Below are 144179 nucleotides of genomic sequence, written 5' to 3' on the forward strand. Positions count from 1 at the left end.
TTCAACTTCCGTAATTGACTTTTGTCTCTCTGGAGAGGGAGGGGGGGTTGGAGAGACGGAGAGGAACGGAGAAGAGGGTGAGATGAAAAATGTAAGTAGAGAAAAGGAAGGAATCCCTGTGCTGCAACCTGCCGTTGACTTCACATCCTGTTCAAAGAGTACTTACTTACTGTTGACTTTTTGTTACCCTTTTGTGCGAGAAAAAAAAAGCTTGTGAGATCATGGATGTTTTTTATGTGTATGTGTGCGTGCATGGCTGTGTGTGTTGTATAATATTCATTTGTTATTTTCCTGCCATTCTGTGTGGAAAATCACTCTGGTTTCGATGTTCCATTTATGTAACCAACTAAATGGATAGGATTAGGAATAGGCTGGGTGTGCGTGGATGATGACCACTCATTTGGCTGTCGTGTACACGAACGCTGAGAGATGGAGATAGGCGGAAGACCTTGGCATCACACCGCCCCTGCCTCCTTCGTGTCTGCATGTGGCTGATGTCACAGGCATCCATCCTCAGGCAACGATATGACACATCCAGTGCTTAATTTGAGCTGTATCCTGCCGGAACAGGATCTGCCACCTCTCCGTTTTGGACTGTTTCGTTCCGGAACCTATTTGGCTGGATCCGGTACCTCTCCTGGCATGAAAATAATTGTCACTTTTTGCAATGTCAAAAATATAATAAACACAATCAAAGTTCATTCGAGTTGCCTCTTAGTTAATTCTCCTGCCACAGAGGATAAATAGCTTATTTTAAAAGTAGCCTAGCGGTGGAGCGTAGCCCAATAACAAGGCACAGACTAGAGTCGGGAACGCGCAGAAAATCTGTCAGTCAACAAACAGCATGCAGATATAACTGGCCGTGTTTAAAATAATATTTAAAATAGCCTTCCTTGCTGGAAGACACAGTTCGGAAAGCAGATGGCTTCTGCTGAAAAGAGAAGACTATAATCTGTCAGCTGTAGGCTACCAAAATGTTAGATCAACTTCCAAATATTGTTTTACAAAGTAAAAAAAAAACAAGAGTGAGAGAGGCTTTTGGCATGAGCACATAGGCCATCACCAGCGAGCTGCGCATCATTGGGTGAGTCGGTGAAACTGGAAAGCATTTTAAGGACTATAATTTCCTCCTCATATTGTAGCATACAATATGTCTCTCCACACGCCTAGGCCTAGGCTATTGATGGATTCAAGACAAGGTCTTTTTCATTGATCTCAGATTCTCTGTTCGTCAGTGTCAAAGTAGCCTGTCATTTCAATCATTTGTGCGGTATTATGGTGTTTTCAACACAACTGGGAACTCTGAAATAAACGAGGTCGAGTCATGTCGTCGGATATCTTCAGGTCTGAAAGTCGACACTTTAGAAAGAGGCCAGAGTTCCCCACTTGGGAATAGCCATGTTGTCATCCAGGACCAGGAAGATATTATTTTTATGAGCTGCTAGACCTACGCTGTTTGTTTACAGACCATTATATAATAGAAGTTATGTAACATGAATAGAAATTCCTTTTTTTAGGATCATTGCATTACATTAATTTAGTTTCCTTGTGCCAGCCGTGAATCCCAATTCAGATGTCCTGACCCCTTTCCTTGTGAACATACATTTCTTAGATAGAAGAGGAAATGGTATGGCTTTATCCCATTAAATTGCAAGTGAAAGCGATCATGCGGATAAATAACGAATGTTCACAGTAATTGGGGCACTTTGGATACTGTGTAAAACTGCCAAATAGTACCATTTCCTTTTTTAATGAGGCTATTAGACCAACGCTGAACATGTTAGAGTGGTGTGAATGTTAAAGCCTTGAATACTGCATTGGGTTTGTATGTGAGTGACCAATGCCTTAAACCTGAGGGTTGTCCCACCCTCAGGGCGATACAGCCGTAGAATTAGGAATTCGAATTCTAGTAATAATAGTCATTTAATAGGATCTCTTTGGATATATCTGACTCAGCTGGTGGGCAGTCAGCATTGGAAACGGTCCTTGGCCCAGAGCATTTGTCCAGCCTGGATCTTTAGCATGGCGGACACGTCTGGTGTGCGTGGCCAAAGAGCTCTATTTTTATGTCACTTGACCAAAGCACAGGTTCCAATCCAAGTGCCAATGCCTTTTCGCAAGCTCCAGGCGTTTACATTTGTTGGATGACAACAAATCAAATCATATCCAGCTTTATTTACATAGCACATTTCAGACATGGAACGCAACATAATGTGCTTCACAGGAAAAAAAAAATCAATAAAAACAATGAAAATATAAACAGAAATATTTACTACTTAACAAACATAAGAGGATGAGAAAACTAAAGAATAACAAAAACTGAACGACTAAAAAAAGCTAAGCTAAAAATGTATGTTTTAAGATCTATTTTAAATATATCTACAGTTTCGGCCACCCTCAGGTTGTCTGGCATGCTGTTTCAGAGGCTGGGGGCATAGTAACTAAAGGCTGCCCCTCCATGCCTCTTGGTCCTAGGCTTTGGGATACTTAAAAGGCCAGTGCCAGAGGACCCCAGGCATGGGACTTATTGGGTACATAACTCAAAAGGAAGTCTGACATGATTGAGGTTCAAAAATTGTGGATTGATTTAAAAACCAATAGAATAATCTTTAAAAGTATTCTTAAACTCACAGGCAGCCAGTGCAGCGACTTTAAAACTGATGTAATGTGTGCTCTCCGTCTGGTCTTGGTCAGTACCCGTGCTGCAGCATTCAGTATGTTTTGCAGTTGACCAATGGCTTTCCTGGGTAGAACAGACAGGAGAGCATTACAGTAGTCGAGCCTACTTGTAATAAAAGCATGGATGAGTCTCTCTGCATCAGACTCAGAGAGAAACGGCCGCAGCTTGGCAGTGTTACTCAGGTGGTAAAAAGCTATTTTGGTCACGTTCCTAATGTGTGAGTTCAGAATCTAAAATTACACACTATGTTTTTTACCTGGTGTGGACAGATTATCTCAACAATAAGTACCTCGGCCTTGTCTTGCTTTAGCTGGAGGAAGTTGTGAGCCATCCAAGTATTTAAATCACTAACACAGTCTAATAATTTATCCGTGGAGCAAAATTCCTCTGGTGACACAGAAATGTAAAGTTCTGTATCATGAAAATCAATAATGTGCTTTCTGATAACACTGCCGAGGGGTAACATACTATATAAACTGAACAGTATCAGACCCAAAATAAAACCTTGTGGAACGCAACGTGTGATATGTATTTTATCTGAGTTATGTTCACCAAGGGTGACAAAAAACGCTCAATTAAATAGGTCCTAAACCAATTTAGAACTGGACCGGAGAGGCCAACCCACCGCTCCAGTCTGGGCAGAAAGACATCATTGTCGCTTAGTGTTGAATGCAGCACTTAAATCCAAGAACAGAGAGCTGTTTGGCATCTGTGTTGGCTCTAAGAACATGTATCACTTTAACTAAGGTTGTCTGTGTGCTGGGCCCGAAAACCAGATTGGAATTTTTGAAAAATACAATTGGCACTTAAAAAAATAATTTAGCTGTTTGAAAACCAATTTCTCCAGACTTTTGCTTAAGAATGGAAGGTTGGAGATAGGCGAAAATTGCTAAAAGGTGAATAATCTAAATTACTTTTCTTCAGAAGTGGTTTCACGATAGCAGTTTTCAGTGCAGTGGGGAAAGTGCCAGCGAGCAGGTAGTGATTAACAACAGCTTGCACTTCTTTAGATGTGCAATTAAAAACGGGTTTGAAGAAGGTGGTGGGGATAGGATCGGGAAGGTAGGTAGAAGATTTAAGTTGTAATATCACTTTCCTCAGCATGTCTGTGTGTCAACCAGGGAAAATAAATCCATAGTGCCTTTGCTTGATAGGCTGGGCACATGTCATCAAACTTCTCGTCAGGTCTTGCTCAACTGATACCCTAATGTTTGTATCTTATCTCTCAAATATGCATCTAGATGTGGAAGAAAGTTCACATAGGTTTGCGGGGGTAGGATTTATCAGGCCATCAATGGTCGAGAAGAACATTCAAATTATTCTGATTATTAGTTATCAAGAAAAATGAGCCCGTCTGACATTTCTATTTACCTTGTTATATAATTATGCCAAGTTGCTCTCTCAGTATATCATAATGGACCTGCAATTTTGACTTTCTTCACCTCCTCTCTGCCGTTCTGCAATGTCTCTGTAATTGATTTGTTTCCTCACTCATCCAAGGGACTCTCCATTTGGATGTGGCCTTTCTCAACTTTACTGGAGCTATGGCATCAAGGGTTGCCCTTCATTTGCTATAAAAAATGATCAACTAAATCCTCACAAGAGGATGGCAGAATAGGTGATGGAGTATTGTTCATACACTAAATAAAATCTGTAGCAACTTCAGAGGTAAGATAGCATTTCTTAATAATGCGTTCCGTATTACCCTGTGATATGGGCAACGAGGTAGTAGAACATATACAGTGGTGATCAGATAAAACAACATCAACAATATAGGTAGGTCAATAGAAAGCCCCTTGGTAATAACCAGGTCCAGAGTATGGCCGTGTGCAACGTGTACGTTGGGAGTCATGACGCAAGTATAGGGAGTGCAAATGTAATAATAAATAGAACATAGTACAAACAAGAAATACGAAACGCGTACATACATGAAACAAACAGAGTCAATAATGTCTGAGGAAAGAACCAAGGGGAGTGACAGATATAGGGGAGGCTATCGGGAAGGTGATGGAGTCCAGGTGAGTGTCATGAGGCGCAGGTGCGCGAAACGATGGTGGCAGGTGTGTGTAATGATGATTCAACTGGCGACATCGAGCGCCGGAGAGGGGGAGCGGGAGTAAACGTGACCCCGCGGTTATGGGTGGGCCCAGTATGGATGGATAAAGTCCATAGAGCTCAAAAGACGAATAACTTCAATTGTCTTGGAGTCAGTCGCTTTGCCAACATGAATATTAAAATTGCCCAACACAATGATTTCATCATAGTTCTCAAAGAGTTTAGAGGAATCAGTAAAGAAAGTGGGGATGTGCTTAGGTGGCCTATACAGGGTTATGGCCAGCACTGGTGGCTGATAATTAAACAGTATAGCATGATGCTCAGAAGACAGAAAGCCGCCAAATTAAATATCCTTACAGCTGAGAGCAATAGTAGAAATAGAGGCTGCCCCCACCACTCTTTTTCCCTTTATTGATAGAGTATGAAAAGCTGTAGTCCAGGGGGAGGCTTCAATAAGAGCGGCACTACAGTCTGGAGACAGCCATGTTTCAGTGAGAAACATGCAATCAACTTTCTGCATGCAATCAAGACATGCAATCAAGGTCATTCATGAGAAAGGTTTTACCAGAGATCGCTCTAACATTTAAAAGTGCGACGTTCAACGAGTGTGGGCCACTCTGCCCCTGGTGGATCTGCCTAGAGGTAACCAACGGGATAACAACCACATTATGAATGTTGCAACCACGTTTCAGGAAGTGATAGGAGATAACAGTTTGTATAAACTCCCTAGAAGGCGGAGTTAAGTAGGAAGTTCGGGTTGGGGGCAGGAGGGGGAAAAGGGGAGCAGGTAGCTGACTAGTGGCGGATATTCAGCAGCCTGATGGTCTAGGCGTAGAAGCTATTGGCCAGTCTTACAGTTTTTGCCATGATGCTCCTATACTGCCCGCATCTGAGTGATAGAAATGGGGAGAACAGGCCATGGCTCGGGTGGCTGGGGTACCTGATTTTCTTCTTGGCTTTCCTGTGACATCTGATATTGTAGGTGTCTTCGAGGGCAGACAGTGTGCACCCAATAGTGCGTTCGACTGAGCGTATCACCCTCTGTAGCACCCTGCGGTCCATGGCGGTGGAGTTGCCGTTCCAGGCTGCGAGGTAGCCCAACAGTTTGCTCTTGATGGTGCTCCTGTAGAACCCTGTGAGGGTCCCTCACAGAATTTCTTCAGCATCTTGAGGTTGAAGAGTCGCTGTCGTTACATCTTCACCACGGTGTCCGTGTGGTTTGACCATTTCAGCTCCTCAGAGGTGTGTACGCCGAGGAACTTTACGTTTTTAACTGTCTCCACAGCGGTCCTGTTGATGAGGATGGGGGCATGCCCAGACTTGTTCCTCCGGAAGTCTACAATTAGATCCTGTGTTTTTCTGACATCGAGGGACAGGTTGAATACCTGGCACCACACCGTCAGAGGGCCAACTCCTCCCTGTAGGCTGGCTCGTCATCAGTTGGTTATCATGCCTACTATTGTCATTATGTCAGCAAACTTGATGATGGAGTTGGAACTGTGTGAGGCCATGCAGTCGTGGGTATACAGGGAGTACAGGATTGGACTGAGGACACACCCTTGTGGGGCCCCGTGTTGAGAATCAGTGTCAAGCAGGTGATGTTGCCTATCTTCACCACCTGGGGGCGGCCCTTCAGGAAGTCCAGGACCCAGTGGCATAGGGAGGAGTTCAGTCCCAGGGCAGTGCACTTTGTGGTGAGCTTAGAGTGCACTTTGATATTGAAGGCCGAACTGTAGTCGATGAAAAGCATCCCCACATATGCATTATATTTGTCCAGGTGGATGAGGGCTATGTGCAATGGCGATTGTCATCTCCCTGTGTTTCTGACATTTTCACCTGCTTCAAGATGTCCACTATCACCCCCTGCCCAAGAAAGGGAAAGTAACTGAACCTTGCTCCACTGATCCCTCATCTACTGGGTGTGCAGATTTATATTCCAGCCGAGAAATCACAAACTTGATTATCAACTCATTAGTGTTGAAAAAGGTGTGTTAATGCTGAGCTGATATGGAACCCTGCACAACCAGCAGACATCCAGCAGGGTTGGCCTGATCCAAATATAATAGGTTCATATACTGAACAAAAATATAAACGCAACATGTAAAGTGTTGTTCCCATGTTTCATGATCTGAAATAAAAGATCCCAGAAATGTCGCAAAATGTGTGCACAAATCACTGTTAGTGAGCATTTCTCATTTGCAAAAATAATCCTTCCCCCTGACTGATGTGGCATATCAAGAAGATTATTAAACAGCATGATCATTACACAAGTGCACCTTATGCTGAGGACAATAAAAGGCCACTCTAAAATGTGCAGTTTTGTCACAACACAATTCCACAAATATCTCAAGTTTTGAGGGAGCAAGTAATTGCAAGATGACTGCAAGAATGTCCACCAGAGCTGTTGCCAGAGAATTTATTGTTCATTTCTCTACCATAAGCCACCTCCAATTTGGCAGTATGTCCAACCGGTCTCACAACCGCAGACCACATGTAACCACGCCAGCCCAGGACCTCCACATCCCGGCTTCTTCACCTGCGGCATCGTCTGAGACAAGCCTCCCAGACAGCTGATGAAATTGTGGGTTTGCACAACCAAATAATTTCTGCACAAACAACCAGAAACCATCTCAGGAAAGCTCATCTACGTGCTCATTGTCCTCAACTGTGTCTTGACCTCACAGTTCGGCATCGTAACAGCCTTCAGTGGGCAATTGTTCACCTTCGATAGCCACTAGCTCACTGGAGAAGTGTGCTCTTCAAGGATTAATCCCGGTTTAAACTGTACCGGGCAGATGGCAGACGTAGGGGCGAGCGGTTTGCAATGTCAGCGTTGTGAACAGAGAGCCACATGGTGACGGTTAGGTTAGGGTATGGGTAAGCATAAGCTATGGACAACGAACAGCTGCATTTTATTGATGGCAATTTTAATGCACAGAAATACCGCCGCCATCCGTCGCCATCACCTCATGTTTCCGCATGATATTGCACGGCCACATGTCGCAGGGATCTGTACACAATTCCTGGAAGCTGAAAATGTCCCAGTTCTTCCATGGCCTGAATATTCACCAGTATACGGTATATGGATCGACGTGTACAGCAGTGTGTTCCAGTTCCCGGCCAATATCCAGCAACTTCGCACAGCAATTGAAGAGGAGTGGGACAACATTCTACAGGTCACAACAGCCTGATCAACTGTATGCGAAGGTAATGTGTCGCGCTGCATGAGGCGCATGATGGTCACACCAGATACTAACTGGTTTTCTAATCCACGCCCCTACTTTTTTTAAAGGAACTGTATCTGTGACCAACAGATGGATATCTGTATTCTCAGTCATGTGAAATACATAGATTAGGGCCTAAAGAATGTATTTAAACTGACTGATTTCCTTATATGAACTGTAACTCAGTAAAATCTTAGAAATTATTACATGTTGTGTTTATATTTTTGTTCAGTGTACGTTGTGTGTGATGCTTAACTATATTTTGTATACAACATTTGCTAGGCCTACACATACAGTGACTTCATGTAACGGTCGTCTTTCGTTGAGAGAGTGGACCAAGACGCAGCGGATGCTGAATACATAATGATTTATTTAAAGACGAAGACGAACACGAACACGAAGAACACTTGAAATGATTACAAAACAACAAAACGACGTAGACAGACCTGAACATGTGAACTTACATAAAACACGAAGAACACACGAACAGGAACAGACTACATACACGAACGACAATGAAACAGTCCCGTGTGGTGCGACATACACAGACACGGAAGACAATCACCCACAAACAAACAGTGAGAACAGCCTACCTTAATATGGTTCTCAATCAGAGGAAACGTCAAACACCTGCCTCTAATTGAGAACCATATCAGGCAACACATTAAACCCAACATAGAAACACAATACATAGAATGCCCACCCCAACTCACGCCCTGACCAACTAAACACATACAAAAACAGTCAGGAACGTGACTCTTCAGAAAGTATCCACACCTCTTAAGTTGAACCACATTTTATTGTGTTACCGTCTGAATTTAAAAATGATTCAATTGATTTTTTTAGTCTCTTTCCTACACACTATACCCCCACTATACCCCAAGTGGAATTATGTTATTTTTTTATATATTTACAAATTAATAAAAAATGATAAGATGAAATGTCTTAAGTCAATAAGTATACAACCCCTTTGTTATGGAAAGCCTAAGCAAGTTCAGGAGTAAAAAATGTCCTTAACAAGTCTCATAGTATGTTGCATGAACTCACTTTCTGTGCAACAATAATGTTTAACATGAGTTTTTGAATGACTACCTCATCTCTGTACCCCACACACAATTATCTGTAGGGTTGCTTAGTCGAGCAGTGAATTTCAAACACAGGTTCAACCACAAAGACCAGGAGGTTTTCCAATGCCTCGCACAGAAGTAGTTGCCGGAGAGGAAGGAAACTGCTCAGGGATTTCACCATGAGGCCAATGGTAACATTAATACATTTACAGAGTTTAATGGCTGTGATAGGAGAAAGCTGAGGATGGATCAACAACATACTAGTTAGTCCACAATACTAACCTAATTGACAGTGAAAAGAAGGAAGCCTCTCCAGAATAAAAAATATTCCAAAACGTGCACCCTGTTTACAACAAGGCACTAAAGTAATACTGCAAAAAATGTGGCAAATCAATTACCTTTTGTCCTGAATACAAAGTGTTATGTTCGGGGCAAATCCAATAAACAAATTACTGAGTACCACTCTCCATATTTTCAAGCATAGTGGTGGCTGCATTATGTTATGGGTATGCATGTAATCGTTAAGGACTGTGGAGTTTTTCAGGATGAAAAAAATAAATGGAATGGCTCTAAGTAGAGACAAAATCCTAGAAGAAAACCTTGTTCAGTCTGCTTTGTACCAGATACTGGGAAATGAATTCACCTTTCAGCAAGATAACCTAAAACACAATGCCAAATTGACACTGGAATTGCTAACCAAGAAGACAGTGAATGTCCCTGAGTGGCCGAGTTACAGTTGACTCATCAATTTGCAAACATTTCTAAAAAAAAAAACATTTTCATTTTGTCATTATGGGGTGTTGTGTGCAGATGGGTGAAATCTATTTAATCCATTTTGAATTCAAGCTGTACCACAGCAAAATGTGGAAAGAATCAAGAGGTGTGAATATTTTCTGAAGACACTGTATAACGCATGTCATATAGGATATACCCTTAGTCTCTTTGGACATTCATTGGGACCTCTCTCTTCATCTGCAAGCAGGCTTTCACAGCTTTCCATATCCGAGGACAGAAAACATTACAAAGAAACAGGCTTCATTATAATCAAATTAGACAGCACTGAATAGTAATGTATGCTGCTATTATCTCTCTGTCCTCAAAGTTTAACCCTCTAGAGACTTGAACTGGAGAATCTTTTCATAATGTCCTCCCACAAAAGTACCTTCCCTGTGCAGTAGCCTACACTTTCCCTTTACTGACAGCTGGAGCTGCAATGTCACCCTCTTCCATGGCTGATATCTCAAAAATGCGTTTGGAGACCATTTGTAATTTACAATGAATACATTAAGAAAGCTAGCTAATACAACATTAGCTAGCTGATTACATTTACTTCACTTAGCTAAACAGTGTGAAAAGCTAGCTAGCTAACTAGCAGCTTAGTTGAGTTAGCCTACAAAGTGTCCTACATAATGTTTTTACATTTAAAAATGCATTTACTTACTTGAATAGGCACTCCCACTGCCTCCATTTTTCCATTGTGTCCCTTCAAAAACTAAATAATGAGCAATCTTCACAATGTTTTTGTGCTAAAAATGTTAAACCTGCAGCCATGCAGACAAATGGAGACAAGGGAAAAAACTTTACTAGCGTAACCAGTTTGACTTTACCAGCGTAATCCACTTTCAATTTCAATAAATATAAATCGCAGACTGTCGGCCACACTTGATAACTTGAAAACTAGCATTTGAAACTAGCATAGGCAACAACTACCCGGACGGAAAACAGTGACTCACATAACACTCGGAACCCCTTCTACGGTCATGTGGGGGAGGGTTCTTGAAATGTAACAACCAATCAACATCTTTCCGCGGACCATTCAAACTGACGTGATTTTGGAGGTGTGGCAATACGAGACTATCTCAATATGACATTCTGTGTGAGGACTCAGGGCATGAAAGCCTTGCTTATTTTTTTTGAAGCACTTAAGCTCCAGTTGATTCAGAACACACCTTTTTCCATCTTCTTTTGAAGATGCAGGAACTTGGCTGGGGTTTAGAAATGAGATGGAAATGAAATGTCCTCAGTCACATGTCATTGACCTGTGTGCTCTGCTGCACGCAGACCTTTACACACTGCCTGTTTATGTTGATGTTATTGTTTTTTTCCCCCACGGACCTTTTTTCGTCTGTTTATTTACATTGTTTGAGCTGGCTCACAGCTCGCGCACCCGTGGCGTGACGACAGCCACTGAAAGAGTCAGACTTGGAATCTTTACGTCTTTATCGTGAAGCAAAAATCACATTTAGTTTGGTTGTACTCTGACTTTGTGCAGGCACTGTTAGAATACTGATGGCTGACTTTGAGAAAGACGCCAGTCCATATTGATTCATACCATTGCAGTTGGGTGACATCAACTCTCATAAATATTCAAATTTCAGCCATCTGACCAAACCGTTCCAACACTATTTGAGAAATGAACATTGACAAATACTGTCGCTGAGTATTACTCAGAATGCATGGCAACCATTACCCATCTCTTCCACAGTTTATTACCTTCAGTGAAGGCTGTGCTTTACACTGCCAAATACAAGAAACGTTGTAAGAGTGAAGTAACAAATAAAGAGGGGGAAAAAAGGCCAGTTGATGGAACAAAATGAATAGAGAGAGGGAGAAATAGAAATAGTAACAAAGGAGGGCAGAAAAAGAGACAGAATGCAAGAGAGAGTTTAAAACAGTGTGAGTGCGAGAGAAGGAGAAAAGGAGACGAAAGCGAAAGAGGGAGCGGGAGAGAGCGAGAGAGAGGGAGCGTGGAAGAAAGAGTGGAAGAGAGAGAGAAAGAGAGGAGGAGAGAATCTCAGCAAACGCTCCATAATTCATCAGCTCATCTCACTGCAGTAAAGCCAGCAGGGGGAGATGTTGTAATATTTGGTGGTGTGTGAAGCAATGCGTCAGGCAGGCAGACACGTACAGGCAGAGACAGCCTAGCTCTATCAATCCAGTCAATATTACCAAGTGCAGCAAGGGACTGTCAACTCAGAGGAGTTCTGTGACAGTAAATTAACCAGGCCGTAGCTCACTGTAGGTGTGCAGCCCATCTTGTCCACAGCTCCATGAAATGTTTCCTGCACTTGGAAGGACACTGACATTTTGCCTGCTATAGTTCTCTGGTCTCACAGGTGAGACTAGCTGAGAGTCTGAGCTGAGGTGTCTTTTATGCAGAGCTGTGGTGAAGGATAGCTTGGCAGTATGGAAATCTGTTTGTTTGAGTTGCAGGACCGAGTTTGCGTCTGAGCTCATAGGATGTGTAATGTCTTCTGTGTACTTCTGTAACTGAGTTCGGAGAAAAAGGAACTCACTCATGGTTTAGAGGAAATAGATGACATATTAATACTGCATGCTGTGATGAATAACATACGTTTGTGTTGTCGTTTCTTTCGGAATCATAAACAAAGCTTTTTCCCCGGGGTGGTTATTGTGAGGTGATATGAAGTCTTATTTTCTATTACATTAATAACACATGCCCAGTCTCAATGCACTCAGGGACTCTGCTGCTATTGCTCACTGAGACTGCAGCGGGAGAAGTTGATTTTTCAGCACTGAATAATGTCCCACTGCCATGTCCCAAAGGCATAATGACCACTGACATTGCTGCTTTCAACTCGATTCCAACTAAAATTCAGGTCATGGGGTTTACATTGGTAAAATGTTAGCTCTAAATATTTCATTATCGCTATGAAACCTGTGAGGAGGAGACACAAATAGCCGAGTGGTGTGACGGGGAGATAACGATCTGTAAAACGCAAGTGTCAAAGCTGAAATGGAGCACAAGGGTTCCTCTTTAAGCCTTCCCAGCACAGGCTAGGCAGCAGAGTGTGTACTCAGGCTGTGGGTCCGCTGGGTCCAGACTATGGTGGGTTAGCTGCTGATTGACAGGGGATCAGATACGCCGCTGACAGGGGAGGCGAGGGCAGCGCTATCTCATGGCCCCCTCTGTTGACACGCCGCCTGTTCCCATCCAGCCCACGGAGCCGGAGATGCTAAATGCTGCACTCAACGCAGGAGTATGAGTAGTGGAGGCAGAGGCAGGAGGTGCAAATATTCTAATCCAGGTTTGAACGCTCTCCAGAAAAGTTCTTACCTAAATCTATTATGCTCAAGTGTGAGGGTTTCCTTTCCACTACATTTAATCACATGGCTGAGTAATTGTTTTTACGTTGGAAAAAAGGGCCCCCTGCCCGAGACAGTAGACAGCTGAGCGTTAGGCTAAGGTGTGGACCAATTAAAATAAGTGCATCTAATGCGGGAGAGAAACGCTGCATATCTTAGCCAGAGCACTTTTCAACCAGACAGAGATATTGTAAATTAGGCTTAATGCATATTTGATTAACTCATAAATAACCCAATACAGCACAAATCAGAAGTTAATACACATTGCTGCCAGGGTGCAGTATTTGTCATTCGTTCTGGCCAAGTACAAAAAATGACTGTGTAGCTCCAGATGTATTACTCAAACCTTCACAGTGTGAAGCTAAAATTGACCTTTACATGTGGGCATAAAAGGGGTGGTGCATAATTGAAAATCTTTCAAATCAAAATGTTGGTCTTCTCAGAATTTCATCTGTAAGCATTGTGCAAATGATCAGTTCTGACTTTAACAAATGGAGTCTTCCATTTATTTATTTACTGTATCAGTACATGAATTGAAGATGAATAGAACACACTCCTAGAAAAAAAGGTTCTGGATAGAACCAAAAAGGGTTTATTGCTTGCTTCATATATGGCACCCCTAATGATTCTATATACAGTGGGACAAAAAAGTATTTAGTCAGCCACCAATTGTGCAAGTTCTCCCACTTAAAAAGATGAGAGAGGCCTGTAATTTTCATCATAGGTACACTTCAACTATGACAGACAAAATGAGAAAAAAAAATCCAGAAAATCACATTGTGTAGGTACACATTGTAGGATTTTTAATGAATTTATTTGCAAATTATGGTGGAAAATAAGTATTTGGTCAATAACAAAAGTTTATCTCAATACTTTGTTATATACCCTTTGTTGGCAATGACAGAGCTCAAACGTTTTCTGTAAGTCTTCACAAGGTTTTCACACACTGTTGCTGGTATTTTGGCCCATTCCTCCATGCAGATCTCCTCGTGATGTTTTGGGGCTGTTGCTGGGCAACACGGACTTTCAACTCCCTCCAAAGATTTTCTATGGGGTTGAGATCTGGAGACTGGCTAGGCCACTCCAGGACCTTGAAATGCTTCTTACGAAGCCACTCCTTTGTTGCCCGGGCGGTGTGTTTGGGATCATTGTCATGCTGAAAGACCCAGCCACGTTTCATCTTCAATGCCCTTGCTGATGGAAGGAGTTTTTCACTCAAAATCTCACGATACATGGCCCCATTCATTCTTTCCTTTACACGGATCAGTCGTACTGGTCCCTTTGCAAAAAAACAGCCCCAAAGCATGATGTTTCCACCCCCATGCTTCACAGTAGGTATGGTGTTATTTGGATGCAACTCAGCATTCTTTGTCCTCCAAACACGACGAGTTGAGTTTTTACCAAAAAGTTATATTTTGGTTTCATCTGACCATATGATATTCTCCCAATCTTCTTCTGGATCATCCAAATGCTCTCTAGCAAACTTCAGACGGGCCTGGACATGTACTGGCTTAAGCAGAGGGACACGTCTGGCACTGCAGGATTTGAGTCCCTTGCGGCGTAGTGTGTTACTGATGGTAGGCTTTGTTACTTTGGTCCCAGCTCTCTGCAGGTCATTCATTAGGTCCCCCCGTGTGGTTCTGGGATTTTTGCTCACCGTTCTTGTGATCATTTTGACCCCACGGGGTGAGATCTTGCGTGGAGCCCCAGATCGAGGGAGATTATCAGTGGTCTTGTATGTCTTCCATTTCCTAATAATTGCTCCCACAGTTGATTTCTTCAAACCAAGCTGCTTACCTATTGCAGATTCAGTCTTCCCAGCCTGGTACAGGTCTACAATTTTTTTTTCTGGTGTCCTTTGACAGCTCTTTGGTCTTGGCCATAGTGGAGTTTGGAGTGTGACTGTTTGAGGTTGTGGACAGGTGTCTTTAATACTGATAACAAGTTCAAACAGGTGCCATTAATACAGGTAACGAGTGGAGGACAAAGGAGCCTCTTAAAGAAGAAGTTACAGGTCTGTGAGAGCCAGAAATCTTGCTTGTTTGTAGGTGACCAAATACTTATTTTCCACCATAATTTGCAAATAAATTCAGTAAAAATCCTACAATGTGATTTTCTGGATTTTTTTTTCTCATTTTGTCTGTCATAGTTGAAGTGTACCTATGATGAAAATTACAGGCCTCTCTCATCTTTTTAAGTGGGAGAACTTGCCCAATTGGTGGCTGACTAAATACTTTTTTGCCCCACTGTAGAACCCTTTTTAAAGTTCTATGATCAGAACCCCAGGTGTTCTTCTTCAATTAACCATATAGAACACTTGGGTTCCATATAGGGTTCTATATGAAACCAATGTTAGTTCTATATAGAAAACTTAAGGACGCCATAACATATATGAAATAAGCATAGAACACGTTTTGGCTCTATCCAAAACCTTTTTTCTACGAGTGCAGTGTTCACTCACATTGTAAAACAGTAAACACACATGTAACATCAATGCTCTGTGCCTCAGAAGCCTTGACATGGGCTATGCAGTTACTCAGGCACACTCCGTTAGGTGGACAGAGTCTAAATCTGAACACATGCATCACATGCCGCCTAAGGCACTTCTCCCAAATTAGACCCAACATTGTCTCGGCTTGCCAGGTGATACATGGTGGCCTGGGGTAAGGCGGCAGGCAAAAAGACACTCATAGTGACATATCTTCAACAAAGTCAAGTGCATATCTTCTCCAAAGTCAAGTTTGAGATGTGTCAAAGAATTATTAAAGGACAAACCAGTTTGTGACGCCTGGCCTTCTCAAGAGCATAAAATCTGTCAACCTCTGTCGTCTAGACTGTTCATTCTCTACTGGGCCAACTAGTGTATTCAGGAGCCAGGAGGTGTATCTAAGGTCATGTCAGAGCCAGTCCTTACGTGTTCCACTTCTTTGCACTGGCACTGTAGCCAGTGATGCAGTGTTGACAGTTGGCAGGTGAAGCGAAGCCCAGGGGTTGGGCCTCAACAAGCCAGCTTTAGCTGTACTTCTCACAGGGGTCTTTGAAGGCCGCTGAGCACGAGGCCTAACCTTTCCCCACCTCCTGTTGCTACACCCCCAGGGATAAAGAGCCCTTGTTACACACAGCCTAGCACATGCAGCAGCAGAGACAGAGAGAGACATATACTGCATATTTACCTGAGATGGCACAGGGCCATACTTAACATTCTGGATTTAGCACTAACCCATTCCATTTAACTCTCTGTTTTGTAAAACAATAATATATTTGCGATATTCTTAATTAAGTGTTCTGTGTCATGGTGATGAGTAAGTCAAATAGTTGGCTTGGCAGGTAAGACATTAAGTCATTTTGTCTGCCACCACAAAAAGAACACAACAGCTGATTATTACCTCAGCTCAAAACCCAAATCATTCCAATATGTTGTGAAACGTACAAATATACATCCAACCTTGCAATACATGAATTGAGTCCTCAAGGCGGTCTAAATTGTACTGATTAAAAATTCACATGAAAGATTATTAGAAATGCAATTTGATATTCAATATTCAGAAATATTAAATTGTGCAGTCTCTAACAATCAGGTGCTAATCCATGAATTGCAATACATCTCTCCATCTTTCCGAATTCACAAATGTATGTGGTACAACCTCCAGACATATGAGGGTGATTTTGCAATTAAGATCAAGATTAGATTTTTAAGATAAAATGTTTATTTAGATTTTTTTTCTTCACATCCATTTTTTTTTATCACATCCATTAAGTGGAGACTAATATAACCTTAAACTTATATTTAATGCACCTGTTTTTAAAAAAAAGTCAAATAAATGGAAATGATATACATATTAGATGTGCATAAGCCATTTGTTACTATTTTTACTCAAAATACAGTGGTCTCTAAGTATTGTGCCATTACCACCACGACAAGTAAATTACATAATAATAACCTTTTATCAAAAGTTTGTGTACTTGGTTACCATTGATATGAATAGTGACAGTGGAGCACATGGATGTCATGAAGGGAAATAAAACAATTTGCTGCCGGGATATTATAGAAAAATAAAGGTAAATAAGACCATTGTACATCTTTAACAAAGAGGCTATAATTTCATCAAATTATGTTCGATTTTTAAAATGATGTTTTAATTCTGTGTATTTAGGATACATTGTATGGTAGCTGTTCAACTAGAGTTGGCATGATAGAATCCCTACTATTTATTACCAAATGCAGTAAAAATGTAATTCCCACCACATAATAAACTGTGATGTTAAGGACAGAATGTAATGGTAATGGAAAAATGTATTATTTCATACATTTTTACTTAGCTTAAGGCCTGAAAAGACACACAAATGACATATACTATCATGGTTATGTTGAAATTGAACACTTATTTGCTAAATAAGACATCACATTTTGTAATATGTTAGGATGATTGAGTGATTTTAATGTCTATTTATGTGACTTACTGCATACACTATATATATATATATATATACACACTACCATTTAAAAGTTTGGGGTCACTTAGAAATCTTGTTTTTGAAATAAAAACACATTATTTTGTCCATTAAAATAACATCAAATTGATCAGAAATACATTGTAGACATTGTTAATGTTGTAAATGACTATTGTAGCTGGAAACGGCATATTTTTTTATGGAAAAATGGTCTTTCAAAAAGAAGGACATTTCTAAGTGACACCAAACTTTTGAACTGTAGTGTGTATACAAAAGTTTGTGGACACCCCTTCAAATTTGTGTATTTGGCAATTTCAGCCACACCCGCTGCTGAAAGTTGTATAAAATTGAGCACACAGGGATGCAATCTCCATAAACAAACACTGGCAGTAGAATAGCAATAATGAAGAGCTCAGTGACTTTCAACATGGCACCGCCATGGGATGCTACCTTTCCAGCAAGTCAGTTTGTCAAATTTCTACCCTTGTAGAGCTGCCCTGGTCAACTGTAAGTGCTGTTATTGTGAAGTGGAAATGTCTTGGAGCAACATCGGCTTAGCCACAAAGTGTTAGGCCACACAATCTCACAGAACGAGACCTCCGAGTGCTTAAGCGTATATCACATAAAAATTGTCTGTACTCAGTTGCAACACTCACTACCAAGTTCCAAACTGCCTCTGGAAGCAATGTCAGCAAAATCCCTGTTCGTTGGGAGCTTCATGAAATGGGTTTCCATGGCCAAGCAGCTGCACACAAGCATAAGATCCCCATGTGCAATGCCAAGCGTCAGTTGGAGTGGTGTAAAGCTAGCCGCCATTGGACTCTGGAGCAGTGGAAATGTGTTCACTGGAGTGATGAATCACGCTTCACCATCTGGCAGTCCGATGGACAAATCTCGGTTTGGCGGATGCCAGGAGAAATCTACCTACTACATTATAGAGTGCCAACTGTAAAGTTTGGTGAAGGGGGAATAATGCTCTGGGGCTGTTTTTCATGGTTCGGGCCCGTTAGTTCCAGTGAAGGGAAATCAAAACACTACAGCATACAATGACATTCTAGACGATTCTGTGCTTCCAACTTTGTGGTAATAGTTTTGGGGAAGGCCCTTTCCTTTTTCAGCATGACAATGCCCCCATGCACAAAGCGAGGTCCTTACATAAATGGTTTGTTGAGATTGGTGTGGAAGAACTTGACTGGTCTCCACAGAGCCCTGACCTCAACCCCATCGAACACCTTTGTGATGAATCGGAACGAATGGTCTGGTCTAAATCTTCAATAAAATTAAACATGTACAGCTGTGACATTGAAATGTTTAATGGTATTTTTCATTGGTTGTTTTACATCAAATGTCATTTCTACCACACTCTGTCATTACCACAATATAAAGTCATTACCAACACAGTACATATTATTGAGGCAAAGCTGTATTAAATTACAATTGACAGTGATGATTTTTACCATGTGTGAACATGATAATATAAGGTTCACTTCTTCAAGATAATTCCTAAAAGAACGTAAAATATTACGATTTTGATGTGATAAATACATGTTTCTCAGGATCCTCAAGGCATTTATGGACATTTATGGACATTACAACATTGAATACATGTAATTTAGAAAACTTCCGAAATTGTAAAAAGAATAAAGATGTCAAAGAAAATCTGGTGAAATGTTATATAAAATACCTTGGGCACAAGTTATGTAATTTCCTTTTCAACTAAAATAGCTAATTTTAGGATGTGGTGTTAATGACATTTCCCCTCAAGATATTTGGGGAAACTGATAATCATCTTTATATTATTAATAAGCATGGTTTCAGCCACTATTAAATCTTGCTTCCAGACAGTGGAGAAAACAGTTTGATAGATAAAAAGCAGTTTCAAGAGGTTTCATTTTCAAAAACATTTCACTTCTAATTGTGCCGTATTTGCAAAATCAACCATAAATACATATACAGTGCCTTCAGAAAGGACACATGGTACGTATTCCACACTTTGTTGCTTTGGAAAACCTCCCTGGTCTTTGTGGTTGAAGCTGTGTTTTAAATTCACTGCTCGACTGAGGGTGGGGTGAGGTAGTCATTCAAAAATGTATGTTAACACTATTATTGCACACAGAGTGAGTCCATGCAATTTATTATGTGACATGTTAGGGACATTTTTACTCCTGAACTTAGTTAGTCTTGTCTTAACAAAGGGGTTGAATACTTATTGACTCAAGACATTTCAGCTTTTCATTTAAATACATTTCTTAAAATTTAGAAAAAGATATTTCCACCTTGACAGTCACAGCATTGTGTGTATGCCAGTGACACACAATCTCAATTGAATCTATTTTAAATGCAGGCTGTAGCACAGCAAAATATGGAAAAAGTCAAGGGCTTTAAATACTTTCTTTATTTCATCATTTGAGTTGACACGCTTTTCATTAAATGGCTTTCTTTAAGTATTATTTTGACATAGCAGCTAAACTTAAGGTTAGATCTCTATATTCAGCAGTAGAAACAGTCGTAAAGGTTATTTATCACCTTTTTCCACTGGTGACGACAAGTGCACTCGTCTTTATCCCCTTAGTCAGGGAGAAAATGTTGGACACAAAAAAGCTGGATAAATGAACAATTGTTGGCTGAGTAACTATCGCTGTCTGTATTCACAGCGAGAGAAATCTATGGGTTTGGGTTAAACAAGAGTTATATAACTTCCTGATGAGAATGCAGAAAAGGCTGGGATCTACCAAACATCTCTTGGGCAATAAATTCGATTTTCATCACAATTCTGCAGCGTTGAGAAATACTGAACACAGAGATATGTGTCAATCTGTTATTTCAGGGGCTGGTTGCCACACAGGTTGGTTGTTACAATGGTCAAAACTCAACATTTGGAGGGTGCTGTGAATTGTGTGTGCCCACAGATCAGCCATGTTGGTCATGCATGTCAATTTTGATCAATATTGCCGCAGAATTTTTTTCCTGTTGAGAGCCATGCCGTGTTTTTCGAAGATACTGTATTGTATTAGCTCAACCCAGGGACAGCAGTGATCTGTTGACCGTTCTGTAGTGTTCTGACTTCTATGAAGGACGCATTTTATTGTTATTAAATGAGACACAAACAATTGCAGGCTCTACAAATTGAATTCCCCACTGTTATCTCAATGGCTTTGATGGCACATTCTGTCTTTGTACTGATTGTGGTAACATTTCAGGGCTAAATGACTTTATGATTGTCCCGCATGCATGCATTTCCAGGCATTGGGCTCCATTTGTCATTCAAATCCAAAGCAGATGATAGTGTATGTGGCTAACTGTTCCCTGGCTATAAAACCCCAGTTACTGGCATGGGTAAAATTCATCCTCACCATTCCATAAACATTAGGAAAGATCAGGGACTCATTATTTCATTTTTGGCGTTATCCTACAGAATGGTCCGAAGGGTTGGAGGTCATGGATTCACAAACCAGGAGAAATCTAACTTTTCAATGATTTTTGATGGCAGGATGCGATGTGTGAACAAGAAAAACTGTTATAGTTTCTAGAATAAATAATAGTCATTTCTGAGAGCCTTCGATATCATCCTATCCCACTGTCAGAGGGGGTCAAGAGGTTAGTGGAGGCATGGGAGAAGAGTGGGAAAAACTAAATAATTCACCCTAACTTGGCAGAGCAATACCATCTCAGAGATTGCTGCTCCAAGAAACCTGAAATGAGTCACGCTGCTCTCGAGAACTACTCTGCTGTTTGTCGTGAATAACAACTAAGCCATTCATACATGGGCACCTCATGAAACAGAAACATAATTATTTAATTTAGTTAGTTGATTAGAGACATTGACAGGGAAATGACCCTTAACACCACTGGAACATGGCTAATTTTCTTCCATAGTAAACAGAAGTTGAAGTTATATGAATTATTTTGAGCTCTAAAATCTGAGAGCAGAAATTGCATTGTAGTGCTAATCTAAAAAGTCACTGTTTTGTGTTGGTCTTGGGTAGAGTCTCGATTTAAATCTGTTTGTTTTTTCTATTAGGTCTAATTGGCCCGGTCTCAGTACTTGAATGAGGCAAATACTGTACATGGATATGAAGTTATACCTCGCATTTGCTCACTTGGTAAAGGAGTGTTGATCTTTGCAATAATCACTTATTCTTGGCAGGGGAAGTCATTTTTTTCCAAATATCAACAGACTCTTATTTTTTACCATTTGATTAGTAACTCTTCTCATTTACATATTTATCCACATCAAACATATCTTGTTGCATGTGATGAAAGTTCAATTTAGTCCAAAGGATTATTTAGGATTATTTATGGAGGCGTAAATACTTTTGGATGACAATTCAAATGAAAAATTCATGCTGGCATCCTTATTAGAGAATTAGATTGGCGTTTCATCAAGCAAACAGTTTAGTTTATGTTTCGCCATTCAGGAGAGAGTGTGGATAAAAACAAGAACGCGAGGAGTTGAAGATTGAAACTCGTAATCAGAGAAATCCATAGGGAGTCGAGGAGGTTGCAATCTGCCTGAAGATATCCTAATCTTGATTATACAGGCCATGGATGATCGGGAGGCAAAGAGCGCCTTGACAACATCCCAAAGCAGCTGAATCTTTTGACAACAGAACGACATACTGTACGTGTGTGTTGACATTACTTATACTGTATATCAGATTCCCATCTTTGATTCATTAAGGGTTTTGTGTAAGACTGAAAAGGCAGGCTATAGACACAGTTCTTTTTTTGGTTTATAATACTCTAGTCTACGAGACTATACCATGTCAACGTGTCTAATCACCTGTTCCCCATCTGTACTTTCCTTTTGGGTATAGCTAAAAAAGCCTCACATACAAGGCAATAGTTATGATGTCTATTTGAATTACTACCTCCCTACAGAGAGGCCCCGCAAATAATATCGAAGCCGGAAGGAGAAACTCAACATGATCTACCTTAGGGAGGGGAGATTATACCTGCTTACTTTAAGCAGCACAAATAGTGTATCAGAGCAGCAATTAAATCATCCTGCTGACGTCTCCCATAATCACAGCAAAGAAAGAGAGAGAGAGAGAGAGGTTAGAAATAGCCACGCAGGCGCCCCCACTTCTCACAGTCCAAAAGGAAGAGATGCCAGCCTTGCAGAAAGAGACATGAAGTAGCTTCAGTGTGCTTACAAAATGGAGGAGTGCAATTTTTCATTCGACTCCAGTTTAGGAACTGTTTTGGTCATCAACCTCTCATGGCATGATTGTGTTCTTATGGCTACAGTACTATCCTTGTTGTGATAGGCTACGTGGCACTTTCCAGCAGTCAAATGACCTAGTGGCCTCAATGGTATTAATGAACAGTAAAAAAAAAATACGTTGAAAATTCAGTGTTTATGTCAAACGGCTTTGTTTTATTTCAGTCTATAAAATGTAATATTAGGATGCAAACTCAAAGTGGAATATATTTCACCTCTGAAATGTATATCTGACATGATACAGGTGTCTTCTTTTTTTAAGCCCATAACCATGTTTGTGAGGTGTGTACTTTTGTTTCAAAGTAGATCTGTTCAAGACTATCAAGAGACACGTTGTGTGACCCTGATTCAGCCCACTGCAGTAAAAGGTTAAGTGTTAAATGTATCTGCATCACTAACCTACAGATGTGTGTGATATCAGCACACTCGGGTGGAGGAGATGCAGTGAATTTATTTAGTTTGGATAGGTTTGGACCAGAGCAATACATCAGCCCTCGATATAGGGTGGTGTAAATAGACTTACTGGGTATCATGATATAGGTTAACGGTCTTGGGAGCAGGTTTGTTTGTGTGGTCACTGCCAAACGTTTAATGAAAGTCATCGACTACCGTAGGTGCAGAGACTTAAAACTGTGAGCCAGAAAATCAAATGGAATATGTGCTTTTTACCTGATGGTTAGGAAACAAGTACGTATTCCTCTTGATTTTATCTCAAATTTTAGGGCCTCCATTGGTGAGTACATAAATAGTTTTTGAAAACCAACATAAAAATTTGGACATGGCGTGATCTGCAATTTTAAAGGCGGTTGATATGTTCAGAGATGAGTTTTCATAACCCGAACTGCTCAAAGATTTTGAGGTAAACTCTGTCTGACAGACAATGCATGGTCTAGTATCTCTAATGGCCCCATAAGTCCATGTACATAAGAAAGCACTCACTGGAGACAAATACGTCTGCTCCTCTCTTACCAATGGTCATTCTGGCGTTACCCTACTTTTTAAAACTATGCTCTGACTTGAACAAACTTAGTTGTGTATACAGTGCATTTGGAAAGAATTCAGACCCCTTTATTTTTCCCACGTTTTGTTATTACAGCCTTATTCTAAAATGGTTTGAATTAATTTTTTCCCTCACCAATCTACACACAATACCCCATAATGACAAAGCGAAAACTGTTTTTTAGACATTTATGTAAAATTACCTTATTTACATAAATATTCAGACCCTTTCCAATGAGACTCGAAATTGAGCTCAGGTGCATCCTGTTTCCATTGATCATCCTTGAGATGTTTCTATAACTTAGTTGGAGTCCATCTGTGGTAAATTCAATAGATAGGACATAATTTGGAAAGGCAAACACCTGTCTATATAAGGTCCCACAGTTGACAGTGCATGTTGGAGCAAAAGCCAGGCCATGAGGTCGAAGGAATTGTAGAGCTCCGAGACAGGATTTTGTCGAGACAGATCTGGGGAATGTTTTTTTTATTTTTTTATTTAACCTTTATTTAACCAGGTAGGCAAATTGAGAACACGTTCTCATTTACAATTGCGACCTGGCCAAGATAAAGCAAAGCAGTTCGACACATACAACAACATATAGTTACACATGGAGTAAAACAAACATACAGTCAATAATACAGTGAAAAATAAGTCTATATACAATATGAGCAAGTGAGGTGAGATAAGGGAGGTGAAGGCAAACAAAATATATAAATAAATAAAAATATAAAAAGGCCATGGTGGCGAAGTAAATACAATATAGCAAGTAAAAAAAACACTGGAATGGTTGGTTTGCAGTGGAAGAAGGTGCAAAGTAGAGATAGAAATAATGGGGTACAAAGGAGCAAAATAAATAAATACAGTAGGTAAAGAGGTAGTTGTTTGGGCTAAATTATAGATGGGCTATGTACAGGTGCAGTAATCTATGAGCTGCTGGTGACAGCTGGTGCTTAAAGCTAGTGAGGGAGATAAGTGTTTCCAGTTTCAGAGATTTTTGTAGTTCGTTCCAGTCATTGGCAGCAGAGAACTGGAAGGAGAGGCGGCCAAAGGAAGAATTGGTTTTGGGGGTGACCAGAGAGATATACCTGCTGGAGCGCGTGCTACGGGTGGGCGTTGCTATGGTGACCAGCGAGCTGAGATAAGGGGGGACTTTACCTAGCAGGGTCTTGTAGATGACCTGGAGCCAGTGGGTTTGGCGACGAGTGTGAAGCGAAGGCCAGCCAACGAGAGCGTACAGGTCGCAGTGGTGGGTAGTATATGGGGCTTTGGTGACAAAACAGATGGCACTGTGATAGACTGCATCCAATTTATTGAGTAGGGTTTTGGAGGCTATTTTGTAAATGACATCACCGAAGTCGAGGATTGGTAGGATGGTCAGTTTTACAAGGGTATGTTTGGCAGCATGAGTGAAGGATGCTTTGTTGCGGAATAGGAAGCCGATTCTAGATTTAACTTTGGATTGGAGATGCTTGATGTGAGTCTGGAAGGAGAGTTTACAGTCTAACCAGACACCTAGGTATTTGTAGTTGTTCACATATTCTATAATACATATAATACATACATATAATACATGTTACCTAAAATGTCTGCAGTATTGAAGGTCCCCAAGAACACAGTGGCCTCCATCGTTCTTAAATGGAAGAAGTTTGGAACCACCAAACTACAGAGTAAATGATTCAGAACCGATTACCCTCATTACAATGTTCTAAGTATATCCGCCTGAAAAGCTAGTGGTGTAACCTAAGTGTGGCATCTTCGCCATGTATTCAAACTGCACGGTCTCCAAAATGGCAGCCTATCAAAGATTCATAAGAATCCCTTTTTATTAAAGAATGCCCTTAAAAAATACATGATACAAGAAAGTTAAAAAAAACATTTGAAATATTGGTGATGCACTTAACGCTATGATTGGTGTTCAAAGGTGCACATTGAACAGGAACAACAACCTAACACAACAATTGACCAATTCCTTCAGTTAATCTAGTCAATAGAGTGTGAAGGGATGGTGTAGCTAAGAGGAGGCTGACATGTAAAGTGGTTGTTGCTGAGGTGCATATCCAGGTGAGTATTAGGGAGAGAGTACAGGGAGGCAGTACAGCACAGGTGTATGCGTGACAGGACAGATGAATGCGTGTGGAGGGAGCATTTCCTGAATCACTCTCCTTCTGTGACCGTTGAACCAACTCTTTCACCATGCAACCTGCCTCTCTTAAAATCCAAAATAACCTGTGCTTGACTTGACTGAGTGCCCAGACAGTGTTATGAGGAAAATCCTATCTTGGTCCATCTCAAATGGTTATTGTGTACTGTGCAACTGCAGTTGGCCTGTTTAAACTACTGTAACTACAATCACTCGTGTTCATTGAGAGGACACAGTTACAGTTTTATGCATTGATTTTCATACACATATACACACACGTGCAGTGCTATATAAAAGGTAGCTGTAGAAGTGCATAAGAGGTTACTTTACCCCAAATATTGAATGAATTCAAATGAGCAGCAATTACCGCTGGAAAATAAGCATCTAATCAACATCCAACCAAATCAATATCTCTGTACCATCTTTGGGGATTAGCAGTGACCTGAGCAGTGTCCATGACAGTACCAATGACATGGTGGCCTGCCTGGGAGTGTAATGCTGATGCATCAGTCCCTGGGGTATGTGTTATTATGGATCTTTTCAGAGGAACAACAGACTTTAGAGTCTAGGTCCATGTGAGCAGTCAGCCAGACTCAAATTAGCATACTGGTGCCTTATTATCTTGCGTTTAATGATGACAAATAGAGAGGGCTCTGACGACCTCAGAACATGGAGGCTGGGTATGGGAAGGAGTGGTTGAGACTGTACTAATACTTTGTAGACAAAGACTACAGTGGAAGTGAGTTATGCTGTGGCTGATTCTACTGAAGCTGATAAAGAATTAAGTCTATCAGTGATCTGTACAAAGGATGTTTCCCCCCACTATGCAAATTAAACAAATGTTCCTATTTATACATTCATGTTTGTTGACTTCATATCAGCATGAAGGGCCCATGTAGATAATTCATTAATCCCTCTGATATATGAAAATGCAAACATTGTATGTGACCAACTATTGGAATTCGTGCTCCACCAGTATGGTACACAGATTAGTTGACAGAAAATTGACAGAAAACCCTAGAATCTGTATGTAAACCCAGCAATAATAATCTGCAGACAACTGATTGATAAAGCCCTCAACCTGGGCTGTGTACTCAGGCTGTGTAATCTGCCTCCCCTCAAGAAATAACATCAAAAATACACAGGCTCATACCTGTATTATGTGGTTTGTGCTGTTGTTCCAGGTGACATTAAATTCTTATGGACTTTACACCCACTAGTTGTAAATGTATTATAATTAGCCTCCAACAGAAGTTTAATTCTACACAGGTTCAAAGCTAAGTATAGACTTCTTCGCTATCCATTGAATGTCAATGTACCATGTGTTGGCTAAGGGTTAAAGGGGTCATTGCGAGAATATAAAGTAACAACGACAGTAGGAGATGAATAATAATGCTGTCCTGTCTTCTTTGCCCTTGTAGATCAAACCAAGACCTCCCCTCTGCACATCGCAGAGCTCTTTCACTGTACCACATATAATCTACAAAGACCTCTTTTTCAGATGTAACGATGTATTTGTCCAAAAACAATGTGAACAATGAAGAATTATTTTACACTGGTACCATTCAATTGTATTTATTTGGGGTTATGATATGTAAAGAATTCAGAATCCCTTTTTTAAAAGTCATCGAATAGAAACACAATGGGATGTTTAGGAGCAAAACAGATCCAGTAGCGTTATATAGCCGGCGTTGCTGGAGAACATGAGGCTTGCCTGAGAATAGATTCTGTAATTAATTAAATCCCAATTATTTTCCAGGTCAGTGCAAAAAGCACACGTTTGCTGGGTTATATAAACATGGGCATGTGAGGTTTTGTTATCATCACTCTAAATGTAGTTCCTCGTCAGTGTAGATATGTGGGTGGCGAGGAGACTGAAACCTCTAGCATTTCCACATGTCGCATACAGTACATTGCTTGTTTAATCTGATAACTTAAGCATCAGGCGCAGCCGAGAAATGAGGTTCGAAACCATTCATGTGGCGATAAAATATATGACAACATACTCTCTTTTCTTTTCATTAAAGGTATTATTGATGAAGATATTATTGTAGACCTGCTGAACCAGCATTCAAATTTCACACAGATAATTATATCACTCCAAGGTTCAATTTTTACAAACGAGTGCATGGTTTTGTTTATTAAACCAAGGCACCTTACTATCTATGCATGACACAGGCAGCTGGTAAGGCTAGCCATTCAATGGGATGAATTTGAACCAGATAGTGAAACTAAACTGATTTATCATTGCTAATATGCATAGGGGTTGATGCAAGGACCCTGGATCCTGATGTGTATCTGAATGAAACAGTATTTACTATGCAACGTGGAATTGACACATGCAAACAGTTCATCACCGCTATCCTCATAGGACCCTCAGCGATGCGTGTCTGTTGTCGTGTATGCGTGTGGGCTAAGTTTTCAGAGGGATTTTGGCAAGCATCCCATTAAAAAATGTAGACTACTGGATACATCTGTTCCTGTTGAATTCAGATGAGAAAGATGATCTTTTTTGTGACAAAGATTTTCTGACAGTTTGTTTGTTTTCAATTCAGCATGTTTTCTTCTTTGGAAACACTGAGCATGTTAGTTCTGGGCAAAAATATTTGATTTGTGAATGGAAAACACAAGACACACCCTAGGACAGACAGCACATGAAATCAGGGTCAAATGTCATGTGTTGTCTCATGGTGTAGGCAATGCATTTGGTTGATTTAAATACACACCTTGTACTTTAATTGAAGCAATTTCCCATGGAATACATTCTAGAAATATATGCTACTGTACCATAGGATATGCTGCTTAGATGTGCCAATGTTCCACAAATTATTGTATGCATATAGTGTACTGTACATATTCTTCCAAGGAGCACAATGCTGCTTTAGATCAGAGCCAAAGTGGCAAACCTCAAAGGACTGCTAAGCACATGTGATGCATTTGATGACATCACAAACACTTCTCAAACACATTTCTATTTTTTGGGGGGTGGGGTGGTCTTCCCCCAGGTGAAAGTAAATGGGGACTGACCATTTAGGTATAACTGTCTCCCATCAGATAATTTGTCAGACAAATGATATTGTCTGATTTTATGTTATAGTAAATTACCCAAGGTGACCTCAGAATGAATTACAGCAAATAAGAACATTAATAAGAACATTAATCCCCGTGTTAAACACATTTGGAGACTCTAAAAGAGACCAGTAAACACCACAGTGTTCATACATTACAGCTAACAAGACAGTTGTTAAAACAGCCCTGAACTACAAACCTCCAAGACCAAATACACTATTAGAAAAAAGGGTTCCAAAAAGGTTATTCAGCTGTTCCCATAGGAAAATCCTTTTTGGTTCCAGGTAAAACCCTTTCTGGTTCCAAAAAGAAAAATGTTGGGTTCTATGTAGAACATGGAATCCAAAAGGGTTCTACTTGGAACCAAATGTGTTCTACTAGGAACCAACAAGGGACAGCCGAAGAACACTTTTAGGTTCTACATAGCCCCTTTTTTTCTAAGAGTGTAACCTGTATCGAGCACCTTAACAACTAAAATGTGTCATACATTTTCTTACCTATGGAAATCTACCCATTTGCAAAAAAAAATTGTCATAGTCTAGCTTCCATTTTGAAGATTAATTTAAAAAAAAATCTTCATATCACAACCATCGTAACGTAATTCTTGATAATAGGTTTGCAATCGCAGGCGGAAACCTGCGGGGGAGCTGTCCGGGGTGCTGAAAGCAAAACCGTAAGGGATCTGTACATGGTGGCAACTAGTCGCGTAGGCTATAGGCTAGATTACTTTTTCAGCTCAGTGAAATACATATTGTTTCCGATGTGAAAGATTTAGCTACAGCATACTTCTTACCGCCATACCAGCTGTTTGCTGGATCTATTTAGTAGCACCCAAACGTCTGTCGCACGCCCAAACCTGCCAAACCAACTCTCTCTCAACATTTTATGCGGCATTTCTAGTCTAGCAAAACAACAACCAAAACGATTTAGGGTGCATTTTTTAAGGATAGTAGCAAGCTAAGGTTTATGTTCATCTCTCCACATATCTGCTTCCGCGCGATGAAACCACGCATGTGTTGATCTGTGCTGCAGCAACGTGCATCCGTTCCTCTTTGACCCCAGAGTTAATCTGCATTCAGACTGACGATCCAATATATTTCTAAGATTTGGGATATTAGGCTATTCCGGAACCGTTGTATTTATGTAGTTTTTACTATTATTTCGTATGATCGGTCAAGCTTGCTTCGATTCAATCAGTTTTGTGACCGTTTTCCTCAACACTGCAGCAGGTCTACATTTTCCCGAACCGAATGCTAACGCGAGCCGCGTATGCTATTTGCGTAATGTATCACAGTGAGGATAGACAGTAAATAAGGGGACCCGTCCATCTGCAATAAAGAGGAAAAGAAGATGGTGATAATGGCTCCTACAAATTTAGCATCTAAATGCTCGACAGCGATGGCGAATGCTTCCTTCCCCGTGAAGCTATTTCTCTGGGTGTTTTTATTCGTTAATCTTCCTACAAGGTAAGACTTTTATTAAAATGCAGACACCAGATACATGTATGGCCGGGCGAATATGTTTTTTTTTGCTAACTAGAATGAAAGCCCAGCCCAGTTATTTCAATATCGTATGTTTTCTCGAATCTTCGTCTTATGCTTTCTCTCAGACACGATCAAACAATGTCGCTTATTATAGGGGCTTGTTACAGAACCAGAACTCGTTTAGTTAGGCTACATGTCAACCATTGTTTTCACACATTGTAATGACATGTTAACAGGTTGGTTAGGTAGTGTTGGCCCCGCCATGTCATTCACTGTAATGTTTAACGTGATTCCAATAGAGCCGTTTTTGGGGAGGATCTGCAGGATGTCCATTATTTCCACGGGTGTATTCGCTGTAGAAGGAATATAATCACGGTTCTGTAGGCTACTGGGCAATGCGATTCAGATCTGAATGATATTTACAGCCATTGCCATTAACAAATATGTATAAAATAGCATACCATATCTATATATTGAACCATTGCAAATGTAAGCTACTTTTTGCATGTACTGTATGCATACCCTAATTGCATATGTGAATAGCTGGTGAAGGCATAATCTATTGATGTATGTTCCTTAAGTTCCAAGATCCAAAGCATCAACATTCCCAGAATGTTTTTAAGGTGACGGACTGTGACTACAACCATCCTGATGTCTTAACGTTTGAGAATATTATACTGATTCACTGCTAACTCCCGAATCTGTGGAAAGAAAATGCTCAGTTGACTTGTCACGAAAAGGCAGCCATTGCACCAAGAAAACGTGAACACTTGAGAAGGAAGCAGATGGTTTAAGGGCTCACATCGCTTCTGTCTTGTGTGCTCCTTGAGGGTGAGAAATGGAGGGTGATAGATCAGTGTTCATTCAATCACCATCGTGGAAAATGTGACCACGGAGCTCTCTGGCCTAGATTAAAATGTCTGCACTGTGTGCGCAATTGTATTCACACACAGTGCAGCCTTTAACGTGATTCAACCCTAATTGAATAGGATTCTGTGGTTAAGAGTTCAGAAATGTACAGTAGGATTTGTATATGCATCTGGGACCTGTGGTTATATCATATCACAGATCACATGAGCATGTTAACTAGATGTATGACATGTTTATCAAAGAAAGACACCTTAAAGTTGCATTCTAGTTAGTAAATTCTAGGAGGAATACTTACATGATACATACATAGGCACCTGTGAAAGAGCAACACTGTATAGGCTGTCAAGGCTAGGTACAACATAAGGTTTGGCCTGTCCCTACAAAAGGCATAGGGATTTTATTTTGACACATTTATTTGAAGGGTATAGTTCTTACTACAATTTCCTTACCAGCTATTTGAATTTCAATACTATTCAATTCAATACAATACGAGTATGAGAATGACCTATGAAACCACTGTTAGTAACAATAAGATATTCATAACAATAAGATACTCATAACAATAAGATACTCATACAATAAGATACTCATAACAATAACAAACTTCCACTCCAACTATTTGGTTTACAGTGTACTGGGCCATGCTCCACGACCACCCATAGTTCACTGTTGGTAGCATCGGCACCCAGGGGAAACACGATGTAATCGCCAGGAAGTATCTGTAAACCCAGGAAGTGCCAAGGCCCTGCCAGCACGAAGTAGTGTCACAATGAGAGACTACCTGTAGCCTAGTGGCCCTCCCTTGGACCCCACCCCACCCAGGCATTTTGTGTTGTGATGTCTCTGATTTCAAAAGGTCAATAGATCATCACAGGTCAGGTAATCTGTGTTGAGTGGATTATCACAATATGATTATTAAGCCATGCCCTGACAGTGCTGGATTAAGGTGGGCCCTAGGCCAGAGGCATAGAAAACAATAGGTGTATTAAGCTGTATCACATTGGTGTGCCTTATCAACTAAATGTGTCGTGTTTGATACATTATGCAACCATTTCAGGCAATCACACTGTGCCCACACCATGTACTAACTAGATGGTCAAGTCAGAGCTCCAGTATAGCAAAACTCAGCATGGCGCTACTGTCAAAATATCTGTTGTTCATTTGCTCCTCTCAATGTGTCCTCTCGCTGTATACTCTCTTCCATCTCACTTGACATAATCAACCATGTTGGATGTATGTTGGACAGGTTGAATAGCCTTTTGTCTAAGATGACAACAATACACAACTACAGTATGGCATATGGAGGACATTTGTCAACGGCTTATAGGAACCAAGGGCTTATATCAAGTAAGTCACTGTATTGCATGCCAGAAGCAATGCCCTGGGTTGGAGCCCATGTTGCCCATTGGGTTAAACTGGCCCTGATCACAGCATCTGTTGCTATTACACACCTTATATGTCAGACAAACTGCATCTATAGTGTGATCCCTCAGAATGTCTATGTTACAATGACCTACAGGTGTCTCATGTCTCTACTGGACAAAACTTCAATGAATGAAGTGGCTGGCTCTTCCTGTTTTCTTTGAAGGAAGGAATTGGAGATAGAAAGGCCTGTGGGTTTGGCCACGCACATCTATTTATGTGCTTTGGGTATGTCTACATTATTTTGAAAACACATTTTTACAATTGTTCACCAAATATGAAGAGATAAAGCTTCTCTCTCCCTGGTTGAAAGCACGTCTATGTAACGAATGTAATGTCATGTAATATATAAGTAATGTAATGTGAAGTAATGTAATGTAATGTATAGGTAAAACCTGAGGGGACTTTACTTCTACGCCATGACTCAGAGTTTGTCGTCTCCGATACCCATGGGGGAAATGTGAGGACAATTTTAGATTCTGGGATACGACTGTGATTTGGGTCTCAGTGTTGAACTGATAACACATGTAGGCAGGACCTTCCAGTCAGTATTACAATAATCCTGATGTAGGACCACTGGGATTTATATATACTTTTACATTAGACACTTCATTTTCCTGGTGCATAAGATACCTCTGACTGTGAGGTATCTCAGGATGGTCACTGCTGTGTTAGCCTGCGGTTAGAGTTTTACAATTATCCTAAAAGACACTCTGAATATGGGCCGCTGGGCCTATTCTTAATCCTAAAAAGTAAGTTTATTTTCAAAGGGCACAGGGCATAAGCCTACTGTAGTGGGTAAACTGAGGATGATACTGTGAACAAGTATTTATATAACCTACTTTCTTAAATTCCCACCTGCATGACACTTAATGTGTAGAGAATTAAAGTAGGCCTACGTAGTCCCCATCTCTCAATTGAACTGTTCTGTTTTAACTAATCAGCTTTCAGGCCTTCTAGGATTCTGCGATCACTTTTTTGTTTGTTGCAAAATTCCCTGCATATTATGGGAGGGCTTGCAAATTTTACCCGTCACCGCACTATTTCCGCATTAAAAAATCAATCTGTTAGTCACAATAATATTGCATAAAACTGACCCATCACCGCAGTACAAAAATAAGGCTTGCAATTTCAACCAATCGCCGCACATTTACCGCATAACATGGTTCAATCAAGCGACAAACGTGTTCCTTCATCAGTGCATTTTCGTGACAAATATCAGCAGAAAATCCCAGAGAAATCCTGGAGGGACTGAGCCTCAGTGTGTTATTGGATTTTGACTTGGATTTGCCATCTTCTGCTAGCTAGTTCCCTCACAAACCTGTGTGTAAGGCCTACTGGTCCTTTTGTCTTGTCTGAACTGTTGATACAAATTAAACCACGAGTCTCGTGCCTCTCAAATTGGCCTAATCTGCCTTAGGTTTTATTTCATCATTGTTTATTTATTTATTTAACCTTTATTTGTCCAGGTTAGTCTCATTGAGAACATCTCTTTTTCATTTTTCTTTTTTTGTTGAAAAAAAAAAAATCCTCATGTTTCTAATCTGTCTGATTCCATTTAGTTAGGTTCATCTGAGTCCACGAATATCGCTGCTGCAAGAGGTGAGCTAATCAGGGCAGGCCACCACAGGTCAGTTGATCTGTCACTAATAGCTCTGTGTCCTCAGGACAGGGCACCGGGAGGGAAGCCATTTTACAAAATGTCAGCTAAACTGCAATCTCACTCTCCATGAAATGAACAAACATAGGCATTTTCATCTTTTTCCACCAGCATATATAGATATCCTAGTACCTTCCCTATAGCAATAACACGCAAAGTGGTGTGAGGACCTCCATTAAGGCAGTTTGTGTTTTTGTATTTCATTAAGATTGTGCTAGCTAGCATAATGAGTCTTCATTAGGTGTAATGATAGTAAGAATGGTGACTAGTGATTGCCTAGTGTCTCGTGTGTGGTTGGCTGCATGGGAAGAGAGTTCGGAGGGCCGTGCTAGCATTAGCCACAATCACAAACACAGGGAAATGAAAGCTTACGGAAACGTGACATGCTATCAACAGGGAAGCAGGGATTATTCCACATGATAATATAATGCTCAAGAGACATTTTAAGTATACATCAAAATTATCACCGATTTTTTTGCAACATTTGAAATTATGGTTTAGTCACTGATTTGGGTGTCTTAAATGTATATTGGTATTTGATTAATTATTGGTTTTGATAAACATTTCATCAGAAAGCATATTTAACAGTACTCATGTAACCTGCATTTTCAAATGCATCCTAAATTGTTTCGTGAAGACCGTGTTTCACATGCTGACATTTGAGTTCTCTTTTCATCTGATAACAGTTTTCACACGATGCAACCACAGTAAAGGACAATTTAAACATTTGAGTATACAGTAGGAAACAGTCCTCTTGTGGTTAGCTAGGCCCTTCTCAATAGAGGTAGCTACAATAACATTAGTGCACTCCAGTGCACTCCAGCATCACACTCTAGCTTGGACATATTTATGGGCCTCCCTTTACCAAATGAACCAGTGATACTTCAAATCTGTCTGAGGTACATGCACAGATTTCTCTTTCATCCAGCCACTTCTGGAGGATTTCCATTGACAGTACAGAGTTCTGTTAAAACCTAGTAACAGCACCTGAACGCCATTGGCTCAACTCTGTAGTGGATTAAAACCACAGATCTAAAATGTTCAGTCTATTTCAATGTACATTCTAGTTCTATGATTCGAATCAGATCCATTTACAGTGTCCAAGATAGCCCAAAAAGATCCAAGCTGTCCTGAATCCGTCTATGAAGTTTTAATGTGAGGGTGGTGCCGCCATATAGGAATATTGAGCACTTAATGCTGCCTGAGGAAGACTGGTAGTCAAAACACGATATCCTGCACCATACCTAAGTGCATGAAAAAGCCATTAGAGAGACATGTGATGTGTGTCTTTTGTTTTTGCACCATGGAAAAAAAACATCCAAGCTCAAAAGCCTCTCGCTGCTCAAAGGGCTTCCGGTGGCTGGCTGTTCTCAAGGTTGTTTTATTATATATCCCTCAGATTCCATGGTTACTGAGTTGGGGTGAGCTCTGGAGCTGTGAGTTCTGATACAATCGAAATCCTTCATATTCCATCGTATTGTGCCATTGCCAGTAACAACCTCCCAGAACCCACAATCTGTGTTTGTTAGGCTGATCACACACTTCATGGCAGTTTGTTGCCGTTAGCACTTCTAGATCAAGCTCATCTGTGGTGTACTCCAATGCACCATTATCAGCCTATGCATGTCTCCGGCCTCAGTTTCCCAGACCCATTGCAAAACACATTTTATTCAGCATGCAATTCAGTTAGCTGACTCTTGGGTGAGTGAAGCAAACATTTACGAGGATTGTTGAGACATCTTAATGCATTGAGACGTTTTACAGATGTGAGCCACGTCACAAGACTGACCCTTCTGCTTGAGCACTGAAAAGAGTGCAGAAAACCAAAGAATCCTTTTACAAAATCTCACAAATGGAACACTGTCTGTACCTTGCATTTCTTCAGGGTTGTGGAAGGGTTCTGGAAGTATCTCTCCCCGTGTTTCTCCCCTCACTGCGTTTTTGGGGACTATGGCACTATTCATTGCCGTCATCCTCAGTTCCAGCTGCGCTATGGGACTGGTGTCAGTTTGTGAGGACTTTCATGTAGGGCAATACATAGAGATCAGTGGCAATCAGCTGGAGTTCTGCCCTTTTATCCCATTTCTGGCTTGTCCTTTAATTTCAACCAGAGGGAAGTGTACACTTGTAAGAACGGAGCCTAAACACATAGCAAGCTTAGCCTAGCGTGATGTAGTGGTCTTTGCTGTGCTGATGTTAAGGGAAGTTGCTCATGTTCTCTCTTTTCATTTGACCTCACTGCTTATAGTGCTGGTGGAAAAATCATTTATTCATATTTCCTCTGTTCCCTTTTTCCTCTCCTCAGCTCCATGCAGACTGAAAACGACGATGATGAAGTGACTAACAAAACTTGGGTGTTGACTCCCAAAGTGTACGAGAGCGATGTCACCAACATCCTAAACAGCCTACTAGATGGCTACGATAACAAACTGCGACCAGATATAGGAGGTAGGTGTCATAGCAACGCACATTGATTGGCTGCTGCTGCTGCTATGGCCGCCCTCCCCGTTACCAATCTCCATTCCCATCAGCATCGTCAACACAAGCCACGAGGGATGAACAGACACCATCATCACTGATAGCATCGTCAACGACAGTCCTCTCATTTCAATGAGCCCATTCAGACTACAGGACCATGGGCCCACCACAGTATGACTCATGTAGCATTGTTATGCAGAGGCGGCGTCAGCTGTGAAAGCTGGACGGGCTGGTAATGCATCGTGGGCCTTTTAGCATTGTCCGTCACTGCACTGCTGTGGGCCAAGTATAGAGTCAGTGAAGTAGCTTTCGCTCCCTTCACTTTGACTGGCAGCTGGGCTCAGCTCCCATGTTCAGACAGAGAATGCATACACGGGTGTAAGATCTTAATCTGACCCGTATCGTCGCAGGAAAATGATTCTGCAGCAACAGGATTTGAATGTTCAGTCCATAATGTTGCATGATCAGTGGTCAGGCTACTAGCTGACCAGAATTAGGCTACGAGAAAAGTGCAATAATGTTACCGTGCGTTAGTGCAGGTGTTCAGTGAATTTGTGTAGATCATTAAGCTCATCTGCATGTCCTGCGGCACAGGAAAAGTCTCAGCGACAACAGAGTGATCAAATGAAGATCCTACAGCTGTAGCTGCAGTATATCAGAGAGAGAGAGAGATTTTCAGCACCATGGACAGCTAACACCATACCATAATTTCACACTCATACACACTAACTGCTACAGCATCACAAGCTATATAGCCTTGACATAAGATAGACATCAACAACACATAATACCCCATCGTTCATCGAATGTGCATCATTACACTTGTTTTTTCTTCTTTCAGTCAAACCAACCGTGATCCACACGGACATGTTTGTCAACAGTATCGGCCCAGTAAATGCTATCAATATGGTGAGTATACTAGTCCCCTCTCTCAAATTACACGGTAATATTTTATCTCGGTAGCCAGTGAATTGTTTTTGTTTATCGTCTCATCATTACACTTTTCCCCATACATTTGGCGTCATAGATACATTGGAAGTTGTAATGTTGATGAATTGCGTTATGTAATGAATGACATAATTGTGTTGTGCTTGTGTTGCTTTCATGTCACGCCACGGATTGTTGCATACATCAAACTTGAGATAATATGGCCTGATTCCTGCTCACGGTAATATCATGGCTTTTGTTGCGTTTCCTTGACTATGGTTGTCGGATAAACATATAGAATTAAATGGAGTAGGCCCATACTAACTTGATGGCATAAGCTATTTGTAGACGGAGTACAGGCGTTAAGCTGGGCTGTAAAAACAGGGCAGGATGGCTATGGCTTGAAGAGCCTGTACTCTAACCGAAATCCCTGCTGAGGATCATATTTCATTGCAATTCAGCACAACAATCTCTCATCTCCATCATCGGCGAGCACCAAGCCACAGAAAGTCTTAACACAAGTGTGGCTCTTTTAACCGTCATCACAGGGTTAAGAGACAGTCACGGTTTTGCTCTCCTGTTAATCACCTTGAGGCTGTGTATGTGTGCGTTGTGTGTTTGTCTGCATGCGAGCGTGCCCATGTGTGTGCATGCACGTGCATGTGTGAAGACCACATTGATTTCTGTCCATTTAGATGTAATCAGTGCTGTAGGTACGTTCACGTTAAATCGCATGGCTGTTGTTGAGGAAATTGTGGTGAGGATGCTAGCTTTTCTAAAGAGAAGAGGATTATGGGGCGACGATGATGATGCAGGGGTGTCTCAAAGCATGGACATAATGGTGAACAGTATGGTATAAACTAGGACTACTCACTCTGCCAGAGCTCTTAGGATCGTCCGTTTGGAGCAAGGCCTGCTTGGGTGGGTCGTCGGTTGAAATGTCCTGTACAAAGTTAGTTTCAATTTTTTTGTTGTCATATGAATGCTTTCTTCCAGGTTCCTTCTCGACAATGCAACAACAATAATAAATAATAAAATAAGAATATCAACATAAAGTAAATGGCCCAGTAGAATAGAATAGACATTTTAGCATAAGTATAATACAGGAAGACACCATTTATAGTCCAATATTTACACATGTGTCAGGGAAGGGGGGATTGGGTGAAAAAGGTTTAAATTGTACAGTATTAGTAATAGTAAATAAGAGTTTGGTGGCAGCAGTTGTGATGTGTGTGTGTAACATGCATGTATATATTAGAGGTCGACCGATTATGATTTTTCAACACCGATACCAATTATTGGAGGACCAAAAAAAGGCGATACCGATTAATCGGACAATTTTTATTTTATTTATTTGTAATAATGACAATTACAACAATACTGAATGAACACTTATTTTAACTTAATATAATACATCAATAAAATCAATTTAGCCTCAAATAAATAGTGAAACATGTTCAATTTGGTTTAAATAATGCAAAAACAAAGTGTGCCATGTAAGAAAGCTAACGTTTAAGTTCCTTGCTCAGAACATGAGAACATATGAAAGCTGGTGGTTCCTTTTAACATCCTTTTAACATGAGTCTTCAATATTCCCAGGTAAGAAGTTTTAGGTTGTAGTTATTATCGGAATTATAGGACTATATCTCTCTATACGATTTGTATTTCATATACCTTTGACTATTGGATGTTCTTATAGGCACTTTAGTATTGCCAGTGTAACAGTATAGCTTCCATCCCTCTCCTCGCCGCTACCTGGGCTCGAACCAGGAACACATCGACAACAGCCACCCTCGAAGCAGCATTACCCATGCAGAGCAAGGGGAACAACTATTCCAAGTCTCAGAGCGAGTGACATTTGAAACGCTATTAGCGCGCATCCCACCCCGCTAACTAGCTAGCCATTTCACATCAGTTACACCAGCCTAATCTCGGGAGTTGATAGGCTTGAAGTCATAAACAGCGCAATGCTTGAAGCATTGCGAAGAGCTGCTGGCAAAACACACGAAATTGCGGTTTGAATGAATGCTTACGAGCCTGCTGGTGCCTACCATCACTCAGTCAGACTGCTGTATCAAATCATAGACTTAATTATAACATAATAATTTTGCGTGCCAGCGAGTCATCAGGGTTCGTTCTGCTGACATTGAATGCTGCAGTACGGGCTCTCAGCATGGTACGGATTTCTCTGTTCATCCAGGGTTTTTGGTTGGGGTATGTCCGGGTTATTGCGAGTACAACGTCATCAACACATTCCCTAATGAAGCCTGTGACTGATTATGTACTGTATATTCCTCAATGTCAATAGATGAGTCCTGGATGGATGAATCTTCCAATTAGCATTCTCAAAACAGTCCTGCAGCATTGCGTCTGCCTTCTCCGTCCAGCGTCTCACTATTCTTCGTGTTGGTGACTAATTCTTGAGTTGCTGCTTGTAGGCGGGGAATAGGAACAGAGAGACGTGACCTGATTGGCCAAAGTGGGGGCGGGGGGGTGGCTTTGCACACATCACGCATGTTTGCATACGCATGGTCCTGCACATTGCTTCCTGTCAAGGGGCAGGATACATGTTGTTGATACTTTTGTTTTAAATTTGCTTGGTTAAAATCTCCCGTGACAAAGACTGCTTCCAGGTTATACCTCTAGTTTTGGGTTTAATGTGTCAATGTATAGTTCATGTACATGAATAATCAATTCATTTAATTACTGCTTTACCTTAGCCACGGGATCCCTTGTTTGATATGAGACAGACATATTTTTTTAAGCTGGAGGCAGCCGTTTTTCCAACCTAAGTGTCATACGGAATCTGGGCAACTCCCTTGCCATTTGATTGAGAGCCAGCAAGCAGCACCAGAAGCGGTGTGTTTTCCCTTTACGAGACAGACAGCCTACAGTAGTCGACCTAATCACTATCAGTAGTTAAAACAAATATTTTCAAGAAAGAAACATGTCAGCCAAACAGGTAACATATAGGTTATGCATAATACACCACATGACCAAAAGTATGTGGACACCTGTTTGTCAAACATCTCATTCCAAAATCATGGGCATTAATACGGTTTTGGTCCCCCATTTGCTGCTATAACAGCCTCTACTCTTCTGGGCAGGCTTTCCAATAGATGTTGGCACATTGCTGCAGGGACTTGCTTCCATTCAGCCACAACAGCATTAGTGAAGTCGGGCACTGATGTTGGGTGATTAGGCCTGGCTCGCAGTCGGCGTTTCAATTCATCCCAAAGGTGTTCGATGGGTTTGAGGTCAAGGCTCTTTGCAGGCCAGTCAAGTTCTTCCACACCAATCTCGACAAACCCTTTCTCTATGAACCTTCCTTTGTTCACGGGGGAATTGTCATGCTGAGACAGGAAAGGGCCTTCCCCAAACGGTTGCCACAAATTTGGAAGCACAGAATCGTCTACTGCCAACGTTTGTCGATGGAGATTGCATTGCTGTCTGCACGGTTGTATACACCTGTCAGCAATGGGTGTGGATGAAATATCTGAATTTGAAAAGTCCACTTACTTTTGTATATATAGTCTATGTTTTTATTCCAAATGTAGAGTATTATTTACGAGCACGTATTTATGTATTGACGTATATTTTCCAACACCAATTGTCGTGTATAGAATGCTGCTTTGCTAAAGTAGCTTATTCTTAAAACCAAAAAAATGCTACAAAGTATGTGACGTAAATGTTCTACTGATGTACAGGATCAGCAATGCAGAATGGACTGAATTGGTTTCTGAAGCTTCGTGTACAGTAGGCCTCGATATCCTGACTGTTTGATTATGCCTGTTTTTTTTAGACTGTGAAAGCCCATTGGCTCTGAGACATAGATCAGGCTGGGTTGGAATGGGATGGACCCCCCTACTGTGTTGAGAGACAGAGGTGGGATAGGGAGCAAATTTGAGCTCCCTCTTGGCAAGGCCCAAATGAAAAGGCATGAGAGCCATGTCATTGGCTTTGGGCTGTCTGTTTATTTATATATCTTTTTTTATATAGCCTATTGAATTGGCATAGGTGTGTTCTGGGTAACAGAGTTGCTTTTTTATCTCGTTTATGACTCTGGTGTGGATTTGGGCTTTATTGTTGGGCTAAGCTTTGAAAATGTAATGCCTCTATGCCTTCTCACACACACACACACAACTCCCCAGATTTTTCTCTACCCGCACATCACTTTTGAACCTCAGGGCTCTACCGTTCCATAAAGCATAATGAAAAAAATAAAACTGTCAAATAGTAATCAAATAATATACCCCCTATCTGCCCATCTCTATTTTCTCTCTTTCGCTTTCCCGCTTTTTCTTCGTTTCTCTTTCGCTTTCCCTCTTTTTCTTCCTTTCTCTTTCCCTCTTTTTCTTCCTTTCTCTTTCCCTCTTTTTCTTCCTCTCTCTCTCTCTCTCTCTTTCACCCTTTTTCTTCCTCTCTCTCTCTCTCTCTCTCTCTCACTCAAACACACACACACACGACTACACACACACTGGTCTCCCCTTTCTTCAGTGCTCTATTGAATACCCTTCATATACAGTACCTTCAGAAAGTGTTCACACCCCTTAACTTTATCCACATTTTGCTGTGTTACAGCCTGAATTTGAAATGGATAGAATTTAGATTTGTCGTCACAGGCCTACACACAATATATTCCATAAAGTCATGGTGGAATTGTGATTTTAGAGTTTTTTTTTTACAAATTAACTATAAATGAAAAGCTGACATGTCTTGAGTCAATAACTATTCAGGGGTAGAAATTTGCTTAACAAGTCACATAATATGTTGCATGGACTCTGTGTGCAATAATAGTGTTCAACATGATTTTTTGAATGACTACCTTATCTCTGTACACCACACATACAATTATCTGTTAGGTACCTCAGTCGAGCAGTGAATTTCAAACACAGATTCAACCACAAAGACCAGGGAGGTTTTCCAATGCCTCTCAAAGAAGGGCTCCTGTTGGTAGATGGGTAAAAAAAGCAGACATTGAATATCCCTTTGAGCAGGGTGAAGTTATAAATTACACTTTGGATTGTGTATCAGTACACCCAGTCACTAAAAAGATAGTCATCCTTCCTAACCCAGTTGCCAGAGAGGAAGGAAACCTCTGAGGGACTTGACCATGAGGCCAAAGGTGACTTTAAAACAGTTAAAGTTTAATGGCTGTGATAGGAGAAAATTGAGGATGGATCAACAACATTGTAGTAACTGCACAATACTAACCTAAATTACAGAGTGAAAATAAGGAAGTCTGTACAGAATAAAAATGTTCAAAAACATGCATCCTGTTTACAACAAGGCACTAAAAAATGTGGCAAAGCAATTAACTTTTAGTCCTGAATAAAACGCGTTATGTTTGGGGCACATCCAATACAATACATTACTGAGTACCACTCCATATTTTCAAGCATAGTGGTGGCTTCATCATGTTATTGTCACGCCCTGACCATAGAGAGCTGTTTATTCTCTATGTTGGTTAGGTTGGGGTGTGATTAAGGGTGGGTTATCTAGGGGAATTATATATCTATGTTGGCCTGGTATGGTTCCCAATCAGAGGCAGCTGTTTATCGTTGTCTCTGATTGGGGATCATATTTAGGTAGCCATTTCCCCATTGTGCTTTGTGGGATCTTGTCTAGGTATAGTTGCCAGTGAGCATTATATCAGCTTCACGTTGCATTTGTGCGCTTTATTGTTTTTGTTCTTTGAGTTTTTCTCTTCCTAATAAAAGGGATGGAAACATACCACGCTGCATCTTGGTCCAATCATTATGACGAGCGTGACAGTTATGGGTATGCTTATAATTGTTAAGGACTGTGTGGTGTACTCCAGGGTAAAAAATAATCGTAATGGACTTAAGCACAGGCAAAAAAAATCCTAGAGGAAAACCTGGTACAGTCTACTTTCCACCAGACACTGGGAGATGAATTCAGCTTTCAGCTTCTCAATAATCTAAAACACGAGGCCAAATCAACACTGGAGTTTCTTACTCAGAAGACAGTGAATGTTCCTGAGTGGCTGAGTTACAGTTTTGACTTAAATCTGCCTGAAAATGGTTGTCTAGCAATGATCAATAACCAAAATGACATTGCTTGAAGAAATTTGAAAAGAATAACGGGCAAATGTTGCACAATCCAGGTGTGGAAAGCTCGTAGAGACTTACCCAGAAAGAAACACAGCTGTAATTAGTGCCAAAGGTGCTTCTAAAAAGTATTGACTCAGGGGTGTGAATACTTATGGTACCTGTCACACCCTGGCCTTAGTTATCTTTGTTTTCTTTATTATTTTAGTTAGGCCAGGGTGTGACATAGGGGATGTATGTGTTTTGTGTTGTCTAGGGTTTTTTGTATGTTTATGGGGCTAGGTGTTTGTATGTCTATCATTGTCTCTGATTGGGAGCCATATTTAGGCAGCCATAATCATTAGGTAGTTTGTGGGTGATTGTCTATGTCTATGTTGCATGTTAGCACTTAGTTTGTATAGCTTCACGTTTGTCGGTTTATTGTTTTGATTTTGTTTGTATAGTGTTTTTCGTTTTCGTCTTTATTAAAAGTAAAGATGTATTGCTATCCCGCTGCGCCTTGGTCCTCCTCTCTTTCCCGTAACGACGATTGTGACAGTACCAGTCAAAAGTTTGGACACACCTACTCAGTACAGGGTTTTCTTTATTTTTACTATGTTCTACATTGTAGAATAATAGTGAAGACATCAAAACTACGAAATAACACATATGGAATCGTGCAGTTACCAAAAAAGGGTTAAACAAATCCAAATATATTTTATATTTGAGATTCTTAAAAGAAGCCACCCTCTGCCTTGATGACAGCTTTGTACACTCTTGGCATTCTCTCAACCAGCTTCATGATGTAGTCACCTGGAAAGCATTTCAATTAACATGCGTGCCTTGTCAAAAGTTAATTTGTGGACTTTCTTTCCTTCTTAATGCGTTTGAGCCAATCAGTAGTGTTGTGACAAGGTAGGAGTGGTATACAGAAGATAGCCTTATTTGATAAAAGACCAAGTCCATATTATGGCAAGAACAGCTCAAATAAGCAAAGAGAAATGACAGTCCATCTTTACTTTAAGACATGAAGGTCAGTCAATACAGAACATTTCAAGAACTTTTAAATTTTCTTCAAGTGCACTCGCAAAAACCATCAAGTGCTATGATGTAGCTGGCTCTCATGAGGACCACCACAGGAAAGGAATACCCAGACCCTGCTGCAGAGGATAAGTTCATTGGAGTTAACTGCACCTCAGTTTGCAGCTCAAATAAATGCTTCACAGAGTTCAAGTAACAGACACATCTCAATATCAACTGTTCAGACGAGACTGGGTGAATCAGGCCTTAATGGTAGAACTGCTGCTAAGAAACCCCTACTAAAGGACACCAATAAGAAGAAGAGACTTGCTTAGGCCAAGAAACACAAGCAATAGACATTCGGCCGGTGAAAATCTGTCCTTTTGTCTGATGAGTCCAAATTTGAGATTTTTGGTTCTAGCTACCGTGTCTTTGTGAGATGCAGAGTAGGTGAACAGATGATCTCCGCATGTGTGATTCCCACCGTGAAGCATGGTGATGGTGTGGGGGTGCTTTGCTGGTGACACTCTCTGTGATTTATTTAGAATTCGAGGCACACTTAACCAGAATGGCTACCACAGCATTCTGCTGCGATACGCCATCATATCTGGTTTGCGCTTAGTGGGACTATCATTTATTTTTCAACAGGACAATGACAAAAAACACACCTCCAGGCTGTGTAATGGCTATTTGACAAAGAAGGAGAGTGATGGAGTGCTGCATCAGATGACCTGGCCTCCACTATCACCCGACCTCAATCCAATTGAGATGGTTTGGGATGAGTTGGATCGCAGAGTGAAGGAAAATTAGCCAACAGGTGCACAGCATATGTGGGAACTTCTTCAAGACTGTTGGTAAAGCATTCCTCATGAAGCTGCTTGAGAGAATGCCAAGTGTGTGCAAACCTGTCATCAAGACAAAGGGTGGCTACTTTGAAGAATCTCAATTATAAAATAGATTTTGATTTGTTTAACACTTTTGCTTACTACATGATTCCGTATGTGTTATTTCATAGTTTTGATGTCTTCACTATTTGTCTACAATGTAAAAATAAAGAAAAACCCTTGAATGAGTAGGTGTGTCCAAACTTTTAACTGTTACTGTATGCACATGATATATTTCTATAGATATATTACATTTGCAAAATGTATGGGAAATAATGGGATTTTGTGTGTAGATGGGTGATAACAGAAATTATGTTTAATCCATTTTGAATTCAGGCTGTAACAAAACAAAGTGTTGAGTCAAGGGGTATGATTACTTTCTGAAGGCACTGCATGGAGGTAACTGCCAGAATAAAGGAAACACTTGTGTAAATGAGGGATTCAATGTATATTGAAAGCAGGTGCTTCCACAAAGGTATGGTTCCTGAGTTAATTAGGCAATTAACATCCCATCATGCTTAGGATCATGTATAAAACTGCCCAGTTGCCCATTATTTTGGCTACCATAGAATAAGAGTTCTCAGTGACTTTGAAAGAGGGGTCTCAAAGGAGCATAGGGGTTTTCAAGGGTGTGTGTGTGTGTGTGTGTGTGTGCGTGTGTGTGTGTGTCTCGGTCACCAGATCTCAACCCAATTGAGATTCCAGAGTGGCATCTGAGACAGCATTTTCCACAACCATCAACAAAACATCAAATTATGGAATTTCGCATTGAAGAATGGTGTCGCATACCAACAATAGATTTACAGACACTTGTAGAATCTATGCCAAAGCGCATTGAAACTGTCCTGGCAGCTTGTGGTGGCCCAAGCCAGGAGGACGAGCATGAGGGGAGGAGGAGAGAGGAGTTGTGAGAAGCAGAGGAAGTTACCTGTATATCCCAGCCCTGTTGAATGGGAGACAGTGAACACTGCAGAAAACACTTTTCAGGGAGGTTATGAGGTTAGATAATACTACTGCTTTACAATGTAAAGTTAAGATCACTTTATTTTTCAGTTGCACACAAGATCCAACCGAAATGTGACTTTCACTTTTAACCCAACTCCTCCGAAAGACACACACACACACACAGGTTTTTGGAGAGGTCCGGTGGGCTGCCACACTGGGCACCCAGGGAGCTGTTATTGTGGGGGGTTAAGTGCCTTACTCAAGGGCACAACAGCAGGCAATGACTTCTAGGATTTGATACCCTTTCGGTTGCCAGCTCACTTCCCAACAGATTGTTTTTCCTGTCAGACCCAGAATTCGAACTGGCCCAGTTGCTGGATCGCTAAGCTACCTGCCGCCCCGGGGAAGCCATTCTTTGCCCTGTTAAACATTTCATTTCCAGGTTGAGATGGTCCAGTTCAGCACCACTATTTCATCAGGACAAAGGATTCATGGCCTGAAAGGAAGCCATTTTTATTAGACAAAGTGCTCTTCCAACATATGGCTGGCAGCATTACACTTCCATGTAGTTGTAAAACTGCCCTCAGAATAAACGGTTTTGGTGGAACCTGGAGAGTGATTTGTATTAACAGTTCTGGATGTCTCTCGTTCCTGTTAAGGGTCTCAGGGCACTCGGATCTAGTTAATGATCCCAGGGTGCTCAATGGTAATGTTTTTATTCGTTGTTAAATTTCAGCACAGACTTTAACATGTATATAAAGGATGACTGTGGATGGAATTCACTCAAAACTGCCATAGTGATGGGCTTTGTGTCTTTTGACACAAAGCCCAATAGTTTATGAGCTACTGCCTGTGCACATAGCTCTTATTCTGAAATGGGATACATCTACCTGTGAGGGTTGTCTACCTTGTAGTAGTAGCAGGTTGTTACAGTAGCAAAAAACATTCTCTAATCTCATTTGGCCTTAGAAGAAATAGCTACTGCGTAATACCACAATACCGGTTTGATTGAATCGAGCATGTGTGTGTTTTTTTTTTTTCTCTGCAGGAGTACACCATCGACATCTTTTTTGCCCAGACGTGGTATGACCGGAGATTGAAGTTCAACAGTACCATGAAGGTCCTGCGTCTCAACAGCAACATGGTGGGCAAGATCTGGATCCCCGACACCTTCTTTCGCAACTCCAAGAAGGCCGATGCCCACTGGATCACCACGCCCAATCGCATGCTTCGGATCTGGAACGATGGACGGATACTCTACACACTGCGGTGAGATGTCCAATGAAGAAGCACCGATGGATGAACCCGACACGAATGAGGGAACAGAGACTGTTTCCAGTTGACTGTATCTGACAGGCGGTAGTTCTCTATCGGCACTGATTGAGCTTTGGACCGCGTTAATTATCCTAATTTGGTGCCCCCAGTTAAGAAAAGAGAGTAGCTTCAGCCTGGCAGTACTGATGTAGTCTAGTCTAGAGAACGCAGTGGTCTAGGATGAACGGTATCTACTATCTAGCTAGATAACTCTCTCTCTCGCATACTGTCTAATTAGAGGAGGAACTATGCTAGACTGGACTCCTCAACCCAGCTGTGATTGATGTTCTCCCAGAATGCAACCACAGTTCATTAATTTGTTAGGGAACTCCAACCTCACCAACGGCTAATTGTATCGTCCTAATGCTGAATAGAATGATACATGACAAAAGTGGATGGATGAGTAATGTCATTATTGCCCATTTTGTCATTTAGAAGGTTTAATGAGTCTGACTTTCAAGTCCACTGAATGGTAGAAATCAGACAGGATTGTTACCAAACAGAAGTATGTTAGACGCTTTGTTGACAACCTCAACCAGCACAGTAAACGGTGTGTTTTTCTGTTTGCAGGTTGACTATTGATGCCGAGTGCCAGCTTAAACTGAACAACTTTCCAATGGATGAGCACTCCTGTCCCCTGGAGTTTTCAAGCTGTAAGTCTGGCCATATGCTCTCTACTACCCCACCGTCTCGCTCACTCTCTCTCTCTTGCTCACATACACTCTATATATCTCTCTGCATGGCGTCCACATGCCCGCTTCCAACTGCAATAGCAGTGGCAGCCAAGAACAAGCACCATGCCATGCTGATGAAGACATCAGCACAGTGGACAAAATGCTCCCATGTTTTTTCCCCCCATTTTTACTATTGTGAGTTAGAGGAAAAGGAAAGAGACAGCAGTACATTTTGAGAAGGGAGAAGCAATACGTTTTTACATTGACCTCCAAACCGTAGAAGTTTAGATCCAGTACAGTAGCAGTGGTGGAAAAATTATTCAATTGTCGTACTTGAGTAAAAGTAAAGATACCTTAATAGAAAATGACTCAAGTAACAGTGAAAGTCACCCAGTAAAATACTGCTTGAGTAAAAGTGAACAAGTATTTGGTTTTAAATATACTTAAGTATCAAAAGTAAAAGTATAAATAATTTCTTATTCCTCATATCAAGTCAACCAGACAACACATTTTGTTTTTTACATTTATGTATAGCCAAGGGCACACTCCAACACTCGGACATCATTTACAAATGAAGCATTTGTCTTTAGTGAGTCCGCCAGATCAGAGGCAGTGGGGATGACATGGGATGTTCTCTTGATAAGTCTGTGAATTTGACCATTTCCCTGTGCTGCTAAGCATTCAAAATGTAACGAGTACTTTTGGGTGTCAGGGAAAATGTATGGAGTAAAAAGTACATAATTGTCTTTATGAATGTAGTGAAGTAAAAGTAAAATATGACAAAAATATGAATAGTAAAGTACAGATACTCAAAAAAAACAGCTTAAGCAGTACTTTAAAGTATTTTTATTTCAGTACTTTACACCGCTATACAGTAGCTAGACAGGCAGGGTTGGTGAGAGAGACCACAGCCAGAGAAATCAGTGTTCCTCATAAGGAGCTGATGGGGATGGGGTTCGTGGTAATGAGCCTGTATGTGAGCTACAGATGCACCATGGGACTGTCTTGGGAGAGAGCGAGAGAGAGAGGTTCCTAAATAGCTCCAGGGCAACAAGAAAGAGAAATGAGAGTTGAAGCCCTAAAAACATAAGAGAAAAACACATTTAAAATTGATGAAAGCCACGGATGATTCCAGTGGCTGAAATCAGTTTGAAGTGCATTAGCTTCCCTCAGTTGCAGCACACAATGCAGGATATTCTTTTTTTCAGCACACACTGAGAAAGAGTGCCACATTCACTGCAACCATTTTGTAATGTATCCTGAAAGCATAGCCATCTTTGGAAGAATAGAATGGCCTTAATGTGGACAGCAGATAAAGACTACAACCTTCAATCCTATGTGTTTAAAAATGTAAAAACCCACCACAGCTTACACTTGGGAAAGTTGAGGTGCATTAAATCACCCCATTTAGCATGATGTAGGCCTATGGATTGTTGTTTTCTTCTCTGGACAGAAATCAACAAAGACTTGACTCAAGGTCAGTTGTATATAGTGTCCAGTCACTATTTAGGATTGCACCGTACGATGTTACTGAATGTTCATTGTCCACTTTACATTACAGTGGCCTTAAACCTGATAACCATTGGAGTGCTACAGAAGTACATAGTGTAACACATCACCTGTGCAACACATTTTAATATGGGATGAATTCAGTCATAGACCACCAGGTAGTAATGTCCAGAGCTAACGGTCAACCCCCACCCCTGTTCAGATGGCTACCCCAGAGAGGAGATAGTGTACAAGTGGAAGAGGAGCTCCGTGGAGGTGGGAGACATCCGCTCCTGGAGGCTCTACCAGTTCTCCTTTGTTGGCCTGAGGAACACCTCCGAGATCGTCAGGACCGTGTCAGGTAATGGTCTCATTCTTTTTCTCTCTCTCTCTCTCTCTCTGAGCTTCCCTGTTCTGCATGTGCTGTGGTTTACTCAAGGAGCCCCCCTTTTCTGGCGCATGCAGCGTGCATGATATGTGCACCCTGGTGAATTAAAACGCTCTGTGCCTAGTAACAGAGGAAAATGTACGCATTATTTTAGGAGATGATCTTATCCAGAGGCATACATTTTCGTGTTCTGTTTGTATTGGTCCCCCATGGGAATCAAACCCACAGCGTTGGCTTTACAAGTGCCACGCTCTACCTACTGAGCCACACAGGACATGTTGCATGCACACATTATCTGTTGGCGCATTCCACTAGAAACAAAAGCAGGAAATGAATGTACCTGAGGAAAATGGCTCCTCGGCAGCTAAAGTTGATCAGAGGCTGTTTTTAGTTGTTGAATGCTTATTATATGTGGTGGTGTGTTAAGAGGCTTGTATAGAAATGTGTGGATTGGTTGGGTAGTCACCGTGATATTCTTTGGTGTACAGCCTGACAGGGAGCTTTACCTTTGGCCCAAACAAAATGGCTGACAAGTTTCCTCTAAAAGGCCAAACCAAAATAGTGACAGTCATGAAGATATAATGCCATTTTAGCAGTTATTTCCCCTAAATGGCAGCTACAGAAGAAGAAGTGATAACCAGAGGAAACACAATCTGTTAAAATGATCATGAAACGTGGCAAGAGTCTTTTTGGCTTCTGGAGGGAGTGCAAATGAAGAAAGATCTTAAAAAGATGCTCCATTTATTTAGATGTTTCGCTTACCGGTAAATGGATATTGATCACGCAGAATGGATCTATATTTCATCTGTTTAGGACTATGTCCCTGGCCTAAAGAAACAGACGCGATTGTATCAGACATGCTTTAGTAGAGCAATTAGGTCTTACATTTTCTTCAGATTACATCTCTGTATATTTAGAAGGCAATTGTTGTTGTACCGAAAGGTGCACATTTTGCTATGTTCTAAGACACGTCCGGTTAGTTTTCCATTTACTGCGAAGGGGACATAATGTACGATGCATTTTTTATATTGACTCTTTTGGTCATCGATTGTAATACTGGTGTCATTACACATATGATTGTTAGGCTACACTCTTAGAAACCTAAAAGGGTTCTTCTGCTGTCCCCATAGGATAACCTTTTGAATAACCCTTTTTGGCTCAAAAAGGGTTCTCCTATGGGGACAGCCGAAGAAAGAGGGTACAGATGTCAGATAGCCTATTAGTTTTTCAAAAACTCCATGTCGTGGTCCTAACTAGTATTGTGAAAGATGAACAGAATGTCTTTGATGACAACAGATCCAACTCCTTTCGGGCATATAGCCGTTATCAGGAAGTTGTGTTTGAGGTACTCTTTTAAGTAGCCTGTATATCATGTGAACTATTGCATGTGTAGAGAGTGAAATGTCACCTGACCTGTTTGAAAGTGTAAAGCTGTGTATGGAGAAGATAAACTGAATGGGCAGCCACAGTCATTTAGACCTGTCAGTGTATGCATGCAGTGTGGCGAAACCTGGCACACCTCATTTTGGTAGATTTAAAAACAAATAATAAATGACAAAGCAGCGCTCTCTATCTACCATGCACAGCTGCACTGACAGCTGTTGCCTTTTATATTCACATGCTAGCCTCAGATCCCTGGGATAATACTTTCTCTGAAGTCAGTGAACAAAACAGAGGTACGATACAGTGTCTTGGAAAGTCACTCACTGTCTATACAACTGAGAGGGAATTACATTGATTGGAAATAGTATACTATAATCAGACTGATTTTACTTTCAAGCAATAGATGCTGTGTGGGGGAGGACTAAGTGGAAAGTATCTTTCTATTCTTTTGACATAATGGTTAGATAAACAAAATACGTGTTCTGTTATATAACAAGGGAAAGTGAATGCCCCTGTTGTAATGGTGCAGTCCATTGTGGAGTTTGCCTCTGTTTAAGATTCTGGAACCCACCATCTGGTGAAAATGTATTCAGAGGTAGCAGAGGGATCATGCCCTTGCACTCTGTATTTTAGCTACTGTTCCATTTGTGCTGATATGGGAAATGTTGACAACTGGTAGGACATTAGGTATATTGTACATTCAGAGCACATAGCAGGAGTTTTATTTCAAGTTTGGCCATAAGCACATAAAGGCATTAGTCACTTGATTAGCGTGATTTATTGAGTTCTGTACCGGTTGTAAAGCAAACCTTGGTAAGAAACAAACATCTTGATAACACGATGTTTGTTTCTTACTAAGGTTTGCTTTATAAGGACGCTGTGTCTGCTTTGATTTGGTGTTCATCCTCTGGCAATGTCAACAAACTTAGACCTTCACTATGTCACATCACATCAAGGCCCCTCGAGGGCCACCAGTCTACCTGCGGATCCCTACGTCCTCCTCAGACAGTGTCCTGATCTAGCCCCCTGCCGTTGCCCATTGGCTGCTGACAACTAAGGAACTAGCTTTACACGGGCAAGCATTCCGAGAGTGAGAAACAGACAACACACTAGAGGATTTGTCTGTAAGTCATTGCAGTGTCTGCCTCCATACTAGGGTGACCTTAATGCAAACTCAACCCTTTAGTCACCGGGTTAAGCCGGGGGTCCGGATCTGCTACACACCCGTCTGGCAGGCTGTTTCAGAGATCAGGGCAGATCATTGACAGGGAGGTGTGTGTGTGTGGGGGGGGGGGGGGGGGGGGGGGGGCAGGAAGAGAAAGTTGTTTGAGAGGAAGTTGTGTCAGACGTTGTTGTTTTCTTCCATTTGATTTGTCCCGAGCCAAACACAAACGTTCATTTCTGAGCATTTGCGTTGACCCATTTAGTCCCATTGGTCACAATAGTGCGGGAAAATGTTTTGTTGTGCTTTACAGGCTCTAGAGAAGTTAAAGTTGTACTTATCAACAAATAAGTCCTATACTATGCATTATTAAGGTTGCCACAATCAAAAAGCTGCACTTTTACAGACTAATTTGGCAGCACAAGTCACTGTTCAACAGCTAAAAAAACCAAATACATATTTGACATTTAAAAATATTTGCTTTGTAAATGTAATGTTTAAAGGGTCTAGTTTACATGCGGGCCTTCATGTTCAATACATTGAATCCATGATGCTTGTGGGATATGAAAATATAATTGTTACCAATGGAAAAATACACTGGCTCTAACTTATTATATACAGTATATTTAATCATAGCAGATTATTTATTTTTTTGAAGTTGGGTTATGGATATACAGTATATTTAATCATAGCAGATACATTTATTTTTTTATATAGGCTTACGGATATACTTGATCAAGATGATGTTACAGATGATTTTACAATTATCCATTAGCCTTTACATTTGTTTAAATCAGTGGTTTTGACTGTAAAATGCCATATTTTGTTATTTGAGGGGGAATTGGCCATATATAGACCCATAAACTGAACTTGGGTAATAGCTAAACACATATTTAATGTCAATAGGTTTGTTTAGTGTCTTTTGCACAATGTTAAATCTTGCTGAATAGCCACAGGTGTAAACCTGGTTCGTATGGGTTTTTTGGGCTGAGATATGCAGATTTAGACCTGGTTTGTAGGAGTACTGGAGCTGAGGTGTAGGGATAGACCTGGTATACAGTTTATGAGTATTCAGGCTTCTGCACATTAAGGCCTGGCTAAGTTGACCAATTGAGTTCAAGCACAGGTGCAGACTTTGTAGGTAAGTGACTTGGAGCTGAAATACAGGAGTACTCCTAATTTTATGACAATTGAGGCTGACATGTCGCAGTTGACATGTTTTTTTTGTATATTTTTTTTAATCAATATTGGGTTGGACATGCAAGTGTACACCTGGTCTGTAAGAATACTAGGGTAAACCTCTTCTATATGAGTGTGCCCATGGATTTACCTGGTTTATATGAGTAATGGGGTTTAGGGATACACAAGGCTCATACAGGTAAAGGGTCTGGATGGATGTCTATTGTCCATTTAAATGTCCATTCAAGTTTGCGGTAGGAAAAAAAGTGAATGGAGTTGGGACATGTGTTATACCACTGTGCTATGAGTTTTCTATAAAACGATTAGCGTATACAGGTCGGAGGTCACAGGACTAAGATATGCAAATAACAGGATTAGGATGTGCAGCAAATAGCTGAATATAGGTTACTGTTGGTGATTTGGGGAACACAGGCCTAAGGAAAGTGGGTAACAAGGCTGAGACAGGCAAGTAACAGGGATGAGGTGTATTGGCAAAGGAACTGGGGTCTATGAGTAACAAATAGGACATTCAGGGCTAGTATATGGGTGTATCACATTCATTAGTCTCCTTCTTAGCACATTAACAGAAGAAATGAATTGGAGAACCGTTGTTTAAACAGAGCCCGGGTTAGAGCTATACTCTCAACCGTAAAAAGAATCAATCGCATTCGCCGATTGTTTCAATTTCCATATTCCTTCATTTCCCCCTCTATCTCTCTAAGATGAATCATAGTATGGTTTTAAACAGAGTAGCTGATGGCTAATTTGTTATGTATTTGTGTGTGTGTGTGTTTTTTTTGAGGCGAGTGCTATTCTTAGAGTGACCTTTTAGATGCTGTGGCGTGCAGCTCTGTTGTCTGTGTGCGTCAGTCTGTGTGATTTAGCTGGAGTCGAAAAAGCCTCGGGACACATCATCATCCTCCTCCGATTATGGAGCCCCACAGTTTGCAGATGAAAATCTGGAGGCATTGTGGATGAAAGGAAGTGGCCGGGTCGAGGGGTGAGGGACGAGGGACAAGCACAGCACACAGGGCATAACGCCGCCCGCCCGCCTGGTTAATGCGTCATTGTTCTCTCCCCTCTTTAGCCCTTCAGTCCTGCAATGGGGGTCAGCAAAGAAACAAACAAAACCCAAATACCAACACGGGATATTTTCTGAGGCAATCCCCTCTTAGGGTGAAGAGACAAACCTCGTGGAAATAAAGTGACTGTGGTAGGGAGAGGTTTGGGAATCATCCCAGGGGCACCGTGGTAATGGGCTTGCATCAGGTTCGATAGAAGTAATCAAAGGCAGATTAAGGAGAGAAGGTGTCAGACTGTTAAAGAAGATGACCAAGAAGAAGTGAAAGCTCAACGTTGCCCTTTCACAGGGCAGTGGAATGAATGAAGTAGAAAAAATTCCCGCCAAACAGATATTTCCACGTGAAACACAAGTGCATAAACCATACTTACAGTACAGCTACACTATTTCAGGTTCTCCTTTCCAGATATAAACAGTTACTCAGCGATGGCAGTAATGTGCTTAGCACATTTATCAAGTGCCTGGTCAAAAATCACATCAAATCAAATCAAATGTTATTGGTCACATGGTTAGCAGAAGTTAATGCGAGTGTAGAGAAATGCTTGTGCTTTTATTTCCGACAGTGCAGTAATATCTAACAAGTAATCTAAAAATTCCCCAACAACTACCTAGTACACACAAATCTAAAGGGGTGAATGAGAATATGTACATATAAGTATATGGATGAGCGATGGCCGAGCGGCATAGGCAAGGTGCAGTAGATGTGATATGAGTAATGTAAGATATGTAAACATTATTAAAGTGGCATTATTTAAAGTGGCATTGTTTATAGTAACTAGTGATCGATGTATTAAATTGTCCAGTGATTGGGTCTCAATATAGTCAGTTAGTGATTGCTGTTTTAGCAGTCTGATGGCCTTGAGATAGAAGCTGTTTTTCAATCTCTCGGTCCCAGCTTTGATGCACCTGCACTGACCTCGCCTTCTGGATGATAGTGGTGGTTATTGTCCTTGATTATCTTTTTGGACTTCCTGTGACATCGGGTGGTGTAGGTGTCCTGGAGGGCAGGTAGTTTGCCCCCAGTGATGCGTTGTGCAGACCGCACCACCCTCTGGAGAGCCTTGCTTGCTGAGGGTGGTGCAGTTGTCGTACCAGAATGTGATACAGCCCGACAGGATGCTCTCGATTGTGTATCTGTAAAGGTTTGTCAGGGTTTTGGGTGACAAGCCAAATTTCTTCAGCATCCTGTTGCGCCTTCTTCACCACACTGTCTATGTAGGTGGACCATTTCAGTTTGTCTGTGATGTGTACGCCCAGGAACTTTCCACCTTCTCCACTGCTGTCCCTTCGATATGGATAGGGGGGTGCTCCCTCTGCTGTTTCCTGAAGTCCATGATCATCTCCTTTGTTTTATTGACGTTGAGTGAGAGGTTGTTTTCCTGACACCACACTCTAAGTGCCCTCACCTCCTCCCTATAGGCTGTCTCGTTGTTGGTGATCAGGCCCACTATTGTTGTGTCGTCTGCATACTTAATGATTGAGTTGGAGGCGGGCATGGCCACACAGTCATGGGTGAACAGGGAGTACAGGAGAGGCTGAGCACACACCCTTGTGGGGCCCCAGTGTTAAGGGTCAGTGAAGTGGAGATGTTGTTTCCTACCTTCACCACCTGGGGGGTGGCCCGTCAGAAAGTCCAGGACCCACGTACCTTTGTGTTAAAAGGGTTAGGAAGGATACACACTGTATACAGTGCATCGGAAAGTATTCAGACCCCTTCCCTTTTTCCAAATTTTGTTACGTTACAGCCTTATTCAAAAATTGATTAAATCGTTTTTTTCCCATCATCAATCTACACACAATACCCGATAAAGACAAAGCAAAAACATTTTTTAAAAAATGTTTGCAAAAAACAGAAATATTAAATTTTCATAAGTATTCAGACCCTTTACTCATTACTTTGTTGAAGCACCTTTAGCAGTGATTACAGCATCGAGTCTTCTTGGGTATAACGCAACAAGCTTGGCACACCTGTGTTTGGGGAGTTTTTAACATTCTTCTCTGCAGATCTTCTCAACGACTGTCAGGTTGGATGGGGAGCATCGCTGCACAGCTATTTTCAGGTCTCTCCAGAGATTTTTGATCCGGTTCACGCAAGGACATTCAGAAACTTGTCCCAAAGCCAGTCATGCATTGTCTTGTCTGTGTGCAGTGCAGGTCGTTGTCCTGTTGGAAGGTGAACCTTCGCCCCAGTCTGAGGTCCTGAGCGCTTTGGAGCAGATTTTCATCAAGGATCTCTCTCTGTACTTAGCTCTGTTGTTCTTTCCCTCGATCCTGACTAGTCTCCCAGTCGGTGCCGCTGAAAAACATCACCACACCATCACCATGCTGCAACCACCATGCTTCACCTTAGGGGTGGTGCCAGGTTTCCTCTAGATGTGATACAAACTCCAAGCGGGCTGCCGTGCCATTTACTGCGGACTGGCTTCCGTCAGGCCACTCTACCATAAAGGCCTGATTGGTGGAATGCTGCAGACATTGTTCTCCTTCTGGAAGATTCTCCCATCTCCACAGAGGAATTCTAGCAGCTACTCTTCCTGGGGTCCAAATATGTCCAATCACCTCCCTGACCAAGGCCCTTCTCCCCTGATTGCTCAGTTTGGCCGTGCGGCCAGCTCTAGGAAGAGTCTTGGTGGTTCCAAACGTCTTCCATTTAAGAATGATGGAGGCCACTGTGTTCTTGGGGACCTTCAATGCTGCAGAAATGTTTTGGTACCTATCCCCAGGTTTGTTCCTCAACACAATCCTGTCTCAGAGCTCTACCGACAATTCCTTCGACCTCATGGCTTGGTTTTTGCTCTGACATGCACTGTCAACTGTGGGACCTTATATAGACAGGTGTGTGCCTTTCCAAATCATGTCCAATCAATTGAATTTACCACAGGTGGACTCCAATCAAGTTGTAGAATCTCTAGGATGATCAATGGAAACAGGATGCACCTGAGCTCAATTTTGAGTCTCATAGCAAAAGGTCTGAATACTTATGTAAATAAGATATTTATTTTTTAAATTTGTAATAAATTTGCTAAAAATTCTAAATGCCTTTTTTCACTTCGTCATCATGGTGTATGGTGTGTAGATTGCTGAATAAATGTTTTAGAATAAGGCTGTAACATATCAAAATGTAGAAAAAGTCAAAGGGTCTGAATACTTTCCGAAGGCACTGTATGTATTTTTTTAAATTGATGTAGTTCTGTCCTTGAGCTGTTCTTGTCTATTAATGTTCTGTATTTGGTCATGTTTCATGTTTTATGTGGACCCCAGGAAGAGTAGCTGCTGCTTTTGCAACAGCTAATGGGGATCCTACTAAAATACCAACACCAAACTCATATTCATTATATAAATGAGCATGTTTTATTTTGTCTGGCTTGCCATTCCAAATAAAGTGAAAAAGGGAAGAGTTCTGAATACTTTTCGAATGTACTGCATAATCAATTTACCAAGGCAGAACAGCTGTGCTCCTTTAGGAGCAAGTCTCTGAATCTCTGTCTTCCTCCTGGGTGATGCCAGTGATGAGAAGAGTAGATGAGTGAAGCCTTAGGCTGTGATTCAGACACAATCCTCTCTGCTGAGTAAAATACCTCCCTCCACGTCTAGCCTGTGACAGTCTAATAAGCCTATAATTGACACCTGGACATTGATGCTCCTGATAAGCCAAAGAAGAGTTTGCATATAATAATATCATAATATAATAATAATAAATAACCGCTTGTTTTTTCTCACTATTGACTAACACCTGTATATTAGGCGCTTCTGTAGCGCCAGAGAGGGGGATATCGCGAAACAGAGAGTAAAGGGAATAGTGAAATAGAGAGAGAGTGAAACAGGGAGCAGGGGGCTGGAGAGAAACAGACAAATTGAAATTTGAAATTCCAAACAGTTTTGACTTTCCACTGATTCTTTCCCTCATTTTCTGAAGTGTAACCGCAGCATGCTGCCTCGGATCGAGTCAGAGAAATAAACTAGGACACAGGAATACATTGAGCAGAAATGAAATCATTTGTGAGTGTGGGACATTTTGAGGCTGCGTGACACTTGTTTGTTGCTGGCGCGAGATGGAGGCTGCGAGGCGAGAGGGGTATAGTGTATAAACAGGCCAGGCTGTTAGGGAGCTGCTGGTTGGCCCGCTCCCCAGTGTCTTCTGGTGCAGTCGGCAAGGCAAGGCTGCTATGCTGCCACATCCTGACATATCATTATCTTAGCTGGGAGTGCTGGGAGAGCTGCACTGGTGACCATCAGGGGGCTAGACTAGCCCAGCCAGCACACACTTTAATATCACTTCATGTAGCAAGGCTCATGCCATACAAACCTGAGAATTCACCTCTCTAAGCCATAATTTGGCTGATTCAGAAGTGAATAATGGAAAAAATATAAAACGGAACATGCAACAATTTCAACGATTTTACTGAAATAAATTCATTAGGCCATAATGACTGGTGAGGGGAGCAGCCATGGGGAGCCAGGCCCAGCCAATCAGAATGAGTCTTTCCCTACAAAAGGACAGAAATGCGCCTCAGTTTCATAAGCTGTTCAGGTGGCTGGTCTCAGACGATTCCGCAGGTGAAGAAGCCAGATGTGGAGGTCTTGGGCTGGCGTGGTTACACGTGGTCTGCGGTTGTGAGGCCGGTTGGACGTACTGACAAATTCTCTGAAACAACGTTGGAAGCGGCTTATGGAAGAGAAATTAACATTAAATTCTCTGGCAACAGCTCTGATGGACATTCCTGCAGTCAGCATGCCATTTGCACGCTCCCTCAAAACTTGAGACATCTGTGGCATTGTGTTGTGTGACAAAACGGCACATTTTAGAGTGTCCTTTTATTGTCCCCAGCACAAGGTGTACCTGTGTAATGATCATGCTGTTTAATCAGCTTCTTGATATGCCACACTTATCAGGTGGATGGATTATCTTGGCAATGAAAAATGCTCACTAACAGGCACAAAATATGAGAAAAATTGAATATTTCTGGAATATTTTGTTTCAGCTCATGAAACATGGGACCAACACTTTACATGTTGCGTTATTATTTTTCTTCAGCTTATTTGTCAACTAATTGTCACTTCACAGTTGCGTTCAAAATATTCACACTATTACCTGTGCAAATCACCTTTTCTCCTGGACTTTACTATTGGGAAAAGTGTGAAACAATGTCACAAAAGAATGGGGGCTGTCATCAGAAATCGTAGATATAAAAGTTTGATAACACTATATTTGAAGAATCATGACATGTTATAACAGTCTAAAACCATGTCATAATAAATCACAACAGCTGACAACTTGTCATAATCACTCCTAATATTGTCATAACACTGTCATGACAAATACATTTAGACCTATTGTGGCAAATATTGTGTTATTTTTTTGGGCTACCCCACAAGGCAAGTCATTCCATTACACCATAGCCTACATGTAAACAGTATGTTTGTTATATAACATTTCCTGAATTGGCAATATTTTTCTTGACAGTGTCATAACGTGTATTTACTTAGTCCAAGTAAAGTGACACAGGGTGGTCATAATGCTTCATGACAGTGTCATAAAGTGTATTTACTTAGTTCAAGTGGGAGAAATATCTACTTAAATATGATCCCCAATTAGAGACAACGATTACCAGTTGCCTCTAATTGGGAATCATACAAAACACCAAACATAGAAAATATAAACTAGAACACAACATAGAAATGTTATACTAGAATACCCCCTAGTGACGCCCTGACCTACTACACCATAGAGAAACAAGGGCTCTCTATGGTCAGGGCGTGACATGCACAGTATGGTTATGATCATAACACTGTCATGCCTTTCTATACCACAGCCCTGAATCTACACTAACATAAATTGACATAATGTTAACAGCATGACTATTAAACAGGTGTTAAAGTTACAGCATAAAAATAAAATATGTAATGAGTTCAGTTAAATAACATAATGTTTACAAATGGCTGTTGTTTCCCTGTGTAAACTTTGTTCAAAACTAAAATCTATGTTTTAAGTAAGAATAGGCATTGGTCTGAAGTGGAAAAAGAAAGGAAATTCACATGAGCACCACAATGCCTATTCCACCCATGCTCTACCAAGGTTTTCCGGCACACAGCTTTGACCTACTACAGTAGCTAGTTGCAAAGTAGCTAAAAAGTAGTAAGTAGTTGCAAATGTGGTAATTAGCTAAAATAATAAAGTGTTCTATAATGAGATTGGGAAAGTCAACCTTTGGGTTACTAGACATTTGTGTTATATGCCCATCCTTCCTCCCAACCAACCACTCTTGTTTTTGCCTTAAGTAGCCTTCTGTCTTAAGTAACAATACCAAAGCTAATATAAGTACTAATTTCAGTGTCCCAGATTTACGTTTACTATGTTACATCTAGTCTATGGAATCAGGCTGCAACACAGCATGTTGCGCATGCGGTGACTTTGATGCTGTTGTTTTACACTGGTGCACTGTCTGGAGGCCCCTGGCTACTTTTTACTTGTGCATGGTGACTTCAGATTTTCGGTGAACACAGTGAACAGTAACTTGACACTGTGTTGACCAGTCAGCACACATTTGTATTATAAGAATGACAAGACAGCAGGAGAAAGAGCTTATGTCGGAGCTGCAATCTATTCTACACATGTTTGAAATAGTGATGCTGTCAGTCAAGTCTGCACACCTGAGGTCCTGTTTACGTGTGCATTTGGGGTTAAGCCTTTTACTATGCGGTTCATAACTAGCTTACTGTTTCTTAACAAAACAATTGACTTTCTCGACTATGGTTTGAGTGGTCTTGGTTGTTCTTCGAGGAAATGCAGTGTAGCTAACTGCAGTGTTTTACCTGTCTGAAATCTGGCTACCTCATCTTACCGTGCTTAGCTTGGTCTGTGCATTGCAAATGAACGTGAGTAGCATGGCAGCTGCCCAAAGTCTGGTGGTTTTAAACGTAATGCTTTGTGTAAGAAAGTTTAATCTATTGTGGTGCATACACTGGCCAGACACATTAGCTAACGCTCTCCAGCGGGTAAATCTCTCTGATCACCCCCAAAACCAATTCCTCCTTTGGCCGCCTCTCCTTCCAGTTCTCTGCTGCCAATGACTGGAACGAACTACAAAAATCTCTGAAACTGGAAACACTTATCTCCCTCACTAGCTTCAAGCACCAGCTGTCAGAGCAGCTCACAGATTACTGCACCTGTAGATAGCCCACCTATAATTTAGCCCAAACAACTACCTCTTCCCCTACTGTATTTCTTTCTTTCTTTCTTTATTTTGCTCCTTTGCACCCCATTATTTCTATTTCTACGTTGCACATTCTTCCACTGCAAATCTACCATTCCAGTGTTTTACTTGCTGTATTGTATTTACTTATTTACTGTATTATTGACTGTATGTTTGTTTTACTCCATGTGTAACTCTGTGTTGTTGTATGTGTCGAACTGCTTTGCTTTATCTTGGCCAGGTCGCAATTGTAAATGAGAACTTGTTCTCAACTTGCCTACCTGGTTAAATATAGGTGAAATAAAATTTAAAATATATATTTTTTTCCAATCCTATATTGGCTAAGTTTACTTAACTAGCTAAAGTTAATTGGCTATCATAGCAGCCAATGACGTTCACGAGTTTATTTGTACATATTTGTTTGTGCTCCGATTACACACAAGTGTCTAGATCAGCAGTTTACACAACTTCAGCCTTATGTGAAAAACCTTACTTTGAAAATTATAGCTAGATAGCTTTCCTCACTTGTTGGTTAGCTACCTAGCCAACGTTAGCTCTCATCTGACTGGTATAACGTTCCATTAGCTAGCTAGCTAACTAATCAAAACAAAAACACATTCATTGGCTGTGTGTTAGCTAGCATGCTTTCAACTGACTACTGTTAGCTAGGTACATAAGCTAGCTGCTAGGCTTTGTACAATCAAGTTAAGGTTAGCTACGTAAAATTAGCTACCTAGTTAATCAAAATATCTGTTTGCCTTTATTGATTAACCTAAGCTTTAATACCACCATATACGTAGCTAGCTATAAACAGTAGCCTAGGTTTGTTCGCATACACTTCTTATGACTGGCAGTGGCAGCATTGTGCAAGCATCTGTGTCGTTGCCGAGCAACCAACCCTGTGTTAGAGTTTCGGCTAAAAGAGATGTTAGCATTTTCAGAAATGCTGTGAAAAGGTAGCACATAGTTGGTTCTTAACGGACCGAAATGAGCATGTGAGAGCAATAATTTATACATTTAATAAAAATGTTGCACCTACAAACTTAGTAAATCTGCAATTTCTTTTGTCCAATGGTCACTTTATGGGTGCTATAGTCTCGTTTTAATCTGATGTCTCGAATTTGAGCTAGGTAAGCGCAATAAATATTCAGAAAAATCAATTGCTAATGACCCTGTTAACAAATACGGTATGTGGTTCTTGGTAACGGCTGAGCGGCTCATGGCGAGTGTGTTGTGTACCTCCAATCAAGTTGATTAGGATTTTTCATCGAGATTGGTGTCATATGGGCTTAAAAATGGTGAAAGGAAGATTTTGATTTAACACCGAGCTTCATCCAATCCCTATTATTGACTATCGTCTCATCTTAAATTTTTCCATGTGGCTTGTTTAAAAGAGAACAGAATATCAAAAAATGAAACGATGTTGAATGAATGAAAGCATCAAACCCAGTTTCAAAATAACTATACTGCCTCAGAAAGACTGTTCAAGACCTTGGCTCCTTGTATGCAGATCTCCAAATGCTCTGGATTATGGTCCCTCGTCCATTTGTTGACCACAAAGACCTTCAGCGCATATTGATAAAGGTATTGATAAAGGTCCTCTATAGTCTTCAGCATCCTGATTAGTTATAAGACGAAGTTAATGCACATAGGAAAAGCTACTAGAGCCATGATATCTCAGATGAAGACAACAAAGAATAATGATCAATCATTACATTGATTATTGAACTATTGTAATTTAACTGTAATTCTATGTGAGTGGGCTGGAACAGGCCTTCTGTCGTTGAGGTCCCTCACAGGAGGTTAGATTCAAAGTTTGTTTCTAGCATTCTCCCTCAAGGTCTTCACCTCCACTCCTGGATGCAGACGCAACTAGCTACATTCTCAAAGAAATAGCTAGCTAAGTAAAGAACATAAATTAGAATGATGCAGTGTTCCCGCTAAAAAAATATACACTGAAAGCTAAGACTAGATACCAATAGCAAACACATGCACACATTTTCAAATACAAAAAAATGTTTTTTTTTCTGAATGTCTTCATGACATATAGCTACTTTAGCTCTCAACTAATAATTTAGCTAGCTAGCTTATTCACTAAAAATGGTGGTGTGCAATACCACCTGCTAGCTAAATAAACACCCATGCATTGTGTAGGCAACAACAGAACATCTAATTAACTTTATTTATACAGTGCTAATTGTACAAACAAATTGTAAAAGACACCTATGTATTAAATGTATCAAAAACCCATGGACAGTGTCATGTCTTTGCTGTCATTAAATTGAAGACTTATAGTTTATATCAAAGATTCCTGTAATTAGGGATTACGCGATCAACTGATTAATAACGTAACTAATTAACTATGAATTTTGGGGGCACCAGGGAAAGTAGTCAGATTACAAAGTTATAATTTCCCAATATAACCTTTCAGATATTTTCATATCTGATCAATAGTCTTCTGATTAATGATTTATTTATTTTACCTCACGTTGGTCTCATTCCAAACGTCGTAAATTGTTGGTTATCTGCACGAACCCAGTCTTCACTATGAGTCATCCATACATCAATTGTCTTAAATAATTTATTTATTACTAACTAAGTAATTCACAGAAATGCATAAACAAACAAACAAACTTAAAATGGTTACATGAAATGATGGGAGAAATATGCCCTAGTGGGCTGAACCGGCATGGCGGCTTGTTAGACAAAGGGAAAATTGGGGGTCGACTAGTTCATAACTATAACAATTGACATGCTAATCCTTTACACATGAACGCTCACTCATTCGGGAACAATTGCAATCAATATATATATATTTACGCTCAGTCTGTCGTCTTGATCGCTGGAGAAAAGTTAGTTTCTGTTGGAGTTTCTTCTGTCTGTGTCTTGCTTATTGTGGATAGTTCAGAGTGACATTCGTTATAGGATGGATGTTTCGGCGGTTGTTGTTCTTCGAGTTCAATGATACTGAATTCCTAGCTGCAGACTAGTAGTCAATATCTAAGACTTGTTCTTATTCGTCTAAGAGTTTATCAACAATCAGGTGTATCAACAATCATGCAAATGTTTTATCTTCCCCCTATTGTCAAATAAATGTGCATTGGTTTATTCTAGATAATTCAATTATTTCCATATGTTTATGAAAATAGTTGGTATTTTAAAACATTATTATTCTATCAGTATATTAACAAAACATATAAAAGCGCCATATATATATATTCATAGAATATTTTTTAAATATTTGACATTGAATTGAATACATGAAGTCCCACCAAAATGTCTGGATTCCATACATTTTCTGTCTCTCATTATCCAATTGTTCACGTACTATAATACTGTCAATATTTCAGGGATTTTTTAAATAAAAAAATTGTTGAGTATCTTACTCCATTAGGCAGCTGTTACATTTATCAGAGCTGTATTTATGACCATTTATACATTTTTATTATCTTAGCTACTTAAATGTCCTCTCTCCACTCCTAACCCTACACTGTTGAGACAGCACAGCAGCCAGCCCGGTACCAGTATCATCAGTACATTGAGTTTTAAGCTGTAAGAAGCAGTGCAGTCAAGGTAGGAGGAGAGGAGAGTCGTAGAGATCATAATCAATTTATCCAGGCAAACAAAGTCTATGAGAGCTCAGTAAATTTCTTGCAATCTAGAACCATAATCATTATGCCCTTTTCCATGTAAAAAAATATGTCCCTTTTTCCTCAAAGCATATCTCTTTACCTTTTTAATTGTAATTTTTATTAATGTTGCACGTTGATTCTTTAAGAACTTTTAATCATTAGACGTTTAGTAGAATTACCACACTGGTATATAGTATCATAACCGAATAATTACAGTAATGTTAGTCAATAATTATGTATATATTTATTGTAATTTCAGTTTTGAAAAGAACAATCTAAATGTCTTTCAATCTCTGTCTATGAATTTCCATAAAATAAAATTGCTAGGTGGCTAGTATTACAGAGAAAGAACAAAACATGATGTTTTACATGTTGTAAAACAAACATTATGTTGTACAGAAAATGAAAGATAAACATCTTGTGAATCCAGCCAATATTTCCGATTTTTTAAAGTGTTACAGCGAAAACACAACATATATTTATGTTAGCTCACCACAATAGCCCAAAACACAACACCATTTTTTCACCGTAAAGATAGCTTTCACAAAACCCACAAATAGAGAAAAAATGAATCACTAACCTTTGAACAACTTCATCAGATGACAGTCTTATGACATCATGTTATACAATACATTTATGTTTTGTTCGGAAATGTGCATATTTATAGCTACAAATCTGGGTTTTACAACGCAGCCATCATCACAAATACCACCAAAACTTCCAGAGAAATTTTGGAGAGTCACGTAATCTAACAGAAAAACTCATCATAAACTTTGCTGAAAAATACATGTTGGACAAATAATTAAAGATACACTGGTTCTTAATGCAACCGCTGTGTTAGATTTAAAAAAAAAATACTTTAGTAAAAAGCACAGCATACAATAATCTGATACAGCGCTCAGCCATTCTCCTCCATGTTGGAGTCCACATATTCAACAAAAATACGAAATAACATCATAAATATTCTCTTACCTTTGATGAACTTTCATCAGAATGCAGTGCCAGGAGTCCTAGTTCCACAATAAATCGTTGTTTTGTTTTAGAATGTCCATTTCTTCTGTCGATTTAGCAACTTTGGCTAGCATAGTGTGAGCGCACATGTCCATGAACGTTTGGCGCATGGAACGAAAAATTCCAAAAGTCATAATAAAAGGCGAATAAACTGGTCAAACTCATTTGAAAATCCATCTTTATGATGTTTTTCTCATATGTATCCAATAACGTCCCAGACGGAGCATTTCTTCGTGTCTACCTAACGCATTGCAGAAAATGATATGGTGCTCCCAGGTGCGCAGCAAAATACTGCCAATATGGCTGACCTGTCACTCCAAAAGCTCTCATTCGGTCCCACATCAGGCCAGACACCTCATTCAACATTCTACTGCCTGTTGACATCTAGTGGAAGGCGTATGAAGTGCATATATATCCATAAATACAAGGCAATTGAATAGGCAGGGCCTGTCACAGAGACCCATTTCAGAATTTTCACTTCCTGTTTGGAACTTTGCCTGCCAAATGAGTTCTGTTTTACTCACAGATATAATTCAATCAGTTTTAGAAACTTCAGAGTGTTTTCTATCCAATAGTAATAATAATATGCATATCATATGATCTAGAACAGAGTACGAGGCCGTTTAATTTGGGCACTATTTTTTCCCAAAGTGGAAATGGCGCCCCTATTAAGAAGAAGTTAAGAACACATTCTTATTTTCAATGACGGCCTAGGCAGAACGACAGATTTTTTACCTTGTCAGCTCGAGGGATCCAATCTTGCAACCTTACAGTTAACTTGTCCAATGCTCTAACACCTGATTACATTGCACTCCACGAGGAGCCTTCCTTTTTACGTGAATGGCGTAAGCTAAGCTAAATTGCTAGCTAGCATTAAACTAATGACTGTCATTGCTCCAATGTGTACTTAACCATAAACATCAATGCCTTTCTTAAACTCAATTCACAAGTATATATTTTTAAACCTGCATATTTAGCTAAAAGAAATTCAGGTTAGCAGGCAATATTAACCAGGTGAAATTCTGTCATTTCTCTTGCGTTCATTGCACGCAGAGTCAGGGTATATGCAACAGTTTGGGCCGCCTGGCTCTTTGCGAACTAATTTGCCAGAATTTTACGTAACTATGACTTAATGACATAACATTGAAGGTTGTGCAATGTAACAGGAATATTTAGACTCATGGATGCCACCCATTAGATAAAATACGTAATGGAATAAACATTTTGTTTTCGAGGTGATAGTTTCCGGATTAGTCAAAGGTATATGGTTTAGAGAGAAATAGTCGACGCGTTATAATTCCTGTAATAACTTGCGGCTGAACTTGAAAGGGGTTCCTTCGTTATTTTACCGTTCATGTCTTCCATAGAGAATGTCTTGATCTACTTCAAATAAGGTCTGTATTTTGCGGAGGAGCAGACTCACAGGGGACCATGCAGACAAGCTCTGCTTTCTGCACTACAACCTAAAACTTCTTAACTGGGAATATTGAAGACCCATGAAAGCTGGTGGTTCATTTTAACATATGTTCTCATGTTATTTGAGACTACATTGATTTTATTTATGCATTATATTAAGTTAAAATAAAAGTGTTCATTATTCATTCAGTATTGTTGCAATTGTCATTATAAAAAAAATGTGTGTGTGTGTATGATATATATATACAGTATATATATAAATACATCTTTTTTTTATTTATTTTTAATCGACCGATTAATCGGTATCGGCTTTTTTTGTCCCCCAATAATCGGTATCGGTATCGGCATTGAAAAATCATAATCGGTCGACCTCTACTCCATAGTACTGTAATATAGTATGTAATCTCTTCATCACATTTCTGAGACTACACATTAGATGTCAGATCACTTAGACTGCAGGCAATGAGAGGATTACCTTTCCCTAAGATAGTGGTACCTGGTACATTCAACATGAATCTCTGCGGTATAACTCCACTACTACAGCTGAGCTGTCGCGTAAGCTATTTTGCACCTTTCCCATGGCCAAATGAAATGTGAAATATTCTCAGCTTGTAGGAGCTCCCTCCTCGAAAAACCCCTCTAAACGTATTACTTTGCGAGGATGGATCCGTGCGTAGAGAAAACATTGCTATGACAACTAGAAAATGACAGCATGAGTATGATTGAACAGACCCCATGCCTTCTGTTTGGGTCTGGAAAGCCTGCCCTAATTGCACTGTGTGCTGCATACCTCTAAGCTATAAGGGTGCATCTCCTTACTGCCGAAGCTGCAGGTCTACCGACAACCACCGCATTGGCTTGCCTTCACTAATTAGATCTTGTCTTTTTGAATTGCAGATGATCTTATTTTTTCCTAGCACACCCGGGATTAGAGTTTGCTCATCAGCGCTCTGATTGTTCTGTGAAGGGGATAAGTCTTCCCCCTTAACCAGTTCAAATGGGTAGCAAGCGGAGGAAGATAAGGAAATAAATGTATTAGATGTGGGGACTGACTGGAGTGGGAGTTAAAATTCAGATCTGGGTGGTTACGTAAACCCCAGATGTGGTAGTCCGATCCTGGACCTGAGACCATGGTGGTAATCTCTTTGAACAGCGGGCACACTATTCCCTGACTAAGACATGCTGTATAATCCTCCGCACATAGGCATTAATAAAGACCCGAGACAGACACTGTAACTGCTGTGTCCCCACTCCCCAGTGTATTGTGCTGCTCAACATCCCCTCTTATACTGTAGCTGAGCCCACAGTCATGCTTACCATCCTTTCTCATAGACTGTGCTCTGTGGTTATGCATACCGTCTCCTCTCATAGCCAACCCTTGACAGTGAGGCTGAGGCCCTAGCAAGACCTCATGCCATCCTGTCACCAGATGCCTCTGACCGTGGGACGGCCAACATGTGCCGCAGGTCCAAGCCTGCCTGTCTCCATCATGCCAATTTATCCGGGGTGAGAGATATTCTCCTGTGGCAGCAGATTTTCTACTAGTCAGCAACCCAACCTGGGATTACCATATCCCATCTCCTGAAAGCAGTCGCCCCGGCAATATGCAGCCAGCAACATTCCTGGGACTGATGTTTCAGCATTTCCTCCGCCCATCCAAAGACAATATTTCTTTCCATCTACAATAGGAAATTGAACTGCTTTTTTACCACAGTAATCTTGTTGCGGTGGGATCTGGGATGGTAGGAGTATGAGCAGAGCGAGGCCCGTGTTGTGTGTTTAATTCTATCTAGCAGTCCCAGAGGTTTTAACAGTGTGCTCTGAATGATCTTCCTTGCCAAGTTATTATTGCATTCCATAAATCTTTACAGGAGGAGACGATTACATCTGTGAGGTTTCTTACTAAATTGCCTGCATCAGGAAAATGTGCAGCTATACTAATACAAATACAGAAAGCAATATCTCAATATAAACAATGAGTTCGATTTTGAGTCTTTGTTTAGGCTATATGGTGGATTTTTCACAGCATTATCAATTTTTCAAAAATGTTGTTTTATAGTAGAGCAAGAGGTCTATTTGAATAGAACAAAACAGAACATTTCCAACCAATAGCCCACCGGTTAGGCTAACCACTAGACGAGGGAGAAATATTTTAACCCACATAGGCTAAATTAATCCAAGATCTACAGTATCTCAACCTGAATATTGAAGAGGCTTCATCTTCATTGGGCACGACCCAACCAAAGCCATTGAGCCGATTTCCAAAAATGTTCCTGGATAAGGGCCGTGCATTTTCTCACGTCAAAGAGAAGTAAAAGAAATATGATAAATATATTAGGTATAGTCCCACCAGAAGAGTTGCCTGCCTGTGAGAAGGCAACGTTGCTTCATGCATTCCCACGGTGTGAAGATTAAAGGAGGACAGGCATTTCTACACCTACGCCATTTGTTCCATTATCTTGTGGGCTGACAGATCAGATCTTCTGACAGAAAGAGAGGAGCTTTGAGGTGTGTGTGTGTGTGTGTGTGTGTGTGTGTGCGTGCGTGCAGACATTTGTGTGCACACGCTAGGCTGTCATTAGGGAGAAGCAGACAGGGCCCTTTGATGTCCTGGAGTGCACTGAGAAATGCATTGGGATGAGCCGGCTACTTCCCTCACGGAAGCTTTGTAGATTCGGTGGAGGGAGAGATAGAGGGAGACCTATGCAGCACATGCCAAGGACCCAATATTACATTTCACTAAATAATTTGGGAGGGCTATTTTTAGGGCTTTTACTGAAACACAGAAAAAGGAAAAGAGGAGAGCCAGGAATGGTGAGCCGTGGGCCATGATAATGTGTGATGTGTCACTGCTGCCGTGCCGTGCGTAGCCCCATCGAAACATGATTGGGTTGTGTTGATCAGTGGTGTGTGTATCAAAGCTACACCCTATGCACTTTGTTCATCACACTGTCTACTGCACTCATGTAATGCGTAAATGGGATTAACCAGATACAGTTGAAGTCAGATGTTTACAATTACCCAAATACATTTAAACTCAGTTTTTCAAAATTCCTGACATTTAATCCTAGTAAAAAATCCCTGTCTTAGGTCAGTTAGGATCACCACTTTATTTTAAGAATGTGAAATTTCAGAATAACAGTAGAGAGAATTATTTATTTCAGCTTTAATTTCTTTCATCACATTCCCAGTGGGTCAGATTAATATTTAGTAGCATTGCCTTTAAATTTTCTAACTTGGGTCAAACGTTTTGGGTAGCCTTCCACAAGCTTCCGACAATAAGTTGGGTGAATTTTGTCCCATTCCTCCTGACAGAGCTGGTGTAACTGAGTCAGGCTTGTAGGCCTACTTGCTTGCACATGCTTTTTCAGTTCTGCCCACAAATTTTCTATAGGATTGAGGTCAGGGCTTTGTGACAGCCACTCTATTTTCTTGACTTTGTTGTCCTTAAGCCATTTTGCCACAACTTTGGAAGTTTTCTTGGGGTTAATGTCCATTTGGAAGAGCGATTTGCAACCAAGCTTTAACTTCCTGACTGATGTCTTGAGATGTTGCTTCAATATATCCACATAATTTTCTTTCCTCATGATGCCATCTATTTTATGCACTAGTCCCTGCTGCAGCAAAGCACCCCCACAACATGATGCTGCCACCCCAGTGCTTCACGGTTGGGATGGTGTTCTTCGGCTTGCAAGCTTCGCCATTTCCTCCAAACATAACGATGGTCATTATGGCCAAACAGTTATATTTTTGTTTCACCAGACCAGAGGACATTTCTCCAAAATGTACAATCTTTGTCCCCATGTGCAGTTGCAAACCATAGTCTGGCTTTTTTTATGGCGGTTTTGGTGCAGTGGCTTTTTCCTTGCTGAGCGGCCTTTCAGGTTATGTCGAAATAGGACTCGTTTTACTGTGGATATAGATACTTTTGTACCTGTTTCCTCCAGCATCTCCACATGGTCCTTTGCTGTTGTTCTGGAATTGATTTGCACTTTCGCACCAAAATACCTTCATCTCTAGGAGACAGAACGCGTCTCCTCCCTGAGCGGTATGACGGCTGCGTGGTCCCATGGTGTTTATACTTTCGTACTATTGTTTATACAGATGAACGTGGTACCTTCAGGCGTTTGGAAATTGTTCCCAAGGATGAAACAGACTTGTGAAGGTCTACATTTTTTCTTCTTCTGATGTCTTGGCTAATTTCTTTTGATTTTCCCATGATGTCAAGCAAAGAGGCACTGAGTTTGAAGGTAGGCCTTGATATACATCCACAGGTACTCCTCCAATTGACTCAGAAGCGTCTAATGCCATGACATACTTTTCTGGAATTTTCCAAGCTGTTTAAAGGCACAGTCAACTTAGTGTATGTACACTTCTGACCCACTGGAATTGTGATACAGTGAATTAGAAGTGAAATATCCTGTCCATAAACAATCGTTGGATAAATGACTTGTGTCATGCACAAAGTAGATGTCCTAACCGACTTGCCGAAACGACAGTTTGTTAACAAGATATTTGTGGAGTGTTTGAAAAACAGGTTTTAATGACTCCAACCTAAGTGTATGTCAACTTCCGACTTCAACTGTATACCTAGCTATCGTATCTCCATTTTACCTCTCATTCGTTTGCTAGCTCCAACTCTTGTGCCTGTCCATTGAAGGAATAATAATGTTTGCCGTGGTGAGAGATAATGGGGTTCTGAGCTAAACAAATGAACAAGGTGATTAACAAGAATGCTGAGTGGTTCAGGACAACAGGAAGGCATTATCGAATTGATACTGATACATTAGCCTTGATCCCTAATTGAGGAGGTGGTCGATATCCTCACCTCAAGTCTCTATCAGGAGAGCACTGTTCTCTGTAATGACTGTAGGAAACACTGCCAGAGATGCTCTGTACTGTTGTGCAGCGGGGGGGTGTCTTACACTAAGGTAGTATTTGAGTCCGTCGGCGAAGCCCATCATTATAAATAGTGGAGGGTAATGGAATGTGGCGAGGCCACTGCTGACCAAGCTCAATAAATGTATTAACTGGCAATTTCTCAGCTGCCAGGGGCTCTCTGTGCAACTTCCAGGCCTTAACTTATGTAATGTTAATAAAAACAAATAGTGGACCACAGACCCCTCAGATCATCCTTCATGTCTCTCTCTCCTCCTACCAACGGCCTCATCAGCAGAAAATAACATGGCGATATGAGCGGTAATGGTGCTCTTTCTCCCTCTCTGCCGCAGTGCTCGGCTATCTAATGATGCCATCAGGGTGGAGGTGAGGAAAGGTGTAACCTGGGATTGATCACAAAGTCCTGCTGTGTGCACACACAGATGTTGGTGTTTTGCAGAAATGGCAGACAACGTGTGTTTCTTTTTTCTTTTTTTACTCGTGAGATAAATTACCAGGTTGCCAAATTGCTTGGTGCTTTATTAATAAAGCCAGCTGTTCTCATTCCATCTGAGAAGCAGCGCTGCCCCACTCGCCGAGCAGAAAAGGGTCTCGGAGAGTATGCTCGATGCCTCACAGGCTTACAAGCACAAAACTATAGTAGGGGACAGGAGTGTTTCTGACACGGCTTACATCGTGGTGTTAATCAATTAGTGTACAACATACGGTGAGCTCTCTGTAAACCTACACATGCAGGGCGAGCTGCTGGCACTCTTACGAACTCTGTAACTCCATATAGCAGACAGAATAGAGCAGATCCCGGAAGGTGTAGGAGGCAGGGATACCCTGTGATAAGGGGGGGTGTAGTCTTCAGGATGGATGTTTTGTGCAAATCGGATTTCCAGTATACACAATGCTAAAATCCTACATATTTACCTACTCCTGTCTACTGTTTATGTGTTGACTGTATGGCATTTATGTATTTCTCTATGGCGATTCAAGTTGTATTGACTGCATTGCATTCCTGCATATTATGTATACTGACCAAAATAATAAATGCAAATGGAACAATTTCAAAGATTTCACTGAGCTACAGTTCATATAGGGAAATCAGTCAATTGAAATGAATTCATTAGGCCCTAATCTATGAATTTCACATGACTGGGTAGAGGTGCAGCCATGGATGGGCCTGGGAAGGCAACCACTTGGCAGCCAGGCCCACCCAATGGGGAGCCAGGTTTTATTACAGACATAAATACTCCTCAGCAGCACATACACCCCCCATACACATTGGCAAAGGACAAATGCTCACCAATAGGGATGGAAACACATTTGTCCATACCATTTGAGAGGAATACGCTTTTTGTCTCTATGGAAAATGTCTGGGACGTTTTATTTCAGTTCTTGAAACATGGGACCAACACTTTACTTGCTGCGTTTATATTTTAGTTCAGTGTAATTTCCATATGGCGATTCAATGTTCTGCTTTCTCTCTTGTCTCTCGTCTTTAGGAGACTACGTTGTTCTGACAGTCTTCTTTGACCTGAGCAGGAGGATGGGTTACTTCACCATTCAGACCTACATCCCCTGCACCCTCATCGTTGTCCTCTCCTGGGTCTCCTTTTGGATCAACAAGGATGCTGTACCTGCTAGAACATCCTTAGGTAACAGCAGAGCAATACAAATCTCATCCATAATTCATTGATTTCAATCGAATTCCAAGAAAAATAAACAGAGAATAAAAGAGAGTGATAATTCTGCCTCTGCCCTGTATTTAATCTCATCAGATTCACGCCAAACATTCATTTTCATAATCAGCCAACCTAGCCCCAACACAAACATACGTTTTTGCAGCTTTATCAGTGGAGTTCATTAGCAGTGTGGTCCCTGATTAATCTCTGTCTCTCATAAAATAGGACTTGTTGTGGTCCAGACCGACCTTTAGCGCCCAGAGAGGGCAGCTGCTTCAGTAACTAGTCCATCTTGATTCTATGAGCCCAGCCTGACGCATATGTTTCATGCAAAGCTCAGGGGAGATGCAGCCTCTGCGTAAAAATGCAGGGGCCGAACTTTGCTTGAAGCAAAAGGGGGGATGTTTGAGGAGAATGTGTGAGCTGTTGATCGTGCCCTTGCCTCCGAAAGGGTGGACATCTTCAGAGAACGTCGTCTTTTACTTACATATTCCTTAGTCAGTGTCTTATGCACCTCCAAGCCTCTCGACCCTGACCGGCAAGCACTCACACCAGGATCTTTGGAAGTATTGCTGAATGTAAATCAATCCAGGTCACAGACATCCATTTCTTATCAAAGAGCTTTTTGACTTTTAGAAACAATGTTATACCCTATTACTGTGAGAGGCTAATTTATTATTAAATATACTGCCAGTGTATATATCTTATATATGTATATTCTTTTTTTATATAATCTTCATAACATTTGACTAATATCATGACAAATTGAGTTGCCTGCCAAAATGTAAATGGAGTCAAATAGCTTAATTTCCTTCCCAAAGATAACAGGGAGGTACATGTTGGTTAGCTAGCTGGAAGGATTAATGGCTGTGACATAATTCTTAATCCTTCAGTGCCATCCAACCAAATATCACCATCACTCCAGGCACCCCTCTGGATATTACAACATTAATCTTGAGGCATGATGATGTCTCTCGTTTTGAATAAAAAATAGATAAATAACAACCAGATTAGCCTAAAGCCCTCATGATATATTAGAGTGACTTGTTGGAGAGCAGGAGTGTGTGTTTGAGGCAGGGATATTGGAACATGTACACGATCAACACATATCTGTACTATCTGTGTGCTTCGTTAAAGGGTTTCCCCTGATGAAGTATCTCCCTCAACATCATCATGTCTCTTACATGCACCAGATGGCTGGTGGTAAGGCATGGTATGAACATATTGGCAGAATTCGAAAGCATGGTTATGTTGTGGATCAAGCGAACCAAAACAGCTAATCGCTATGCCATCCCTTATGGGAGACTATACGTCATACTGTGTCAATTGGTTGCAATTAAACAGACACTGCATTTCATAATCCTTTAGTTTTGCGTAATCCAGTACTCTAACACGTTCCGGAATATTTATTTCTGATCACTATACTGAATTTTATTGTTTCATTGGGTTCCTTTTATTTGGGGTATAAGTATTATATGGATTATATGTTATATGTCCAGATAAAGCACTTTGGTATAACCTGCTGGAATAAAGTATGTAATGCATTTAAAACCCATAAGGATAAAACAGCAAGCTCTATTCATTTGCAGCATGCTAAAATTGTTCAACCATCCCCACTGTATATCATACATATTTTATTGTGTTCAACCAGTCTGAGATTCCTCCATTCTAATAATCTCCTGTGAGAATACATTTTTGTACAGAAAGTTTATTTAGAGTTTAGAGTTTTTGTATCTTTTTTTCTCACATCTCTGAGACCGTTGAATAGTAGATAAATCAGCAATAAATAAAGACATACTCTCTCACAACTTTTCATGTTAGTCTTCTACATCTCCTACATTTTTTAATGCCTCCACTGCACAATATCCCCAAATCCTAGAATGCAACATCCCTAAAAATGTCGGCATGTCAAGCCCCCCATTATCTCAGCCAATAATGGCTAGCGGGAAGGTTCCTAACTTTTTCCGTGGCTAAACCAACTAGGCTTGTAATTTAACAATTGTATTTGTATTTACAGATGGCAAACACGTTATTAAGTAGTTGTAGTGGAATTGTTAGATTACATGTTAGATATTGCTACACTGTCGGAACTAGAAGCACAAGCATTTCGCTACACTCGCAATAACATCTGCTAAACATGTGTATGTGACCAAAACAATTTTGATTTCTGCCAAAAAACGCATACTTAAAAATATATATATAATATATATTTTTAAATTGATTCTCCTGTGAAATTGTGACGTGTGACATATAGTTGAAGTCGGAAGTTTACATACACCTTAGCCAAATACATTTAAACTCAGTTTTTCACAATTCCTGACGTTTAATCCTCGTAAAAAGTCCCTGTCTTCGGTCAGTTAGGATCACCACTTTATTTTAAGAATGTAAAATGTCAGAATAATAGTAGAGAGAATTATTTATTTCAGCTTTAATTACTTTCATCACATTCCCAGTGGGTCAGAAGGTTACATACACTCAATTAATATTTGGTAGCATTGCCTTTAAATTGTTTAATTTGGGTCAAACGTTTTGGGTAGCCTTCCACAAGCTTGCCACAATAAGTTAGGTGAATTTTGGACCATTCCTCCTGACAGAGCTGGTGTAACTGAGTCAGGTTTGTAGGCCTCCTTGCTCGCACACACTTTTTCAGTTCTGCCCACACATTTTCTATAGGATTGAGGTCAGGGCTTTGTGATGGCCACTCCATTACCTTGACTTTGTTGTCCTTAAGCCATTTTGCCACAACTTTGGTAGTTTGCTTGGAATACCCATTTGCGACCAAGCTTTAACTTCCTGACTGATGTCTTGAGATATTACTTCAATATATCCACATAATTTTCCGCCCTCATGATGCCATCTATTTTGTGAAGTGCACCAGTCCCTCCTGCAGCAAAGCACCCCCACAACATGATGCTGCCACCACGTGTTTTCACAGTTGGGATGGTGTTCTTCGGCTTGCAATCCTCACCCTTTTTCCTCCAAGCATAACGATGGTCATTATGGCCAAACAGCTCTATTTTTGTTTCATCAGACCAGAGGACATTTCTCCAAAAAGTATGATCTTCGTCCCCATGTGCAGTTGCAAATCGTAGTCTGGCTTTTTTATGGCGTTTTTTGTGCAGTGGCGTCTTCCTTGCTGTGCAGCCTTTCAGGTTATGTCGATATAGGACTTGTTTTACTGTGGATATAGATACTTTTGTACCCATTTCCTCCAGCATCTTCACAAGGTCCTTTGCTGTTGTTCTGGGATTGATTTGCACTTTCGCACCAAAGTATGTTCATCTCTAGGAGACAGAATGCGTCTCCTTCCTGAGTGGTATGACAGCTGCGTGGTCCCATGGTGTTTACACTTGCGTACTATTGTTTGTACAGATGAACGTGGTACCTTCAGGCATTTGGAAATTGCTCCCAAGGATGAACCAGACTTGTTGGAGGTCTAAAATTCTTTTTCTGAATTCTCGGCTGATTTTCTTTTGATTTTCCCATGATGTCAAGCAAAGAGGCACTGAGTTTGAAGGTAGGCCTTGAAATACATCCACAGGTACACCTCCAATTGACTGAAATGATGTCAATTAGCCTATCAGAAGCTTCTAAATTCATGATATCATTTTCTGGAATTTTCCAAGCTGTTTAAAGGCACAGTCAACTTAGTGTAAGTAAACACTAATTCCCACTGGAATTGTGATACATTGAATTATAAGTGAAATAATCAGTCCGTAAACAATTGTTGAAAAAATGTATTGTGTCATGCACAAAGTAGATATCCTAACCGACTTGCCAAAACTATAGTTTGTTAACAAGAAATTTGTGGATGGTTGAAAAACGAGTTTTAATGACTCCAACCTAAATGTATGTGAACTTCCAACTTCAACTGTACGCCTAGCTTCTTAAAATAGGTCACAAATGGTATATATATTACCCTCATCTTGACCCTCTTGTCCATTGACAGGCATTACCACTGTGCTGACCATGACTACGCTGAGTACCATAGCCAGGAAGTCGCTGCCTAAGGTATCCTACGTGACGGCCATGGACCTCTTTGTGTCCGTGTGCTTCATCTTTGTTTTCGCCGCTCTGATAGAGTATGGAACACTGCACTACTTTGTGAGCAACAGGAAGCCAAGCACAAAAAAGGACAAGAAAAATAAAAACCCGGTGAGTGTTGTATATCCAAAACAAAGTAGGCACACAAGTAGTGAATACAAAATTGCCAGATTTTCTGTCAGGGAACTTATAGTATATGTGTACATTTCTCCTCAAAGAATTTAGCATTTGAGCTTAGTGTGTTTTCACAGAGTTCTAACCTTATTTCCAGCCTCTGAAAGCTTTACCAATCACTCTCACTGTATTACTGTGTTACTGTAATGTAGCCTACTACTACTAGGTTCCCTTAAGGGAAAAGTCATTGTGAGTGCCATGCAGTCTGCGTGAGAGGCACGGGAGAGATTGAACATGTCCTTAATCCACACCACAGCTGTGCAGTTGTAATTTAGACCTTTGTCACATGACCAGACGTTTTCTTAGGGGCTTCAAATCCCCACAGCATCATGGTAGCTAAAGTGAAAGCACCAGAGTTAGCTAGCAAGGTACTTAACAGGCTGTGTGATGCTGCAGTTTCAGCTTCTCTGTAACTAAGATTTGCTTCTGGACATAAATGTGTGCAGGATGAATGAGTAATGATCTGGATGTTCTCACCGAGGTTGTTCTCACTGAGGTTCTTCACATGGTCTGCCAAGATATGATGCAGAAGCCTTTGACTGAGCTCCTTTTGATCTTCATGAATAGTTAAGAATAAAACAGAAAATCGAGGAAATAACATCCTTTAATTTCTCATAGGCTTTGGGTGTAAGGGTCTAGCCATTTTATGAAAAATAAAACATAATAATGTCCTATTTCATGTTATGATGGTATTTGTTCAGATATTTGCATTATGCATGAGGGCAACAACAGGTTATTTATAATCGATCTACTAGATGTATGCGTACTGGAACTGATTAGGTAATCTAAGGTATTTTAAGTTAGATGGTGAAAGAGAGTATAAAGCACTGCAAATCCATATTCAATGTGTTTTTTGGATACAAATGCCATTAACTGTGCAAAAAAATGACATTGTCTTGTTTTGGTGTGACGGGTCAGCGTTGAGCCTTACTAGGATCAATATCATCCCTAAACCATTGATGTCAAGTTTGTTTTTATCATGGATATAGCACATCTCTAAAGGTAGATTTGGCTGGGGATCAACCTGGTCTCCAGTGCAATGTATCCTGTCATGCAACTTCCTCCTACTGTATGTGTGTGTCTCTACAGTATACTGTTCTCTTTCTACTTTTATGTTCTTTTGATGTTTTTGTTTATTACATGTGTTCTTTTCTGTGTTGTTCTCTTTTAATTCCACATATTCTTTGTTTCCTGTTGGGACAATAGCTCCTCCGGCTCTTTTCCTCAAAGGTACACTGCCTTTAGCTTCAACTATTGACTGCATGTGTCTGCTGCATTTTGCCTCTTTCTGGCCCCAGCTAGCGCATCGCACTGCTACCTGTCTGTTTTAGATACCCTTTCTTTACCTTCACCTCAGAATCTCTTCCGCAATACCAACAAACAAAGTGCTCACAGGAAAGTGCGGAGGCAGCCAGACGTCCTTGTGTAGTGACAACATTCCGCTATTTCAACCAGCCCACACACGCCGCTAGTAAAAAGATGGCATGCAATGGTTTCATTCTGGCTTTTCCCCCCCATTTCTTTCTGCCTCACACTGTGCAATTTTGACTGTAAACCGGTGGCATATTTTTTCTCCGCTATCAGTTAACCTACCCGTGTGTTTGTGGGGCTTTTAACCTGACGCTTCCTATAGAGTCAGCAGAGCCTTAACAGACTGAAGTAGACAACCCCTACACTGTGCTAGGCCTCATTAGTAGTGGTCATCTTAACGGCTACACACGCAGCAGAGTGGATTCAGCCCCAGTCATCTTCATACACTCACAGTGCACAGGGTGCTACTGAAGAGCTATATTTAACACTCGAGTAAAGAAGACGGTGGGCTTTCAAAACCCGAATCACCCTTAATCTATGGTGTGAAAGAACATTTCTTAATGGGGGTCATTTGACTGAATTTAAATACCATTAGTCAGAGAATACTGTAAGTAAACATTTGAACCAGCCATTTATAGGAAGAGCATTTTCTATAGCTATTTTAAATTGACAAATAATCAACAACAAAAAATGTACTACAGCTGACACTAAGCTTAGATTAAAGTGGTACGGATGCAGAGCAGAAGCCTGTGTTTCCGTCAGTCATTCCTCCCTAGAGGTTGTCTACTTTCATCCGGTTAAAGCTGCAATGCCACTATTTTGTTTTGCAAACCCCGGCCACGCTGCAGTATCTGTGTTTGTTACACTGCTTGAGCTAGCTCCTACCACACTCTTCCTTCTCCCGCGCAACCCCCCTTTGAGAACCGAGTCACATGACCTGATGCTGCTCCCTGCTGCAAATCCCCTGGCGGCTGTCAATCAATCAGGCAATATTGTGGAACCAGCCATTCATGCTTTACACAATGGTTATGTGGCGTTTTCAAAGGGACGACAATAACCCTTGTGTTCTAGTGCTGGGCAAATTTGAGCTGCAGGGAGCGAGTTAAAGTCAAATCAGTGTTTTGAGCTTTTATGATGACACATGCCTTAAACAATTTACCCCAATGCTTATGGCATTTGAGAAGTGGTACTTGACACACATATGATTCATTTTATGAAGACCAAACATTCGGAAAGCAGTATGATTACCTCAACATAGTCCTGGCACGGCATCACATTGTAAATATAGCTACAGTGAAGACTCATGAAGAGCATAACGGCTTTTGAAAGAGGCTAGGGGCTTTGGTCTCTGTTCAGTTAGTAGCGATTCCATTCAGTTTATTTTAAGCGGGACAATACAATATGTAACTACGTCATTATATTTCTAAGTGACTCATACAGAAAATATTACGCTGGCGTCAGAGAAAACTCATTCTTAAAGTTGAGTTTTTTTTTTTTAAAGGTGGCGTGTTGTTTTGCGATAAAAGCCCATGAAAATGCCCTGCTTGAATGCTAATTGTGCCTCTTTTGACTGATGGAGCAAAGGACTCGCTGATGTCACTGACCTATTTTAGGAATCATCAGAAATAAAACGCTGTGCCCTGAAGTGGTGAGCAGGCTTAAATGGAAGTTGATTTAACCCATTTAGGGACAGGAAATGGAGGAATAGTGAGTTCCTGTTCAGGAGTCTTTCTTATCATACAGCTTACATCATAAGCGATTTACAATAAATTCCAATTTCCTCCCTCTGAAATCCATACAAGGGAATCCACGTACAGAACAAGAATTGGTCCCGCTTTATTTGAAGTGCATCCCATGAAGTCGTCATAAAGCCGTCATATAGACTTCATAAGCACTACATAGATGCTTCACATATAATCCTTTAACAAATATCATGCTTTATAAAGATTCATAATGTGGCATAAGTGTGTGACGTAAGCGTACAGTTATTTGTTCGCATTTGCATGAAATATGGTTCGAGATGATTTGTGACCCATTTATGTAGTGCTTATGAAGCCTATTTGATTGATTTATGAAGCCTTTATAATATTCACTTCAAATAATGCAGGACTGATGTAATTTGAGTGAATCATAATGCGTAAGGGGACTATGGTTTAGCTTTGGGACTAATGATACCCACGAAACGCCTCGTGTTCCCCCACGATGTGCAACAGCAGAGCTTAAAATGGGTTGCCCAGCACTAGCATCATCTTTCTGCTAAATAAAGCAAAACTACACAATGTTTCTGACAGAAGCTAAACTTTGTACTCACAGGCTTTACCCTAAGGTGTAATTTGCATTGTGTGTTCCAAAGGGAATAGTCCATTGTCATCTTTAAGCCACTCTAATTAAATGCAGGTGCCACTGATATGTAAACATGTATTTGCTGACATGCTTAAAAATATCCCATTGGCAAGTGAAGGTGCAAATTACATTTTGTATACTAACATAAAGAGAGACTAAATTAGGTCCCATGTGCTGCCTCTTAGACTCTAGTCGCTAACTGTGCTCTCTCTGTTAAAAGCAGACACCTACGGTGGACATTCGCCCTCGCTCAGCCACCGCCATCCAGATGAACAACGCCACCCACATGCAGGAGCGGGATGAGGAGTATGGCTACGAGTGCCTAGACGGCAAGGACTGCACCAGCTTCTTCTGCTGTTTCGAGGACTGCCGCTCCGGGGCCTGGCGGCATGGGCGGTTGCATATCCGTGTCGCCAAGATAGACTCGTACGCTCGCATCGGTTTCCCCACCGCTTTCGGTCTCTTTAACCTGGTTTACTGGATCTCCTATCTCTATCTCTAGATCCAGCGTGTAGCCAGACTTAGAATATACGTTCTGCTCCAACTAGACCATTTTTTCAGAAGGGGACCCACTGAAATGTTTTCCTTTTGTTTCTGTTTGATTTGATATGTTTGTTCATTCATATTTCTCATCATTTATTTATATGGTTGAAGCAAAAGTTGTAGCAAAACCATTAGGCATGCAGGGATCTGGAGTCCGATAGTGGAACTACGACTGCGCTTTGGGAAAGGCAAGAACCTAAGTTCACCGTAGTGATTCTGCATGACTAGATTTTCCAGATTCCCCTTGATCAGATAATTGGTTTATGTAGAAGGTAATCACAATCAGGGCCGCTTCAATGTTTTTTTTGTGTCTGCCCTTAGTCAGTATATTAGATCACAGTAAACATTTTCACAGTAAACAAACGTCATTCAAACTGAAAAAGTATTAAGGCATGTTCCCGTTTTCTTGCATTAACAAGTCACGCATGCGCCGTAGAAGACAAACGGAAGATTTGACATCAGCTTACTTTCCCATCTTTTAAAATATGTATTCATTTATTGCTGTATTCCATCCATCCAAAATACAAAATAAGCTAAATCTAAAGCACTTTAATAGATATATAGGTTGAACAGTAAGTATGATTTTCAATGATAATTTGATAGCTAGGTTTCTTTTCATCTAACTGTAAAACATTACTTTTACACAGTTAAACATACATTTTTTTTATGTGCGGTCAGAGCGCTAGAAAATACTGTTTATGGTCAATGGTCAACTGTACAGACACTGTATATATTTTATTATTAGGTAGTGGTTTACATTTATTGCATGCACCTTTCAGGCTCAAAATCCACACATGTTTTAAAGGGGCAATCCGCAGTTGCTACATCCATTTTCTGACATATAAATGAATGATATTCTCATTGATAATTGAAGAATAGAACTTATAAAGGCCTCATGAGCTTACTTCAACTGTCCTACCCCATCACAACCCAGCACATAAGCTTGTTTTACTCCAATGTTTGTAAACATTGTAAATGTAAACAAACACTGTATAGCCTCCATGATTTAGAGTTCATGGATGGTCAGTCTTTGCGTCAATAACTCTGTCTATACATTTTTTACCAAGACAGAGGTGGGGTATCCGTTTGTTATCGTTTAAACTGTGGATTGCCCCTTTAAGGTCGTCTATTGTTGGCTATGGATACAAAAAAAAGAACAACGGCTGATTATCCATCTGGATTTCGTCTTACTTTTTAGGAAAAGTAGAAAATGAGACAATAAAGTCCGATTTTGTCTTATAAATGAACGTTCATCTCTACCACTATGTATTACAAGAGGATCAATCCAGACCTTACAGGAAAAACGTTGTTATATCAACTTTTATTTACTTGTAGACTGCTCTGAGAAACTCTTCCCTTTCAAACACTTTGCTATTGGTGGCTATCTTCAATTGACACACAAGTATGGCTGTGCTGGCTCCTTTGGGAAGTGTGTCGATAAGAAATAGGCATCAAAAACAAATGTAGGGTTTTCTTACATCAAAACATAATTTGTTACATCAAAACATATTCTGCTCCCTTTCTCTCCCACAACCACTTGGTGGAAGTGAATATCATGCAAACACAGCAAGCAGTGTTTTACTTCATTCAGCTGGCACATGGAGTGTCTAGAAGCGGCTGTAGTTCTGAACGCATACACCCATCAACATGCCAAAACTCTCAGTGACAGAAAACACACTCCCATTTGTCATAAGACTGAACTGCATTACTTAGTCACTGCATTAAAACAGGATCCATTCCATCTGTCTCAATGGGTGGTTTAGAAGGGACTTGAGGCAAAAACAAACCATTTAACTTGAGGAATATCGATGAACATGACAGCTCCATGGAGAAGAAAGCATCTGCTTGTGACCAGACCAGATGCATAAGCCTTACTCTCTTTGAAGAGAAACACTGTGGAAATTACAATGATCTGACGCTGAAAATGTATTGAAAGATCTGGGAGAAGTTCAGGAATTTATTTTTGGGTTGTTTTTGTTTATTCTGTGTTTACAATGGATCATTACATCATTAACGTGTCAATACAGCATTACTCATTGATAGTGTAGCACAATGTGAATGTCAACATAAGTACTCAAACTATTTGTGCTTCACATCATATGCTAATGGCACGCTTACAATGCAACTTATGGGGTATTTGTATACCCAAATCATGGCCAACCTGTTCCAAAAGAGTACCTTAGCTAAAGGCAGCCAGAGGATGTTAAAGCAGTGCTTTAATCTAAATCAGGGCTTCCCAAACACAGTCCTGGGGCCTCCCATGGGGGCACGTTTTGTTTTCTGCCCTAGCACTACACAGCTGATTTGAAATAACTCATCATCAAGCTTTGGTTATATGAATCGGCTGTGTAGTGCTAGGGCAAACACCAAAACGCGCACCCCTGGGAGGACCCAGGGCCAAGTTTGGGAAACCCTGATCTAAATGAAATAGTCATTTTACTGTACATATTGTAAATCACATGATATTATGTACATAGTAGATCACAAAAGGAAACAAACACATATCAAACCCTTCAAGTTTTGAAAGGGGCAATGATATGTTTTATTTTCTTCTTTTATCCCCTTTCATTGATATCATTATTATCATTGTATTATGCTGGACTGTGTGGGATATTGTAGGGCAGGTGTATTCAACGAGGTCCGGAGCCTGCTGGTTTTCTGTTCTACCTGATAATTAAGAGCACCCACTTGGTGTCCCAGGTCTAAATAAGTCCATGATTAGAGGGGAACAATTTTTTAAAAAGGAGTGGAACTGGCTTTGAGGTCCAGAGTAGAGTTTGAGTGTTGTAGGGTATTTTTCAAGGAAATTGTTGTGTTTCCCTATTTAGAAAGCCCTCAACGAAACAGAGATGGAGAATGTCCTTTGTAAGCAATATCAAAGAGACACAATTTCGTTCTATAATGAATTTATCTTGTTGTTGTATGTTCTATGTTGTGGTCTACATAGGCTCTAAAAACCAGTTGTAGTCAGTTCACTGAATGGTATGACTAAAAAGGTAGGTGGCGAAGTTACTTATTAACCAGCCTCAATTGACAATATCTTTTCAGACATTCAACTGTGATGTTAGCTACTCCCTGAGGTACTGAACAGATGTGCTACTTTAGTCTAAAGTGACCGTCAGAGTTTCTGCATTCAATTGTAAAGTTTCTTAGCAACAACTGTACTACCCATTGTCATGAACTGTACTACCCAGTTGAATGAAGTGGAACGTGAGTGGAATTTGAAGCTCTTCCCCTTGTGCATTCACTAGTGGTCCTCTATTTTGTACCTGTTGCGAAGCTATCACTCAGTACAAGGTTTTGTCTTAAGGCTGTGTGTTTTTTCTCTCACTTGAACAGAAAGGAATGGATTTTTGTTGGCCACTTGATAGTTTACTTCAGTTGAAATGTAGAGGAATGTACGGGTGTGGAAGAACAACTTTAAGTGCCAAACTTTGACACAAATGTGATACATCCATTCAGAAACCCATGGTATTCAATGATCTCTTAATCAAAACGAACTGTTTTGCACTGGATTTTTGAGAAATATGTGTGAATGGGAGAAACGCGTTTTGTGTTCTTAGAGAAATAATATTTAACCGATATAATTTACTATTAACACATACAGCATGAGACATTATTTGTATACCTTCATTTGTCATTGTTACATTTCACAGACACTGTTATCCAGATCAACTTGCAGTAGTGAGTGCGTACACTTTCTGTACTGGTCCCCTGTGGGAATTGAACCCTGGTGTTGCAAGTGCAATGCTCTACTAACTGAGCCATACGGAACATTATCTCATAACATTATCTCATGGTCTATGGCTTATGAACAAATATCAAAGCACAAGGACCAAACCGTGCATTAGCTTTATCTTAATGCCTCTGTCTCAGAGACACACTTTAATTAATTCAAGTATAACCTTTGAAAACGAGAATGAGTTAGCATATTTTTTTGTTTGTTTGTAAGAAAGGCTGAACGAGCACATTCAGAAAGTAAAGATGTTTTTAACTGTGAGAAAGTAGTTACTGAGGTATCAAGTGTATGTATGTGGTTTATGAATACCCAATGACCAACCAGTCATATTGAACGGTGCTGGCATACAAAATTTGATTATTTATATCAACTATTTAAATGTTGCTTTACTATACACAAAAAAACATTATATTGTATTTTTGTGATTTCTTTATTTTCTTATGTTAGTTTACACACATACGGTATGGTACATACAGTATTACACATAGTTAAAGGTTTTGGCAATTCTCCTGGTACTTGGAAGGAGATCATCATAAAAGATAGTGTGCACACGATATATAGGTCAATCACAAATATGAATATATTTAACATTTTAGGTAATCTGGTATTACTCAGCTTATTTTAATTTGGCATCCATCTATTCGACCATCTCATTACCTAATTTAGGTTAGAGGAAGACAGAGCATTCAAAGATAAAAGAAGACAGCGATATTTTATTTTGGGGAAACTACAAACATGACCTATGTGAAGAGCACATGTAAATAATTTCTATAGTTATATACTTTGTCAGACTGGAGAAAAAAAAAATATACCAGTCAAATTTTGGACACAGCTACTCATTCCATTTTTGTTTTTGTTTTTTTGTACTATTTTCTACATTGTAGAATAATAGTGAAGACATCAAAACTATGAAATAACACATATTGAATCATGTATCAACCAAAAAAGTGTTAAAGAAATCAAAATATATTTTATATTTGAGAATCTTCAAGGTAGCCACCCTCTGCCTTGATGACAGCTTTGCACACTCTTGGCATTCTCTCAACCCGCTTCATGAGGTAACCTGGAATGCATTTCAATTAACAGGTGTACCTTGTTAAAAGTTCATTTGTGGAATTTCTTTCCTTCTTAATTTGTTTGAGCCATTCAGTTGTATTGTGACTCGGTAGGGGTGATATACAGAAGATAGCCCTATTTGGTAAAATACCAAGTCCATATTATAGCAAGAACAATTCAAATGAGCAAAGAAAAATTATAGTCCATCATTACTTTAAAACATGAAGGTCAGTCATTCCGGAACATTTCATGAACTTTGAATGTTTCTTCAAGAGCAGTCACAAAAAACATTAAGCACTATGATGAATCTGGCTCTCATGTGGACCGCCACAGGAAAAGAAGACCCAGAGTTACCTCTGCTGCAGAGGATTTCATTAGAGTTACCAGCCTCAGAAATTGCAGCCCAAATAAATGCTTCACAGAGTTCAAGTAAAAGAGACATCTCAACTGTTCAGAGGAGACAGCGTGAATCAGGCCTTCATGGTCGAATTGCTGCAAAGAAACCACTACTTAAAGGACACCAATAATAAGAAGAGACTTGCTTAGGCCAAGAAACACGAGCAATGGACATTAGACTGGTAGAAATCTGTCCTTTGGTCTAATGAGTCCAAAGTTTAGATTTTTGATTTCAACCACCATGTCTCTGTGAGATGCAGAGAAGGTGAACAGATGATCTCTGCATGTGTGGTTCCCAACATGAAGCATGGAGGAGGAGATTTGATGGTGTGGGGGTGCTTTGCTGGTGACAATGTCAGTGATTTATTTAGAATTCAAGGCACACTTAACCAGCATGGCTACCACAGCATTCTGCAGAGATACGCCATCCCATCTGGTTTGCGCTTAGTGGGACTATCATTTGTTTTTTAACAGGACTATGACCCAAAACACACCTCCAGGCTGCTTAAGGGCTATTTGACAAAGAAGGAGAGTGATGGAGTGCTGCATCAGATGACCTGGCCTCCACAATCACCTGACCTTAACTCAATTGAGATGGTTTGGGATGAGACAGACCACGGAGTGAAGGAAAAGCAGCCAACAAGTGCTCAGCATATGTGGGAACTCCTTCAAGACTGTTGGAAAAGCATTCCAGGTGAAGCTGGTTGATAGAATGCCAAGAGTGTGCAAAGCTGTCATCAAGGCAAAGAGTGGCTACTTTGAAAAATCTAAAATAAAAATAGTTTAACACTTATTTTGTTACTACATGATTCCATATGTGTTATTTCATAATTGTGATGTCTTCACTATTATTCTACAATGTAGAAAATAGTAAAGATTTTTTTTTAAACTGGAATGATACGTGTGTCCAAACTTTCAACTGTTACTGTATACAGTATACCACACCATAATTGCAGTACTGGGTACCTGGGTTCCAAAAACAAAATACATCTATTATGAATTCCATTGATATCTTAGTTGTTTGCCATCTCTGTATATTTATTGAGTATTGTACAAAAGGGACACTGATTAATTATTGTTAGGGTCTGCATAATATACTAAATGTACTGAAAAAATCCTTTTCATAAGGGAATTGCACACAGTTGTGGAATTTTACAATAAAATGATTGCATTATCAATGTGTCTTGTTTGTCACATTAATGCCTTGTGTTATTCTATGGAATGGCATGCTATAACAAAACAAATGTGACCATACATCAAACATGACAAACTAACATTTGCTGCTGATTTCTCACGCTGTATAGACCATAGAATACTTGTGAGAACAGGTTCAAATCCTTATTGAACTACGATAAAGTGGTCGGTGCTGTTCCTGAACAAAACAAGATGCATATTTGGAGGCATGTGAATCATTTTTTGGTTTGCGACTTGAGGTGTGGTTGACTGTTCAGTGATGTGATGGGGGCATTAGCAGGAGCCCAGTGTTTGATGTGTTTCAGGGCAGCAGCGTGCTAGGCTGGCTGGCGCTGTGAGACCTCTGCTTTGGCACCTCATCCCCTGGGTTGAGTCACAGCTGCTGGGCCAGAGATGGCAGCGAATCCCCCTGGTTATTACACAACGCACTATCAAAGGTAGCCTTTCATCTGCAGAGGTACAAGCTCTTGTGAAGAAAAACTGGAACTACAAGGGTCCACCATTAATAATGCAGCACAGACACTCATTTTTTAATTAACGTTATCATCATCTTGGTGCCAAACGTTCATCTGGTCCATGGCGAGGTGAGGCAATATCCAGGATGTATTATGCTGCTGGAGTTACATTTCACTCCTACAGTACATTGATTTGAGGTATGTCGTTGATTGAGGTGTGCATATCCCTGGAATGTTGTTCTCAACTCAATTCTATAGGACTCGCTTTTCACCGGGATTGTAGCTTTCCATGAGCGTGGCAAGCCAAGATAGAGGTTAACTAACCTACGTAGGCTAGGTGGTTGGAGAGCAAAATAATTCCAGGGACATAGCAAAAGAGGGATTCTAGTCATGCGGAATATAAGACATGCTGAACTTTAAAGAAGTTTGTCCAGAAAATAAATGGCTCTGATCCTACAGGCAACCTATAAAATACTATATGGACCTGGAGAGTCACTGCATTTAGATGTATAGATTAATTCAACATGGTTGATAGCTCCATTGAGCATGTTTTAGTCAAAGATGTTGCTTAATCTATGTCCAGGAAAAAGCCTCCTAGACATAAATTGTTTTGAGTAGAAATCACCCTTTCCCACTAGCACTGACTTAGCTGATAAAAACGTTGTTTGAAGGAAAATGTACATGAACCTATTCAGAAGTGTTGTTGTCTCATCTAGCAATCGTAAGATGAATGCACTAACTGTAAGATGCTTTGGATAAGAGCGTCTACTAAATGACTCAAATAAAATAAAAAGTCAATAATAAAGCATTGCATGCATCTATGCAGACTAACAATAAAATACAATTCCTGAAGTGATGAGCAGCCTAAGCATAGGACCAGATTTGGTAAAATATATTTTTAAAGCCTGCTGTGAACAGCACACACATTTCATAATTATTACAATGGGTGTGTGTGTGTGTGCGAGAGAGAGAGAGAGAGAGAGAGAGAGAGAGAGAGAGAGAGAGAAAGAAAGAGAGAGAGAGAGAGAGAGAGAGAGAGAAAGAGAGAGAGAGAGAGAGAGAGAGAGAGAGAGAGAGAGAGAGAGAGAGAGAGAGAGAGAGAGAGAGAGAGAAACATGATAGTGGTGTGTAAATTAGTAAACACAAGATTGTGCCTAATAAAACTGAGCACAAAAACAAATCGTTTCAGGACCATTGACAGCTATACGAGCCATCGAGGAGAAAAGCGCTCACCTTGATCCAGCACCGGTGGGGCCACGCCCGTTGTTGTTTGCTAGTGCAACAAGCCTACGTGTTTGATTTGACTTCATTTTAGTCCTCATTTGGACTAATCTTCCAAGAGTCCTCAAGCAATTAAATACAATTTATAATACGATCACATTTTCACATATTGACCAGAGAAATACTCTTAACAGTTTGAAAAGATAGATTGATTCCTTAATCTACCATTGTCCTGGTTCGAAAGTACTGTTTGAATGTATATATTGAAAGGTTTCTGGTTCACTCAGATAAATTATTCAATTTCTTTATTTATGTGACTCAAAATGTGATGTAGCCTATTTCTCTTGTCTGTTTGAATAATAGATGGTGGACCATCTATTCCTAGTATTTACTGAATGTCTTCTTTAAATGTTGTACATTGTGAAATAAAATCAATGTGTTTTTTTTTCAATTATCTTGTTGATTGATGACCAACCAAGAGCATTGTGCATGACATCTCCACCTGAAAACAATCCTTGCTGCTTTGTTCTGTGCAATCTGCAGCCTCCTAATTTCACTTGCGGATGCATTTACCCAGACCACAGAACAGTAGTTCACCTGACTCCCAATCAATGCTTGGGCTGTTTGCTTAAGACTCTTTCCTGGTAAATATTTAGCTATTCTTCTGGTCATGCATGCATTTAAAAAAAGTATTGTTCATAGATGAGGATTTGTCTAGCTGCAACCCTAGTAGTTTAATTTCTGCCACTTCCTCAATTTGTCCTCCCCCATACTTAATAATTGTATCCCATGTTGTGTTGGCCTTTTCCTGTTGGAACAGACCAACATAACCTTGGTTGTCTTTGTGTTCAAAACAAGTTTGTTCTGGCAATCCCACTCCCTGATATTTCCCAGATCTACTTGTAGAGCAGGTGCCCTGCGGTACTCCACAGTTTCTAGCACGAGGGAAAGAAAACGACCCATTGATATAGGTGGATGTTTCCTGTCAGTTAGATATGACTGTACCCAATTCAATGCTGCTTTCTAAACCCACATTTCAATACTTTTGTCAAAATGATTTCATGATCCACTAAATCGAATGCTTCACAAAAATCAAAAACAATAGTAGACCCATGAACCTGTCATTATCGATAGCATCGAGCCACTGGTCAGTCATGTCAACCAATGCAGTGTGGTGGAATGGTTTTTGTGATAAGTATGCTGTGATCAGATCATTCTTTTCCATGTACACACATATTCGTTAATAACTCACAATACCCTCCAATATCTTGCTGAGTGAAGGGAGTAGACTAATTGGTCAACTATTGGCAGGAATAATGGGTTCTTTGCTGTCTTTCGGGATTGGACACGGTTTAGCAGGCTTCCATACATTTGGAAATGTCCCCTTTTCCAGTGACCAATTAAATATGTATTTCAGTGGAGCTGCAATCTTGGGAGCATCATAGCGGAGTAGAAAATTGTCCATAAAATCATACATCTGTAGATTTACAGTGGCATTGGTTAAGGAATTCAATAGGTTTGACACCATTTGTAGACTAAAAGAGCATATTTTTTTGCTCATTTATTTTTATTTTACCAGGTAAGTTGACTGAGAACACGTTCTCATTTGCAGCAACGACCTGGGGAATAGTTACAGGGGAGAGGAGGGGGATGAATGAGCCAATTGTGAACTGGGGATTATTAGGTGACCATGATGGTTTGAGGTCCAGATTGGGAATTTAGCCAGGACACCGGGGTTAACACCCCTACTCTTACGATAAGTGCCATGGGATCTTCAATGACCTCAGAGAGTCAGGACACCCGTTTAACGTTCCATCCAAAAGACGGCACCCTACACAGGGCAGTGTCCCCAATCACTGCCCTGGGGTATTGGGATATTTTTTAGACCAGAGGAAAGAGTGCCTCCCACTGGCCCTCCAACACCACTTCCAGCAGCATCTGGTCTCCCATCCAGGGACTGACCAGGACCAACCCTGCTTAGCTTCAGAAGCAAGCCAGTAGTGGTATGCAGGGTGGTATGCTGCTCATGATATGATCATCAATCCATTGGACAGTAGCTTGTTTGGAAGATTGGGTGTTTACATTATCGCTCAGTAAATACATTTTCTTTGTAAGAAAAATCAGCAAAATTATTGCCAATATCAGCTGGTTTTGTTATTTTTCTCCTGTCAACCTCCACACTAGATGGGCATGGTGAGATATATGTACCAAGTAAGCCCTTAACTGTATTCCATATCTTTTTAGAATAATTTTTACAATCAATTAAAGCATTTTTATAAAATAATGTTGTTTTTTTACGATTTATTTGAACTGCATAATTACGTAGTGTTCTATTTTTCTGTTCATCAATCTCTAGTATAGATTTGGCTGCTAAGACTTTTGCCAAATTTCTTTGAGAAAATGCCTTACCCAGTAGATCATCAATCCATGGAGATGGACGACCACCAACTGTACTCTTTCTTGCTGGGGCATGATGGTCCATTACCTCGGTGAGCAAATCAATAAAACATTCGGTAGCATGATTTAAATCATTCTCTAGATAAATCAGCTCCCAGGGTACAGCAGCCAAATAATTTTGAAATAGCTCATGATTAAATGTTTTAAAATGTCTCTTGACCACAATCCTTGGTTTTTTCTTTGGAACCTTGGTGTTCATGGTTATGGTCACAATATTAACATGGTCCAGGCACACCAAGACAGTCGTGAAGAGGGCATGACACACCTATTCCTCCTCAGGAGACTGAAAAAATTTGGCAATGGTCTTCAGATCCTCAAAAGTTTTTACAGATGCATCATCGAGAGCATCGTGACTGGTTGCATCACTGCCTGGTATGGCAACTGCTCGGCCTCCGACCCCAAGGCACTACAGAGGGTAGTGCGTACGACCCAGTACATCCCCGGGGCCAAGCTTCCTGCCATCCAGGACCTCTATACCAGGCGGTGTCAGAGGAAGGCCCCAAAAATTGTCAAAGACACTCCAGCCACCCTAGTCATGGACTGTTCTCTCTGCTACCGCGGTACCGGAGCACCAAGTCTAGGTCCAAGAGGCTTCTAAACAGCTTCTACCCCCAAGTCATACAACTCCTCAACAACTAATCAAATGGCTACCCAGACTATTTGCATTTCCCCCCTTCTACACTGCTGCTACCCTCTGTTATTATCTAAGCACAGTCACTTTAATAACTCTAGCTACACGTACATATTACCTCAATTACCTCGACACCGGTGCCCCCGCACATTGACTCTGTACCAACCCCCTGTATATAGCCCGCTATTGTTATTATTTGTTATTCTTATCTCTTACTTTTTTTGTATTTTCTCAAAACTGCATTGTGGGTTAAGGGCTTGTAATTAAGCATTTCACTCTAATGTGTACACCTGTAGTATTTGGCGCATGTGACAAATAACATTTGATTTGATTTGAATATGATGTCTCTGTCCAGCCTACTGGCATTGATCTGGCTTTTAAGCATAGCAATGGTATATTACAGATCAATGCACATGAACGGTGACCTAACTTAGTTGATGATCTAGTAGCATCATTAACCATGTGTTTCAAACCACAGCTCTCGTCATCTCTCATTAAAGTAGTTCTATTTTAGTTATTAGGATCCTTCCAATTTATATAAAAATCACCCTCAATAAATATATCTCTGTTACTATCTGTGGCCTGGTCAAATCCAGTGCATAAGTCATCCAGATAGGACATCTTAGACTAGAGCTAGGAGGTCTATACACACATCCTACCAATATGGGTGCCTGGTGAGTTAGATGTACTTGAGCCCATAGTGCATCTATTTGACATACATTAAGGTCATCCCTCCTCTTTAAAGGTATATGATTGCGAATGAACGGTGCTACACCCCCACCATTCCTATTCCCATCTCTTCTCAGTAGACTATATCAATGAATGTTAATTTGCCCATCATTTACAGATGCATCCAAATGCGTTCCGGTTAAAGCTAAAATATGAATATGATTTATTTTGACCAAGTTAAAAACCTCATGTATTTTTTTTAGGAAGGCTACATACATTAACCTGAGCTATATGCAGCCCTTTTCTTGTCAAGTGAAGATAAATAGATGATGTATTCATTATAGTTGAAGTTGTCATGATACACTGCAACAAACAAACTCAGATTTGAACATTGGATTAAAATAGCCAGGGTGTTACTCTAGAGTCCCGATACAGTTGGATTAAAATAGCCAGGGAGTTACTCTAGAGTCCCGATACAGTTGGATTAAAATAGCCAGGGAGTTACTCTAGAGTCCCGATACAGTTGGATTAAAATAGCCAGGGTGTTACTCTAGAGTCCCGATACAGTTGGATTAAAATAGCCAGGGAGTTACTCTAGAGTCCCGATACAGTTGGATTAAAATGGCCAGGGTGTTACTCTAGAGTCCCGATACAGTTGGATTAAAAGAGCCAGGGAGTTACTCTAGAGTCCCGATACAGTTGGATCAAAATAGCCAGGGAGAGACTCTAGAGTCCCGATACAGTTGGATTAAAATAGCCAGGGAGTTGCCCTAGAGTCCCGATACAGTTGCCCGTTGGTGTACATTTTATCCATCACCAAGGAGACTCGTTGGTTCAGGGCAATGCTTTTCTTTCATGATGGGATACAGTTTTTTTCTCCTTTCATTGATCTCCGTGGGGAAGTGATCATTCGTTCAAAGAATTCACTACTTCCTATTGCTTAAAATGTTCAAAACATGCAATAATAGCCCAAATAATTACCCATTCTATGGACTCTGGAGAAAGTGACATTACGCATGACATCTGTGAGCAGTTTCAGTTGAGTTGACATAAAATCTTGAACCGTGTTAGATATCAAGTTTGTGTCATGTTTTGTCTTTGATCTTCATGTCTTGTCCCTGTGCTTCCCTCTGCTGGTCTTATTAGGTTCTTTCCCTCTTTCTATTCCTCTCTCTCCTCCTCCCTTTTTCCCTCTCCCGCTCTCTCTCTCTATCGTTCCGTTCTTGCTCCCAGCTGGTTCTCATTCTCCTAACGACCTTATTTACTCTTTCACACCTGTCCCCTATTTCTCCCTCTGTTTTCTGCTTCTGTCTTTGTCGGATTCTTGTTTGAGGTTAGCTGCTCTGTGTCCTTGTTCCGCCCTGTTGTGTTTTTGCATTTGTCAGAAGTTGCGTGTGAGCAGGTGTCTATTTCAGCTACGGTCTGTGCCTTCCTGAAGCGACCTGCAGTCGGTGGTCGCGTCTCCAGTCGTTCCTCTCTACTGACAAGAGGTTTTCAGTTTCCTGTTTTGGATTACCTTTGGATAATATCCAGGAACATCATTGTTTGTTTAAGACTGGAATAAAGACTCTGTTTCTATTACGTCGCTTTTGGGTCCTCCTTCATCAGCATAACAGTTTGGCAAGTTTTTTCATTGATGGATTTCAACAAGTCAACATCCATATCCGTAAACCTCTCCCCACGTGCCCTCGTGCTTGGGGATGGTTTGATGCCATCATTGACACCGCTTGGCCAACTTGGCTTTGGTTTGTTTTGTTGATTGGATTTGTTGTCTTTAACGGTGCTTGAATTCTCCGAAACCGGCGACATGTTTCTTTGAGCTCGTAAGTATCTCTCGTCGATGAATTGTTCAAGCTCTTCAATGGATTCTGAATCATCAAATCAAATTGTATTGGTCACATACACATGGCTAGCAGATGTTATTGTGAGTGTAGCGAAATGCTTATAGGCTAACACTGTAAGAAATAATACATAAAAAAACAAAATACTGCACATTATCATCCAGCGTGTTTGCAGGCAGAGTAAAACAAAAATAACCAAACAACGGATCATTCCGGATTTATACAGGCCGTTGGTAGATACACCCAATACAACAACACAATCAAACGATTGTGTACTCACTCCTGCCTGCTAAATTGAAATATTTGCCATAAAACAATTAACCAAGTCTGAAAGACGTGTTTGACATGGGCCGGAGCAGGCATGCAAGCCGAGGGTGAGAGAATGCCATGCTCCTTATTTAATATTGTTCCCATTCCCTTTTTGCAAAGTTATTAGAAAACGGAAGTAATAGAAGAGAGAGTGAGGGGGACAGACTCAACTCAAACTAAACTGTCTATTGTACAGCAGAGCATGTGTCTGACTCCAAACCCCCACAACTGAATAGATAAGAGCATAAATCGTGACCACCACGCTTAAAAAAAACAGAGCTGTGAGCTCTCCATGCAGAATAGGGCTGGTGCCACCCAACTAAATCAAGCAAAGTGGACTCACTTATCACCTGAAACTCCCACCAAAGCACACAATCATTAGAAATAATTGCTAAACAAATCATAACACAACAGCGTCCAAGAAGAGAAAATGCACTCATTTCAATAGCCAACACCATACTATCAACAAGCTATTGTGCATGGTGCACAAGAGTAGCCAACACATTAACATTGCAATAATATGACAGTTTGTAACACAGCAAGAACATTTTTTTATTCATCCTCAAAGAATATTAACTGCAAGGCGCAGATTAATATACTATTGTAATTATCATGCACGCCGGCAGTCATAAAACATCTAAGTCAGTTAAGAACACATTCTTATTCACAATGACAGCCTACCCTAGGACAATTGTGCGCCACACTATGGCACTCCCAATCACAGCTGAATGTGATTCAGCCTGGAATCGAACCAGAGACTGTAGTGACGCCTCTTGCACTGAGCTTCATCAAATAGCACCCGCAAAACACCAGTCTCAACGTCAAAATTGAAGAGGCGACTCCGGGATGCTGGCCTAGACAGAATTGCAAAGAAAAAGACATATCTCAGATTGGATGGCCAAAATAACACAGACACTGGACAGAGGAACTCTGCCTAGAAGGCCAGCATCTGGAGTTGCCTCTTCACTGTTGACATTGAGACTGGTGTTTTGCGGGTACTATTTCATGAAGCTGCCAGTTGAAGACTTGCGAGGCGTCTGTTTCTCAAACTACACACTCTAATGTATTTGTTCCTCTTGCTCAGTTGTGCCCCGGGGCCTCCCACTCATCTTTCTATTCTGGTTAGGGCCAGTTTGCGCTTTTCTGTGAAGGGAGTAGTACACAGCCTTGTACGAGATCTTTAGTTTCTTGGCAATTTCTCGCATGGAATAGCCTTCATTTCTCAGAACAAGAATATTCTGACAAGTTTCAGAAGAGCCTGTAATCGAACCCACAAATGTTGATGCTGCAGATACTCAACTAGGTTAAAGAAGGACAGATTTATTTCTTCTTTAATCAGAACAACAGTTTTCAGCTGTGCTAATATAATTGCAAAAGGGTTTTCTAATGATCAATTATCCTTTTAAAATTATAAACTTGTATTAGCTAACAAAACGTGCCATTGGAACACTGATGATGGGCCTCTGTACTCCTATGGATATATTCCATGAAAAAAATCTACCGTTTCCTGCTACAATAGTAATTTACCAAAATTAAGAATGTCTACACTGTATTTCTGATCAATTTGATGTTATTTTAATGGACAAAAAATTTGCTTTTCTTTCAAAAACAAGGATATTTTTAAGTGACCCCAAACTTTTGAATGGTAGAGTATATAAATACAGTTGAAGTCGGAAGTTTACATACACCTTAGCCAAATACATTTAAACTCAGTTTTTCACAATCCCTGACATTTAATCAATCCCTGACATTAATTTAAAAGTCCCTGTCTTAGGTCAGTTAGGATCACCACTATATTTTAAGAATGTGAAATGTCAGAATAATAGCAGGGAGAATTATTTATTTCAGCTTTTATTTCTTTCATCACATTCCCAGTGGGCCAGAAGTTAGTATTTGGTAGCATTGCCTTTAAATTGTTTAACTTGGGTCAAACATTTTGGGTAGCCTTCCACAAGCTTCCCACAATAAGTTGGGTTCATTTTGGCCCATTCCTCCTGACAGAGCTGGGGTAACTGAGTCAGGTTTGTAGGCCTCCTTGCTCGCACACGCTTTTGCAGTTCTGCCCACAGATTTTCTATAGGATTGAGGTTAGGGCATTGTGATGACCACTTTGTTGTCCTTAGCCATTTTGCCACAACTTTGGAAGACCCATTTGCGATCAAGCTTTAACTTCCTGACTGATGTCTTGAGATGTTGCTTCAATATATCCACATAATTTTCCTCCCTCATGATGCCATCTGTTTTGTGAAGTGCACCAGTCCCTCCTGCAGCAAAGCACCCCCACAACATGATGCTGCCACCCCCATCCTTCACGGTTGGTATGGTGTTCTTCGGCTTGCAATCCTCCCCCTTTTTCCTCCAAACATATCAATGGTCATTATGGCCAAACAGTTCTATTTTATTTCATCAGACCAGAGAACATTTCTCCAAAAAGTACAATCTTTGTCTCCATGTGCAGTTACAAAGCGTAGTCTGGCATTTTCATGGCAGTTTTGGAGCAGTGGCTTCTGCCTTGCTGAGCGACCTTTCAGGTTATGTCGATACAGGACTCGTTTTACTGTGGATATAGATACTTTGTATCTGTTTCCTCCAGCATCTTCGCAAGGTTCTTTGCTGTTGTTCTGGGATTGATTTGCACTTTTCGCACCAAAGTACGTTCATCTCTAGGAGACAGAACGCATCTCCTTCCTGAGCGGTATGACAGCTGCGTGGTCCCGTGGTGTTTATACTTGCGTAGTATTGTTTTTACAGATGAACGTGGTACCTTCAGGCATTTGGAAATTGCTCCCAAGAATGAACCAGATTGTAGAGATCTACAATTCTTCTTGCCTGATTGGCTGATTTCTTTTGATTTTCCCATGAGGTCCAGCAAAGAGGCACTGTGTTTGATGGTAGGTCTTGAAATACATCCACAGGTACACCTCCAATTGACTCAAATGATGTCAATTAGACTATCAGAAGCTTCTAAAGCCATGACATCATTTTCTGGAATTTCCCACGCCGGTTAAAGGCACAGTCAACTTAGTGTATGTAAACTTCTGACCTACTGGAATTGTGATAGTGAATTAAAAGTTAAATAATCTGTCTGTAAACAATTGTTGGAAAAAATACTTATATATAGTACCAGTCAAAAGTTTGAACACACCTACTCATTCAAGGGTTTTTTCTTTTTTATCTACATTGTAGAATAATAGTGAAGACATCAAAACTGTGAAATAACACATATGGAATCCCGTAGTAACGAGTAGCAACCGTTTATGACAGCTTTGCACACTCTTGGCATTCTCTCAACCAGCTTCATGAGGAATGCTTTTCGAAAAGTCTTAAAGTAGTTCCCACATATGCTGAGCACTTGTTGGCTACTTTTCCTTCACTCTGCGGTCCAACTCATCCCATACCATCTCAGTTGGGTTGAGGTCGGGTGATTGTGGAGGCCAGGTCATCTGATGCAGCACTCCATCACTTTCCTTCTTGGTCAAATAGCCCTTACACAGCCTGGAGGTGTTTTGGGTCATTGTCCTGTTGAAAAACAAATGATAGTCCCACTACTGAATGGGATGGCATATTGCTGCATGGTCCTGTGGTAGCCATGCTGGTTAAGTGTGCCTTGAGTTCTAAATAAATCACTGACAGTGTCACCAGTAAAGCACACCCCCACCATCACACCTCCTCCTCCATGCTTCATGGTGGTAACCACACACATGGAGATCATCCGTTCACCTACTCTGTGTCTCACAAAGACACGGAGGTTGGAACTAAAAATCTCTAATTTGGACTCATCAGACCAAAGGACAGATTTCCATCGGTCTAATGTTCATTTCTCGTGTTTCTTGGGCCAAACAACTCTCTTCTTATTATTGTTGTCCTTTAGTAGTGCTTTCTTTGCAGCTTTTCGACCATGAAGGCCTGATTCACGCAGTCTTTTCTGAACAGTTGATGTTGAGATGTGTCTGCTACTTAAAATCTGTGAAGCAACAGGGCCTGGCCTATGTTAAAATTGTTTTAAAAAGTACAATGTTTTGTTAGGTGTAAAACTTGTGTTAAAAGATGCTTAAAATTGTTAAAAGACAAAAAAAGTGAATGTGATTGTGTTGAAATGTGTTTGCTTTTAAAAATGTAGCGGTAACATTTAATTCAGTACAGAAATGTGTAGGCTGCTTTACTTACTCAGTCCCGAGGCTCAATTTACCCCGGGGAAAGCCATGTTTTCACAATTTTGCTGTTTACATGAATTCTGATTATTTCCAGGGATACACAACATCGTGAAATATTTTGTAGCAGGCACAAGGGTGTGGGGTTCCCGCATCACCAAGCCAAATAACCAAACACGCACAAGGAACACAACTAGAAAGCAAATGGATAATTTATTAGGGATATTTGCACACGGTGGGAATCCAGCAACAAGCTCACAACTGGTAAATGTACAGATAATTCTCTCGCTTCTCACACTCTCCATAACACTTGTTTCCCTCTCGGTCCTCTCCCTCTTTGTGCAGCATGCTTCCTCTTTTATCCCCAAGCACTCAATGGCTTAACGAACTGCCGGCTTGCCTCGATGGGGCAGGAAGTCCATATAAGGCTCGGTGGTGACGCCAGCGGGCAGCAAGATATCTTCCTTCAATCACCACTCCCCTCACCTTTCCCTGCCGTCTGCCACAATATGTAGGTATCTTTGTTTGAAATAATACTATATCTCCCTTGATGGAGTGATGCTGAATCAACTTACACCACCCTCCCCTATGGTGCATTCGGGAAGTATTCAGACCCTTTGACTTTTTCCACATTTTGTTAAGTTACAGCCTTATTCTAAAATGGCAGTCCCATAGGGCGGCGCACATTTGGCCCAGCATTGGCCGGGGTAGGCTGTCATTGTAAATAAGAATTTATTCTTAAAAACTTCTTATGGCTGCAATCCCGGTAACGGGATGATATGACAACAGCCAGTGAAAGTGCAGGGCGCCAAATTCAAAACAACAGAAATCTCATAATTAAAATTCCTCAGATATACATGTGTCTTGTACCATTTTAAAGGTAATCTTGTTGTTAATCCCACCAAAGTGTCCGATTTCAAATATGCTTTTCAGCGAAAGCACTACAAACGATTATGTTAGGTCACACCAAACCACAATAAGCACAGCCATTTTTCCAGTAAAAGATAGCAGTCACAAAAAGCACAAATAGAGATAAAATTAATCACTAACCTTTGATGATCTTCATCAGATGACACTCATAGGACTTCATGTTACACAATACATGTATGTTTTATTTGATAAAGTTCATATTTATATGAAAAAATCTGATTTTACATTGGCGCGTTACATTCACTAGTTCCAAAAACATCCAGTGATAGTGCATAGCCAGATCGTTTCAACAGAAATACTCATCATAAATGTAGATGATAATACAAGTTATACACATGGAATTATAGATATACCTCTCCTTAATGCAACCGCTGTGTCAAATTTCAAAATAACTTTACGGAAAAAGCAAACCATGCAATAATCTGAGACGAAGCTCAGAACAATAGTCAAATTAGCCGCCATGTTGGAGTCAACAGAAACCAGAAATTACATGATAAATATTCCCTTTACTTTGATGATCTTCATCAGAATGCACTCCCAGGAATCCCAGGTCCACAATAAATGCTTGATTTGTTCGATAATGTCTGTTATTTATGTCCAATTAGCTACTTTGGTTAGCGCGTTAGGGTAAACAATTCCAAAGTCACGATGCGCGTTCATTAAAACCTGACGAAATGTCCAAAAGTTCCGTAAGAGTCAGTAGAAACATGTCAAACGATGTATTGAATCAATCTTTAGAATGTTGTTAAAATAAATCTTGAATAACGTTCCAATCAAAGAATTACATTTACTTCAGATGAGCGGTGGAACGGAGCTGCCTCTCATGTGAGCGCGCGTATTCAAAGAATGTTCACCTCATGGCAGTGGTGACTCATTCCTGTCTCCATCGGCCCCCTTTCACAGTAGAGTCATCAGACAAAGTTCTACAGATTGTTGACATCTAGTGGAAGCCGTAGGAAGTGAATACGCATTCATATCTCGCTGTGATTTCAGTGGGATCTTGGTTGAAACTCGACAGCCTCAGAATTTCCACTTCCTGTTTGTATTTTTTTCTCAGGTTTTTGCCTGCCATATGAGTTCTGTTATACTCACAGAAATAATTCAAACAGTTTTAGAAACGTCAGAGTGTGTTCTATCCAATACTAATAATAATATGCATATATTAGTAACTGGGACTGAGGAGCAGGCCGTTTACTCTGGGCACCTTTCATCCAAGCTACTCAATACTGCCCTTGCAGCCATAAGAAGTTAACTGACTTGCCTAGTTAAGTAAAGGTTAAATAAAAATAAATTAAATATTATGAAACTTTGTAACTGCCTGAGAACCCATTTAGGTATAAGATCAAAGTCCACAAGATACTTTCTGTATGCCCTTAATTTCCTTCTAAATGTCTATTTTTGAAAGCAAACACATTGGGAAGTTCAAAGAGGAAACCTGTGGCGCTCTCCAGTTATTTAGCTTATTAAAGTTATTCATTTTTACATACTAATTGAACCTCTGGTGATTATGTTCAAGAAAACAACATCAGTTTAATGGTAGGAGATAGGACGCACCAGCCACTCTAGCCACCATGCCATGGGCAGAGATCGTACATTATGATAAACACATGATAATAGATAGTTTCACCCAGAAGACATAGTGCACAGTAGGTGCACAGTAGGTGAAGACACTTGAGCACCTTAGATACTACGTATCATAGCATATATGATGTGACAGCAGAGAGCGTTAGTGCTTTTCTATTTATAGACCCCCCTGACCCAAATCCAGATGGTAGAGTCTTCTGCTCATATACCATGAGAGCCAGGCATGACGCTTTCTCACCTGTGAACAGAATTTTCCCAGTCTCCTAAAGCACTCAAGGGCTTAAAGTTAAATGAACCTTAACTGAACAAAACTAACTCTGAGATCCGTGAGCTATGTAACTTTCCACTTTCATTGCAGTTTCCAAAGTGTTTGCTCGTTGTTATTTGTTCATTTGATTATGATTGGTACCATACTGTACAGTATGTGTTGCGATTAGGGCAGCAGTTAGCCTAGTGGTTTGAGCGTTGGGCCAGTAACCAAAACTTTGCTGGTTTGATTACCTGACAAGGCGAAAAATCTTTCGATGTGCCCTTGAGCAAGGCACTTAACCCTAATTAGCTCCAAGGGTGCCATACTACATTGGCTGAACTTGTAAAAATATCTCTGATGCAGTTAATATTGATGACATCAGCTGGTGTTTTGTTTTGAACTTGAATGTTTACGCTCAGGGTGATTGTCAGGAAACAGTCCATGCTGCTTTCCTCTGCTGAATGACTTGGCCAATCCAAAGTTTGTCACATTGAGCAACAGAATAAAAATAAGATCCCATTACACTTTGGAGTGAAAAATGGGATACGGACTTCATGGCCTATTTTTTTTAACCCTTATTTAACTAAGCAAGACAGTTAAGAACAATGATGGTCTTTCACTTACAATGATGGTCTTTCAATGGTGGGTTAACTGTCTTGTTGAGGGGCAGAACAACCGATTTTGTTTTGTACCACGTCAGCTCGGGGATTCAATCTTGCAATCTTTCAGTTACTAGTCCAACGCTCTAACCACTAGGCTACCTGCCGCCCCAATTGGGTAGCTGTCAACGGCATATACACCTGTTTGTATGTAAGCATCTCAAACGTATGTTATTCCACCTTGCTTTCGGGGAAGTTCATAATTTATCCAATTTAATATTTTATGAAAAATGTGTCCTCAAAAAGAACAGGATGGAAAGAGACCATGGAGGGGACTGACAACACTGCCTAGCAAGCATCAGCTGCCACTCATCACGGAGAGACACTTGGGAGTTGCAGAGAGGCAGACGTTCTACCTCATTGGACTTGCTGTTTGGATGCCAAACATGCACATTTGAATTATTATATAATTCAAAAGGCAAATAGCTGTGATAAACTTTCGATACGATTTCATGGTGGGTTGGTCTTGTGTATATTTATATCGTGCTGCTATGGTGGCAGCTGACTGACAAGTACACTACTACGTCCAAATAACTAACATCCACGTCTCATCATGTCCAGATCAAAACTACAGACCAGATGCCATCAACACTCCCATAGAAAGATGTATGCAATATTGTCCATACAGTGCATGGATATCTTATTCTTTAAACAAGAAGCATCTACCTGTAAAGGGAGTCTACCTGCTATTTTTACTATGCAAAAAAATAACAGTCTGTGAATTTGATGTGACATGGGGGAAAAAGTGTTTAAATAGTGAGATGTGTGTTTGACTTCATTGCAACCTATATCCCCAAGCCATGAAAGGTGTTGAACAGACATCATCAGATTCAGTTCACATGTTGAAAATAAATGAATGAAACCATATGGCAAATACATATGACATGTCTATTCTGGTACAGCACACTTTTACAGTTCTTTGGTATGAGCGTTGGTTTTACTTTGGCACTTTGACACTTTGTGAAAGCTACATCCCCGGGAATAAATAATATCATCCGGAACCTGAAGTTCTACCCATTTTTCTGATATGCTGCTTACATAGAGATAGACAGAAGACTCATCTTTGTATCTGTGCCATTATAACTTCCGTGACAGCCTTAATGCCGCTGCCCGTGTTATCTCCATTTTGAAGTAGTCCATTTTCTTCTTCACGATTGGCTGATCCCTCCTGATAAACTGGTTGGACATGACTAGAACAGGGTTACCAGGAGGGATCAGCCAACGAAGTTGGAAGTCCCATCCAGGTGACTACATAAAAAATGGTGGAAGCTCTCAATGGCACTGCCTATGCTAACACAGGCTTTAGGACACTAGAGGTCTCTATCATTCTCTATGGCTGCTTATTAGTATGCTTCCCCCTGCCGGGCTGGCCCCAGGTATGCAAATGTTTTAATCCATAATCTGCCAGACTGCCAGCGGTGGCTTCCTCACTATGACTGAACCTGGAGAAGATAGAAGTTACAGAACACAAGCTCTGGATCAGTCAATGCTAAAGGGGTAATGTTATTACAGTACATTACATACAGTCAGGGTAATGTTAATTACTGCACACTACCAAAACGTCTTCCAATGAAAACCAGAGTTTCTTATTGGACAAGTTCATAGTTCCTCCTTGTTTCAATAAAAAATGTGATAGTTGGTTGCTAGTGAATATGACCCAGGTGGGAAGATCACTGCACTGTTTGTGTCTTCTTTCCTGTGAGAGCAAGCACTTCCAGTTGTGTCTGTCTTATTGTTATTTATAACTAATGAAATAAGACTCTCCAAACCTGGTCTGGGCTGCACATCATTTCATGCTCAGCGTTGGGTGACTATTAAAGATAATCAAAGTTTGATAAGGCAGGTAGACACCATTACCAACCGTTTCACAGTTTGGGTTCCAGATGAACTATGGCAATGAGCTTTGGCAGGATTGATGGGGCGTGAGGCCAGGAGTGACAGAGCGCTTTACACCTCTGTAGCACCCGCCCGGGCTCTACGTCAAAGGGGAAATCAAATCTGCAGCACAGTGAAACGGCAAAGGCCTGTGTTTACTGCCCATGCACCCGGGAGTGGAGAGTAAACATAGGGCTCTATTCAATCCGTAGTGCTGAAGATCCACTTTATTGCGCGATTGATAATTAAAAGCAATGTTCCCGCAGTAGTGGAGACTGCATTCATGGTAAATGCTGCATACGTCAGCTCAATCGGAAATTACCTTTACATTTTAGCGTGGATCTTACGCGACACTTCAGCTATACGGATTTTAATCCAACCCCTAGTTACTGGCACCACAGCGACATCAGAGAGGCCGCATTGTTTTAACCTACTGTAGGTTCTAATCTATGCAGTCTGGATCCTCTAAGCAGCCATATCACACAGGCTGAGGAGATCCGCTAATGCATTCATACACGTATTTTGTCAAATCAAATTCTATTGCTCACATACACATGGTTAGCAGATGTTAATGCGAGTGTAGCGAAATGCTTGTGCTTCTAGTTCCGACCATGCAGTAATATCTAACAAGTAATCTACCAATTTCACAACTACCTTATACACACAAGTGTAAAGGAATGAATAAGAATATGTACATATAAATATATGGAGGAGCGATGGCCGAACGGCATAGGCAAGATGCAGTAGATGGTAAAGAGTACAGTATATACATATGGCATGAGTAATGTAGGGTATGTAAACATTATATAAAGTGGCATTGTTTAAAGTGACTACTATACATTTATTACATCCAATTATTAATTATTAAAGTGGCTAGAGATTTTAGTCAGTATGTTGGGAGCAGCCACTCAATGTTAGTGATGGCTGTTTAACGTTCTGATGGCCTTGAGATAAAAGCTGTTTTTTAGTCTCTCGGTCCCAGCTTTGATGCACCTGTACTGACCTCGTGTTCTGGATGATAGCGGGGTGAACAGGCAGTGTCTCGGGTGGTTGTTGTCCTTGATGATCTTTTTGGCCTTCCTGTGACATCGGGTGCTGTAGGTGTCCTGGAGGGCAGGTAGTTTGCCCCCTGGTGATGCGTTGTGCAGACCTCACTACCCTCTGGAGAGCCTTGCGGTTATGGCCGGAGCAGTTGCCGTACCAGGCGGTGATACAGCCCGACAGGATGCTCTCGATTGTGCATCTGTAAAAGTTTGTGAGTGTTTTTGGTGACATGCCAAATTTCTTCAGCCTCCTGAGGTTGAAGAGGGGCTGTTGCGCCTTCTTCCTCACGCTGTCTGTGTGGGTGGACCATTTCAGTTTGTCCGTGATGTGTACGCCGAGGAACTTAACACTTTCCTGGGTCATGGGTGAACAGGGAGTACAGGAGAGGGCTGAGAACACACCCTTGTGGGGCCCCAGTGTTGAGGATCAGCGGGGTGGAGATGTTGTTTTCTACCCTCGCCACCTGGAGGCATCCCGTCAGAAAGTCCAGGACCCAGTTGCACAGAGCGGGGTCGAGACCCAGGGTCTCGAGATTAATGACGAGTTTGGTGGGTACTATGGTGTTAAATGTTGAGTTGTAGTCGATGAACATCATTCTAACATAGGTATTCCTCTTGTCCAGATGGGTTAGGGCAGTGTGCAGTGTGATTGCGCTTGTGTCGTCTGTGGACCTATTGGGGCGGTAAGCAAATTGGAGTGGGTCTAGGGTGTCAGGTAGGGTGGAGGTGATATGAACCTTGACTAGTCTCTCAAAGCACTTCATGATGACAGAAGTGAGTGCTACGGGGCGATTGTCATTTAGCTCAGTTACCTTAGCTTTCTTGGGAACAGGAACAATGGTGGCCCTCTTGAAGCATGTGGGAACAGCAGACTGGGATAGGGATTGATTGAATATGTCCGTAAACACATCAGCCAGCTGGGTCTGCGCATGCTCTGAGGACGCGGCTAGGGATGCCGTCTGGGCCGGCAGCCTTGCGAGGGTTAACACGTTTAAACGTTTTACTCACATTGGCTGCGGTGAAGGAGAGTCCGCAGGTTTTGGTAGCGGGCCGTGTCGGTGGCACTGTATTGTCCTCTAAGCGAGCAAAGAATTTGTTTAGTTTGTCTGGGAGCAAGACATCGAGGTCCGCGACGGGGCTGTAACGCTTCTCCTGAGGTCACAGAGGGTCTAGTTATTGCAATTTATTAGCATACCAACAAAAGGCTTATAGGCCTAACTGGGGCTGTGTTCTCAGCATGTTGTTAGGTTTATGGCATTCTGGCATTCAGTAGCCAGAGTAAAGGGTAAAGGTTCTTCTAGACTATGTCCTCCAAAATAAATATATTTTCATATTTCACCACAATAACTATTCTGATGTGTAACAAACAAAATAATGTACTGTATATAACATTTTCCATCTTGATGAAGATATAGATATTTCATTACTGTATTTTCTTAGATCTTTCCAATACACACAAAGCCTTCGGAAGTATTCAGACCCCTTTACTGTTTCCATTTTGTTACAGCCTTATTCTAAAATCTATAAAATATTTTTTTCCCCTCATCAATCTACAAACAATACACCATAATTACCAAAAAAAATAGATTTTTTATAAATGTTTGCTAATTTGTGAACCGTTTCAGGAAAGTAGTCGTATGTCGTGGGTCACTACTTCACACGAGGCCATTTGAACGTAAACCCTTTTTAAATCAAAATCTGTTTTTTTGACAGAAATGCCGTCTAGAACATATGAACTTTCATGTGCCCTAAAAACAAACGTGTATGCCATCTGCAAATACGAATACAACTGTTAAGTTACGAGCCAAGTTGGTTTACCCACAGAAAAAGTTAGCGACTTTCCCGCTAGCCATGATTGGCTGAGATAATGATTAGGCTGGAAATGCCGAGAGATGAGTTTGAATTGGTCAGCCATATAGCACGCTTCTGTCTATTTGAGCTGCTCAGTATGTGTAGGTAATCCTGTATAAGGCGTTGAAAAAATGTTTTATCACGTAGTAAAACTGCATAAGTATTCCTCTCCACTTTCAGAGGACTGAGTTTTGAAATCAGTGGAATTCGAATATGATAGCTAAGGAGATGGAGAAACACCTGTCTCCGGATTACATCTTCAAACTAACGGCAACCATGGCATCCGTGACAGGAGACGCATCCATCCATAATGTTTACGGGTAGGATAGTCTAGCTAGCTACATTTTCAGATATTATACCAGACATAGCGTTTTCCTTGATGGCCAAAAAGCTAAATTTTAGTCTCATCTGACCAGAGAACCTTATTCCATATGTTTGGGGTCTCCCACATGCTTTTTGGCAAACACGTGTTTGCTTATTTTTTTTTAAGCAATGGCTTTTTTTCTGGTCACTCTTCCGTATTGCCCAGCTCTGTGGAGAGTACGGCTTAAAGTGGTCCTATGGACAGATACTCCAATCTCCGCAGTGGAGCTTTGCATCTCCTTAAGGGATATTTTTGGTCACTTTGTTGCCTCTCTGATTAATGCCCGCCTTGCCTGATCCGTGGTTTTGGTGGGCGGCCCTCTTTTGGCAGGTTTGTTGTGGTGCCATATTCTTAAAAAAAAAGGTATAATGGATTTAATGGTGCTCCGTGGGATGTTGAAAGTTTGATGCTTTTTTATAACCCAACCCTGACCTGTTTGGAGAGCTCCTTGGTCATTATGGTGTCGCTTGCTTGGTGGTGCCCCTTGCTTAGTGGCGTTGCAGACTCTGGGTGTTAGGTGCCTCCTAAGAAGAGGTAGGTGCAGGAGTCAGGAGCAGGAGAGCAAGGAATTCCAGTTGACACAGTCGTTTATTATAAGTCCCAACCCACCAACAACAGGCGGAGAAAATCACGAAACACACGGAGGAGAAACCTCTACTCCTAATACAGTACCAACGGTACAACGACTGTGAGTGGACAAAAACCCTGTGGCGCAAACACGCACCCCCAACAGAGCTAACACAGCAAAAATAATTCCGCACAAAGACTAGCAGGCAGCGGAGGTGAATAAACCCACCAAATTTAACTAATCAGACACAGGTGATAACAAAAACAGACAGGCACAAACGAAAAGGAAAAATGGATCGGTGGCAGCTAGTAGGCCGGCGACAAGGACTGCGGAGCACCGGCCGAAAAGGGAGAGGAGCCACCTTCGGTGGAAGTTGTGACAGTACCCCCCTCCTGACAGACGCCGGCCTCGAGGACGACCCGGAGGACGAGGCGCAGGGCGATCCGGATGGAGGCGGTGAAACTCACTCAGCAGAGATGGATCCAAGACGTCCTCCACTGACACCCAGCATCTCTCCTCCGGACCGTACCCCTCCCAATCCATGAGGTACTGCAGGCCCCTCACCCGATGCCTCGCACTGCGTATGCTGGAGCCCCCTCGATGTCCAGGAGGGGCCTCAGCTTCTTGAAGCGGACCAGCTATCACTGGCCTGAGGAGAGACACGTGAAATGAGGGGTTAATACGGTAATAAGGGGGAGCTGTAACCTATAACACAGACGTGTGTAAACAGGGCCTCTGCAGTTTCTAGGGCCGTAGGGAAAACGTGGAAAGGGAGGAGACGACAGGACTTAGAAAACCGATCCACCACGATCCATGAGACGGATGAAGATTGGTCAGGAAGTCCACCGACAGGTGTGACCAAGGCCGCTGTGGAATGGGGAGGGGTTGTAACTTCCCTCTTGGCAGGTGCCTAGGAGCCTTGCACTGAGTGCACACCGAACAGGAAGTGACATAAACCCTCACGTCCTTAGCTAAAGTGGCCCACCAGTACTTCCCCCTAAGGCATCGCACCATCCTATCGATACCCGGATGACCAGAGGAGGGTAACGTGTGAGCCCACTGAATCAACCTGTCGCGAACACCAAGGGGGACGTACTTCCATCCAGCTGGACACTGAGGAGGAGTAGGCTATGACCGAGATTACCGCTCGATGTCCGCGTCCACCTCCCATACCATCGGTGCCACCAGACAAGAGGCCGGACGTATGGGGGTGGGATCGATGGAGCGCTCCTCTGTATCATAAAGACGGGACAGTGCGTCTGCCTTAGCGTTCTGGGACCCTGGTCTATACGATATCGTAAATCTGGTTTGGGTGAAAAACATGGCCCACCTTGCCTGGCGAGGGTTCAGTCTCCTCGCCGCCCGTGGTTGCAATTTCTGAGGCTGGTAACTCTAATGAACTTATCCTCTGCAGCAGAGGTAACTCTGGGTCTTCATTTCCTGTGGCGGTCCTCATGAGAGCCAGTTTCATCATAGCGCTTGATGGATTTTGCAACTGCTCTTGAAGAAACTTTCAAAGTTCTTGACATTTTCCGTATTGACTGACCTTCATGTCTTAAAGTAATGATGGACTGTTGTTTCTCTTTGCTTATTTGAGCTGTTCTTGCCATAATATAGACTTGGCATTTTACCAAATAGGGCTATCTTCTGTATACCAACCCTACCTTGCCACAACACAACTTATTGTCTCAAACGCATTAAGAAGGAAAGAAATTCCACAAATCAACTTTTAACAAGCACACTTGTTAATTGAAATGCATTCCAGGTGACTACCTCATGAAGCTGGTTGAGAGAAGTACAAGAGTGTTCTAAGCTGTGATCAAGGCAAAGGGTAGCTGCTTTGAAGAATCTCGAATGTAAAATATATTTTGATTTGTTTAACACTTTTTGGTTACTACCATTCATAGTGTTGATGTCTTCACTATTATTCTACAATGTTGAAAAATGCAAAAATAAAGAAAATCCCTAGTAGGGTCGTTGTCCTGTTCGAAGGTTCTGGAGCGCTCTGGAGCAGGTTTTCATCAAGGATCTCTTTGTATTTTGCTCCGTTCATCTTTTCCTCGATCCTGACTAGTCTCCCAGTCCTTGCCGCTGAAAAGCATCCCCACAGCATGATTCTGCTACCATCATGCCTCACTGTATGGCTGGTGACAGGCTTCCTCCAGACGTGATGCTTGGCATTCAGGCCAAAGAGTTCAATCTTTAGGTGCCTTTTGGAAAACTCCAAGTAGGCTGTCATGTGCCTTTTACTGAGAGGTGGCTTCTGTCTGGCTACTCTACTATATAGGCCTGATTGGTAGAGTGCTGCAGAGATGGTTGTTCTTATGGAAGGTTCACTAATCTCCACAGAGGAACTCTGTCTGAGGGACCATCAGGTTCTTGGTCACCTCCCTGACCAAGGCCCTTCTCGCCCGATTACTCAGTTTGGCAAGGCGGCCAGCTCTAGGTAGAGTCTTGGTGGTTCCAAACTTCTTCTATTTAAGAATGATGGAGGCCACTGTGTCCTATATTAGGTCTCACAGTTGACAGTGCATGTCAGAGCAAAAACCAAGCCCTGAGTATGAAGGAATTCCATAGAGCTCCAAGACAGGATTGTGTTGAGGCACAGATCTGGGGAAGGGTACCAAAAAAATCCTGAAGCATTGAAGCACCCCAGGAACAGGCATTTGTGTGCCTTTCCAAATCATGTCCAATTAATTGAATTTACCACAGATGGACTCCAAAGAAGTTCTGGAAACATCTCTAGGATGACCAATGGAAAGAGGATGCACCTGAACTCAATTTCGAGTCTCATAGCAACGGTTGTGGATAGTTATGTTAATACGGTATTTCTGTTTTTTATTTATAATACATTTGCAAAAAATGTCTAAAAACCTGTTTTCACTTTGTCATTATGGGGTATTGTGTGTATTATTGCTGATTAAAAAAAAAAAAGATTTAATACATTTGAAATAAGGCTTTAACGTAACAAAATGTGGCAAAAGTCAAGGAGTTTGAATACTTTCCGAAGGTACTGTATTTCACATTCCCCTTCGTCTACTATTCCCTTTCATCTCTCACTGTACACTCTTAGAAAAAAAGGTGCTATCTAGAACCTAAAAGTATTCTTCAGCTCTTTCCCCATAGTAAAATTCTTTGAAGAACACTTTTTGGTTCCCTTTACACATGGAACCCAAAAGAGTTCTACCTGCAACTAAAAAGGGTTCTACCTGGAACCAAAAAGGGTTCTCCTATGGGGACAGCTGAAGAACCCTTTGGAACCCTTCTTTCGAAGAGTGTTATCAGCTAGTAGTTTGAAGGCCTTGTTACTTTTGAAAGGTTGTGAAATGCATGAAAGTTTTAAACCATGTCATCAACCCAAAACTTCAAATAATTCTCACTTGAAGTGTCAAAACCTTCATGAAATGTGATGTTCATTTTATTCATTATGAAAAAAGGATCAAAGCTGTGTGATCCCAATCATATCTGACAGTGTGACAGCAAGTGTCTTGCATTAGTTTTTGGCTGTTAGGCATATATACGTACATAAAAGGGTATGACTCACAACCTCACATATAGCAGAGACATACTCCTCGATTGGAAATCCTTAGATAATCTGTGTCTGTGATTTGATTATGAGCAAAAAAAAGGAATCCAGAAATGGATCGATATCATGATGTCCGGACTCCAGGTTCACATTACGTCTGAGCTCTGAGTTTCATCAGAACTGTTAATATGGTGGTTTTTCCACCACTGCCATCTTAAGTGCAGGTGACACATGACTAAAGCCTAGAGGGGCTCCCTCTCCTATCATTCACTCCCCCACCTCCAACAAAGCCATCCACGCCAGCTGCCCCTCACTATCTGTCAACAGAACTGACAGGTCCAGGCCTGATGATGGTGGGCTTTCTGGTCCACAGACAGCATGCTCACACCCAGTTCATCACAGGATCATGCTGCCTCTGGACAACGCGGGGTCTTGGCTTTGGTTATCTCAAGCCCATAACTGCAGAGACAGAGGAAAGCCCCCAGAGACATACACTATATTCCCACCCACTGTCCCCTTGAGGATAAACCACTGCTTTGAAAATGCACGTCCACAGAATTGGCCACTGTGGATGTTGCCCTTGCTGCTTCCTTGTACCACGGTAAGCCGAGGGCCATGGGCTCTGTCGCTCCAACGCCATCTCTGTCTGCTTGTGCTGGACTGGAACTCTCCCCCGAGGCTAGGGTCCATGGTCGGGTGGTTTTATGTCTCCTCCACTGCCCGTCTGCCGCCCCCAGGACCCCTGAGTCACCCAGCTGACAGCTGAGTCACTTCTATAGGGTCCAGATAGTCTCCCAGAGAGGTGTGTTTGTGTTTGTGTGTCTGTGTGTCGATTTTGTGTTGTGTTTGTGTGCATGAGTATGTATGTATGTATGTGTGTGTGTGTGTGTGCGCGCGCGCGTATGTGTGCATCACGCGCATGTTATGGTTATTTTTACTTGACTTGCGTATGCATCAATAACAAATAAAATCGAATTATATTTGTCACGTGTGCCAAATACAAAAGGTGTAGACCTTACAGTGAAATGCTTACTTACAAGCCCTTAACCAACAATGCAGTTGTAAGAAAAATACCTAAAAAAATAAATAAAAGTAACAAATAATTAAAGAGCACCAGTAAAATAACAATAGCAAGGCTATATACAGGGGGTACCCGTACAGAGTCAATGTGCGGGGGCACCGGTTAGTCGAGGTAGTTAAGGTAATATGTACATGTAGGTAGAGTTATTTAAGTGACTATGCATAGATAATAACAGAGAGTAGCAGCAGCGTAAAAGGGGGGGGGGGGGGGCAGTGCAAACAGTCTGGGTAGCCATTTGATTGGATGTTCAGGAGTCTTATGGCTTGGTGGTAGACGCTGTTTAGAATCCTCTTGGACCCTTTGACAATTTTTAGGGCCTTCCTCTGACACCGCCTGGTATAGAGGTCCTGGATGGCATTAAGCTTGGCCCCGGGGATGTACTGGGTCGTACGCACTACACTCTGTAGTGCCTTGCGGTCGGAGGCCGAGCCGTTGCCATACCAGGCAGTGATGCAACCGGTCAGGATGCTCTCGATGGTGCAGCTGTAAAAACCTTTGACGATCTGAAGACCATTGCCAAATCTGTTCAGTCTCCTGAGGAGGAATAGGTTTTGTCGTGCCCTCTTCACAACTTTCTTGGTGTGCTTGGACGATGTCAGTTTGTTGGTGATGTGGACAGCTCTCAACCTGATCCACTACAGCCCAGTAGATGAGAATGGGGGTGTGCTCGGTCCTCCTTTTCCTGTTGTCCACAATCATCTCCTTTGTCTTGAACACGTTGAGGGAGAGGTTGTTGTCCTGCCACCACACGGCCAGGTCTCTGACCTCCTCCCTAAAGGCTGTCTCATCGTTGTTGGTGATCAGGCCTACCACTGACCAGCCTTTCAAAGCACTTCATTGCTACAGAACTGAGTGCTACGGGTCGGTAGTGATTTAGGCAGGTTACCTAATTGTTCTTGGGCACAGGGACTATGGTCGTCTGTTCAAAACATGTTGGTATTACAGACACAGACTGGGAGAGGTGAAACATGTCAGTGAAGATACTTGACAGTTGGTCAGCGCATGATCGAAGTACACGTCCTAGTAAACCATCTGGCCCTGTGGCCGTGTGAATGTTGACCTGTTTAAGGTCTTACTCACAACGTCTGTGGAGAGCGTGATCACATACTCGTTTGGAACAGCTGATGCAAGCATAGAAGTAATTTAGCTTATCTGGTAGGCTAATGTAACCGGGCCGCTCTCGGCTGTGCTTCCCTTTGTAGTCTGTAATAGTTTGCAAGCCCTGCCACATCCGATGAGCGTCGGAGCCGGTGTAGTACGATTCGATCTTAGTCCTGTATTGACACTTTGCTTGTTTGATGGTTCGTTGGAGGGCATAGTGGGATTTCTTATAAGCTTCCGGGTTAGAGTCCCGCTCCTTGAAAGTAGCAGCTCTACCCTTTAGCTCAGTGGGGATGTTGGCTGTAATCCGTGGCTTCTGGTTGGGGTTTGTACGTACAGTCACTGTGGGGACGACGTCGTCGATGCACTTATTGAAGAAGCCAGGGACTGATGTGGTGTACTCATCAATGCCATCGGAAGAATCCCTGAACATGTTCCAGTTTTTGCTAGCAAAACTGTCCTGTAGTTTAGCATCTGCTTTATCTGCCCACTTTTTTATTGACCGAGTCACTGGTGCTTCCTGCTTTAAGTTTAGCTTGTAAGCAGGAATCAGGAGGATAGAATTATGGTCAGATTTTCCAAATGGAGGGTGAAAGAGAGCTTTGTACTCGTCTCTGTGTGTGGAGTAAAGGTGGTTTAGAGTTTTTGTATATGTGGGTCAAGCATACATTTTTTGCAGCATGTGTGTAGCTTGTGAGTGTTTGTTTTTCTTTTAAACTTGTCGTCATTACCAGGGTCTACATTTTGTTATGAACCCTAAATCATTTTGCAAAACCACATTTTGGACAGTACATCGTTTCATGCGTTTCCTAGAATTTGACATGAGAAGATAAATAGGGTGGCAAATACAGCTGTTATTGTCAGTGTGCATGGGTTCACCTAGCCAAAACTTTCTCAGATCCACCATGTACATCACGTCAATGGAGTTGAGCGGAGATGACTGTGGGCGGACTGAACCTCCTACCACATGGAGTCCCTGTCAGTCCATACTTGTAAATGTTTTAAACCCTTGCCTTGTACCTACTGTATGTTTGTCCTCTGTAGCTGCGTGCCTTTCTTTGTTTGCTGAAATACATACTTTTTAATACAACTTTTGTCAAATACAACCACCAACTGTTTCCTCGTGTCGTCTGACAGCGACTCATTGTAGTCAGAGGTACACTCTGCCCACAGTCGTCGCAACCCAACTCCAATGTGCTGTACATATCGTGGAGTTAAGAAACCCAGCTTGGGTTCACCATGCAGGATCAGTCTGTCCCAGTCTGTCCCACACTAACAACGAATGGTTATATATAGTGCCAAATAAGGGTTATTTGGCTTTCAACCATAGCAGATCTCTTTTTGGTGCTGAATATAACTTTTTTTTAAGATTCCATAAGAACCATGCTCATACAGCTCAAATTGGAACCTGTGTGATGCTATAAAGAACACTTTCCTGGCTCTTTTCCTGAGCGATTAGGTTTAAGTGCCTTGGCTTGGTGATTCAAACCAGCGACTTTTCAGTTACTGGCCCAACACTCTTCACTGTTAGGCTACCTATGTATAAAAAAATAGGTCCTATACAGCACAAAAAAAGGGTTCCGCTGCATAGCATAGTGGTTACAACCCTTTTTTGGGCTATATAGAACCCTTTTTATGGTTCTTTACAGTACCTTTATGGACAATGGTTTTATAAAGAACCTTTTCAATCTTGCGTATGCTTAAATGTGTGGGTCATACAGATAAACCACATGAATTTCAGATGTGATCACGTGATCTCATGTTATCGCATGTGATTGCATGTGAAGTTAATGTGAAAATATGTGATAACATGAAACTCCAAATGTGAAAACTTAATCTCGTGAAATAAATGTGACAAAATGCACATGTCAAAATGCAATTCTACATGTGAGAGCTCGATTTTCACGTGAAAAACGTTCAAATGTAAAAGTGGAAATTCAATTTTCATATGCGAAAGTGCAAATTAGATTTTCACGTGAATGTTTTTCTCCTCGTGAAAAGTTGGTGTTAACATGTGAACTCTAAATGTAATACATGTGAACATATGGTTTCACATATGAACAAATTTCAGCTCAATATGTGCAAACAGCTGCAGTATTTCACATGTGAAAATGCAATTACCATGTAAAAATGCAATGTTCACATGTGAAACTACAAATGACACGTGAATTTCAAAGGATTTAAATTCTATGGGGGGTTTATAAAGTAAGTGGTATGATGGTCAGCTAAAATTGTGTAAAAAATCTTTAATAAATGACAATATGATTACATTTGACATGATCGCTCAGTACTGACTTTTTAATAACATGACCCCACCTGGGATTTGAAATGGCAACATCTGGATTTGGGGTATGCTGAGCTTTCTGCTGCGCCGCAAAGTCTGCAGCATTCCTCTACACATTCATTACCAATAATATGTCTCTGCACTCTGCCATCTGCACTTCTATTTTAGTCATCACTTAATCTGACTATCCTCTCATCATTGATCTAAATTACTTATTTCAGCAATATGAGGTTTTTTCTGTATAGTTGTTTAATGTTGGTGGGCATATTATTCTATGTTAATGTTACCCCTGAATCACTATGATAAATATGATAGAATTTCTTGAGTGTATTTTTAACAAAGCTGAGGTTTACATGAATTAAGTCCAAAGTGTATGCATACAGGTGAACTCAGTCATTGACACAGACATGGTGGTGTAGCAGGAATATCGGAATACTGTGAACCAAGGTTGTCAGTTCAAATCCCGGTTGAGGACATGTTGAATAGTATAGTTGAATATTACTCTATAAATATACATACGCAGTCAAATGTGTACATTGAAAACACTATAGGCACTGTTTGTGTGGGTATCCGAACAACTCATTTTTGTTTGCAGGGCACCAGCTGTGAAATCTTGTGAAAAATATTCACAAGTGAACATTTGAATCCACATGTGAAAGGTTATGTGAAATATCATCGTGTGAAATTTCATATGATGTCACGTGGAATTTCACATGAAATAAAATGATCATGTGCAAAACGTGACAGTTTTACATGTGAAATCATGTTGTTTTTCCTTAAGGGCAGTTCTTTGTAGATCCTTCTTAAGAACCATACAGTTTTTTTTGGTTATATTATATGGTTAAAATTCCATAGGTGTTATCAGGTGAGCGATCTCTGGAACAACTGGGTTCCCTAAAGAAATAATTGAGAACCACTGACTTAGACAACAGTTCTCAGAAGACCATACTTTAGTCTTTCACAAGACACCATTATTGGTGTGGTCATTTATAACATGTAATGGCATAACACAAAGGATTAGATGACAGGAATGACAGACTCCATCACGGTTGCACAAAAAGAGCTGTGTACAAACCACTCCCCAAAATATACTGCTACCTATACATTTTAATTATCGCTTAAAGTTGCGAAATAACCCTTTTGTGAACTGCAAAGAACCATTAAAGGGCTCAAAGGGTTCTGTGGGTCATTATGGTTCACCCTTCCCAAAGAACCCTTGAGGAACCCTCTTTTCTGTGCAGAGGAATGGAAGTGACTGGGCAGACAGGCAGCGTCTCATACAGCAGGCAGAGGGTGAATGGCCTGCCTGTCCTCCATCCATCCATCCCTCCCTCCCTGAATCTGACTGTTATATAAGCCCTGCTCTCCAGATGTCTTCCCCCTCTTCTGTCTTTGTCAAGTCACATTGCAGGACGGCTAATTCCTGGAAGATGCAAATAAATGTAGTGTGCTCCCGGGTGTGCTGTGTCTGGACTATGTGTGTGTGTGTGTGTGTGTGTGTGTTTGGGATGAGTGAATAGTAAGGAGGTCAAGGATTCTCACATGGGTATCCTCTCTCGGGTCCCATTTGGCTTGAAGTTATTGTCATAGAGTGAGGGTTATCATAAGCTGTCATAATAATTTACATGCAGCCATAAATGTCATGGTCAATCACTCGTGCATAGCATGAGTGAGTGTCAGAGTGTCATATCAGAGCAGGGACTCTTAACATCTGGTAAAGGTCAGAGGGACTGATGCTATTTATTCTCACTTCACTCTACATGTCAACAGTTCCTGTCTAAAAAGTGATGTTCCTGTGCTTTATATATATACATTTGTTACCAAGTAATTATTTGATATTGAGATAAAAATGTCTGCATTGGATCTTTAATGCATTCATCATTGAGTGATGAGATTCCATTAGATAGGCTATTGACACAAATGTAAAGATGCTGATCCTGTATTGCAACTCATAAGTTCCTCATTAGGACCATGAAATACATTTAAGATAGAAACTGGATGGATACATAGGATGACATATGAGTAGATTATAAATAGACATGTCTCTACCTTGAGATTATCTATGCAGTAGATGGAAATGTCGACCATATAATGACATTAAAGATTTCCAGTTGTTGCAGTCAACTATATCGCAAGCATGGTTCAGTTTATTATATCATCATGATTCAGTTTATTGCACTTTTTCAGAGTGAAATGAGGTGCATTGAAGTCCGAGGCAAAAATTAAGCAGTGACCGTTCACAACCCTGACCTTTCAGCACAGATGTTGCTTTCACATTACATTTCTGTCTCCTTTGGACCAATCTGCACCACAGCTGCTGTGCATTCTATGATGTCACAATGTCTGTATGTAGAATCCCAGTAGGCTATACTGTAGGCTACTCTCAGACAACACAACAACAAGTCTTTTGTTGCTTGGTGAGCTACAAGTGGCCATGTTTTATTTTTATTTATTTTTTATTTCACCTTTATTTAACCAGGTAGGCAAGTTGAGAACAAGTTCTCATTTACAATTGCGACCTGGCCAAGATAAAGCAAAGCAGTTCAACACATACAACAACACAGAGTTACACATGGAGTAAAACAAACATACAGCCAATAATACAGTAGAAAAAATAAGTATATACAATGTGAGCAAATGAGGTGAGATAAGGGAGGTAAAGGCAAAACAAAGGCCATGGTGGCAAAGTAAATACAATATAGCAAGTAAAACACTGGAATGGTAGATTTGCAGTGGAAGAATGTGCAAAGTAAAGATAGAAATAATGGGGTGCAAAGGAGCAAAATAAATAAATACAGTAGGGGAAGAGGTAGGTTGTTTGGGCTAAATTATACATGGGCTATGTACAGGTGCAGTAATCTGTGAGCTGCTCTGACAGCTGGTGCTTAAAGCTAGTGAGGGAGATAAGTGTTTCCAGTTTCAAAGAGTTTTGTAGTTCATTCCAGTCATTGGCAGCAAAGAACTGGAAGGAGAGGCGGCCAAAGGAGGAATTGGTTTTGGGGGTGACCAGAGAGATTTACCTGCTGGAGCATGTGCTACGGGTGGGTGCTGCTATGGTGACCAGCGAGCTGAGATAAGGGGGGACTTTACCTAGCAGGGTCTTGTAGATGACCTGGAGCCAGGGGGTTTGGCGACGAGTATGAAACGAGGGCCAGCCAACGAGAGCGTACAGGTCGCAGTGGTGGGTAGTATATGGGGCTTTGGTGACAAAACGGATGGCACTGTGATAGACTGCATCCAATTTATTGAGTAGGGTATTGGAGGCTATTTTGTAAATGACATCGCCAAAGTCGATGATCGGTAGGATAGTCAGTTTTACAAGGGTATGTTTGGCAGCATGAGTGAAGGACGCTTTGTTGCGAATTTGGAAGCCAATTCTAGATTTAACTTTGGATTGGAGATGTTTGATGTGAGTCTGTGAAGGAGAGTTTACAGTCTAACCAGACACCTAGGTATTTGTAGTTGTCCACATATTCTAAGTCAGAGCCGTCCAGAATAGTGATGTTGGACGGACGGGCAAGTGCAGGCAGCGATCTGTTGAAGAGCATGCATTTAGTTTTACTTGTATTTAAGAGCAATTGGAGGCCACGGAAGGAGAGTTGTATGGCATTGAAACTCGTCTGTGGGGTTGTTAACACAGTGTCCAAAGAGGGGCCAGAAGTATACAGAATGGTGTCGTCTGCGTAGAGGTGTATCAGAGAATCACCAGCAGCAAGATCGACATCATTGATGTATACAGAGAAGAGAGTCGGTCCAAGAATTGAACCCTGTGGCACCCCCATAGAGACTGCCTGAGAACCGGACAACAGGCCCTCCGATTTGACACACTGAACTCTATCAGAGAAGTAGTTGGTGAACCAGGCGAGGCAATCATTTGAGAAACCAAGGCTATCGAGTCTGCCGATGAGGATGTGGTGATTGACAGAGTAAAAAAAGCCTTGGCCAGGTCAATGAATACGGCTGCACAGTATTGTTTCTTATCGATGGCGGTTAGGATATCGTTTAGGACCTTGAGCGTGTCTGAGGTGCACCCATGACCAGCTCTGAATCCAGATTGCATAGCGGAGAAGGTATGGTGGGATTCGAAATGGTGGGTAATCTGTTTGTTGACTTGGCTTTCGAAGACCTTAGAAAGGCAGGGTAGGAGAGATATAGGTCTGTAGCAGTTTGGGTCAAGAGAGTCTCCCACTTTGAAGAGGGGGATGACTGCAGCTGCTTTCCAATCTTTGGGAATCTCAGACGACACGAAAGAGAGGTTGAGCAGGCTAGTAATAGGGGTTGCAACAATTTCGGGCAGATCATTTTAGAAAGAAAGCTTCCAGATTGTCTAGCCCGGCTGATTTGTAGGGGTCCAGATGTTGCAGCTCTTTCAGAACATCAGCTGACTGGATTTGGGAGAAGGAGAAATGGGGAAGGCTTGGGCGAGTTGCTGTGGGGGGTACAGTGCTGTTGACCGGGGTAGGGGTAACCAGGTGGAGATCATGGCCAGCCGTAGAAAAATGCTTCTTGAAATTCTCAATTATAGTGGATTTATTGGTGTTTCCTGTCCTCAGTGCAGTGGGCAGCTGGGAGGAGGTGCTCTTATTCTCCATGGACTTTACAGTGTCTCAGAACTTTTTTGAGTTTGTTTTGCAGGAAGCAAATTTCTGCTTGAAAACGCTAGCCTTGGCTTTTCTAACTGCCTGTGTATATTGGTTTCTAGCTTCCCTGAAAAGTTGCATATCACGGGGGCTGTTCGATGCTAATGCAGAACGCCATAGGATGTTTTTGTGTTGGTTAAGGGCAGTCAGGTCTGGAGAGAACGAAGGGACATATCTGTTCCTGGTTCTAAATTTCTTGAATAGGGCATGCTTATTTAAGATGGTGAGGAAGGCATTTAAAAAAAAAATAACCAGGCATCCTCTACTGACGGGATGAGCTCAATATCCTTCCAGGATACCCCGGCCAGGTCGATTAGAAAGGCCTGCTCGCTGAAGTGTTTCAGGGAGCGTTTGACAGTGATGAGTGGAGGTCGTTTGACAGCTGACCCATTACGGATGCAAGCAATGAGCTCTGAATCCAGATTGCATAGCGGAGAAGTGATCGCTGAGATCTTGGTTGAAAACAGCAGAGGTGTATTTAGAGTGCAAGTTGGTTAGGATGATATCTATGAGGGTGCCCGTGTTTACGGCTTTGGGGTGGTACCTGGTAGGTTCATTAATAATTTGTGTGAGATTGAGGGCATCAAGCTTAGATTGTAGGATGGCTGGGGAGTTAAGCATGTTCCAGTTTAGGTTGGCTAGCAGCACGAGCTCTGAAGATAGATGGGGGGCAATCACTTCACATATGGTGTCCAGAGCACAGCTGGGAGCAGAGGGTGGTCTATAGCAGGCGGCAACGGTGAGAGACTTGTTTTTAGAGAGGTGGATTTTTAAAAGTAGAAGTTCAAATTGCTTGGGTACAGACCTGGATAGAAGGACAGAACTCTGCAGGCTATCTTTGCAGTAGATTGCAACACCGCCCCCTTTGGCCGTTCGATCTTGTCTGAAAATGTTGTTGTTAGGAATGGAGATTTCAGAATTTTTGGTGGTCTTCCTGAGCCAGGATTCAGACACGGTTAGAACATCCGGGTTGGCAGTGTGTGCTAAAGCAGTGAATGAAACAACCTTAGGGAGAAGGCTTCTAATGTTAACATGCATGAAACCATGGCTATTACGGTTACAGAAGTCATCAAATGAGAGCGCCTGGGAAATAAGAGTGGAGCTAGGCACTGCAGGGCCTGGATTCACCTCTGCATCACCAGAGGAACAGAGGAGGAGTAGGATAAGGGTACGGCTAAAAGCTATGAGAATTGGTCGTCTAGAACGTCCGGAACAGAGAGTAAAAGGAGTTTTCTGGGGGCGATATAATGTACAGACAAAGATATGGTAGGATGTGAATACAGTGGAGATAAACCTAGGTATTGAGTGATGATGAGAGAGATATTGTCTCTAGAAACATAATTGAAACCAGGTGATGTCATCGCATGTGTGGGTGGTGGAACTGAAAGGTTGGATAAGGTATAATGAGCAGGGCTAGAGGCTCTACAGTGAAATAAGCCAATAAACACTAACCAGAACAGCAATGGACAAGGCACATTAAGGAGAGGCATGCATAGTCGAGTGATCATAAGGGTCCAGTGAGTAGTGAGGTTGGTTGGGGTAACGGCGATTCAGACAGCTAGCTGAGCTATCGGTAGCAAGCTAGCATAGGATTGAAGTCTGATTTTAGCCACCTCGTGCGTTTCCGATGGTAGATTAGTGGGGTTCCGTGTGGTAGAGGGGATCAGTCCAATTGGCAAAATAGATATAGTTATAGTGACCCAAGAAAAATTGTCCGATAGATAGACCTATTCAGATAGCAGCCGATAAGACAGCTAACAATTAGCGGGCCGCAGATGGGTGTTCAGGTAATGTCGCGACGGAGGGACCAGTTGGATAACTCCCTCGGGCAGATAACGTCGGTAGTCCAGTCGTGAAGGCCCGGTGGGGCTCCGCATCGGCAGTAAAACGGGTCCGGATAGGTGATTGTAGCCCAGGATTGGCTGATGGAACTCTTCAGCTGGCTAGCTCTGGAATAATTTATGTTTTCTCCGGGATCGAGGAAAGCCAATAGTTACACGGATAGCAGCTAGCTAGCTGCGAGATCCAGAGGTAAATGTCCAGAGCTTGCGGTTGAAATCCAGGAATATGGAGAGAAAAATAGGTCCGGTGTGTTCTGGTCTGAGTCGCGTAGTACAAAACTGGCGATAGCTTTTCGAGCTAAAGGATAACTGATGGCTAGCTTCTGGTTAGCTTCTGGCTAGCTTCTATTGTGGATTTCAGATTTGAGGTAAATAATACTTTTTGAGAAAACACATTTTCTATTATTTGTTAGCTAGCTCCCAGCTATGTTCCAGATAGGAAGATGGTTTGTATCATGATGTTTTAGATTGTGAGCATAGCTATAATAAACAGCAAGTAGGTACAGACAAGAAAACATTGATCAAAGCAGTGCTACGCTACCTATAAAAATAGAACTCCAGAAATCAAATAAAGCAAACACACATACTGAAAAGAAGAAAGGATAAAGGCCTAATTATTTTTGCAAACTCAGTAATAACTCTCGCCTGAAAAATACAACTTTGTTTTTAAAAGCCTGCGCCACACACAAAAACGTCAAGTACATGTTTTATCTGTAACCTTGTTTGTGTGTTTGAGATTTCATCTTGTCTGCGAGCCTGTGTGAGGTGAAGGAGCACTCAGACCTGTCTGATGTGTTTGTGATCTTATTTGGGAGCTGTGAAAGAAGGTCTGCCATGACACCACTATGATGGAAAGCTTATTGGAGCGCTACAGCTCTCCTCTCTGTTCCTCCCATGAGCCTCAGCTGCAGACACTGTCTGCTGGACCCTTGGGGATTGACTGACAGACAGAGGGAGCAAGGAGCACATTTTAATCTTCCCTGTACTGTCCTACACTTTTGTCTGGTCCACTTAACCTCTCTCTCTGAATCTAAAATGAATGGATTTTTGGGACTATGATAACATTTAATTCAGTCTGCAAGGTCATTTCAACAAGGTTGTCGTTTGGTCATGTATGGAAAAAATGATATTGGTTCAAAAAATAATTGATGTACTCTTAGTTGACTGTGAAAACGGTAGGTGTTGGTTGGTTCTTTATGCAATGTCATTTGGTTTGACAAACACTACAAATAAACACAACAAATGCCAACATTGAGCAGAAAAAAATATGATTTTGCAACATAGCACCATGGAGCTACAGACAAACACAACACAATTCCTCTTTTTAAAAGCAATGCTTGCAAAGTTACAGGTACTTCATTTCAATTTTCCATTGTGGTTGTTTAAGTGACAGTCAAGCCTCACTTTCCTGTTTTGGTCCAATCCCAGCGATGACATTAGGGCTCTGGTTTGTTTCTTAAGACAAATCCCTCAGCCTCAGATGGTAGGTATATTTAGTTGATTGATGTCAGGGGAAGCCAGACAGCGATTGAGCGACTATGGCCGCCTTTTATCCCCTAATTCGAACACAAACTTTACTCTGCTTATACTAAAGGATAGAGCCGAATACAAAAAAACATGAGATCCACCATTAGGTTTGTGGGTAAGTGACATTAGACTGCTGAAAAGTTACCTGGTGTCACGCCTTGACCATAGAAAGCTGTTTATTCTATATGTTGGTTAGGTCGGGGTGTGATTAAGGATGGGCTATTTAGGGGAATTATATATCTATGTTGGCCTGGTATGGTTCCCAATCAGAGGCAGCTGTTTATCGTTGCCTCTGATTGGGGATCATATTTAGGTAGCCATTTCCCCATTGTGATTTGTGGGATCTTGTCTAGGTATAGTTAACTGTGAGCACTGCTCTGAGCTTCACGTTTCGTTTGTTTGGTTTATTAATTTTATTCTTATAGTTTCTCTTCCAAAATAAAGGATGGAAACATACCACGCTGCATCTTGGTCCACTCCTTATAACGATCGTGACACCTGGAGTATTTGCATTGACCCCCCCTTCTGTTTTTGCACTGCCTCTATGCACACTCACCGGACTCTACCCAAGCGCTCACAGTACTAGACTGAGACTCCAACACACACATACACACACACAGACACATAGGGCTGTGGCGGTCATGAAATTTTGTCAGCCAGTGATTGACAAGCAAATAACTGCCGGTCTCACGATTATTGACGTTTAATTTACATAAACACATTTAGCATCTCCTGGCTTCCATGCATAACCTACAAGCCATTGATGCAGACCTTCGGAACATATAATGTACATTTTAAAAATCTCTACAAAATGTATTTAATATAGCCTACATCATCACAATAAATCCATGACTTGTTTTAGACAGGTCTAAAGAAACATCATATGAAGAAAATGAGGTCTGTTTCAGAAGAACAGAATAACGTAGTCTGAGTTGTCCTTATGTTATGCCCTGATCTGGCTATGCCATATGGCTATGGCCTATACTAGTTAATTTATCAGACAAGATTTGCTTAAAATTCCGTGGCATTATTTAATAACATTTTATAGTATGAAGAATACAACTGAATATAGCTGAATAAAATATAACATACATTTTCTCTAAACAATTCCCGAGGGAGTGCGCACCATGTGGCTATTCTGTGCTGAGCGGTTAACAAAGAAACAGCTCCTCTTATAGCTGTTATACAAATGTTGGGGTTTATATTTGGATTTGTAATACAATCTTAGGCTGCATGATCCGACTCTAATAATGATTTGAAAAAAGTTACATGAAATGCATGAGCTCTGCTTTGTTTCTGGGGCAGGCTGCACATTAGTGGCGATCGGTGTCGTTTAAGATGAGCGCGGACAATTATTATTTATTTTTTTTATGAGCATGGCCTTATTTCTGTTACAGCATATTGGATGAGTGTCATTCATATTCCATTCACCCAGTTCAATGTACCATCGATAGGTTTTGGCTACTACATGATGCTCAAACTTTCCCTACACCCATCATGATATTGCGTCAACCTAGCCTAGGAAAGTTTACAACAGGTGGAGAGAAAATGTTTAAGTGACAGGCAGTGACACATTCTATACTGCCTTGCACACTCTTGCCTGCATCTAGTTCATCTAGTGTGTAATCATTAGTTCAACAGTTGCAAACAAAAGTTTCTATTGGACAAATTCAGGTATGTTTATCCCCCTTTTTTCTGTTTAAGATTCGTTTTCAACAGAATCGGCAGAATCAATACATGTAAACACAGTTCACTTTCACAGCAGCCACGTTGTATTCCGTCTCGCATATAGATGCTCTCCTCCTCATCTTTTACCTTCGCTTGTGGACTTCAATAGACAACACATCATCTGTCTGTGACCCGGCAAAAAACAACTGTTCCAAGCCAAACCATGTCATAACCGCTTACCGCTACACACAGCCTACATTGTCACCCTATTAGCTAAAGTAACATCATAGTCACCATAGCTAATAGAACTAACGCGTTAGTAAACCCACTGCAATCATGCAGTACTGTGTGTACAGTCAGTAAGCAGTTACACCGGCAAGCCCTGGTGGCAGAAAATCATAAAAATAAAAGCTTACCTTGATTTGGAAGAGTTCCAGTGTTGGATAGTCATATCCAGCTAGCTAACATAACATCCCTCTGTTTGAGCTGGGTATTTGAATAGGCTAAACTAGCTAGCTGCATTTGCAATTTAAATAAAAAATACCATACAGTGGGGCAAAAAAGTATTTAGTCAGCCACCAATTTTGCAAGTTCTCCCACTTAAAAAGATGAGAGAGGCCTGTAATTTTCATCATAGGTACACTTCAACTATGACAGACAAAATGAGAAAACAAAATCCCGAAAATCACATTGTAGGATTTTTAATGAATTTATTTGCAAATTATGGTGGAAAATAAGTATTTGGTCAATAACAAAAGTTTATCTCAATACTTTGTTATATACCCTTTGTTGGCAACGACAGAGGTCAAACGTTTTCTGTAAGTCTTCACAAGGTTTTCACACACTGTTGCTGGTATTTTGGCCCATTCCTCCATGCAGATCTCCTCTAGAGCAGTGATGTTTTGGGGCTGTTGCTGGGCAACACGGACTTTCAACTCCCTCCAAAGATTTTCTATGAGGTTGAGATCTGTTGACTGGCTAGGCCACTCCAGGACCTTGAAATGCTTCTTATGAAGCCACTCCTTCGTTGCCTGGGCGGTGTGTTTGGGATCATTGTCATGCTGAAAGACCCAGCCACATTTCATCTTCAATGCCCTTGCTGATGGAAGGAGGTTTTCACTCAAAATTTCACGATACATGGCCCCATTCATTCTTTCCTTTACACGGATCAGTCGTCCTGGTCCCTTTGCAGAAAAACAGCCCCAAAGCATGATGTTTCCACCCCCATGCTTCACAGTTGTTATGGTGTTCTTTGGATGCAACTCAGCCTTCTTTGTCCTCCAAATACGACGAGTTGAGTTTTTACAAAAAAGTTCTATTTTGGTTTCCTGACCATATGACATTCTCACAATCTTCTTCTGGATCATCCAAATGCTCTCTGGACGGGCCTGGATATGTACTGGCTTAAGCAGGGGGACACGTCTGGCACTGCAGGATTTGAGTCCCTGGCGGCGTAGTGTGTTACTGATGGTAGGCTTTGTTACTTTGGTCCCAGCTCTCTGCAGGTCATTCACTAGGTCCCCCCGTGTGGTTCTGGGATTTTTGATCACCGTTCTTGTGATCATTTTGACCCCACGGGGTGAGATCTTGCGTGGAGCCCCAGATCGAGGGAGATTTTCAGTGGTCTTGTATGTCTTCCATTTCCTAATAATTGCTCCCACAATTGATTTCTTCAAACCAAGCTGCTTACCTATTGCAGATTCAGTCTTCCCAGCCTGGTGCAAGTCTACAATTTTGTTTCTGGTGTCCTTTGACAGCTCTTTGGTCTTGGCCATAGTGGAGTTTGGAGTGTGACTGTTTGAGGTTGTGGACAGGTGTCTTTTATACTGATAACAAGTTCAAACAGATGCCATTAATACAGGTAACGAGTGGAGGACAGAGGAGCCTCTTAAAGAAGAAGTTACAGGTCTGAGAGAGCCAGAAATCTTGCTTGTTTGTAGGTGACCAAATACTTATTTTCCACCATAATTTGCAAATAAATTCATAAAAAATCCTACAATGTGATTTTCTGGATTTTTCTTTCTCATTTTGTCTGTCATAGTTGAAGTGTACATATGATGAAAATTACAGGCCTCTCTCGTCTTTTTAAGTGGGAGAACTTGCACAATTGGTGGCTGACTAAATACTTTTTTGCCCCACTGTATATCTCTCTCTCTCTTACTTCTCTTTTATTTTTGAAGAAATGTATTTGTTCAAAGCTGTTAAACAATTGTCTTTCTCTCTTTGAGTCAACTACTCACATAATTGTATGCACTGCAGTACTAGCTAGCTGTTGCTTATGCGTTCAGTAATAGATTCATTCTCTGATCATTTGATTGGGTGGACAACATGTCAGTTCATGCTGCAAGAACTCTAACCGGTTGGAGGACATTCTCCAAAAGTTGTCATGATTACTGTGTAAGTGTATGGAAGGGGGTGAGAACCATGAGCCTCCTAGGTTTTGTATTGAAGTCACTGTTGTCACACCCTGATCTGTCTCACCTGTCTTTGTGATTGCCTTCACCCCCTCCAGGTGTTGCCCATCTTCCCCATTATCCCCTGTGTATTTATACCTGTGTTCTCTGTTTTTCTGTTGCCAGTTTGTTTTGTGTCGTCAAGCCTACCAGCGGGTTTCCCCCTGCTCCTGTCTCTCGTTTGTTCCTGTTTTCCTGGTGTTGACCATTCTGCCTACCCTGACCCTGAGCCTGCCTGCCTTTCTGTACCTTTACCCCACCTATCTGGATTACTGACCCCTGCCTGGCTTTGCCTTCCCCTATTGGATTAATAAACTGTTGTTACTTCGATGTTGTCTGAATCTGGGTCTTACCTGAAACGTGAAAAATGTACCCAGAGGAGGACGGAACATAGCTACACCATGGTGCTACCGCACAGAGAGCTGTTGAAGCTACTGTAGACCATCAGCAAAAAGGTGTGTTTTAATCAACTATTTGGTGACGTGAATATATTTAGTATAGTTTTATCTAAAAATTATAACTAAAATGTTTCACTATTTTTATGAAATTCACTGAGGAGAATGGTCCTCCCCTTCCTGCTCTGAGGAGCCGCCACTGCTGCACACTTCAGTCTCTCATTCACAATTTGACAAACACTTGATAATATTTTCACTAGGCCTCAAACTTCCCGGCGGCATCCTACTTGTGTGGCCTGTAATGCCCGCTAAAAACAATCCATGTCTTTTGCTGCCCATGGGCTGAATACAATAATTATAATTCCTTTCTCCCAATCGCCTGCTCGGATGCACCTCTGACTCACATGGCTCTCTCAGATATCTAAATTCTTATTAGCCAATGCCCATCACTTGATCAGGTCCTTCTCACTTAGCATCTCGGCTCTGGAGTAAGCTACAAGTGAAGACAGACAAATTGGGGACGTAATTGCACGCACCTTTCTTATCGAATTCCCAGGAGCATATTGAAGATGTTAGAAGAACTGTCCACATTTACTTTCGTCAGCCAAAAAAAGATGAGTAGGCCTAACAAACAGCAAAAGCACAAGCTTATGTCAATCTACCATCACCCATAGTACAAACGTTTACCCATTCTATTGGTCAACTTGTCCTTCTGTGTGATTCCAAACATACTCTTGGAAAGTGTTTTTCAAGCAATGAGCCTGATGCAACAGATCAGAACGTTTAGCTTAAAATGTTGACAAACTATTAGGCTATTTCTTCACATTATAAGCTCAGCAATGCGCACACGGCAGTAGAATATAAACGTGAATGTTCCAAAATGCAATAAATTAGCAGAAAAACTGAAGTGACCACAAATGTGATTATGCAAGTAATGCTGTATTTTAGTGAACGTTATCTTCCCCAAACTTGAAACTCATGCACCGCCTATGTATGCCAGTTTTAAGAAGTCATTTGGCCACTTTAGTTGTGATACTAACCTTATCAAAACATATAGGCATATGGGTGACTATAATTTGAGTCGCAAAAAAAGGCATGTGCTGTTTCTCGCCTTACTGCACATGTATGGGCTAACATTGTCACCTCCTGTATGAGACTATTCTTAATTTAATCTTTACATATACTAAATAATAGATGTGTTAATTTTTTAACATTTTTAGACTGGACCATTATCAGGCACCTATCTTGGGGCAAGGGAAGAAATATATGTCATCTATGCACTTAAATAGCGAATGGAGGACGCTTTTCCCGTGGTTTATTTTCATGCCAGCCAGGTAGGCTATACTCCTGTTGTAAAGTGAAGCAATGTGCTTAATATTAGGAAAGTTGAGAAATAAAAATTGTAAGCCTATAGTAAGCTGATGAGATCCTCCGCTTTTTAATAGAGGCCATCAAAACTCTGTTTTCTCACACAATTGCATAGCTCTCATGGGCTCTCATGTAGTGTTTGATTTGATTTTTGATTTATTTGCATTGTTGTCAACGTAATTAGAGGGACAATAGAGTGCTAAGTAACAGGCAGATAGCAAGTTTGGTAGGCTGCTAATGACAGTGACTAAATGGTCATATGGAATTTGACTGTGGTCATGACTCGTGACCGCTAGTGTGACAAATACAATTAGATTTGATTTGATTAGAGAACATCCTGGCTCGGCTGTTGAACCATTCAGAGAGCTATTTAACCAAGGCTGCTCTTCACTATGGTATCTGAGCCATCTGCAATGTCTGAAATACAAACTAATGATCAAGGCAATCCTATATTTCAAATCTAGGCTACCTCTCCCATGTTAAGATAAAGCATTTTTTTTCACTCTCATTTTTCAGTTGACCATGACTAATTGGTGGTAATTAAGTCAGAGATGTTTACAAAAGGTTTGTTGTCAAATCTGATGGAACTGACAGTATTAAATCTGTCTTAAATCTCGTGAACTCCTTGGAGCTCTCATCAATTTTCCTCTCACATACTGCGTTTTCCTCAGTGTCATTTCATTTAACTCTGTGGAATGCCACTGAACTCATTTAAAAAAAGATCCCTTCATGATACCATTATTATTTTTATCAAACCCATCTCATTTTGTGGTGTTATGCCATCCCACAATCTGGGATTTGAGATGTCTTGTGAAGGTAAAGTGTATTCACCTTCAGCCCTGACGACCCTGTGGGACTGGCTTATCCTGTCTGTGGCTTAATACCAATACCCTTGCTAGACCTACTCCTGTTCCAGCTCTATGTGCTGCTAAGGTAGTGATGTGGTTCTAAATTCTGCTGGTGTCGAGCACAGTGTTGTTAAAATAATGATAATTAGCCCAAGGTCAAAGGCATTTTGGATGATGCGTCAGGACGCGTGCTGCTCTTAATAAGGTTGGGAGAAAACAAAACATCTTACCGGCTTAACATGCTCGTTCATAGATTCCTGCAGTGGTCATTGCATGTTAAATAACAATTTACTGAGAAAAGCCTCATATTGTGTCATCACAACAAGGAGTTGGGAGGAAGATTTGAATTGGCTTTGTGAGAATAATCACAAATGTCTGTTAGGATGGTTTATACATTGAGAGTACAATGTTGTTAAGTTTTATTCACTGGCTCATGTGTCAGATCTGTGGTATTCAAAGTCAGGGAATTGCAGTGAGGTCGACAAATTGAAAGGAAAATGCGGGGAAAGGGACAAAAGTACAGATTTTATTGTATAATATACACATGTTTTTGAGAAAGATCATTTGAAAAATGATATGTTATTGAGTTATTATATTAAGGTTGTGACGTTAAATATGGGGTGGGGTCGCCAGAAATTTGGCCCCCCAAAAAAAGATCTAGAAAAAAGTTCCCCAGAAAAACTTAACTTTTGCGTTCTATATTTGTATGTCAATGTTCCGTTAGGGGCTTCTAACTTCTGAGAGCACCTCTTTCATCTTGCTGTAGAACCCTGGAAGGGTGTTAGTGAAGGGCGGAGGGGAGGGAAGACATCTGAGGGAGATCTGAGGAGACAGTGGCCCTAGGACTGACGGCGCACCTGTCTTGGCCTGCTGCCAGATGAGAGCGAGGTTGTAGCTAGCTTTAGTAGGAGTGATGGGCGGCCTGCTCTGCCTGCACCACCCAGCAGATGGGAATATCCGTTGGGTGAGAGGCGAGGGGGAAGTTCAATTCCGTCCAGGAGATCAAAGTTGGGGGCCGTTAACGATGTGCGCTGCCAGATCTGCTGCTGTTGCTGCTGCTGACCCGTCTAAAAGTTTCACTTGGGGAAGATAGATGACCTTATTTACACATCCTTTGCTAGGGGCAGGCGTGTTAGCAAACAGGCCATCAATGCAGGGGCCAACGGTGCACTCAGCTATGGCATCTCAATATCACAAGCAATTGACTTTGTGCATTGGCAAAGTACAACAGACACTGGTAATGTGGTCCAGTTTTCAGATAGAGGATCGAGCAGCTGTTTGCAGAGCCTAATAACTTTTATGAAGACACAACAATTCACGCAGAGCACAATAAACACAACTAAATATAATACCACATGCCACATACTATGTTTATTTCCTTTATAAAGGAGTCATAACATGTCCACTGTATGATTCAGCAAGTAGTTTGGCTTCAAGGCATTCCTGTCTTTTGCATTCATATACTTAAGAGGTTAAGGAAAAGTCTGCTTGGTCTATTTTGATCACTGTCAAGACTATACCGTTCATACATGTTTTCAATGGCAGTTTATGATATATACTGAAGAGTAAGTAATCAAATGATGTCTACTTCACCCACATAGATATGAAAATGAGCAGATCAAGCCATATGAAGGACGAAAGAGAGATTCCTGGGCTTTATTCAATCATATCCGCTTCAATCGGATTCACAATTAAGAGAAAAAAAATCCCATGCAGCCTTGTTTACAAGTTCCAACACTGGAATGTGAGATGTAATCAAAACCTTGATTAGGCTGATAGAAATCCTCATTATTTTCTTTAATGATTTTCAATTTGGCCATCGTTTCTATATAGCCTGCACATTGTGGCTTCGCGACAATGATCAAGAGCAGCTGCTCACCAATTGGACAGCTACAACACAGTTACACTAGTTACACCAACATCAACTATGCAGGTGTCTGCTGTCTCCGATTATCACTCGGCCTTAATTTGTCTTCTGCCGCAATAGTGAAAAATAACATTCTTAAGTCCCACATACGGTAGTACAACCATTTTCATACGATTATCACTGCATGAAGAGATGGAGCATGAGGTGATACCTGATCAGAGCAGAAAGAAAAATGGATCTTATTCAAAGTAACAGTTCATGCTTACATTATTACCAACATCGTAAAGTTTCCCCTTCCTTTAACACACAGCCCACAATACAATGCAATTCTTCCCCTTCACGAGTGCATTGCTAATCTGTGGGGTCATTTTTTGAAGTGGGATGATTTTTTATATGAAATAAAGACAACTGTCCCTACTGCTGCGTGTGTCTCACAGTTAAAGCCTCTCCTCCTCCTAATGGTGTTTGTCCTGCATTAAACAAGGCTTCCACCAGGGATGAAAATAGGTACAGCCAATTATGCTGCCTGCCAGGCCAGAAACTGCTTCCGTACTTCATTAGCAGAAGTCTGTGAATGTGTTCAGTTAGATCATCCATGGTGCGGCTCTGAGTTCCAGTCGGTGGGTATTTGTATTTGTGGAAGACAAGATCTGGACCAAAAAATCAGGGGAGGTTTACCCAAAAAAGATCAGTTTCCTTTCAAGGTCATTGTCATTCCTGCTGTTTAAGAAGGACAAATCTCTATGGAACCATAAAGTGTAGGCGTCTGTAAAAAAAAATGCAATCCCATAATCTACGTTGAACCCATGCAACTTTGACAATATGGAATGTTCTTTCATGTACAGTAGTGATAGTGAGAAAGCGCTTGTAGTCTTTTCCTCAAAGACGTGTCATCGAAATTAGGTGCGGATTGAATGCTTTTCATATTACACAAATGTACATCAACTTTTTTCAATTGGATCAACAGTGAATCATTTATAACATACGAGGAGAGAACTCATACTCACGGTCCTTGTGTGCCAGGGGACGTATGAGGTGGCAACAAAGGAGGTAGTATCTTATAACGCATTGGCCTATATGGTAATCCGTTTTTTTTCTTCAGGCAAGATGGTAGTCTCCTGAGCGTCACACTAATGGATAGAACCAGGGGTAATTTCATGGCAGACTAATGACTCCTATTCCATTTAAACAACACTCTACAACCCTCTATGGACTGTAGGTTTATGTTCTGTCAATGGATACTTGATAAGCACAGACACACATAGTAGTCACAGGCAGTCAAGGGTGCATGTGGATATGGATGTGTGCGTAGTAAAATCCACAATGATCCTAGGAAAGTTAAATGCAATTAATGGATCATCTACAATCACAATAATTTAAATTAAAGTCAATGTTTACAATTGAAGTAAAAGTTAAAGTGAATGAATGGATATGTACAGTATAATTATCTTGACTAGCTCCCCCTTTGTGATAACATAATTGGCTTTCATCGCTAAGCCTTAATTAGGAGGCGCTTGGTTTGGCACATACAGGGGTAGAACAGAAAAATACATTGCTGCCAGTTTCTCACAGCTTCAATCTTTTTACGGAGACGATTATGTAACTAACTCATTGGAATATTGCTTTGATTTGTGAACATATGTTTGAAAAGTTCTTCCTCAGCGAGGGAGTCGTGACTTGCTTTGACACCCACATTTCACATTCACCACATCAGAATGGGGCAGTATGGTATAATCTTTAGTATCATCAGAAAGTGTATTTACATTTTTTTACGAAATACACTTTGTGATAATACTGGAGATTATAACTTATTTTTTGAAAAAATCTAATGAGTAAACACTTTTGAATATTTTCTGCTAAATAAGGACACCAGACTGCAATGGCACGTACGTATATTTTCAAGTTATGGTTATTGAAAGTAAGTGGGTGTTAGCTAAACATAATCAGATAGGAGGTATAGAACAGCAACAGAGTAGTCATCCATCATATAAAGTAGGACAAAAGCAGTGGTTTTATTTACATTGTCATCACTAGCGTTCTCCAACACTGACATTACTTTACACAACTATAATCTCATCCTGTGACAGGAAAGGTAGGAGAGTTAGTATTCCACACTTATTGCAAGCACACAATTACACTTAGCTGTGTTGCGATATGTGATGGTTAGAGTGAAAATCTACCGGAGAATAGAGCTCCTTGAGGATGGTTGGTGACCACTGCCCCTAGACACACTACAAATGTGTTTTAAAATAATCATGCAGTCAATCACATAGAGACTCATAGTCCCTACCCATTGACAATTCCTGCTAATTGGTCATATGGCATGGTTCAACCACTACACTCTATGAAAAAAGTAATATATAGAACTTTTGTCCACATAGCAGAACAGTCTTGGGTCTATACAGATCTTCATTTGAGACAGTTTGCGACAGAAGGAAAATAATTCTGCAGCAACAAGAAATGTGAATTATTATGTGGATTATAATTAATGGACATTTTTTGTAGGGGTTAATACATTTCTCATTAGGGCAAATCAAGTCTGACATTTTGAAGTGGAAATCAACCTTAGAAGCCTTTTTAAACCTCAAATACACTATGAGAATATTATCAGCAACAAAAGAGTGATCAAATTAGGATCCTACATATATGTATAATACTCTTTTTCAGTCCGAGTAGTGGCTAAAGCATGCCCTTTGCCAGACTTAGTAGGAATTGTCAATGGACAGGGGCTACTCATCTATCTGTGATTGGCTGAATGACCAATAGAAGACATTGGTAGTCATTACAGGTATCTGGCCTATAGGAGCTTTGACAATTGGTGCTGTGTCTATCTGGGCCTTAGGAACAGAGTGGTGCTGCAGCCAGCGTAGTCTATCACCCTCTTACACCTTACCTTTTGATTATAGAATGTGGTGACATAAAAATAGATATTGGTAAGTGGTAACCCAATCAACAGCCAAAGTGTACTTTTATATTTGGGGCTATTACAAAGCAGTCTGACAGTAGATTGACAGTATGTCAATCTGAAGGATGTATGGTTTGAAGTGACTGAAATGATTCAGAAAAACATATTGGGAAGTGAATAGAAGATCAACAGGCAATAATTGTGTATGACCTTTTGTGTAGAAAATATAATAATTGACATTGCTTTCAATGATGTGGTGATGGTATGCTCTGCACCGTATTGTGACATTTTAATGATAGTGATCTATTGTTGCCTTGTAGTCAGGACACTACACAATCTCTCTTGCTTTTGACCATACATAACTAGCTACCTCTCCAGCGCATGTCAACAATTTGACCGGGTGGGACAATGGTAGGGGATATGGAAATCAAAGATGAACTGTCATTGGTCTATTACAATCAGACCGCCGGGTGACATTATGCGCGGCCAAAAACACCAACCCACCTGAACATGCAAAAATTGCAGCCATTTAAAAAAAAAATGCTCTTACACAAAAAGGGCATCATCATAATTTTCACAATACCAAAGTGTTATTTCAACCTCGTAGTGTGGAAATATCCTTATAAAGCAAGTAATAGACGTTTTAGACTTTACTGCCCCTTTAAATCATGATCATTTGACTTTGTTGAATGGAGAAATTCGGAAGGTTTGTCTGTACGTCTCCCCAAGATCTTAAATGTAGCCACTGTTTTGAATGACCTTTTTTGAATGACCTCATGATTTGTAACCAGTATGATGGAGTATGGGACTCCTCGAAGAAGCAGGGCCCAGTTAACCAAAGACCTCTTAAGGCTAAGTTAATCATTAGAACCATTGAATTCAAAGGTTTTAATGAACTTAAAGCCTTAAAATGCTTTTGGGAAAGCGGGCCCAGGTTTATTCAGTGGCATGGTGGTTCAATTAAGGTTTCTGGGCAACATTTGGAGTTGTGTGCACATGGCTCTGTATACCCTCTGGAGACAAACGACGACAAATGACTTTGCATCATCACATAGGAAATGTGTGGCAGTAGAGTCTAAATTTACTTATGCGGAAATTAAAGCTGATAATGAGACACATGGAGGTAACAACGTGTCCAATACGTAGCCTGCTGTTGACACATTTGGTGTCACAAGGCGTAGATGTTTGTGAATGTCGTGAAGAGATGCACAAGCATGACAAAAAATGCTAATCCAATTCCAAAATTCTTTAGCTCATGCTTTGAGGAGAAGTGTTTGAAAATATGTTCAAAAACTATTTTTAAAAGCCTCTGGTTCATACCGGACAGTTGGAGACAGTGGAGAATGCACACCGACAGATTTCCAATCAATCAAGAAAGCACAAGTTCAAGGATCAAAGCCAATTCATGCAACTACATGGAACAACAGATAGTCAAAAAATAAATGAAAAGGAAGTTTGTTCTGTCTGTCCTATATCTGAAAGATATTACAGAGATCAGGAAACTATTATCATTATTTTTCTGCCATGTATTTATCCCCTTATTTCAGGGCCTTATTTCAGGCACTTACCCAGATGCAGACCGTGTCGAAGTAACAATGTTTATTACAGCAACAGGGGCAAAGGTACAGGACGGCAGGCAGGCTCAGGGTCAGCTCAGGCAGAGGTCGGTAATCTAGAGGTTGGGCAAAGGTAGGCAGGCTCAGGGGCAGGCAGAGTGTTCAGGTACAGGGTGGGTACAGGGTCAGGGCAGGCAAGAGTCAAAAGCCAGAAGAACGAGAAAAGGGAGACATTTGTTAAATGTATTTTTTATTTCACCTTTATTGAAACAGGTAGGCTAGTTGAGAACAAGTTCTCATTTAAAACTGCGACCTGGCCAAGATAAAGCAAAGCAGTGCGACACAAACAACAACACAGAGTTACACATGCAATAAACAAGCGTACAGTCAATAACACAATGAAAAAAAGAAAGTATATATAGAGTGTGTGCAAATGGCGTGAGGAGTTAAATAAATAGGCCATAGTAGCGAAGTAATTACAATTTAGCTAATTAACACTGGAGTGATAGATGTGCAGATGATGATGTGCAAAAGAGCAGAAAAGTTAAAAAAAACAATATGAGGATGAGGTAGGTGTAACGGGTGACGCTCTCCTCATCCTCGGATGAGGTGAGGAGAGAAGGATCCTCAGACCAAAACGCAGGCTTTGGGAAATAAGCCATCTTTATTAAACAACGATGATGGCAACACGAAACGAAACAAAACACTTGCAAAACTACAAAATAACAAAACGACGTTGACGAGACCTGAACATAAACTTACATAACTAAACATAAACTTACGTACAGGTAACAGACGACATCGAAACGAAAACGAAACAAACAAACGCTACAGTCCTATGTGGTACGAACATAACATACGGACACAGGAGACAATCACCCACAAACAAACAGTGAGAATGCCCTACCTAAATATGACTCTTAATTAGAGGCAAACGCAAACCACCTGCCTCTAATCAAGAGCCATACCAGGCAAACCAAAACCAACATAGAAACAGATAACATAGAATGCCCACCCAACCTCACGTCCTGACCAACTAACACACAAAAACTAACATAAATAGGTCAGGAACGTGACAGTAGGTAGATTGGATGGGCTATTTAGAGATGGGCTATGTACAGCTGCAGCGATCGGTTAGCTGCTCAGATAGCTGATGTTTAAAGTTGGTGAGGGAAATATAAGTCTCCAGCTTCAGCGATTTTTTTGCAATTCGTTCCATTCATTGGCAGCAGAGAACTGGAAGGAAAGGTGGCCAAAGTAGGTGTTGGCTTTGGGGATGACCAGTGAGATATACCTGCTGGAGCGCATGCTACGGGTGGGTGTTGTTATCGTGACCAGTGAGCTGAGATAAGGCGGAGCTTTACCTAGCATAGACTTCTAGTTGACCTGGAGCCAGTGGGTCTGCCGACGAATAGGTAGCGAGGGCCAGCCGGCTAGAGCATACAGGTCGCAGTGGTGGGTGGTATATGGGGCTTTGGTGAGAAAAACAAATGGCACTGTGATAGACTGCATCCAGTTTGCTGAGTAAAGTGTTGGAGGCTATTTTGTAAATGACATTGTCTAGTATTGATAGGATAGTCAGTTTTACGAGGGTATGTTTGGCGGCGTGAGTAAAGGAGGCTTTGTTGCGAAAAAGGAAGCCGATTCTAGATTTTATTTGGGATTGGAGATGTTTAATGTGAGTCTGGAAGGAGAGTTTACAGTCTAACCAGACACCTAGGTATTTGTAGTTGTCCACATATTCTAAGTCAGAACCATCCAGAGTAGTGATGCTAGTCGGGCGGGTGGGTGCGGGCAGCAAACGGTTGAAAAGCATGCAATTAGTTTTGCTAGCGTTTAAGAGCAGTTGGAGACCCCGGAAGGAGTGTTGTATGGCATTGAAGCTTGTTTGGAGGTTTGTTAACGCAGTGTCCAAAGAAGATGTATACAGAATGGTGTCATCTGCGTAGAGGTGGATCAGGGAATCACCCGCAGCAAGAGTTTCATCGTTGAAATATACAGAGAAAAGAGTCGGCCCGAGAATTTAACCCTGTGGTACGCCCATAGAGACTGCCAGAGGTCCGGACAACAGGCCCTCCGATTTGACACACTGAACTGAATGTGTCATTGAATGTGTCATTTGAGTCATTTGAGAAACCAAGGCTGTTGAGTCTTCAGATAAGAATATGGTGATTGACAGAGTTGAAAGCCTTGGCCAGGATGATGAAGACAGCTGCACAGTACTGTCTTTTATCGATGGCGTTTATGATATCATTTAGTACCTTGAGCGTGGCTGAGGTGCACCCGTGACCAGCTCGGAAACTGGATTGCACAGCGGAGAAGGTACGGTGGGATTCGAAATGGTCGGTAATCTGTTTATTAACTTGGCTTTTAAAGACTTTAGAAAGGCAGGGAAGGATGGATATAGGTCTGTAACAGTTTATGTCTAGAGTGTCACCCCCTTTGAAGAAGGGGATGACCGCAGCAGCTTTCCAATCTTTGGGGATCTCGGACAATACGAAAGAGAGATTGAACAGACTGGTAATAGGTGTTGCAACAATGGCGGCGGATAATTTTAGAAGAGAGGGTCCAGGTTGTCTAGCCCAGCATATTTGTACGGGTCCAGGTTGTGCAGCTCTTTCAGAACATCTGCTATCTGGATTTGGGTGAGGGAGAAGCTGGGGAGGCTTAGGCAAGTAGCTATGGGGGATGCAGAGCTGTTGGCCTGGGTTGGGGTAGCCAGGAAAAGCAGTAGACGACACAAAAACACTGGCTGGCTTGACAAACCAGACGAATTGGCAACAGAAAAACAGAACACAGATATAAATACACAGGGGATAATGGGGAAGATGTGCGACACCCGGATGGGGTGGTGGAGACAATCACAAAGACAGGTGAATCAGATCAGGGTGTGATACTAATGCTCTTCTCCCAGCTCCCAAGAAGTACTGCCAGCCCTCATTTATTTAGCTCTGTTATGAAGCAATCTGCTGTGCCTTTTGAGTGAGCATTCACCCGTGGTGGCTTCACAATCTCACTCTTCTCCCTCTTCTTCGAAGGCTGTTTTAAATGGATGCTTGTGTGTGTGTGTCGTTTGTGTCGCATACAGCTCTTGTCCCTTTAAGTTTTCAACTTTTACATGGAGTTTTGGAATAACAAGACATGACATTGTTTCCGAGTGGAGTTGAAGTGTATTCCACAATGCATTGATTGCAGATGCTTACAGATTATGTGGAGTATGTCTCATACATATATGGCCATTCCCATAACAGATACAAATACACAGTTATAAAACAGGTATAATTACACATGGGATAACGGGGAAGATGGGCGACACCTGGAGGGGGGTGGAGACAATCACAAAGACAGGCGACACAGATCAGGGTGTGACAGCACTAAACTATCTCCGTATATATACTGAACAAAAATATGAATGCAACATGTAAGTGTTGGTCCCACGTTTCATGAGCTGAAATAAAAGATCCCAGAAATGTATCATACACACAAAAAGCTTATTTCTCTCAATTTGTTTACATCCCTGTTAGTGAGCATTTCTCCTTTGCCAAGATAATCCATACACCTGACAGGTGTGGCATATCAAGAAGCTGATTAAACTGCATGATCATTACACTGGTGTCCCCTGTTACTGGGGACAATAAAAGGCCACTCTAAAATGTGCAGTTTTGTCACACAACACAATGCCACAGATGTCTCAAGTTTTGAGGGAGAGTGCAATTGGCATGGTGACTGCAGGAATGTCCACCAGAGCTGTTCCCAGATAATTGAACATTATTTTCTCTACCATAAGCCGCTTCCAACGTCGTTTTAGATAAGTTGGCAGTACATGCAATCGGCATCACAACCGCAGACCACATGTAACCACGCCAGCCCAGGACCTCCACATCCGGCTTCTTCACCTGCAGGATCGTCTGAGTCCAGCCACCCGGACAGCTGATGAAGCTGAGGAATATTTCTGTCTGTAATAAAGCTCTTTTGTGGAGATAAACTTATTCTGATTGTCTGGGCCTGGCTCCAAGGTGGGTGGGACTGGCACCCAAGTGGTTGGAACTATGTTCTCCTAGACCCACCCATGGCTGCGCCCCTGCCCAGTCATCTGAACTCCATAACTTAGGGCCTATTGAATTTATTTAAATTGACTGATTTTCTTAAGTGTATTGTAAGTTATGAAAAAAATATAAGTTTTTGCCTGATGCATTTATATTTCAGAATACTT

The 144179-nt window shown here is 41.1% G+C and overlaps 1 protein-coding gene across 2 annotated transcripts; it reads left to right on the forward strand.

Moving 5' to 3' along the window:
- Positions 1 to 29861: 29861 nt before the first annotated feature.
- Positions 29862 to 90032, forward strand: LOC129821122 (gamma-aminobutyric acid receptor subunit gamma-2). Of its 2 annotated transcripts, none has more exons than XM_055878445.1 (10): positions 29862 to 30484; positions 36760 to 36902; positions 37774 to 37841; positions 47807 to 48027; positions 48643 to 48725; positions 50458 to 50595; positions 75069 to 75221; positions 79198 to 79403; positions 80673 to 80696; positions 83341 to 90032. In XM_055878445.1, the coding sequence occupies exons 1-10, from the start codon at positions 30369 to 30371 to the stop codon at positions 83620 to 83622; spliced, it is 1434 nt and encodes a 477-aa protein (XP_055734420.1). In that variant the 5' UTR covers positions 29862 to 30368; the 3' UTR covers positions 83623 to 90032. The 2 variants fall into 2 exon arrangements, with proteins under 2 accessions (XP_055734420.1, XP_055734430.1); XM_055878455.1 differs by having other exon boundaries at positions 29863 to 30484; positions 83344 to 90032.
- Positions 90033 to 144179: the final 54147 nt, after the last annotated feature.

The sequence above is a fragment of the Salvelinus fontinalis genome, chromosome 2 (genome assembly GCF_029448725.1).
Source record: "Salvelinus fontinalis isolate EN_2023a chromosome 2, ASM2944872v1, whole genome shotgun sequence".
In the NCBI taxonomy this organism is placed as follows: Eukaryota; Metazoa; Chordata; class Actinopteri; order Salmoniformes; family Salmonidae; genus Salvelinus; species Salvelinus fontinalis.

Bases quoted from the DNA above. Each gene is read 5' to 3' on its own strand.
- LOC129821122 (XM_055878445.1), top strand. From the start codon at position 30,369: ATGGTGATAATGGCTCCTACAAATTTAGCATCTAAATGCTCGACAGCG. The intron at 30,485-36,759 runs GTAAGACTTTTA...TCCTCTCCTCAG, and splicing joins TTCGTTAATCTTCCTACAAG to CTCCATGCAGACTGAAAACG. The intron at 80,697-83,340 runs GTACACTGCCTT...CTCTGTTAAAAG, and splicing joins TCCGGCTCTTTTCCTCAAAG to CAGACACCTACGGTGGACAT.